Below are 121,896 nucleotides of genomic sequence, written 5' to 3'. Positions count from 1 at the left end.
GGTTTGGAGTTAGACAAACCCAAGTTCAAATCTCCAACTTTCAATCTGTGTGGCCTTTTATGACCTTTAAAACCTCTCCAAATCACGCTCTCCTTATCTGAGCTTATTAATGAGTCTATATACCAGGAATATCCTCCCCTCAAGGCTGAAATAAAAATATTTGTGCAAAGGGCATAAAAGTTATAATCACAGACTCCAGTGTGCAAAAGTATGACTTGCTTTATTTATCTATAGCTTATATTAACTTAGCCAACAGCCTCGGGTTTCTGTTAATAGCAGAAAAATTCAGCTTGGAAATTCTAGGCTGCTTCCAGCTTTAAAAAAAAAAAAAACACAAAAACTCAAGTCTCTTTTGGGAAACTCTAGCCCGAGTCAGGATTCTTTCCTCCTCTGTCGCTGGCCCTTTTCCTGGAGATGATCGAGGTACAGCTGGCCCTGGACACAGGCATGCCCACCGTGCCATCACGGCCACTGGCTGCATGGCCCGTCGGCTCAGCCTTCTTGCCTCTACCCTAGGCCTTCTCAACTGCCAACCTCATTTCTTTGCTCAGAGCTCTCAACAGCTGCATTACTGATGTGTACCCAGCCATATGGCTGCCTCTAATCACCTGTCCAGACCCCCTGCTCAGCCACTGTTAATCTTTGGCTCAGGCACCATATTGGACATGGCCCATACCTAGGGCTGTGATTACCACTGATGCTCTCTTTCCACTAACTGGTCCAACTTCTGTCTTCTTCTACAGGTTGGATGGGAAGTAGAACTTGCTCTTATTCCCATCATCCCCCCATTTCTTCCCTGTCTGTAAAACCCTGCACTCTGTGTCCTGCAGGGGCTGATTCGTGGGTACCCACAGTTCTGGTTTTTTTTTTTAACTTTTTATTTTATATTGGAGTTGTGAAAGTTTCAACTGCATAGCAGAGTGACTCAGACATACACATACATGTATCCATTCTCTGGTACCCACAGTTCTTTAGCAACAACAAAGCAAAAGTCTGGCCCTTGCAAATGAAGGTCTTGCTTTCTGCCTCAGACTTACACAAGCCCACTCAGCTCTCTAGCTGACCTCCTGTTCTTGGGGGTGCCTGCTTGCCCCTGAAGGCAGGGCAAACAGACCCACTATCCCTGCTCCCCAGTGATGGGGTAACGCAAAAGGTACAAGGCAGCCTGAGGATGGGAGAAGGCAGCTCATTTGTGTCTCAGAATCTCTCCTTGAGATAAAGTGCTTTCTCAGTAAATGGCCTTGCCTGGACTAACTTCTCAGTGCACGACAACCATGACGACTATGTGAGGAGAAAGAGGACCTCTCTCTCTGGATCTGCAGTGCTTTGCTATACTGGCTCTGACTGGCTGCAACTCCGCTCGCAAGACCAAGGGAGCCTATGAGGGTACCCAGGAAGAGTAGGTCACAAACCAGTGACTTGTTCACTTTTGTTATCTGGGTGATGAAGTGGGGGACTCTGAACAGGTCACTCCAAAATGAACAACTCCTCCCTACCCAGGATGGGAAATGCGGCAGGAAGAGGAGGTTGCATGTCTGTACCCACCTCTCACTCAGGGTGCCAGAAACGCCACCCCTGGAGATCCGCTCCTTCAGATCACACACTGCCCCTTCCAGGGTCCCCTTAACATTTAAGTGCCAAAGGGATAATGTGGATATTGGTAGCTCCAAGGAGTGTGTTATCTGTTTTGGCCCCGAGCCCATTGTAAGAGGGAGAAAGGGAATGCCTGCTAGTCTCGCCGTCCTCCTGGGTGCCTAGGAGGCCAAGAGGCACTTTCAAGGCCCTGTCCCTTCCTGAGCCCAAAGGGGTGGCAGCCAGCACCAGAAGCCACCAAGCCTCATCAAATTTGTTTTTATTTCCTAAGGAGTCAGGGCAGGGATGGGGAAGGGATCCATAACCTGGGTTTCAGGAAGAGCCCAGGCCTCGGAAAAGAAAGCTACCCCTCTGGCTCTCCCCTCAGCAGTGCTGTCAGTAGGGGTGATGCAGTGTGTGCGCCATGATGGCCCGAATGGCCATCCACGTCTCCTGGGCCGTGGGGATGATCTGCGCGGCGGGCAGCAGGAAGCCGTAGCGCCCTGTGTCCCGGAGCTCGAAGCTGAAGGAGTACTTGATGCCACTGTCGTAGGCCCAGTCAACTGTGATCCCGCTGGCCACATCTGGGGACAAACGGGCAGAGAAGCGAAGTGAAGTCGCAAAGAAATGTCCCCCAAGAGGAAGAACAGGGTGTGGTCACACGGTACAGAGGCTTCCTGCAAAGACAGTGGGCCTTGGAGGCCAAACCCCCACCCATCCCAGACCACACCAAGCTTCCTGGCCCAGGCTTCAACCTGGGCCACACCCTGCTCACCCAATGCATGCTCTGCTCTAGCAAAATGAAAGCTCCTGGAGGCCACCAGACTTAGGATATTTACCCCTAAGGGGCATCACAGTGAGCCAGCCATCAGGGGCTGTGCACTAATTAATGCTGCAGAGAAGTGGGTGCTGGGTCTAGGTACCACCATTCACCCTTGTATTCAGATGTGGAAATCAGCTCTGTCCCAGCCCCGCTGCGTCTGTGGCACAGCCCTGTGGCCAAGCAGGCCTGCCAGCCAGCAGAGCCTACACCTGCCTGAGCCCAGGTAGATGGGGCGCCTGCAGGAGCAGCAGCCAGGGGACGGCTCACTCACAGAGGGTGGTACTGATGCTGCCATAAATGTACTCGATCCCATGAACCTCATACAGGGCCTGCACTGCATCCTTGGCAAGATGGTACTGCAAGATTCAATCCAGAGAGTGAGAGGCAGTGGGTCCCCACCCCATCACACACACCCTCACCAGCTGCTGAGAGCCAGGGACTTAGGCGTCTTGGAAATTGAATGTGTAGATGGCTCTTGCGGGAAGGAAGCACAGCATCTCCAGTTGTGAACTTGATCACACGTGAGAACAAGCCCCTCACCCCCACCCTGCTCCCTACCAGGGGGCCAGCTGAGAGTCTGCTGGGTGCCTCCCCCAAGCCCTAAGCAGCCAATCTCACCAACTCCTCCTGGTTTGAAACAGGCTCCAGAGAGTGGCCGTAGGGGTACATGAGCATCTGAGAGTAGCTGTGGATGGAGATCAGAGCTTTGACGTTCCCATGGGACATGATAAAGTCCACGACGGCAGCCACTTCTGGCTCTGACTGAGGGGAGGGCCCGTGATAAGTCTCTGAGCAGGGGTTGTTGTTAGAACCATTTCCTGGAAGTAGAATAAAGGCACCCACGGGGTTCAAATTCCCAGCCTTGGGAAAGACTCTCACAAAATATTCTGTATTCCTCTCTAATCCTAGCCTTCTTTGCAGTTTGGTTGAGGTTATGTGGCTACTTTTGACCAATGAGAACGTGAGCAGTAATGATGTGTCACCGCTAGTTTGAGGCTAAGAGCAAGTATGACTTCTCGACACTCTCTTCTGCGTGGTTAAAGCAAAAAACAAAAACAAAAACAAAAAAACCTCTAAATGGAGAAGTGTCCTGGATCTCTCTGTCATCAATGGAAGACAGCCATCAAGGAGGTTCACCTACCCACAGTGGACTTTCTGGACATGAAAAATAAATTTTTTACTGTGTTAGGCCACTGAGACTTGGAGGGATGCTTGTTATTGCTGCATACCCTGGTCTAAAACATCAGAGTGTTGCCACACAACTCAGCAACTCTGTGGCCCTGCAGGGTGCTCCCTTAGCTTGTTTTTCAGTTAAGTCCTGACTGGTTCCATTCGAAAGTCAGGCCTGCCTCAGCAGTTGCCACTAGGTCTCCAACCTGGCTTCCCCTATGAGCAGTGACCTCTGTGAGCTGACCATTCTCTGCCGACCCTCCACTTCCATGGGGAAGGCTTGGGTCAGTTGAGTGCTCAGATATAGTGTCTGCACAAGCTGTGCCAACCCAAGGGCAGCATGGGCTTGGACCTGGGAAAAGAGAATATATCACCATAGTTGCCTAAGACTGCTCTGGGAAGCACAGATGCAAAAAAATTCTTGAAAATTCTTCTGAATGGGGACCTAAGTTGAAAGGAGGGCAAAGAACAACTGTGCCTCTATTTTGCTCACAAATTTCATTTGTTCCCATCTCCTACTAGATTCTTTGCTCCCCATCTCTTTTCTTCTTCTCCTGTTTTCCTCTCTTCCCCAGTGGCCAGTTGGTGGAGGGCTAGGCTGGGCTGGTCAAGATTCGGGGGTTAGGAACACATGAAAGGAGCATCCCAGGCCCTGCTCTCACTTCTCCTCCCTGAAATGACTGCACAGAAGCCTGGCCAGAAGCCAGGGGCTGCCCAACTTCTGAAGCCTCCTGGGGATGCCAGAGCACCCCCCTGACCTCCAGGGCAATGAGTTGGCTGCAGACCTGGGGGGCTGGCCCATGGACTGGTTCAGATGCTGTTCTAGGACCGCAGCAAACAGGTGCTCCCCAAGGGTGCAGGTGAGGGTGGTATAGGTGGGAAGGATGATCTACAGATTACTTATTATGCAGAAATCAAATTAAGGCAATAATAAAGTCGTAAACAAAATCTTCCCGCCTGAGTCACTAACCAGATACTCGCTATTTCTGGCCACAGGCAGGCCCAGAGGCAATTCTGTCACCTGGAAGCGCATCCCCTCTTGGTCTGCATGACCTCGCCGGGGGTGAGGACTGACCCTGGTTGGAAGGGGGTGTGCCTGCAGGGAACGAAGGGGTAGGAGCAGCCTGGTGGGCTGGAGCTGGCCCAACTAACAGCGGCCCTGTTTGTTGTGTCTGCTGGGAGCTTCTGCACCTGCTACACTTGATGAATGACAAATAGCAACAGATGAGCAGAGCGGGGGAGGCTGCAAGCTTTGTCTGCGTTTGCAGCCCACGCATGGAAAGCGGTTCCCCTGCCAACGACCAGGTGGCTTTGCCCAAATATGGAGAAACACTTCAGGCCATTAGTTCTGGTTTGAGCTAAGCAGAATAAACTAATCTTCCCCTGACCAAATGGGAATTAGCTGCCTGCCTCTCTCTGACGTTCACAGTCAAAGTCCTCCGAGCCTGCCTGTTTCACAAGTACCTGCTAATGGATTCATTAGCTATTTATTTTTCCTTCTCAAAAATGTAATTTGTAGCAAGGGGAACTCGCTGGAAGGACACGGTAAATTATTAAAAGCAGTAATCTTTGGGCAGTGGGATTATGGGAGCTTTTTGTCCCCTCTGGGCTTTTTTTTTTTTCCACATTGTGTATATACTGATTTTTCCCCCCCTGCGGTGAAACCCACAAAAGATATTTTCTTTAAGAGGTAATTTGTCTTTCTTCTAGCCAGTCTGTCTCAGGGTAGATAGGCACTCACTTCAGCCAGTTCTAAGGGGCCCATGTGGATGCTTTCTTGGGACAAATGTCTGGTTATTTGGAGATGGAAATGCCTAATTTTACACAGCTGTGTTTCCTTACACAAGCAGTTACAAGCACAACCCCGATTCTCAGGCAACCCCTACACTATGGGCTGATGGCTTTGCTCTGTAGACTTCAGAGCTATCCTTATTTTCACAGAACGGATTCAAAGAAGCCAGATTTTCGAAACAATGGGCATCTGGATCTAGAATGTTCTGCCTTGTTGGGTTAGCCAACAAACAGGTCTGCAGATCTGTTTTTCAATAGCACTGTCTCCTGTGGAGCTAAACTCTGACTCCTGGTATAGTGTGGCAGCCACATCTGGAGGACAAGGGCTATACCTATTTAACCCTCCGCTTTGGAGACTGTCCTGTTTAGACCCAGCATCCCACCCATCAAGCTGCTACATTCCCAGGGTTCTCATACTGGTCTATATTTCAGTTTCCCCATGTGGTCCTTATGCCCCTGGCATGGCAAGGGAGATAATGAGAACACCAAGGGAACTCAGGAGGAAGCTGCCCACTCCTCCCTAGGATCACAGGGCCCTGTGGATACACAACAGCCCAGGGTCACAAAGTAATTGGACCGAAAATAAAAGCCAGGCTTAAGTCAGTGTTGATGATAAGAAACTAGCTTATTCTATATTTAAACCTTGGTCCCGGCCTCCCCAGAGGGCAAAATTCAGGTCATAGTTCTCAGGGAATGAGTTTTGAGACATTTTCTTGTGGCATACTCCCTTCAAGGAAGGGCTAGAGATATTCAGGGGGCACCATAAATCCTGGGTTTTGAACAACAAGCAAGACTACTTTGGACCTCCTTAAGCCTTTCTCTGCCATATTTAGGATCTGATCCTTGCAGTTAGTCCCCATTCAAGGAGTTGTTTCCCATGAAGGCTTAACATATGTATACATTTAACAGACATATGCAACCTCTCCCCATATATCACAGCCAATCCTAGGCATGTGCCCGCCTGTCCCTGGCCATGACTCACTCGCATTAGCTAAGTGCTCTGCCTCCCCGTTTATGCGTCAACATAATCTGACTGTGTGGGAGACGTGCCAAGGACCAAGTTCTTTCCAGCCCCGCCCCTGGGGTGCAGCAGACTGAGGTACCTCCAAAGCCTGACTTCCAGTTCCTGTTAAGATCCACACCAATGCAGAAGATTCCCGGTCTGCTGGACTTGTTCTTCCGCCACAAGCGGTTCTGAAAAAGTGCAGGGCACGTGACTCATTCACTGAGCCCTTTCTGGGTGGGAGCCTCTGACATCCTCATCTAGGAAGCGGGTCTGGTGGGACAGGGAGGGACGAAAGGAAGGAATCTCTAGGGCAGGATGGGGCTCGCATACTGAGCCACGGCTGCAGATCAAATGCTTTGTGGTTAAAGCTGGGGTATGGCGAGAAGCTTGAGCACAGCCAAATAACAGTGGACTTCCCCGGGCAGTCGGAGGGCAACAGTTGCAGCCACAGCACCTGAGCAGCCCGCCTGCCTCACTGAGACGCTGCAAGGAGCCCCCAAAGGGTCTGTCCCCAGGGAACCTCAGCAGAGCATCCCACAGACACCGTGACCTTTCTTTCCCCCATCCCCCCCAGAGCTGACCCCTGATCCCTAAGCCCCTCCCTCTCAGGTGCTCTCACCATGCTGTGGGTATAAGCAAACCCATCGGGATTAGAGACGATCTCCAGGAAGATGTCCATGGTGTTCAGTACATCTGTTACGACGCGGTCTTTGCTGTATTCACTGACAATCTGCAAGAAAGGGCCGAGTGGGTATAGACTGAGGGACGGGGGCCCTGGTGGGCTCTCCTCCAGAGGAGGACAGCGGTACAGCCACCGGCTACAGGCAGGGGTGGCATCAGGTCATCAGGTTCATCCTTGTGAAGAACCGCAAGCTTGGATTTTCAACAACTAGAAGGTGGGGGCTCTGGGCTGCAAGTGGCCAGAACACACGGCAGCTATTCCACAGGAGAGGTGTGCAGAAAGCACCCCAAGTCAGATGAACCAAGTAAGTTTTCAACTGGAGGCGCCCTTAAATAGTTGAGCCGCTCCAACCCTCCACCCCATCCCAGCTCCCACGGTCCATGCTGACCTTCCTGGCAATCCAGATGCCGGTGGCATGGGTGATCCACTCCCGGGAATGGATTCCAGAATCAATCCAGATGGCCGGGCGCCGAGAACCTCCAGTGCTGAACTGGGGAAAAGCACCAGGCCCCACACAAGTTTGAACCACAACAGCTACAGGGCTGTCCCCAGACTGCCTGGAAGGAGGCCCCAGATTTATCTTCAGTGCCTGGGGTGGCTCACTGTTCCTGAGAGGGGGGTCATATGAGCAGGTACATGTGTAGGAGCCCATGGAAAGTGCACACATGTGGGGACCTTGGCAACATAGTGATGCTCTTGCGGGGCAAATCGATCTAGTCAGAAACACAGAATTGCCCAGGTCTGCAAGTGTTTTAGACTAGTGCTTCTCAAACTTTCAAGGACATGTGAATCCTCCAGGGATGTTACTAAAATGCAGATTCTGATGTAGTAGATCTGAGAGGTGAGGTTGGTAATTTCTAACAAACTCAGAAACTCTGCTCCTGCGGGTCCAGGGGCTACCCTGAGTAGCGAGAGCTTAGACAACATTACAGAGAGAACACAGCCAGCCCTTATGAGAAATCATAGCAGGTACAGGTGAAGTTAAGTCCCGGGTTAGCCAAGACCAAATGACCCTTCAGAAGAGTCCCCCAGGGCACTTCTGAGGACAGCAGTGTCTGTCTTCTCTGACAGCTGTGTGTCAAATGACCTGCGTGGTCCATGCTCCCGAGTGCCCTTCAGGGCACATACGAGGAATTGTTTTCCGGTATGCTTCACACTTCCACCTATCCTGCCGCCTTCATGGCCAAGGGCACTGCTGCCACCAAGTTTACTGGAACTGTGTTTCCAGTGGGCTCTGTGAAGGGCTAGAAGGTCTCCTCATAGACTCAGGCCTATCCGTGGGGCTGCCTAAGCCAGAGGGCCTCAGTCATTTGTAAATGAGGCCTCTGTGTACCTCTCTTCCCATTGACCAGATGAAGCAGCTGAGTTAACAGGAAGAATGCTGATTCACTCACACTCACATCCCAAGTTCAAGGTGATGACTGCCATTCTGCAGTTCCATCTCCTTAACAAACCTCCGCCCAGATTCCTGACCCAGGACATGCCGGGGTCACTGCACTGCCAACTGTCCACACCTACAAGGGGTGGGTCCCTGAACACTACCATCCCAAAGCTTGTGCATCACCTCAGGACAGGAGCGTGCACATCTCTCTCCCTAAACAGACTGGCTGACTCCCACCCAGTCACAACCCCACATGAGCTCAGTCTTATGCCAGAGGCATACTGTCTAGTGGTCAACACTGCCAGCTTTTACCTTCAGAACAAGGATGGACCGATTTTCAAAGCTGTGGCCAATCTGAAGTTTTGAGACAATATCTGAATGCTCAGTTACAAAGTTGTCAATCCAGGTATAGATCTGAAAGGAATGAAGTTTCTCAGATGGGCAGTTAAGCCGGGAGGGAGCAAACCCCAGGGTCTCTCTGAATATTCTCCTTCCCTGATCCTACCACCATCTTTAATGCTTTCCCACCTCCCTTGAGGACCTAAAAGAACTGCAAAAATCAAAGACTACCTCCAGGTCTAAGGCAGGAGCTGTGGTCAGCCTGGATTCCCAGACTTCTCACCTCCGTGCAGGGCTATGCCTTTGCCTGGAAGAGCATCACGTGCTGAGCCTACTCAGTCCCCTAGGGTTAGCCTGCAAGGCTGTCTCTGGCTGGAAGTTTCTCTTACTTCCATTTTATTGGCCCCTTCAATCCACTTACAGATCTCATAGTCCTTGCAGTGTTGTTTTTCGTCATCCTGCCCCTTTTAGATTCTAAGCATCTTGAAGGCAGGATTATTTATTCAGACATCAATAACTTTCTCCCAGTGTCTGCTCTACACTCTCCAGGCATCAGCTCACAGTCTCCTATAGCCCCAGAGGCCTGAGTCTGGACAACCCGAGGGTCCAAGAGGACAGCAGAGTCTAGAGCCTGACGGGGCAGACCCACCTCCTCCAGGGTGTGGTAAGAGGAGTAACTGAAGCTGCTGGTGCTTCGCTCCAACCGGCGGGATTTCGCCATGGCTTCTCTCTCCTCGTCCAGCAGCACCTGGGAGGCAGAAGCACATGCTAGAAGGGAAGGGGAGGCTGGGCCAGCAAGTCACTTCTGGGCCCTGCCTCATCTGGCTGCACAAAGACAGCGTCGACATAGCAGAATGAGCCACCATGAGTGTGAGCTGTGCAACAGGAGATGCCAGGTTGCGGATGATTCTTCTGCTTGGCAAGCTGGCATTCATCCTGCCTTTTCCCAAACGAGCACAGGACAAGGAGTCTGGAGAATGTGGTCCTAAGTCTGCCACTGCCACTAACTTGCTGTGGAACCTTAACCTCGGTTTCCTCAGCTTGAAAATCGGGACTTGCCTTGCCCATTTCAATATGATAAAATGTGATAACAGATACCAAAGTGCTTTGGAAAAGATGCTCATGGGCTGCTGCCAACATTGCTTTTGCCCTCTGTGAACGCTCTGTTGAGCGAAAGCCCAAACTGAACTATGTACACTGACCCCTGGGAGAGCAGAGGGCCCACCTGACCTACATCATGCACTCTACTCCAGGAAGTAGCCCTGACAGCTGACGTCCAAGCCATTTGAAAAGCCTGTCCAAATCATTTTACCTAACGTGCCAACAGTCTTTCACTCACCGTTTTAACTGCTTCTTAAACACAAGTGCAGATGAGCCAAAGCAGCCTCCTTACTTGAGTGGCAATTGGGAGCTGGCACTCAGTCCTTCTGTGGTACTTCCCTCAAAGAGGGCAGTACAGTGCCTGAGTTGAATTGACCTCCCACATCATCCTGGTGCATTTTCCCCACTTTTGGAGTCAGTGAAACGGGCAGGTGCCCTTCATCCTAAACTCATACCCTTACATTGTCACCCAGGGAGGAAGACACCCCAGGACTCAGCAATGACTACAGTATGGGAGGGGTCTGGGCCCCTTTGCCACAAAAGGGAAAGCAAAGGCCCTCAACCCAAAGTCACCCTGGTTTGCCCCTCTGAGGTTGTTGTTTAGTCACTCAGTCGTGTCCAACTCTTTGCCACCCCATGGACTGTAGCTCACCAGGCTCCTTTGTCCACAGGATTTCCCAGGCAAGAACAGTGAAATGGGTTGCCATTTTCTTCTCCAGGGCAACTTCTCCACCCAGGGATTGAACCTGTGTCTCCTGCAATGGCAGGCAGATTCTTCACCACTGAGCCAGTGGGGAAATCCGTGCACCTCTGGGTCACAAGTAAATCCTAACAATGCCTTGCTTCAGGCCAGGGCCTTTTAGTTTACTAAGCATCTTAATACTCATCATCTCAGTTGATCTTATGACCTGATGACAGGGCAAGAATTAACTATTCATGTTTTAGAGATAAAGCAAACTAGAGAGATAAACAGACTTAACAGCAAAGCTAACAAGGGACAGAGATGAGATAAAAATCCAGATATCCTAGTTTCTAGCACTATGTCCCTTAAGGCCATCTGGCTAGCAAAATTAAAGGCAAATAAGAATCACACACACACACACACACACACATCTGTGTGTGTGTGTGTGTATGTGTTTGTACAGAGAGGGAGAAAGAGAAAGCACATGTATAAAATATTAACAACAGGTGAGAAGTCCATCATACTATTCTTATAATTTAAAAGTGCTTTAAAATAATGAAAAGGCAATACCCCAAGCATAGGAAAACAAGACAGTAAAATGCCAGAAAAAATTTACCCAAATGCTAACATGATTGTTAGGATAGAAAGCTTATGATTTTAAGCAATTTTTCCTTTTCTCTATTTTTACATTTTTGGCAACGTGCTCATATTACTTCAGTAAGTAAAATCTTCTAAATGAATAAATACTAAAATAAAGGCAAAAATGCCCCAATGTCTAAAAATGAAGGAGCAGCCATCCATGGAGTCTCCAGTCCGAGGGCTAGAAGACAGCCCCTCTCCATCCTCACCTGCTGAGGCCGAGGTCATTATTGGGTGACACTCTCACCCCACTCCCCCTGTTGGCTTACTCACATTCCTCAAATTCACAAATTTTAAAATGGGAGTGGAAATCAAAGTTTGGGGGCTCATTTCTTTTTGAGCACCAACTACACATGTAGCGTTTATAGTTGTGATGTTTTCTAGCTAAACTGGCTGGGCTGGGGACATTCCCACTTGGGCAAAGCAGGGATTGCTGGTTTAGAGAGAGACGGCTGGAGGAGCCCCAATCCTCACTGGCACAAGCACCATCCTGGGAAGTCCTAACAAAGGAAATTTGTCTTCTTCCCAGAAAATTGACAGAAATCTCAGCAGCCCCCATGACCGATGTGTGCCTGTCACCATAGGCCAGGCACGACCAGCTGCAGTGAGCAGCTGCAGAAAGAGCAGGTCGGGCCGACGTACCCGGAGTCAAGGCCGGTTCTGTCCCCTGCTGGTCCCACCGCCATGAAGTTAAAGGACTAACTTCCTAGGGGTGGAGGTGGTGGGTGAAGATGGAGGAGAGAGAAGACAGGACTGGAGGACCCAGTTCTTTCTACACAGCCCAGGGGCACCCACAGGAAGAGAGTTCCCACAGGGTTGTCCTTTGTTCTACACAGCAGCTTGGAGGCAAATGGGAACTCGGCACCCAACTGCAAATAACTTTCCAAACACCCTCACAGCCTTGTGAATGGATGTGACACCCGCTTACAAATTGGAAATGCTCAGCCCTCACAGCTGGGCCCTGGATTCCAGGAACATGAATCTGTCCTGGCCTGAGAAATACACAGATGTTTGCTCCCTTCACAGGGCTGAGGGGAGGGAAGGGGAGGAAGGGGAGGGGAGATCTAAGAATGCAGTCTTGTCTCACCACAGCCCTATCAGGCTTCTTGGAGAAAAAAAAGACTCAGAAGTAAGCCATTTGCCTCCCTGGAAGCCATAACCTGACAGAAAAAGTAATACCTTGGTGTAAATTAATTTATGACAGGAGTAAGGAAGGATGGGGACATTAAGAACTGCACCTCCAAGATGGGGGGGTGGGGTGGGGGCGGGGAGCAGACTGAGGGCCCCAAAGGTGAGGATGACACCTGAAAGGAATCTGCATTCACAGCTCTCTCCAACCACAGATGTGAAATGGAAGCAGCTCCCAGAAGCGGTGGGTGGGGGACAGGAGACGCCTCTAACACGGCTCTGTGAGGACAGCAGTCACTGCTCCTCACCCACCCCGACCTCTTCTGCAGGCCTAACATCTGTAGAGGTAGCTGCATGGCTGGTGGCAACCACAGTCCATGCCCATGCTGGAATGTGGGGCTGGGAGGGTACAGATCTGGGGTTGTTAGAATGAACCCTTCGGAAGCCAAGACTGAACTGGGACTTCACTGTCCTAAAGGCAAAGTTAAAACACCATGTGAACAACAGTGACACCACTGAGGAGGCAGATGGCATAGGAGTAAAGAGCCCAGGGCCTGGAGTCAGGCTATCTCAGGTTAAATCCTTTGTTGTCACTGACTTGGGCAAATGACTAAGTTCTCTGTGCCTTGGTCTCCAAATTACGAATTTTTCTGAGCTTTCATAAAATGGAGATCATGTTAACATGTACTTTCACACATACTTGAAGTGTTCTTGTGAGGATTAGAAGGGTGAATACATGTAAACTGCTTAGAACATTGCCTAGCACGCAGTAAATGCCAGCTATGATGACGAGGGACAACAACGGGACAACAGTAACACTCGAGGTGACTCCAGGACTCTGTGGTGGAATAGTCATTACAGGGCATAACCAGGAAACCTGGGTTCCTCAGAAACCTGGTGTCTGCAGGACTTGGACAGCAGTTTGCTCCCATTAGTGGTCACTTGGGTGAGTCAGACAGTCCCTGCCCCTCCGCTCCGCAGGACCAACAGAGGGGCTGGCCCTTCTGTCCCTGTCTCCCCACCCCCTGGACCCTCCTCAACCCTCACCCCCCAGACAGCCAGCCTCTGCCTCTCCCTCAGGGGCTTGCCCATGATTCCTTCCTTTCTTCACCTATTCCTGGCCTTCTCTCCTCTTTAGAGCTGCCACCCACCCCGACCCCAGCCAATACAATCCCACATTTTAATCTCTTCTATTCAGCAGACTGGGCTCCCCAGGTGGTGCTAGTGGTAAAGAATCCAGCTGCCAGTGCAGGAGATATAAGAGACTTGGGTTTGATCCCTGGGTTGGGAAGATCGCCTGGAGGAGGGCACGGCAACCCACTCCACTGCTCTTGCCTGGAGAATCCCATGGACAGAGGCGGGCTACAGTCCATGAGGTCACCATGAGTCAGACATGACTGAAGTGACTTAGCATGCACATACATTCAGCAGAGGAACGTCTGTGATGCACATGCTGGGCACTAAAGACACAGCAGTCAACAAAACAAAACTGCCTGCCCTCAGGGAGCCCTGCAATCTGGTAGGGGAGACAGACGATAAACAAGACAAAGAAGTGAACTATATAGGATATTAGAAGGCCACGGTGTCAAGAAGAAAAGTGAGGGAGGGAACTGGAGGAATGTGGGAGAAAGGTACAACTTAACATAAGGTGAAAAGTTGACATGTAAGTCAAGTTTTGAAAGCAGTGAGGGAGTGAGCCACATGCTGATATTTGCAGGATCAGCATTGCAGCAATATAGGGCCAGCAAGTGCAAAGGCCCTGAGGTATGATCCTAGCCAAAGGCATTGAAGCAAGGATAGCTCAGGCAAGCTGGAGGAATGTCAAGAAGGTGCTGGTGCCTGAAGCAGAGTGAGCAAGAGTCAGCAGTGCAGGACAGCACATGGATCATGTAGAACCTTATCGCAGTTTTAAGGACTTTGGCTTTTACTGTGAATGAGGTGGGGAGACACGGAGGGTTTTAAGCAGAGGACTGATGTAACAGGACTTGCATACTTTTAAAGAACACCTCTCACTGCTGTGTTGAGACTAGGCAATAAGGAGGCAAGGGTGGAATCATGGAGAACAGTTAGGAAACTACTAGAATATTCCAGGTGAGGGCTGATGGGGTGTTGACCCATGGTGCTAGCATAGGATCTGCAAGATACATCTCTCTACCAGAAGGGAGAACTGATAGGATTTGCTAATGGACTGTCTGTGGGACAGACCACCTGACCTGCCTCTTGAGAAATCTGTATGCAGGTCAGGAAGCAATAGTTAGAACGGGACATGGAAAAACAGACTGGTTCCAAATAGGAAAAGGAGTATGTCAAGGATGTATATCGTCACCCTGCTTATTTAACTTATATGCAGAGTACATCATGAGAAACGCTGGGCTGGATGAAACACAAGCTGGAATCAAGATTGCTGGGAGAAATACCAAAAATCTCAGATATGCAGATGACACCACCCTTGTGGCATAAAGTGAAGAAGAACTTAAGAGCCTCTTGATGAAAGTGAAAGAGCAGAGTGAAAAAGTTGGCTTAAAGCTCAGCATTCAGAAAACAAAGATCATGGCATCTGGTCCCATCACTTCATGGCAAATAGATGGAGAAACAGTGGAAACAGTGGCAGACTTCATTTTGGGGGGCTCCAAAATCACTGCAGATGGTAACTGCAGCCATGAAATTAAAAGACGCTTACTCCTTGGAAGGAAAGTTATATGACCAACCTAGACAGCATATTAAAAAGCAGAGACATTACCTTGCCAACAGAGATCCGTCTAGTCAAGGCTATGGTTTCTCCAGTAGTCATGTATGGATGTGAGAGTTGGACTATAAAGAAAGCTGAGCGCAGAAGAATTGATGCTTTTGAACTGTGGTGTTGGAGAAGACTCTTGAGAGTCCCTTGGACTGCAAGGAGATCAAACCAGTCCATCCTAAAGGAGATCAGTCCTGAATGTTCATTGGAAGGACTGATGTTGAAGCTGAAACTCCAATAGTTTGGCCACCTGATGTGAAGAGCTGACTCGTTTGACAAGACCCTGATGTTGGGAGGGATTGGGGGCAGGAGGAGAAGGGGACGACAGAGGATGAGATGGTTGGATGGCATCACCGACTCAATGGACATGAGTTTGAGTAAACTCCGGGAGTTGGTGATGGACAGGGAGGCCTGGTGTGCTGCAGTCCATGGGGTCGCAAAGAGTCGGACACGACTGAGCGACTGGACTGAACTGAAGAACTGTCTGTGGGATGTGAGAAAAAGAGTCAAGGATGACTCCAGGTTTCTTGTCTGAGGGACGAGAGGACGGCATTGCCATTTGCTGCACTGGGGGAGGCTGTGGAGGAGCAGGCCAGGAGAGCTGGGTTTGTACCTGTGAAGTCTGAGATGCCAATTAGACACCCAGGTAGAAATGCCAAGTAGATGGTCAGAGATGTGAGCCTGGAGTTCAGATTGGATATGAGAGGCTGGCTGGAGCTACCAACAGGGGAGTGCTCAGGAGGTGGAAGGTATTCAATTCCATGATCCTGAAAGAGGGGACAGAGAAGAGGTCGAAGGACAGAGCTGGGAAACAGGAGAACAATGGGCAGAGGAGCAGCCAGTAAGATGGGACGACCCAGGAGAATGCAGTGTCCCGGAACTCCAGAGAGGAGAGAGTGATAGGTCGGGCTAAAAGCTGGAAGAATGATGCACACTCAGAGCTGACTGCTGAGGGAACCTGGGAGCTGTGTGTGACACTGTGTGTGACAATTGGGGTGAAGCTAGGGGTGGACAGTTTACCCAAGAAGAGGGATGAAGATGGCATGTAGAGTCAACATTTCCCGGAGTTCTGCTCTTGGAATAAGAGAAGTGGGGTGATAGCTGGAGGTTGGGGGAAGGGATCAAGAGAGGACCTTTTTAAGATGAGAGAAATAACTCTATATTTGTATGCTAATGGGAATGATCCAGGAGAGAGGGGAAAATTGGCCAAGCAGTATTTACACTAAATTGTATTTTACTCTAGAGCGTGCTCGGAGCATGGGTGATTTTTGTTTTCTCCTTTGTGCTTTCCCCTATTTTCCGAATTATCTACCATGAATATTTATTAATTTTGTAATCAGAAAAAAAGCCATTAAAATCCACAGAGCTGATTGCTCAAGTGAAGCCTTTCCATGGTGACTCATCCCAGGGAAAAAAAAAAAAGAGAAAAAAAACCAAAGGGCTAAAAAGAATGAGGAGGTGAAGAAAAATTAAATGCAAATAGAGCTCACTCAGAATCAGATAATTTCTTTTCTGGCCCACTGCAATTTCCTCACCACCCTCCTGCCTGTCAGTCTCTCCCTGCTCCTGTCCCCAACTCAACACTGTCAACATTGTCACTGTCAGAAGGATTTTTCTTAAATGCAAATCTGATCATGTCAGAGCCCTCCGAAGGCTCCCCCACGGTTTTCGGGATTTTCTCTCGACCTTTTCACCTGGTGGAGGGTGCCCTTTGTGCTCTGGTCTGGCCTCATTGCCAATCATGGGCCCCTTCCCCTCCCCGGCCCTCCCTTCTCCTGCTCTTCAGCCACACCGTAATTGCCGCCTTCTCAGAGCCTCAGAGCGACCATGCAGTGCCTCTTGTACTCGCTCCCATAGCAACCTGCTCCACTCCATCAGCGCATCATCCACTCCATTGTAATCACTGATTTACTCCCCTCCGCTTCCCCACCCCCACAGCACTCCAGCTCCCCTGGATACAGGGACTGGATTTCTTTATCTTTGTTTTTCCAGTACCTTGCTTAATACCCAGCACACAGTTGGCATCTCTGTATCTGTGGGTGGAATGAATGAGTCCACCTAGTCTATCTCAAGCAGCTTTCTGATCACAAGACAGGAGGGAGTAGGGGGCACTTCCCTTCCTCAAAAATCTCCAGCATCTCCGGCCAAGGTGAAAGCTGGGATCAAGGTTTTTCACACTTTCTCTCAGCCTGGTACTAACCAGCAAACATACCCTCTTTCCTTTCCTTCTCACAACCATTAAGTGAAGTAACATTTACTAGCGCTGTGCTGTGCTTGGTCACTCAGTCATGTCTGACTCTTTGCAACCCCATGGACTGTAGCCCACCAGGCTCCTCTATCTATGGGATTCTCCAGGCAAGAATACTGGAGTGGGTTATCATGCACTCCTCCAGGGGATCTTCCCAACCCAGGGATGGAACCCAGGTCTGCCGCATTGCAGGTGGATTCTTTACTGTCTGAGCCACCTGGGAAGCCCAAGAATACTGGAGTGGGTAGCCTATCCCTTCTCCAAGGGATCTTCCCGACCCAGGAATCGAACCGGGGTCTCCTGCATTGCAGGCGGATTCTTTTCAGCTGAGCTACCAGGGAAGCCATTTTCTAAGTCCTACCTAAATGGCAGGCCCTATGGTAGATGCTGGAGTATAAAGATAGATAAGGCAAATGATTCTATACCTTGAGGGGTTTGGGGAGGGGACTCTTGAGACAAAGACCAATGTATTAATCAGGTCTCTCTGGGAACGTTTTTCCTGAACCTGCCAATAGAGCAATTCGTTCAGCACACAGTTGCTGAGGGTCCCGTGCAGGAGACACTATGCCAAACACTGGGGTGAGAAGATCCAGAAGACAGAAAGCAATCGGGCCTGTGCGTCAATAACTAAACCATGAGACTGGAGGCCAGCAAACTGAGTGGTGCAAAGCCCTTCCCTCCTGTTAATGCCTCTGAGTTTCCCTCCTCATGGACACCTTCCCCCATCATCACCATAAATCAACTCAAAACAGCAGCCTCCCCCCAGCCCCAGCTTCCTGGAAGCCAAAATGTGATCTCAAGTACCACAATCAGTACTTGATGCATTGCAGACAGAGCAAGTTGCTGGTGAAAATCCTGCCTGACTGGGTTAGCACCCAGAGTCCAGGGCATTCTACCAAGAGGCAGTGAAAAGCTCCTCTTTCCCTGTCCTTAAAGGGAATCCAAGACTGGGGGTGACAGGAGAGGACAGCCCCGGAGGAGCCAGTGATGCAGGGAGACTCCCAGGTGCCTCTGGGGCCACTCCTGATACACAAAAATCAACAGAAAAATTTTAGAGACCTTTTCATATCTGTTTGCCAAATAATGCAGAGTCTCCAGGGCAGGGCAGACGCAGGGAAATGCAAACTTTGAAATGCAGGCACGGGCGGAAAATAAGAATTGAGCACTGAATTTTTTGATGTGGTAGCCTCTCTTGTCTACGGGAGTTTCCCCATTTATGTTTGTCAGGGATTTAATTGGGCAAAGAGCCTACTCCCATATGTTGAGCAGGAAACAGATGTGCCTGAGGAGGAGGAAAGGTCTTTGAATGGACCAGAGTGCCCCACCCCTGTGCTTGCATGAAAAGGAATGCACCTAATGCGTTTATCCCCTGGCAGGCGGTGAGTGTGTGCACTCCGGGGACTGTGTGTTCCCACACTCAGAGCCCGTAGAGGAGACTGGCGGCAGCACAACATGGCTGGGCAGGAACCTGTGTGCATACAAATCTGCAGGTTCGCAACAGCATCTGCAGAGGGGTGCAGCCAGAGAGGTCCAATCCAGTGATGCCCCACAAGAATCATTTTAGGAAAGAGGCTCCTTGCAGGTATTCTGGAAGACAGATCAATTAAAACAGAATTTCATGATGTTCAGAAAAGATGCCGTTAAGACACAGCAACGAGTGAGGGTGGGGAGAGAATGGGGTGCCTGGAATGAAGTCTCCCTTCACCCTCACCAAGGGCAGGTCTGTAGTCACTTTCTCCCAGAACTGTTCTTCTGGGAGAGTCCTGCCCGGGAGAGACGCCCGGTACTGAGAGCCGGCGTTGGAGGTGGCAGGAAGGGAACCACAGCAGGGTTCACAGGAGCGTCTTGGCTCAGCTCTTCCTGCTTCTCTGGAGTGAAGGAATTCCCTGCTATCGAATGGGTGAGACACACCAGGACAGGAAGGCGCAGTCAGAAAAGCAGAGGGAGCCGTCCAGAAGAGCCCTCCCCGCCCTCAGCGCCTAGGAGAGACCTGAGCGGCTCCCTCCTGCCTCTCTTCTCCCTGTCTTCTCCTTTGCCATGCACTACAGATGCCTCCATAAGAGAACTCTTAAAAACACAACAAACTAGTGAATATAACAAAGGAGAAGCAGATTCACAGATCTAGAGAACAAACTGGCGGTTAGCTAGTGGACTGCAAGGGAACAAGACAGAGGCAGAGGAGTGAGAAGCAGTGTGAGTGAGAGTGAAAGATAGGCCCTGCGACGTGGTGTACAAGGCATACAGCCAATAAGTTTTGTAGTTACTAAAAGTGGAAAGCAACCTTTAAAACTGTATAAAGTTTAAAAAAAATTTTTTTTTCGTTGAAGAGGGCTCCACAAGCTACCCTGACATTACCACACTGTGAATTATGAACTCTTTCTTAGATTTTTCTTACATTTAAATTTTTTAGAAAGATCTTTTTTAGATTTAAATTTTCTTTGACTAGTGTGAGGTTTCATTCCTTTCCTGGAAGGTTCACAAAAATGCAGATGGAACTCCAGAAAGAAAACATCCATTTTAGCCTTGGGTGTTTTTTCTCCAGGTTGGGCCCAAACCTGCAAGGGAGGTGAACGTGAGTCCCTCAGCCTCAGTGTTGGGGCAGGACCTCACCTGGATGTCCTTTATCATGATGTTGTAAGCAAGGCCGTGAGACTCCAGGTAAGCTTTGACGTCTTTCAATTCAGAGAAGGGAACCCTCATGTCCACAGGGAGGCTGGGCCTGGCTGGGCCACGCCAGAAGTCCACCTTGGTCACAAAGGAGAAAAAACAATAGGCACGTGTATCACACATCCTGCAGGCACCCAGAGAACCGATAATCTTCTCTTACATGGTTGAAAGGGCCCTGGTTCCAAAATGAAACCCCTAAGGCAGAGCAGAAAGACAGAGACAAACAAAACCCCCAGGTCATGGAGTTTCCTTCCAAAGGTAAGATGGCTTATCATCTGGGACATTCACATGGTCAAGAACACTGGGGAGAAGAGGGAGACATCACTGCCCCCGAGCTCTAAAGGGGTGGGAGAGGCCCGACCTGGAGCCCCGTGCTGTCCGATTTGCAGTTTGTGAAAGGGAGAGAATTATTGTGAAGTGTGCTGAGTCCTGGTTGATAGGGGCACTCACACAAATAAGATGGTGGGCTTTGGGGCACATCCAGAAATATCTGGTTGTTTCAACAGCCCTCAGGCCAAACCCTTATGTATTGAAGAAAACGTCTTGCCTAGTGGAATACTTGCGGAGGACACACATTCTCAGAAACCAGGGCTCAGGCTGAGGGACGAGCCCAGATAAAACAGGTTTGCCAAGCTAAGCCATTTCAGGCGGGAAGCAGATGTGTCCCGTGCGTGCGGCATGTTATCCCACCCAGAGACTCATGCACCTCTCGTGTGGCTTTAGGACCTTCCAGCCGTTTTCAGAGCAGCCCTCCCTTACAGGGCAGAGGGGAAAGCCAAGCAGGGCTGTCCCACCTTCTGGGCCAGTGTTCCCAGCCTCTCCTGAAGAGGAGCCACACTTGATTCTCCCCCAGCGCTGTCATCTCCGGCAGGCACACCCAGAGGGCCAGGTTTGGGGTGGAGGGAATGGGACAGGGAACCGAGGGTACAGGCCGCTGTGAGGGAGAAGAGGACTTGGCCCCAAGACCCGCGGATTCCTCACCTTCTGTGGCTTCAGGCCCTCCAGATCCCTGAGAAGTGAAAGCTGCTTCTCATTTTTAGCCAGGATTCGAAGAACCTGGTCACTGGAAAGACACAGAGGGGACTGAGGGAGCTTCTCAGAGGGGTTCCTGAAAGGCTGTGCTGCCTGGAGGATGCAGAGTGGAAAAGAGAACCTGGCAGGAGAGCTGGAAGGTGAGAGGACCCCTGAGCAGAAGGACCTGTAGCTCTGGGAAGCTCCAAAGTCTGAGGCCACGGGGTCTCTCCAGATCCAAAGATAGGCCACCTGGGGACTCAATAAAGCCTGTCAGTGCTGCTGATGAACCCAATGCCAAGACAGGGGAAACAGGATGGATAAGGAATGTGGTGGTAGAGAAGGGAGGAAGAAAAAAAAGGAATGAAGGAGAGAAAAGAATAGATAAAGGGAGCTGAGGTACCGATGGCGGCCCCATGTACTCTTTGTACAAGGGTCCAGGCCATGTCTGCCCCAACCTTGTGCCCCCCTGCCTTCTCCCAAGAGCTGGAGGACATGGAAGAGATGAATCTCACCCTACCTCACAGGTGGAAGCTGAGCCCCTTCCCATCCCCCTGGAGGGGGTGGGAGCCAGGGTAACTGTGCAGCCTGCAGTGTGACTTCTGGGGTCTGAGCCGGCGATGGCCATGGCTCCCTCCCTGACCGGCTCTGATACCCTGGATGATGAACCACCCCCCCCCCCAAGCTTGCATCTCCTCTTCTCCACTATGGAAATACTATGGAGTGCTCACTTTGTGGGACCTTTGGAAGGCTGATAAATCATGTCTGTAGAGGGCCTGATATGTAATATTCACACTTAATTTTACTCAAAGGAGGACAATACCACACCCACACACTAGGAACATATAGTCTTTGGGGGGTTATGACTTCTTAAAGAATCAGAGGAAAGTTATGAACACTGGAGAAAAGTAGATACACACAAAATTTTACACATGGTTTCAGGGGATTCTTGGATTCTTGGGATTCATCCAGACTAAGAACTCTAGATTTGGGGAGGAATAATAAGACAGCTGCACATCCTGCCCTCACACATGAAATTGGGAGGGGAAGGAGTAAGAAGTGGGTTCAGGATGGGAAATGAAATCCTGAATCCCTCTGCCCTGATCAGGTCCTGCTGGGCCACCAAGTCACCTGGCTCCCGCCAATCCTCTCTCCCACTAAGGAGCAGCCACTCACCCTGTGAAATTCATCTGGCCCAAAGCTGCTGCAAGGATAAAGCTGCAGGCCAGGAGTGTCTGCCTGCCCACAGGGGACAACCTGGGAACCACGCCTCCTCCAGGGGAACTCTGCATGCTTCTTCCTCCAGGCGAACTTCAGGGGTTCTCCTTGCACACAGGCATGGCCAGGCCTCAGGACAGCAGAGCACCTAAAAGCCGGCAGGCCCAGCAGAGAACATGCGTTAGGCTCTCTCTGGGGAGACCCTGCATGGGACTCCCACATGTCAGGCCTTCCAGAGGTGGGGCGTCCCTCCCCACTTCTAGGCGAGTCCTCTCCTGGGAAGGTGCGGGGGGGCAGGGGTAGGGAAAGAGGAAGTCAAGGCCTTTAGCTGTTTTCCTTCCCAGAGGTTTACTGGGCCAGCCTCTCATGAATATCGAATCCTCCATCTCCAGAGAAAGACTGAGAGAAGTCATAGGCCCAAGGAAATCGCTCCTTTCCAGTCTCCTGCTAATCTCTTCTTTGTGCTCCTTCTCCCTCCCCATCCACTCACACATATGATCCTTGAACATAAAGGTGTGGATGCCATGGAAACAACACCGGCTTTAGACAGAGCTGGGCACTCACTTCCTGTCTAAAAGATCTGGGGCAACTGACCTAGTCTCTCTAAGTCTCAATTTACTCATCAGTCAAATAGGGTTAATAATATCTCCCCTCCCTACCTCACAGGGTTTTCTGGGGGGTATTAGATGAGACAACTTGGGGGAACTGGCTTGGCAAAGCCTGCAAAATAGAAGGTCTTATTATCTCAAAGCATTAGCTCTTAGTCACAGCTGCATCTTAGGTCAGGACTCTAGCTGCAGTGGAGAGAAGGGGAGAGAAGAGAATGGAGTGAGGAACAAAGGAAATATCTATTCTATAAGGAATTCAGTGAAGGGTCCCTTTTCGCTGTCTTCAGGTGGTCACCATTATGCCAGGATAGGTAGTGCATTTTCTGCTAGACATGAAGGTCACTGCAGTCATTATTATAGTTCTCAACAGAGAGCAGAGTCAATTTCTCAGTCTGCTAAAGCCCCACACAGCCCCCTTTATGGTCTGGGAACAGTATGAATAAAGCAGAGTCCAGCATACAAAGCAATCATATTAGAAGGAGAAAGTGAAAGATGATGCCTGAATGGTAAATGATGAATCTAACAGAAAATCCGCAGGAGGTGGAGGAAAGGCAGAGACTAAATCCAACAAAGTTGTTCAGCAGAGGACGTCAACAAAAGGCCACTTAACTGTCACCGGCGATTCTCAGAAGCCCCCCTCCCCATCCATGCTTTCCCAGAATGGCCAATTAACCGGCCATGTGTGCAGAGAGGAGAGCTCTTTTATTGAGAGAATGCCCTGCTCCCACACCCCGCCGGACCTACTCCATTATCTCGCAGTTCAGCTGTTCAGACATGCCAAACTCTCCTAGAACCCTGGCTTTGAGAACTCTCAGACTGAAACATTAGCAAAGAGTTTAAGGACCTAGAAAAGAAAGCAATTAGACTTTCTACTCAAGTAACATTCAGCGTCAGTAGAAATTTGGAATAAAAGAATATACTAGTAAACAATAGCTCAGGAATTTAAAAGAAAAACAGTGGGATGGTACTAGTCACCCAAAGTACCCAGCATCTTCTTGTTCAAAAGCATCATTATAAGTCACTAATAATAAGACAACCCCTGCACTTGCTTTAGGGGTGGGGAAAGAGACAGAGAGAGATCGAGAGCAAGAGCAAAAGAGAGACAGAGGCACAGTTAAGAATTCTTGAGAATTCTACGGCAGCACATGCAATAGAACTTTCTGTGATAATGGAAATGTTCTACGTCTGCAGTATCCAATAGGATAACCACCAGTGGCTAGCATGACTGAGGAATTCCAATTTTTAATTAGCTTTAGTTGATTTAAATAATTTAAATGGCCACATGTGGCTAATGAGTGCCATATTATAAGACAGCACAGTTCTGTGGGAATTCACCAGCCCTAAGTACTGCCTCCATGGCTGGATCTGAAGCAGACACACACAGCTGTGTTTAATACCTAACACTGGCTTCTCACTCAAAATTAATTACTCATTAATTAATTTTTATGTGTAGACATTAATTAGACATTAGACAATGTCTAATTAAGTAGACACTATTTACTCAATAGATGCTTACTGAATACCTACTATGGGCCAAGCACTTGCTAAGGTGTGGAAATAAAATAGAGTGATACAGATCTGGCCCTTAGGTTTCTATTGGGGTAAGTAGACAATTGAACAGCGTACAAATAAATGTGAAAATAGACCCAGAGGAGTCGGGTGAAGAGGGAGGTGGGAGGGGGGATCGGGATGGGGAATAAGTGTAAATCTATGGCTGATTCATATCAATGTATGACAAAACCCACTGAAATGTTGTGAAGTAATTAGCCTCCAACTAATAAAAAAATTAAAAAAAAATAAAAAAAAAAAAATAAATGTGAAAATATAGCTGATGTATGTGTTACAAGGGGAAGGTACAATGTGCCAGAAGGACAGGTAGCATAGATTCCATATAGACTGAAGATGCAGGGAGAGTTACTCTAAAGAAGTTGTTAGAAGGACTTTTACCTCCTGCCATATACCTGACCAACCCTGCCCAAATGAAATAAGTAAAATGCTAGATAAAATATTTTTAATACAACTTTTCTTAATGCCTCACTGGGTTGGCATGAAAGTAAGAATGCCAAAAGATGTAAAAGCAAGACCCATGAAAGGTAAGCAAACTTTTCCCATGAAGAGTAGAGATCTTTCAACTCTAAAGAGTTCTTGATCTTCCTCCTTAGAAGAATATTCCTTGTATCTAGGGTCATTTTCCTCCCACTTGATATTTGAATGTTTCCTTTAGTGGAAAAAAAAAAAGCTCTCTTTTTATTTGTTTGAAAATTCTTTGCTTTAATTCTTGAATAAATTCTAGGTTGATTATTGTTTTTCTCGCAACACACTGAAAACATTATCCCACAGTCTTCTAACTTCCACTTTTGCAGTTAAAAGGTAATCAATTAGTCTATTTACTATTCTTTAGTATATGATCTTACCTTTGGTTGCTTTCAAGACCTCTTTGTCTTTGATGTTCTGTAGTTTTATCTTCATGTATTCTTTAGATACACAATAATGTGTCTAGGTACAAATTTCTTTTGGTTTATCCTGCTTGAGATTGGATTCCTATACCTGGGGATAGCTATCTTTCCACTATTCTCATAAATTTTTCAGTCATTATACTTTTTAACATTGGCTTTTACCCAATCTCTTTATTACCTTCTGGAATTTTATTAGGCATATGTTTTGTGCTCTCATTCTATCCTCTAAAATGTAGTCTTTCTATCATATTCCTATTTCATTGTCTCTCTGGGCTACAATCTGGATAATTTACTTATATTTAATACTGTTTCTTTAGTCCAGTTAACTGATTCTCTCATCAGCTGAGCTTAATCTGTAATTTAATCAATCTGCTAGATTTTTAACTTTCAATTTATATAGTTCATCAATTCTGAAACAACTTTTCTCTCAGATTTAAACACCCCTGCAATCCAGGAGCATCTTATAATCAGTGGCATCTTGAATGATAATTGGCAGTGTTTTTGATGGCCCATAAAATTATGCTGCATCTTACAATCTTATTTTATAGTCAGCACAATATGGTATTCCTTTTTCATTTTTTGGAAGTTCTATTTGATTCTTTTTGAGCCCAAAAGACTTGAAATTCTTATCTACTTTAGAACCTCTTGTTTGTTTTTTTAAACTTATAAGACTTAGTAATTTTATGGGACTTCCCTGGTGGTCTAGCGGCTAAGACTCTGTGCTCCCAATGCAGGGGGCCAGGGTTCAATCCCTGGTCAGGGAACTTGATCCCACATGCTGCAGCTAAGGCCGGGAACAGCCAAATAAATAAATAAAATAAATTAAAAAAAAAAAAAAAAAAAAAGACTTAGTAATTTTAGAATCTGTGTCAGATAACTGCAGTATCTGAAGATTGCCGGTCTATGTCTACTGCGTATTATTTCTGCTGGTTCTTATTCAAAGTGCATTGTTTTCTTGTGCCATCTATCTGTGAGTCAATCATTTTCTTTGGACCTTTATCTGTGGAATTCCTTTGAGGCCTAGATTGAAGTTGATCTCCTCCAGAGAGGATTTGTGTTTACTTTTATGAGTTGCCGGGGCGGGCGGGGGTGGGGGGGGCACTACCAACGTGAGATCACTCTAAATTATTTGCTTGAGTTACTTTGGACAACATAGTTAGCATAAATGTAGACCACAGACTCATGCAGAGGCTTACTTATTGTTATGAATTCTAGGAAAATACTTTTCTCTGGATTGCTTAACATCAATACTTTAAATCCTACACAATAAAGCAAGTTACTTCCAAGTGGATAATCAGAATTAGTGTTTAAGTGTTTTAACCTAGAACTGTTGGAAGAAAGGGTAGATAGTGATAATTTTCTAGACGTCAATTAAGTATGTATGTTCAATTTGCTAAAGCAGTAACTTCCAAACAGGTAGAAAGGGTAAAGATGAAATAAAATACAGGGGGAAAAATAAATCAAAAGATGAGAAAGGAAGGTTAAGAAGGCAGGGGGTAAAAGTAGGACAAAGAGAGCATAAAAAGAAGAAACTTACCTAAATATATATTTCAGTTTAAATGTAAATGATTTTAACTCTCTAGTACAAGACAAAAATTATCAGAATAGATTTTTTTAACCTAGCTATATATGTTCACACGAGCTATGCTAAAAGCATAAGAACTAAAGAAACTAAAAGTCAAAAGTGGGGGGGGAAAGATATGTCAGGTAAATGTTAACTAAAAGAAAATATCTGTAGCTTTATTAATATAAGATAAACATCAAGGCAAAAGGCACTATCAGAAACAAGAGGGTCACTACTACTTTCAATTTCCCAAGAATTTTAACATATAAAAATATTTAGGAATTATTCTAACAAATAATGTGCAATCCTTCCTGAAGATAATTATAAAGCTTTACTGAAAAATGCTAAAATTTGAAATAAATCTGAAGATATACTTTATCGTAGGATAAGAAAATTCAATGTCATAAAATTACATTCTTCCCAAATAGATTTAGAGATTCAATATAATTCCAATCAAAAACCCAACAGCCCACACAACTTCAAAAGCTGATGTAAATGTATATGAAAAAATAAAGGCCGTAAGAAGAGTCAGGCCAATCCTGGAGAACTAATTAGGAGAACTTTCTATATCAGACACTAGTACATATTATAAAACTATATGAGCCTGTGCTCTAGAGCCTGAGAACTGCAACTACTGAAGCCCATGTGTCCAAGAGCCTGTGCTCTGCAACGAGAAGCCACTGCAATGAGAAGCCACAGCATCGCAACTAGAGAGTGGCCCCCGCTCACCACAACTAGAAAAAGGCCCACACAGCACTGGAGCCCCAGCGCAGCCAAAAATAAATAAGTAAGTACAAATTTAAAAATAAAACCAAACTATAGTAATTGAGATGGCATAGTATTGGCACAGATAAACAGAACATAACAGAAACAAACTCAAGCATATTTGGAAACTTTTGTTTTTCTGCAGACTTGGCACTGCACGTCATTGTGGAACAGAAAGACTACTCAGTAAATGTTGCTGAGACAACCATAGATCTATATGAGGAAAATGGCATTAAATCTCAATCCTACCACATACAAAAATCAGTTCCAGGTAGATTAAAATACTTAAATGTAAAAGACAAACTATAACACTCTCATAAGACAACATAAACAATATTTTATGACATTGGAATAGGTAATAATTTTTCTAAATAAGAAGTGAAAGGAAAAAAATATAAAACAAAACTATAAAGTTTCCCATAAAGGGAAAAAATGAGTAAAATCAACTACATTATATTTAAGAACTTTGCAATAGAGAATAGAAAATAAGCCTCAACCTGAGAGGATTTTTTGGTAATACACAAAACTGGAAAACAATATCCATGATATAAAAAGAACATCTGTGAATCATTTTTTAATGGGCAAAGAACACAAAAATCGATTTCTCAAAAGAAGACTCACAAATGATCTATAAACATATGAAAATTATACTTAGTAATCAGGGAAAAGAAAATTAAAACCACAATGAAATTATCATATCATACAAGCCAAATTGTCAAGAGTTAAACGTCAGTCAATACCAAGAGTTGAGGGCAAGAGCACCTCTCATCACTCCTGGTACAGCTTTAAAGTGCTGAAATCACTTCAGAACAGAGTTGTTACCTAGTAAAGCCGCATATCCTACACCCGAACAATTCCACACCCAGCTATACGCCCCGAAGAAACTCTTGTGCCTGTGCAGCAAGATTTATATCCAAGACTGTATTTCTAAAATGGAGACGTAGCTGTAATACAACAGAGGAGAGAAAATGAACCAATTACAGCTACATGCATCCAGCAGACAAACCTCAAAACAGCGATGTTGAGTGAAAGACGCCAAATTGGAACATGCACTGTATGTTTCCATTGTGTATGTTCAGACAGGTAAGACAGAACAATATATTGTCCAGGAATAAGTGCACAGCTGATATTACAAGCAAAAGGAAGGAAATTATCATCATGGATTTGTGGTTTCATCTGGGGGAAGGGAAGGGAGTGCAAAGAGGCTTCTAAGTTGTGTTTGTTCTTGTTAATGCTCAGTGGTGGGTAAAAGAGTTAATTTTAACAGGCAATGAAAGTTTTACACAGGCTCTTGTACATATACTTCATTTTTACTATGATATGGGAAAGCTAAATTCTTATTTTTCATAGTGAGAAATCAATAGAAAATGCCTAAAACTTAAAAAAGCAAGAAGTAGCAATATAAACACCACATCGAGGTTTATGGATGTGAATGTCAAGGCTAAAAGAATTCAATTTGGTTTTGCTGGAGAGCAAGACATGGGAAGAAGGAATGGGGAGCAGGACTCAGCTGCTTTTTACAAGTCTTGTAGAACTACTTGACTCTTTAAACCATGTGCTGTAAAATTGATTTAAGTAAAAATGAAGTTTTAGAAGTGGCATTTGATACCTAGAATAGTCAAATGCATAGAGACAGTAGAATGGTGGTTACTGAGGGCCAGTGGGGTAAAGGGTCATAGGGGTTAGTGGCTAACAGGTTCAGAGTTTCGGCTGGAGAAGATGACAAGTTCTGGAAATGGATGGTGCCGATGGTTGTAAACATGTGAATGTTCTAAATGCAACTAAACCATAAACTTAAAAATGATTAAAGTGGTAAATTTTGTGTTATGTATATTTTACCACACACAAAAACACTTAAGCTCAAAACAAAAAAGAGAGACTGGAATTTGAGCTAAGTTAGGCAGAGTATGAAGGAGTTAATTATCCAAGGCAGGGTGAAGAGGTTGTAGGAAATCTGATTCTTGCCCCGGATCTTTTCTTCATTAAAAGTATTAATTCCCACTTCTGGTTAGAGACCTCCCTAAGGATCTCCAGAGATCACATGAGGTGCTCCAACATTTCCAAATAAAATTTACAAACTAAATTATGTTTAATTTCCAAAATTCCTCCCTGGGTGCTTAATGGAAATAAATACATCAAATGTAATCTTAAAAAACAGAAAAACTCAAGTATCATTATTCACAGTACAAAAGGATTCTTTGACTAACAAGAGGATTTACTACAGTCGCTTAACATAGCTCCCCCAGGACACTCAAAATGTGATTTAATTAACACAAAACAGGCTTATCCCACCTTTCAGAAATATGCCAAACAGGTGCTTTCAAAGGAAATTGAGAACTGAAAATCCAAGAAAACAATGACCCACCATACAGTGGGTTAAGGCTGCTCTAGCCTAGTTTCTAAATCAACTTTATTATTGAAAAATCCCACACTGGGATCATCCCCGCAAGGGAAGCTGTAGCTGACCAATCGTATCTTCAATCACACCTCATGCCTCCCTCTATCATTACACACCATATAAATTTTAATTCTTCACAAGAATTCGTCTAACACGAAACAAGCTCATTGTGGGCTGGGGCTGTGTCATCCATCTGTATGACCCCAGGACATCTGCATACAGCCCAGGCACTGCCCAGGACCTACTTATTGATTGATTATGTTGATCCACTCATTCTACCAACTGCCCAAAGCCTAGGAAAACAAACCCTTCTTTCTTGGCCTTTGTCCTTGCCTGCGTCTACCAGCTCTGCAACCACAAGCTCAGAACCTAAATCTTTGCTCTGTTCTGCTCCCCACTTTTAGTTACTGGACTCCTTTCTTATCACACACAGTCAGAGACTTCACATGGTACCATACTTGAGTATAATCCTTGGATATCAGAGTCTTGCCTTCCCCTCCCCCAGAACTGGTGTCCATCCCCAAACCTACGTCCAGAAGTTGATGACAGGCTCTTGGGTCATCCTCTGCCACATGGCTGCCTCCACTTAGGCACCCAGCTGGTCTCCTCTCTATCGCAGTACACCCTCCCTCTGCCTTACCAGTTCAGCCACCTAATGGGGAGACCCCAGCTCTATTCCATCTCCACTCAGTCCCTGAAGGGGAGAGGGTTTGCCCAGTGACATTCCCCGGCCCTCAGTCCACAGATCTCACCACACTGTGGCTGAGGGTCTGGCCACACCAGGACCACCCAGCAAATGATGATGAGATGTCCCAGATGACAGGACAAGAACTTGCTCCCCAGTGAGGCAGGGGGTTGGCAGCCACCACCCAAGAACCCACTTCCTACTCTTTGGAGGAAAGGTATCTGCAGCCAGGAATGTAGCTGCAGCTAGGGACCACCCCTACAGCTGGGGAGTCCCCTACACAGCCCTGGGAGGAGCGGGTGAAGACCCTACTGTGTGGAAGAAAGGCAAAGGTGACCAGACACCTTCCCTATCTGTGAGCCAGCAGGACCAAGTAGTAAACACTTTAGTCTTTGGCAGGGTGGGGAGGGGTGGGGGAGGGCATGAAGGAAGACAGAGTAAGTATTCTCACTGAATAGTCTTTCTTATATTTAAAACTATGAAAAAGTTTTATACAAAAGTTTTTGTATAAAACTAAGTGGAACTAGATTTGGCCTGCAGGCTGTAGTCTGCCCACCCCCTGGTGTGGTTGAAGAGGCAAGAATTCATTTACAAGACTATTAGAAGCTATTAGAAAGCTCAAGGGAAATCAGAGATGTGCGTTAGAACACTTCTTCAATCAAAGCCAATGATTTCCAAAGCTATAGAAGCCTTCTTCAATCAAAGCCAATGATTTCCAAAGCTATAGAAGCCTTCTTCAATCAAAGCCAATGATTTCCAAAGCTAGGCATTCAACTCCTACTGGGGAGAAAGGAAGAAATTAATGACTTCTAGTGTATATTTTTATCTCAAACTTTTTATTTCAATTTTTGTGTTTTATAAAATACATGATAATACAATGGCATGTATACAGAATTTATAGATATACAATTACATATATTGGGTGTGATGTACTAAAAACTTTTTAATTGTAGGAGTGCAGGGTAAAAAAAATCTGAAGAATGCTGGCCTAATGATCTGGCACTAATTGATTTTGAAAAATCTCACACCGTCATGCCTTTATTTTATGAGTACCTCTTTTCTAACATACTGTTGAGTTTTTTTTAAATTAAAATTTTTATTTAAATCAATGTTGACAAATACTATTTTCCTGATTTTGAAATCAACGTATTATGAGGGGGGGAAAGCTATTTGAGCACTGCTATGAGCAAGGTTCGGGATTCCCAGGTGGCACTAGTGGTAAAGAACTTGCCTGCCAAAGCTGGACGTAAGAGACACGAGTTTAAGCCCTGAGTTGGGAAGATTCCTTGGAGAAGGGCATGGCAACCCACTCCAATATTCTTGCCTGGAAAACTCCATGGACAGAGGAACGTGGCAGACTACAGTCCACGGGGTCACAAAGAGTCAGACATGACTGAAGTGACTTCGCATAGCACAGCATACATCAACAAGGTTCTGCCTTTGGAGTCCAATGTGTGGTCAAGATATTGAACCTTCACTGCTCCTTTTGTCGTGTAGCATTAGAACCATCTTGCCCTATGGCATGCCTTGGGATCAAGACTTTTTAAGATTACTTCTGGGTCCATGTTTACTTCATGAACCTTGAAGGACTGTGGTCAAGGATCATGCTCTCCTTGACTTACACCAATTGCACAGTAACACTTCCTGTATGCGCTGAATTCAGCCTCTTTCGCAACGGAAGGAGTTGTTGGGGGTGGGGGGGTGCCTGCAATTTAGCTCCTCACCTTACCTGATTTCATCCAAATGGCTTTATTTGTACATTTTGCCCACATTTTGCAAAAATGGGAAATAACAAACTGCACATTGTAGTGCCAATGATTAAACAGTGGAGATAAACTTGATGCAACTGAGATAAACATGAATGGAAATAAACATTTTGGAAACAAATAGCCTCACTTGGACACTCATTGCATAAACCAGGTAATTAGGTATTGATTTGGACAGGAAAAGATTAAAACTATAAAAGATGTTTTCAAGGGCACTGAAAGGTCAAATTTTTACCCCAACTTCAAATTAAGTTGGCTTGCCACTGTTTCATGGATGCCAGCAAAAGACACAAAACCCTAGGTCACAAAGGATTTTATTACTCAGGGTAATACCAGCACTAGTGCCAATTCTCTGAGCCCTGTTTTCTACAAAGAGAGTCAAGTGACATCTGCCCAGGCAATATGTCAAATTATAGGAGAGGAATCCTGAGTGTAGGGAACCTGAAATCTTCTTTGATTTCTAGTTTTTTTAATTTGTTAAGTTTTTAAAAAATTTTCTGGTCATACCATGGTTTGCAGGATCTTAGTTCCCTGATCCAGGATTGAACCTCTGTCCTTGGCAGTGAGAACATGCAGTCCTAACCACAGGACCACCAGCTAATTCATGAGATTTTTGTGTGTATATGACCCAGAGTGTGGCTTATCTTCATGAAAGTTCATGAGCGCTTGGGAAGAATGTGTATCCCATTGTTGTTGGATGACGTGTTCCATAAATGTCAATTAGATCAAGTCAATTGATGGTGCTGTTTAGGTCAACCATATTCTTTTTGATTCTCTGCCTGGTTAACTTAAAAATTACTGAAAGAAGAGTTTTGAAATTCCCAACCAGATAGCAGATTTGTCTATTTCTCCTTGCAGTTTTATAGTTTTTGTATCATTAATTATAACACTGTTAAGTGCAAACATGCTAAGAACGATTATATATTCTTGGAAAGTTAAATTATTTATTGTTATACAATGCCCCTCTTTAATCCTTATAAGTTTCCTTTTTCTGAAGTCCACTCTGTTTGTAATTAAGACAGCTACTACAACTTTCTTTTAACTAGTGTTAACATGGAATAGCTTTCTCCATCACTACACTTTTAACATATCTGAACCTTTATATTTAAAGTGGGTTTCTTGCAGGTAACTTAAAAGTTGGATCTTCTTTATCCAGTTGACAATTTTGGTCTTTCAATTGATGTATTAGACTATTCACATTTAAATTTATTATTGCTATAGTGGGAGTCAATATTACTTGAACACTCACTGGAGTGAACTATTACTGATATAGCCGGATGAATCACAAGCTGGAATCAAGATTGCCAGCATAAATATCAATAACCTCAGATATGCAGATGACAACCACCCTTATGGCAGAAAGTGAAGAGGAACTAAAGAGCCTCTTGATGAAGGAGAAAAAGGGGAGTGAAAAAGCTGACTTAAAACTCAACATTCAAAAAACTAAGGTTATGGCATCCAGTCACATCACTTCATGGCAAAGAGATGGGGAAACAATGGAAACAGTGACAGACTTTGTCTTCTTGGGCTCCAAAATCACTGCAGCCATTGCAGCCTTGAAATTAAAAGATGCTCATCCCCTGGAAGAAAAGCTATCACAAACCCAGACAACATATTAAAAAGCAGACACATCACTTTGCCAACAAAGGTCCATATAGTCAAAGCTATGATTTTTTCCTGTAGTCACGTATGGATGTGAGAGTTGGACCATAAGGAAGGCTGAATGCCAAAGAATTGATGCTTGGAACTGTGATGTTGGAGAAGGCTCTTGAGAGTCCCTTGGAGTGCAAGGAGAACAAACCATCCGATCCTAAAGGAAATCAACCCTGAATATTCCTTGGAAGGACTTATGCTGAAGCTGAAGCTCCAATACTTTGGCCACCTGATGGGAAGAGCTGACTCAATGGAAAAGACCCTGATGCTGGGAAAGATTGAGGGCAGGAAGAGAAAGGGGTGACAGAGGCTAAGTGAGATGGTTGGATAGCATCATTGACTCAATGGACCTGAGTTTGAGCAAACTCGGGGAGATAGTGAAGGACAAGGAAGCCTGGCTTGCTGTAGTCCATGGGGTCACAGAGAGTAGGACACTACTGAGCAATTGAACAACAACAACATAGTTGTAGTGATATCTACCACAATTGTAACCGTTTTCTATTTGTTATACTTGTTTTTGTTTCTTTTGTTCCTCTCTTTACCTGCCTTCTCTGTTTTTTAAAAAATATATTTATTTATTTATTTGGCTGTGCTGGGTCTTAGTTGCATCCTGCAAGATCTTTAGTTGTGGCATGTAAACTCTTCATTGTGGCACGTGGGATCTAACTCCCTGACCAGGGATCATACAGGACCTCCTGTATTGGGATCACCCACTACTGGACCACCAGAGAAGTCTCACCTTCTCTTGTTTTAATTGAGCCTTTCAAAGAACTACCCTGGTGGCTCAGACGGTAAAGTGTCTGCCCACAATGCAGGAGTTCAGTTCAGTTCAGTCGCTCAGTCGTGTCTGACTCTTTGCGACCTCGTGAACCACAGCACACCAGGCCTCCCTGTCCATCACCAACTCCCGGAGTCCACCCAAACCCATGTCCATTGAGTCAGTGATGCCATCCAACCATCTCATCCTCTGTTGTCCCCTTCTCCTCCTGCCCTCAATCTTTCCCAGCATCAGGGTCTTTTCAAATGAGTCAGCTCTTCTCATCAGGTGGCCAAACTATTGGAGTTTCAGCTTCAACATCAGTCCTACCAATGAACACCCAGGACTGATCTCCTTTAGGATGGACTGGTTGGATCTCCTTGCAGTCCAAGGGGCTCTCAAGAGTCTTCTCCAACACCACAGTTCAAAAGCATCAATTCTTCTGCACTCAGCTTTCTTTATAGTCCAACTCTCACCTGGGTTCAATCCCTGGTTTGGGAAGATCTCCGGGAGAAGGAAATGGCAACCCACTCCAGTATTCTCGCCTGGAAAATCCCATGGACGGAGAAGCCAGGTGAGCTACAGTCCATGGGGTCACAAAGAGTCAAACATAACTGAGTGACTTTCTTTCTTCAAAGAATTCCATCTTATCCTCTTCCTTGGCGTATCAAGAATACTTCTTTTAAAAATTATTTTAGTAATTGCCCTAGAATTTGCAATGTATGCTTTTAACTATTCTATGTCTGCCTTCAAACAACATGACTTCACATGTGGTGTGGGTACTTTAGAACATTTTCAGTTTCTTCCTCTTGCCCCTTATAACATTGCTGAAATAGAGTATGTTTCACATATCCATATCCATAAACTGTAATCTAATTGTTACTACTTTTAAAGTTATCTTTTAGATCAATTAAGAGTAAGAAAAATAAAATATTTTATTTTACCTTCTTTTATTCCTCCCACTTTCTTTATATAGATACTAAGTTTTGCCCTATGTCATTTTCCTACTCCCTGAAAAACTTTAAAGCTGCAATGAATTGCCTCAGATTTTGTTTGTTTGAAAAAGTATTTCTTCTTCACTCTTTTTTTTTTTTTAAAGAAACTTTCATCTTTATTTATTTATGTAATGTCTTAGGCCAGGCTGTGCTTGGCATGCGGGATCTTAGTTCTCCAACCAGGGACTGAACCAGTGCCCCCTGCACTGAGAGCCCAGAGTCTTAACCACTGGACCTAAAGGGAAGTCCCCTTCCTCTTTTTTTTTTTTTTGCCTCTCTGCTTACCACCCCCTCATTCTTTTTTTTTTAATGTTGATATTTAATTATTATCCTGAAGAACGAAATGGCAACCCACTCCAGTATTCTTGCCTAGAGAATCCCATGGAGAAAGGAGCCTAGCAGGCTACAGTCCACAGGTAGGCAAGAGTTGGACAAGACTTAGTGACTAAACCATTTAATTATTATATAAGCTTCAGGTGTACAGCATTATAATTCAACATCTGTATATACCATAAAATAAGTATCACAAATCTAGTTACCATTCATCACCATACAGTTGACTCCATTCCCTCTATTTCACCCACCTCTCAACTCCCTTCCCCTCTGGCAGCCCCTAATCTGATCTCTGTTTCTATGAATTTATTTTTGTTTTATTTGTTCATTTGTTTTATTTTTTCAGATACAATATATGAGTGAAATCATATGGTATCTATCTTTCTCTGACTTAGTTCACTTATTTCATAATACCTTTAAGATCTGTCTACGTTGTTGCAAATGGCAAGATTTCTCTTTTTTATGTCTGAGTGTATTCCATTTTGTATACACACATCTTCTTTATCCACGCATCCATCAATGGACACAGGTTGTTTCCTTATCTCGGCTATTTAAATAATGCTGTAATGAATATAGAGGTGCATGTATTTTTTTGAGTTAATGTTTTCATGTTCTCTGAATAAATACACAGAAGTGAAGTAGCTGGGTCAAATGGTAATTCCAGTCTTAATTTTTCTGAGAAACCTCCATATTGCTTTTCATGGTGGCTGTACCAATTTATAGTCCCACCAACGGTGTATGAGGATTCCCTTTTCTCCACACCTTATGCAACATCTGTTATTTCCTGTCTTTTCAGTCATAGCCATTCTAATAGATGGGAGATGATCTCTCATTGTGGTTTTGATTTGCATTTCCCTAATAATTAGTGATGTTGAACATCTACTCATGCATGTTGCCCATCTGTGTGCCTTCTTCGAAAAAATGTCTATTCAGGTCCTGTGCAAATTTTTTTTTATCAAAGTTGCTTGTTTTTTGTTGAATTATATGAGTTCTTTATATATATATATTGGGTTGGCCTAAAAGTTCATTCAGGTTTTCCTTTAAGATGGTACAGAAAACTTGAATGAACTTTTTTGCCAACCCAATATTTTGGATATTAGCCCCTTATCAGATACATGATTTGCACATACCTTCTCCATTCAATATGTTGCCTTTTCAATGTAAGACAGTTTCCTTCACTGTACAGAAGCTTTTTAGTGTGATGTGGTTCCATTTGTCTATTTTTGCTTTTGTTTCCCTTGCCTTTGGAGTCAGATCCATGAGCTATCACTACATGTCTTTGAGTTTGAGTGTTAAGTGTTACTCAGTCGCTTCTGACTCTCTGTGACCCCAAGAACTGTAGCCAGGCTCCTCTGTCCATGGGATTCTACCGGCAAAAATACTGGAGTGGGTTGCCATTCCCTTCTTCAGGGGACCTTCCGGACTCAGGAATCGAAATCACGTCTTCAGCACTGCAGGCAGATTCTTTACCATCTGAGCCACCAGGGACTGCCTATGTTTTCTTCTAGCAATTTTGTGGTTTTAGGTCTTACATTCAAGTCTTTAATCCATTTTGAGTTAACTTTTGTGTACAGTGTAAGACAGTGGTCTAGTTTCATTCTTTTTCATGTGACTATCTAGCTTTCCCAACACTACTTATTGAAGAGACTATCCTTTTTCCATTGTATGTTCTTTGTTTCTTTGTCCTAAATTGTCCTTCCACATATAGGTTTATTTCTGAGCTCTCACTTCTGTTCCATTGGTCTGTGTGTCTGTGTTTGCCAGTACCATATTGTTTTATTATTAGATCTTTGTAGTATAGTTCGACATCAGGGAGCAGGATATCTCCAGCTGTGTTCTTTTCTCAAGACTGTATAGCCTTTTTGAGTCTCTTTCAGTCCTGAAGGATAATCTAACTGGGTAGGAATTCTAAGTTTGTCTTATTTTGTTTAAAATTTTAAATATTTCACTCTTCTTGCTTTCACAGTTTCTGACAATTTCACTGTAATTCTCATGCTTGTTGTTCTGTAAGTAGTAAGGTAATTTTCCCCTTTCTTGCTTTCAAGATTTTTTGTCTTTATTTTTATGCAGTTTGAATATGATGATTATTCTACTATACTGAACAGTAAACAACTGTGTCCTTCACTCCAGAGGGAACATTATCTCCATCCTCCAAAGCTATTTACTGTTCTAACATCCTTGAAAAGATCATCTGGATGTGCAGAAAGACAAGAGATCTATGAAGAATTTATCCACGTATAAAACACTGTGCAAATTGCACTGGAAATTGTGTTCAAAACAGTGTCCTCAGGGAGAATTCCCTGGTGGCCCAATGGCTAGGACTTGGTGCTTTCACAACTGTGGTTCCGGCTTCGATCTCTGGTCAGGGAACTAAGATTCCTGCAAGTTGCATGGTGCAGCTGAAATTTTAAAGTGCTCTCAGCCTTGGTTGTCCATTAGTATCAGCTGAGATCTTTATAAGCCAATGCTCACAGATTCTGTTTCAATTGGTCTGGGGTGGAACCCAAGCCATCAGTAGTTTGCAAAACCCCTGGGTGATTCTAATGTAGAACCAGGGTGGAGAACACCTGTCTAAAAGATGCTGAGGTGAGGTATAATTAGTAAATATATTTTTAGCTCAGTGCTTCTCAAAAGTTTACTGGGCATGTGAATTACTTCAATGCAGACTCTGATTCAATAGGTCTGGAGTGGAGCCAGGGATTCTGTTTCTGACAAGCTCCTGGATATAGCCTAATGCTATCATTTGACTCTGAGCAGAAAGGTTACTGGGATTCCCTGGTGGCTCAGATAGTAAATCATCTGCCTGCAATGCGGGAGACCCAGGTTCAATCCCTGGGCCAGAAAGGTTATCTCTCATTGAGAATATGCTAATTATAATATGTGTCTACTGTAAACTTTCATATATATACTTCAGAAATTTACCATATATGAAAGGAGAAAGCAGTTTGACTCTGGAAGATGGTTTTGCAGTAAGAGTGAGACCTTTTGCTTCCCAAGACCACAGAAAACACCTTGGGTGTTGAGATCTTGAAAAATTTGACAGACAGTTCAGGGTGTTAACAAAAACACAGAGATTTAGAATACATGGCCATTAAATCCTAAACAACAACTTTACTCTGAATCTCACATTGCTCAAATATGGATGGTGGTAATAGCTGAGGAATGGTCCACAAATTTGGATTCAAGTGCCAGAGAAATCCTGATACTACTAGAGCAGAGAGTCCATCAGGTTTGAGCAACCCAGAGAAACACTGATCAATGTGTTATTATTTCTCCATCTACAGGAATATGAAAAATTATCTCTGGACTGCCTCCTCTCAATCTTTCAGTTTAATTTCCAAGGGTTATGATACCATTGACCTCTGAGCCCTCAGAGCTGGCACTTGTATCTCTCCCCCACCCTGCAGCCCTGGCAAAGAGTACGAGGGGAAATCCCTCTTCCAGGGCCAGTGCTATTAATTAGCAGGCCTTCCCTAGCCTCAGCAGTAAACAATCTGCCTACAATGCAGGAGTCTCAAAGTCTTGGGTTTGATCCCTGGGTCAGGAATATCCCCTGGAGAAGGGAATGCAACTCACTCCAGTTTTCTTGCCTGGAGAAACCCCATGGACAGAGGAGTCAGGCAGGTTACAGTTCATGAGGTCGCAAACAGTCGAACACGACTGAAGTGACTTAGCATGCACGCATCCCAGCCTAGCAATTTGTCCACTTTCAGCCTAAACAAATATCTTTCTGGCTACAGGAGCCCCTTATTTGTATTCCTGAGTAAACAGAAGGCTCCTAGACTTCCTGCCAGGCATCAAGGAACCTGGAGGACATAAAGAAGCATGCCTGTAAGATATTTATCCTATTGATGGCCCTGGGGCAAGAGGGAGAGAGGAAGATCTGGGGCCTTCTTTGACATGCCTCCTTAGCAAGTTAATGCCTGTTTACCACCAACTGCTGCTAGAAGTATCTAGAAATACCACTTCAGGGACTTCCCTAGTGGACCAGTGGTTAGGAATCAGCCTGCCAATGCAGGGCATGTGGGTATGATCCCTCACCTAGGAACGAAGATCTCACATGCTGCAGGGCAACTAAACCTATGCACCACCACTCCAGAGCCCACATGCTTCAACTAAGACCCGACACAGCCAAAAACAAATAATAAAATATTAAAATACATATGTATTTTTTAAAATTTTAAATAAAGAAATAATACCACTTCACAACAATGAGATAGGTCATCCTTCCTTTCCCACTGAGCCTTACTTCTCTGAGTTTTCTCATACAGATATGCTGAAATGAGAGCAGGAGGTCTTGGCTTTCCCTGACCTCTGGGCTTCTTACATCCATCAGAAAAGAAAAATACCATGGCAAGGTACTCAGAGCCAAGGAAGGGAGACTGCCTCGGCCCATTAGCCAAGTGGATCAGATGTGAAAATGACACTGCTGTAGGGGTCACCAGTTTTTGCTCATGTACTATGGACCCAAAATAAATAAAACCTTGGCTCTGCCCTTGAGAGTCCAAAATCTGAGTTAATGGTTTTCTAAGGTTAGGTCAAGTTGTTTAAATACTCAAATAGAATATATCTATCTGTTTGTTCAGAGCAGTAGACATTTTGTTGTTCAAGGTTTCAAGAGGCTAATAATTAAAGATGGGAGTAGGTGGTTCCATAGGCTGTCTAATCTCTAAGAAAGTGCACGAAGTCCCTAATGGATGGAAATAGTGTCTTTGGTCCATTCCAGATGTTTCATAATAATTAAAATATTGTCCCTTGATGACAATGTTAGGTTCAGGCACAGGGGGCAGACCCACGGGAACCACACAATGCCCCTCAATTGTGGGTGCCATCAGCCAGCAATGGTAGCCAGAGAGGGAGAATACGGCTCCTGTTTCTTCCCTAAACTCCCTCTTATCGCAGCAAACCTAGAAACTCAAAGCTTTCAGAGGTCAGGAAGGTAGTACAGGGTTGTGAGACCAAAAAAGTTGGAGGAATTCTGTGCATTTTAGAAGCATTCAAATTACTTTCTCAGCAACAATTTCTAGAGCTGGCCTAGAAAATCTGCTTCACCATTTCCATCTGTTTTTGTTTGGACATGTTACTTCACCTCTTTAATTCTTTGACTCCTCATCAGTAAATAGGGACAGGAATACCCAGCCTGCATGTATCCCCAGGTGGTTGTGATAATTTAATTATCCAGTATAAATAAAAGCATTTTTAAAATATAAATCATTACAAAAATGCAAGCAACTTAATATCAAGTCTTCTTTATCGCTGAAGCTTTATGTTCTATTTCTCTTAGAACTGAGGGATATACATTCCTATCTATTTTCCAGAATTCCACTGATAATATTTGTTGGAAAAAGTACTCTTTTTCTGCTGCCCTAACTTGTTGAGAGTACGGCTTACGCAACTGTTAACTTGCTGCCCTACAGCAAATCAAATCGACAAATATTTACTAGCTGCTGAGCTCAGCTTTGTAAGAAATACAAAAACTATGAGATTCACTTTCTGCATTAAAGGAGCAAATTGCCCAGCTGCACATGGTACCCATATATTCTTTTTTTTTTTTTTCCATTTATTTTTATTAGTTAGTGGCTAATTACTTTACAATATTGTAGTGGTTTTTGTCATACATTGACATGAATCAGCCATGGATTTACATGTATTCCCCATCCCGATCCCCCCTCCCACCTCCCTCTCTACCCAATCCCTCTGTGTCTTCCCAGTGCACCAGGCCCGAGTACTTGTCTTCTGCATCCAACCTGGGCTGGTGATCTGTTTCACACTTGATAATATACATGTTTCGATGCTGTTCTCTTGAAACATCCCACCCTCGTCTTCTCCCACAGAGTCCAAAAGTCTGTTCTGTACATCTGTGTCTCTTTTTCTGATTTGCATACAGGGTTACTGTTACCATCTTTCTAAATTCCATATATATGCGTTAGTATACTGTATTGGTCTTTATCTTTCTGGCTTACTTCACTCTGTATAATGGGCTCCAGTTTCATCCATCTCATTAGAACTGATTCAAATGAATTCTTTTTGATGGCTGAGTAATATTCCATGGTGTGTATGTACCACAGCTTTCTTATCCATTCATCTGCTGATGGGCATCTAGGTTGCTTCCATGTCCTGGCTATTATAAACAGTGCTGCGATGAACATTGAGGTGCATGTGTCTCTTTCAGATCTGGTTTCCTCGGTGTGTATGCCCAGAAATGGGATTGCTGGGTCATATGGCAGTTCTACTTCCAGTGTTTTAAGGAATCTCCACACTGTTCCCCATAATGGCTGTACTAGTTTGCATTCCCACCAACAGTGTAAGAGGGTTCCCTTTTCTCCACACCCTCTCCAGCATTTATTGCTTGTAGACTTTTGGATAGCAGCCATCCTGACTGGCGTGTAATAGTACCTCATTGAGGTTTTGATTTGCATTTCTCTGATAATGAGTGCTGTTGAGCATCTTTTCATATGTTTGTTAGCCATCTGTATGTCTTCTTCGGAGAAATGTCTGTTTAGTTCTTTGGCCCATTTTTTGATTGGGTCATTTATTTTTCTGGAATTAAGCTGAAGGAGTTGCTTGTATATTTTTGAGATTAATCCTGTGTCTGTTGCTTCGTTTGCTATTATTTTCTCCCAATCTGAGGGCTGTCTTTTCACCTTGCTTATAGTTTCCTTTGTTGTGCAAAAGCTTTTAAGTTTCATTGGGTCCCATTTGTTTATTTTTGCTTTTATGTCCAATATTCTGGGAGGTGGGTCATAGAGGATCTTGCTGTGATTTATGTTGGGGAGTGTTTTGCCTATGTTCTCCTCTAGGAGTTTTATAGTTTCTGGTCCTACATTTAGATCTTTAATCCATTTTGAGTTTATTTTTGTGTATGGTGTTAGAAAGTGTTCTAGTTTCATTCTTCTACAAGTTGTTGACCAGTTTTCCCAGCATCACTTGTTAAAGAGGTTGTCTTTTTTCCATTGTATATTCTTGCCTCCTTTGTCGAAGATAAGATGTCCATAGGTCCATGGATTTATCTCTGGGCTTTCTATTCTGTTCTATTGATCTATATTTCTGTCTTTGTGCCAGTACCATACTGTCTTGATGACTGTGGCTTTGTAGTAGAGTCTGAAGTCAGGCAGGTTGATTCCTCCAGTTCCATTCTTCTTTCTCAAGATTGCTTTGGCTATTCGAGGTTTTTTGTATTTCCATACAAATTGTGAAATTATTTGTTCTAGTTCTGTGAAAAATATCGTTGGTAGCTTGATAGGGATTGCATTGAATCTATAGATTGCTTTGGGTAGTATAGCCATTTTGACAATATTGATTCTTCCAATCCATGAACACAGTATATTTCTCCATCTGTTTGTGTCCTCTTTGATTTCTTTCATCAGTGTTTTATAGTTTTGTATGTATAGGTCTTTTGTTTCTTTAGGTAGATAGACTCCTAAGTATTTTATTCTTTTTGTTGCAATGGTGAATGGTATTGTTTCCTTAATTTCTCTTTCTGTGTTCTCATTGTTAGTGTATAGGAATGCAAGGGATTTCTGTGTGTTAATTTTATATCCTGCAAGTTTACTATATTCATTGATTAGCTCTAGTAATTTTCTGGTAGAGTCTTTAGGGTTTTCTATGTAGAGGATCATGTCATCTGCAAACAGCGAGAGTTTCACTTCTTTTCCTATCTGGATCCCTTTTACTTCTTTTTCTGCTCTGATTGCTGTGGCCAAAACTTCCAAAACTATGTTGAATAGTAGTGGTGAGAGTGGGCACCCTTGTCTTGTTCCTGATTTTAGGGGAAAGGCTTTCAATTTTTCACCATTGAGGGTAATGCTTGCTGTGGGTTTGTCATATATAGCTTTTATTATGTTGTGGTATGTTCCTTCTATTCCTGCTTTCTGGAGAGTTTTTATCATAAATGGATGTTGAATTTTGTCAAAGGCTTTTTCTGCATCTATTGAGCCCATATATTCTAAGGAGGAAAAAACTGCCTATGCTCTCTGGATGCTACCTGTACACCTGGAGCTTTACTTCAAATACAAGAAACAGCTGGTGTTCATGATTTAAGGCTCAATACAAACAGTAGAGAGAATTTATTTTACAAGCTGTCTGGTTTGGCAAAATTCCAGAATTCATCAACTAGAAAGATAAGGATGATGATGATAATGATAAAAATGCTTCTTCATAGTTGGTCTGAGGATAGTGACATAAAAAAAGTACAATTTACATAAGACATTCCAAAACTGGAACAAATCCTCAACTTCACCCAAAATAGACTTATAGCAGGCAGCACCTGTAAAAACCAATGGTAACCCTATATACTTGACATGGCTGTGCATGGAAGCTGGACCTATGGAAGTTTCAGGCCATGTTCCTTTAATGAATCCTTTTACTGAAAAGGGCATCAATATCTGTTTAACATAGAAAAGCTCCCAGAGAAAGAACCCCGCAATTTCAAAACCCAAATAATACTAAAAATGGAAACATCCAACCAGTGCTTTTCTGTGAATTATTGAGATCTTTCAGTCTTAAGATAAATCTAAAAAAAATACATTGTGGGACTTTCCTGGCAGTCCAGTGGCTAAGACTCTGTGCTTCCACTGCAGGGCATGCTGGTTTGATCCCTGGTTAGGGAACTAAGATCTCACATGCCACAAGGTGTGGCCAATAAATAAATAAGGGTTCTAATAAGGGAAAATGCCAGTGCCTCATTCAGAAATGAATTTTTAACATTTGGTGAGAATAATAATTATTCAAGCTAACACATATGGAGTACTTCCACCTGTAGGTAAAGTGCTTAAGACTTTCATGCATTAGCTTACTGAATCCTCTTCATAAGTTACTATAAATACAGTCACTATCCTCATCTTAAAATAAAGGAAACTAGGGTTCCCAGAGGTTATAGCACGGCTCAAGGTCACATGACCGAGTGAAGGAGTTGGGCTATTTGGCTGCTCCTTGCCATATGTAACAGACAAGTGGATATGGTCTGCCTTGAAGTCCCCAGATGGCTGCAGTTCAATAAGCAGCTCTGGTTCCAAGTACCTAATCCCATTCACAGCCATGGACTATGCCCCTACCCCATCCTATTATTTACTTCACAGAAGGTCTTCTTTTGGTCCCCAACAGGACTGGGTATAAGACTTGAAAATGGTTCAGCGAGCCCCCTCCCAGTACTACAAAAAAGAGAATTTAAAATACTTTTTTTCCATTATCAATAGATTATCTCTTTCCTACCCTCTTCGATGTCCTTAATAGTGAAAAATTCCATGGAGACTGGTTTGATGAGGTATGAGAGCCTTTTGAACTGAAATGTGATTCAGAAATTCAAGTTGTGTCCATGAAAGTTTATGATTTAGATCTTCTCTTTTTCACTGGGGTCTTCACTTAGGGAACAGAAGATATTGTTTGTTTTGGGCAAGAACCTTATTGCTCTTCAGATTTTCCACCTGTAAAATGTGGATAACATTAGCCCCCATTTTCCAAGTGGTTTTGGGGAGTATAAAAGAATACAAGGAAGAGAGGTAAGAATAATTTTATAATATTATACAAGCCAGATGCCATCTTCTCTAACATTTCCAATCTAGAGTCCCCACCACCACCCATCACTCTCCTGACAGCAGCTGGTTTTATTTATAGCATCTCTCATTACCCAAATTAAAATTTATTTTATTTGGCTGTGACAGGTCTTAGTCTCAGCACATGGGATCTAGTTCACCAATCCAGGCCCCCAGCATTGGAAGCAAGGAGCCATAGCCACTGGACCATCAGGGAAGTTTCCCAAATTAAAATTTTAATTTAACAGTTCTCTTTTTTTTTTTTTAATTTAACAGTTCTCTTGAGAACTTCCTGTCTCTCCAACTACAGTGAAATTCCATGCAAGAAGGGATTTTTGTTTTTTTATTTAACATTGCATTGCCAGCATCTAAAACTGTCCCTGGTACACATTAGATTCTCAATAAATGCATGTTGCATGTATGTTGCATAGTAAAACCTTTAAAAAAAAAAACACTATATCTTTGTAAACACTTTTAAAAATTGGATTTCAGGTCCATGTGTGCATGCTCAGTTGTGTCTGACCCTTTCCAATCCTATAGACTGTAGCCCACCAGGCTCTTTTGTCCATGGGATTCTCCAGGCAAGAATACTGGAATGGGTTGCCATTCCGTCCTCCAGGGGAGATCTTCCCAACCCAGGGATCAAACCCATGTCTCCTGTGTCTCCAGCATTTCAGGCAGATTCTTTACCCACTGAGCCACCTGGGAAGTCCTAGAAATAGATTAACTGTCAGTTCAGTTCAGTTCAGTCGCTCGGTCGTGTCTGACTCTTTGCGACCCCATGGACTGCAGCATGCCAGGCTTCCCTGTGCATCATCAACTCCCAGAGGTTACTAAAACTCATGTCCATTGAGTCAGTGATGCCATCCAACCATCTCATCCTCTGTCGTCCCCTTCTCCTCCTGCCTTCAATCTCTCCCAGCATCAGGGTCTTTTCTAGTGAGTCAGTTCTTCACATCAGGTGGCCAAAGTAATTAATTGTAATTAATCCAAATTAATTGCAATTGTAATTACAAATTAATTGCAATTAAGGATTAATTGTAATCCTTGGTTAATGGCATGCCCTCTTTTGTTATTTAGCTGTTGAATTAGGTTTTTTACCTGGAAAAGAAAAAGGTAACCTAAAACAAAAGCTCAGGTCCTTCATCTCACCAAAGGGCTTTGACCCTTATCTCATGTCCCAATCTCTCCCCATCTAAGGTAATCATCATTCAGAATCCCAGGTTCTCCATTTCCCTACAAGTAGATCCTGAGATGGGATTCTTGTTTAGATGATTTACTGAGGGAGTTCTCAGGAGAAGGGGAGTTTGGGAAGCAGGGATGGAGAGGGAAAAATAGCTAAGCAAGGATGTGGAATCTGCTGGAGCCTGGATTCAGAGCTCTCAGGCATACAGTGAACCACAGCATTGACTCTACCTTGAAGCAAAGACTACCTGTTCGTACCCAGAGTCAGTCAGTGATGGACTGACATTTGGGGAGGTGGTAAACAGAAAGCAGGTGCATGGTTTCCTGGGTAAGGCAACCTCCTTTTGGCTAATGGCAATACTCCAGAGAAGGATGGGGCCTGATATGTTTGACAGCCAACATTCATAGTAGCTAGGGATAAGTGCACTTGACCAGGAAAAGGGGGCTGGGTGTGTCTACTATATCTTGCTTCCCTCCTATCCTTTTTATTGAGTTATAGCTGATTTACAATATTGCATGTTTTAGGTGTACAACAAAGTGATTCATAATTTTTAAAGATTATATTACATTCATATTTATATGAATGTAAAATATTATAAAATATTTGCTATATTCCCTGTGCTGGACGATATATATCCTTATAGCTCATTTATTTTATACATAGTAGTTTGTACCTCTTAATCCCCTACCCCTATCTAGCCCTCTCCCTCTTCCCTCTCCCCATTACACACCACTTTGTTCTCTATATCTGTGAGTGTGTTCCTTTTTGTTATATTCACTCATTTGTTTTATTTTTCAGATTCTACATATAACTGATAACACAGTGTCTTTCTCTGTCTGACTTGTTTTACTATTGCTTACTTTTTTACATAGTCTTATCAAATTTTGTATGTCTTCCTTATAAGTGTGTGTGTATATGTGTATATATAAATTATATATATATATATTTACCTTCCAATTATTTGGAACTTTCTAGAAAGGAAATCACACTAAATTTTGTTCTGACTGTAGTATAATATTTCAGTATGTGAAAATACCATATTTATTCACCCACTGTCCCACTGGTGGACTTTTAAGTTGTTTTTAAGTTTTTGCTGTTATGAACAGTGTTGCTGTAAAGATTCTCATATATGTCTCCAGTTACATTGCAAGAATTTCTTGGGTTTATAACTCTGAGAGACAGTGAAGGGCAGGGGAGCCTGGCATGGTACAGTCCATGAGGTCACAAAGAGTTGGATACAACTTAGCGACTGAACAGCAATGCTTGAGGTGGAAGAGATGGTAGGGATGGATCGAAGTGTAAAATTTAGAAGATAATGCCAAACTATTCTCCAAAGTTAATTTGCTAATTCACATACCCACCAACAAGGTATAAGAGATCCTGTTATCTACCTCCTCTCCAACTTTTCTCTTTTTTTTTTGGCTGTACTGTGTCTTCATTGCTGCTTGTGGGCTTTCTCTAAGAGTTTGAGCTGACGGGGGATGCTCTTCGTTGCAGTGTGCAGGCTTCTCATTACTGGCTTCTCTTGTTGCAAAGCACAGGCTGTAGGCATACTGACTGCAGTAGTTGCACCACACTGGCTCAGAAGTTGGAGTGTGAAGGTTCTAGAGACAAGCTCAGTGATGTGGTACACAGGCTTGGTGGCTCCACGCCATATGGAATCTTCCCAGGCCAGGGATCAAATCAGTATCCTCTGCTTTGGCAGGCAGATTCCTATCTACTGCCCACCAGGGTCCTCCAAATTTCTGACTTATATAAACTGAATGAGTATAAAATGGCTTTTCATTTTGGTTTTGATTTGTATGTCTTCCATCAGTAATCATCTCTTCCTGAAAGTGTCAGTCACTCAGCTGTGTCCAACTCTGTGATCCCAGAACTGTAGCCCACTAGGCTCCTCTGTCCATTCGATTCTCCAGGCAAGAATACTGGAGTGGGCATCCATTTCCTTCTCCAGGAGATCTTCCTGACCCAGGGATTGAACCCATGTCTCCCGCAGTGCAGGCAGATTCTTTACCACTGGGCCACCAGGGAAGTCCACCCTCTGGACTGTAGCCCGCCAAGTTCCTCTGTCCATGAGATTCTCCAGGCCAGAATACTGGGGTGGGTTGCCATGGCCTCCTCCAGGGGATCTTCCTGACCCAGGGATCGAACCTGCTTCTCTTGCAGCTTCTGCATTGCAGACAGTTTCTTTACCACTGAGCCATGGGGGAAGCTCCAATCATCTCTTCCTATGTTATCAGAATACCTGTTACTTCTTCTTAAGTGAAGTGCTTGCTCATATCTTTTATCCAGTTTTCTATTGGATTATTTATCCTTTTCTTACTAATCTGTAGGAGTTCTTTGTATGTCTTTTGTCTTTTGAGTGTATTATGAATATTATGGCTATCTTCTAATTTCCAACTTGTTTTCTCATTTTATAGAGTCTTTTAATGATATCTCTTAATTTTATTATAGTCACAGGTATTCTTTTATGGTTTTTATGCCTTGTTTAATAAATCTTTCTCTTAAGGAATCTAAAGGACCATTTCAATCTTGGGGGGGGCAAGGGGTTCCACAAACAGAGGTTACAGGCAAGTCACAGAGGCAAGCATGTTATATCTACTGAGGCACTGTCTAGTCTGAAGCAGCCCTGACTAGCCAGCACAAGCAACCAGCTGGCTGGCAGGTGTGCTTTGGTTATAGAATTGGATGTATCAATGCTATTAGAGCTGGATACCATTAAAAATTCTAATCATAGACTGTAATTAACTTTCCTTGCTCTGACGCCCCGCTCACTAAACAACCTTCTGATTATAATTTGGCTTCCCATGTATCTTCGCCTACAGGGAGAGAATGTACTGTTCAGGCCGACGTGAGGATCCAATCCACTAAACAGTTACATGCCATGATGTAAATTAATAAATTTGTATTCTGATTTTATCATGTGCCTCATCTAAGCTCTGGAGGCGTGAGTCAGCATCCCCAAGTCTAATCAATACAGACACAGAAAATATCAAGCTTCTGAGCTGAAAAACTAAGAACTAGACCCTGGACCAGAGCGCAATCACCAAGGTAACATTACCCTGGAGGCCCCTCAGCCTGATGGAGAAGGGTATGTCATGTGATATGGACAAGGATTAAAATTGACTTTTGACATTATAAAGAGCTGCATATTCAAAACCAACCATGGCTTGGTTCCATTCAGGTGAAGGCAAAGAATAGAAGATGATCAGGAGACTCATATTGAATATTTATTGGCTTATGAGCACATACCAGATGCTGCACAAATCCTAGGCAGAAGGGTAAGATTTACAGACATGTTTGAAAAGAGCAAATTAAAAAAGAGAGAGAGAGAGAAAATAAAACAGGCAGATGGTACATGCTAAGGAAAAATGTAACAAGAGGAGCCTGACTGATGAATCTCTGCTCCACCTTGCTACTCAAGGTCCAGGATACAAAATAGAAAAAGCAACTTTAAAGATCAAAACCAAAAAATGAAAACCAGGAGAAGGAAACACAAGGTACACCAGCAAACAAATAGGGATGTGCAAGGGTGGCAAGATTACCCAAGCCAGAGGAGTGATTTAGGACCAAAAGGGTGAGAGAAAGATCTCTGGAGTAAGTTCAAAAGGCAAAGTAGAGGTGAGCCCATCAGGACACATGGGGATAATTTAGCTATCCTGCTATTATATTAGATTAGCACTTAATCCAGGCTTTCTGAGTGAGCAGTACCTATAAGGACACAGATCACTTTCTGCATCCCAGTTACACTGAATAATAAAGGGGAGAATGTGATCAGAATTGTAATATCTGGGAATTTTTGACCCAGTGATGACATGTGAGTCTATATTTTATATTCAGACTAACAGCGAACAAAAACAAAACAAGGGGATGACCTGTACTGAGGAACTTATGGGATCTATTTTTCAAAGAAAAATATGTTCAAGGAGGAGTGAGATCAGTTAAAGGAAGTTCTGTGACATCTGTGAGACCAGTCTGAAAGACAAACATTACCTCCCACAGCGCTTCCCTTGGGGCTCCCACCAGAGCAAGGCCATGGGTGTGGCTAGATCAGATGAAACTAGAAAACCATTTCACACGCCTTTTGATCTAAAAATGAGGTAGAGACATGCCACTCAGTAAGGGTTGATCCTAAGTGTGGCTTGCCCATCCAGCTATGTGGAAGGAAAGGCATACAGAGAGCTCGGTGAAACGGCAGAACCAAAACACAGCAGGTTAGCAGAAGTGCTTCTCTCAGCACACGGCCAGAATGCACAAAATACACGGAAGGGGGCTGGCAGGTGGCTGACCTGTGTTCTCTACAAAGCCAGAAGACTCCGATTCATGTGTGAAGGAATAAGCTCTCTTTAATAAGGGCCTCTGTATGTGTGCACAAGGGGATATATAATGTAGACAGAACGAGGCTCTTCTAGATGTTGTCCCGCACATGCTCCATGATGGTCTTCAGCCCCAGCCAGGTTTCCTGTGCAGTGGGGATGATCTGGCTGGCAGGCAGAGCGAAGCCATAGTCCCCAGTATCTCTCAACTCAAAAGAGAACGCATACTTGATGCCATTATCATATGCCCAGTCAATAGTACTCCCACTAGATGCATCTGTTGAGTCAAAAAGAGAAAACACTTTGAAGCCTATTTCCTTTCAGGGTTAGATGGGACGGGGCTAGGAGCTCTACCAACCTGTGGTTCCTTAGTGATCTATAGTTCTTTCTGAAAGTCATCAGGCCTACACAGAAATGTTGACCTGATCCCTATGTCTCAGACTGTCCTGTACCATGAAGGTCTTCACTGGTCTCAATCCAAGAGCTTTTAAATCCTCATTTCCATTTTGTCACCACTTCACTGTTAGGACTCCTTCAGGTCACTGGAAGCCAATATCTGCAGAGTGTGGGAGGCAGCCTCCAACACAGCCACAATGATCCTTATCTCCTAGTATTCACATCCTTGTGTAATGCCCTCCTATGCTGGACAGGGCCAACATCACCTGTTTGACTGCAGAAATGAAAGTGTGCACCCTTCAAAACTAGGTCACAAATAAAAATGGCTTCTGCCCTTGCTCTCTCTTGAATTACTGGCTCTGATAGAGACGGCTGTTATGTTGTAAGAACACTCAAGCAGACCTTTATAAAGAGGTCTATGTGGTGAAGAACTCACTGCCAACAATTAGCAATCACTTGTCAGGCACCAGAGTGAGTCTGAGAAGCAGATCCCTCAGCCCCATTAAGCCTCTAGATGACTGTGACCCTGGAAGACATCTTGACTGCAACCCCCTGAGAGCGCCTGAGCCAGAGCCATCCAGCTAGGCAGCTCTGGAGTTCCTGACCCACAGAAACTGTATAAGAAAATTTATGTTTATTGTTTTAAGCTGCTAAATTTTAGGATAACTTTTTGCATCTCAAGAGGTAACTAACAACACAGAGAGAAGGAAACACTTGGGACTTCCCTTTGTCAAAAGGCTGAGAAAAGGCAAAAGGCCTGTTTTCCTGCTTCTTCCAGTCAAACTCAACTACAGCAGAAGCTGGATAAAGGTGTAGTGTAGATGATAGTGAATAATAAAGTACCAATGTCAATAGCAGCTATCATTTGTTGAACATCTACCATGAGCCAGCCATCATACTGGTAAGTTTACATTTATGATCTCATTTAATCTTTAATAAATTAGTGAGGTGGGTATTACTGTCCTTGTTTTTCAGATGAGAAAAAAATCCAGGCTCAGAATAGAATACTTTGTCTACGAAAATACAGATGGAAAATGGCAGGGCTGAAATTCAGATCCATCTGATGACAAAGCCCATACTTTCTTCAACCTACTTGGGGTTCAGTTAGAATGTTTATGTATATGTATATGTATGTATATGTATATATGTATGTATGTATAATATGTATGTGTTATATATATATATATATATATAATGTGTATATATGTAAAATATAAATATAAAACATATGGTGGTGGTGGTGTAGTTGCTCAGTTGTGTCCAATTCTTGTGGCCCCATGGACTGTAGCCCATCAGGCTCCTCTGTCCATGGGATTTCTCAGGCAACAATACTGGAGTGGGCTGCCATTTCCTTCTCCAAGGGACCTTCCTGACCCAGGGATTGAACCTGTGTCTCTTGTGTTGCGGCAGTCTCCCACGTCGCAGGCGAATTCTTTACCAACTAAGCTACCAGGGAAGCCCATAATATACACATGTCTGTTAAATGAAAATATGGGTCCCTTCATTTTTCTATTGTTCCTGAAGGTTGTTTCTTATGATACCATTTGTGATTTTCTAGAAATGCTGCTTCAGCTGCAATTACATGTTCCCTAAGTTTATGGAATAGGCTCTCCTAATCTCTCTGAAATTCCTGTGTAATTCCTACAGCTTTTCTCTACCTTGACAAAAATGCTGAATAAAAAACAGACTATGGCACCAGCAAGTTACATAGAAAGCTCAAGTATTTCAGAACAGGTTTTAAATTCAGGAAGAGGGCAAGAGGACCTCTGCTGAACAAAGTGATCAGATTCAAGAACTTCACTTTACTTGGGTCCTTGCTAAGTCTACATACCTACTCTTTTTTAAACAAAACTGGGAACATACTAATAACACTGGTGTGCACACTCTATTTTTCAATTAACAATTGAAGATTATTTCCTATTAGCACATACAGATCCACCTCATTCACTTAAGGGCTGCATAGTGTTTCACTGTAAATGAGGTAAAGTTGCTTAATCATGTCTGACTCTTTCTGACCCCGTGGACTGTAGCCTGCCAGGCTCCTCTGTCCGTGGGATTTCCCAAGCAAGAATACTGGAGTGGATTGCCATTTCTTTTTCCGTTTCACTGTAGGAATGCACTAAATACATTTTTATCCAGTACTCTATTGATAAACATTTAGGTGCTTCCCAGTCTTCTGTGACTAAACAATGTTGTCATGAACATCCTTAAAACTCACAGTCTACCCATGAGCCAAACAAGCTCAAAGAATTTGTTTCTAAGCCCTTAGTAGATCAGAATCTGTGAAGAGGAGAGGAAAGGGTTGCTAGAGGAAGGTGGCCCAAGGAAGGAGACATGAAAACTCTAGAAAGCAGACACAAGAATTAAAGAAGCAAAACAAGCTGGGCTGTTCAGCAAAAGGATTGAACAGTCCAATACAGCACAGAAGGTTTTCAAGATACCACAACTGACATTCAGAAGGCCACTCAGTCATGAGGAAAGGAGCTTCTCTTTCCTCTTCTACATGCTCAAAGAAGGCAGGAGAGTGTGAAAATCCATTTTAGAATTATTTATATTTACACAAATACAAATAATTTGTATAACTGAATAATATATACAAATTTTATAATTCATCTAAAATGTATATTATAATTCATCTGAAAGGATTAATCTAAGGAAAGGGTCAGCACTTGAAGGGACAAATGTCAACTACTTACATCCCACACACCCTCACCCAGAGAGTTAGAGTGTTTTTATACAAAAATTGATTTCATTTTGGGGAAGAAAGGAGGGCAGGCAAAGCCTATAAAAAATACAGAAGATGGGCTCTTGAAAGAGGTAGAAAATATTATGTCTCTTGATAACACTCAGGAGAGCCTTTCTCCTATTCTGTCGGAGCAATCTGATGAGTATCTCTTACTTTGGGCACAGCTTATGTTGGGAAGAAGAATGTTTTTTGATATGGGAAGAAAAGGCAATTCTTTAAACTGGCATTTAGACCCAAAGACCAGGACTCTGGTGACCTGCAGAGATCTTTGGAGAGGACCTCCTCAGAAGGCTCCTGCCAAGTTCCTTTAGCTCTCTTTGGCGTAGGGCTCAGTTCTGACTAATTAAATAGAGGGTGGTGAACCTCTCCTAATGCGTTTGTTCTCAGAGGTGTTCCCATTCAACAAGTAATGATAAACCATGAGTAATTACTGGCTTGTTGATGCAATTAGCAACACAAACATCAACATCCTGCTAAGTGCTTTATGCAGCTTGGTGGCATGTGAAATACAGACAAGAGTGCTGAGGTCACAGTACAGATGAGGACCTAGGAGGTGGGATGGAGAATCTTCACAGAAGAGGAAGACTGAGGAGAACAGCAGTCGAGGGCAAAGTAAGTAAGATGGGAGAGGGAGTTCCAGTATGGAAAAGGAAAGAAATATCGGCAAGTTTGCAGGGGCTTTGAGGGCAGACCAACTGTTGGAAAACTATTTACAGAAGAGGCACCAGAGGGGGAAAAGAAGGGCACTTGTTTGAAAGGAGCTTAGCTCCCCATGTTTTGTGTTTCTATTTCCCATTTATAGCTAGGGCCTTGGAGAATAATCATATCTTTCAATCTGATCTAAAAATTTAAAGATCAGATCACAGAATAACGGAACTAGAAGGATCTCAGCAGGAATAGAGTGAAATGCTCAGGTGAAACACTTCAGCGAGAAACCAAAACAAGGGTATTTCCTGAAACTGAGACTGAGTTGTAGGTGATGGGTCTCAAGACCCTCGTCAGGTCTGGAGTCTTCATAGAGGTTTTTTTGTTTTTTCAGCTCAATGCTAATGACTGTCCAGAGGACCTCCTAAACCAAGCCTGCTATGCATGTGTTCATTTCAGACAGGAAGGTGAGGGGGTCCCCTCCCCGCCCTGGTACCACCACACCAGTTTGATGAAGACGGTTGCCTGCAACAACTACCACCACACAGACTTGACATAAATTCAGCCTATCACTAGCAACGAAAACAGGTTACAATATTTTAAAAAAAGACTGTCTTGTGGTTCTTCTCCAGCTGCAAGTATCCTCTCCAAGTGTTCCCTAGTAACCAGTAAACTCAGGGAGTACTTACAGATAATGGAGAAGATAGAACCCACTCGGTACTGAGTGCCCGACAAGGTAGCCAGAGCTTTGGCTGTATTCTTCGCCACCATATCCTAGGAACGGGGAGATCATTAGAGTGAGAAAGAACGGACTCTGAAGCCAGATGTTCCTCAGCTGTTCTGTACTGCAGTGGATTGGAAGATTCCCGAACCCCGTCCCACCCTTCCCCCACACCCAATGTTCCCTTCCGGTCTCCTTCTTTCCCATCAGACCAGAGCCAAGGCCTAACTATAAAGTGAGAGAAATGTAATGGTTCCTCCAACTCCTTCTATCACATCCTCAGTTCTTTACTTCCAGTTTGGGACCAGGGTAAGCAGAGAGGTGGAAGAAGGCCAGATAAGTGCTCTGAAAGCAGGTGTATTATAAACTCAAGTTGGGGTGCTGTATTGCAGCTCTTTGCAGATCTAGAGGGCTGCTCACCAGCCCATTAGAAATCTAGTAAAGTCATCACCATGTTCACCTAACCTGAGGGAAGGGAATGTCACGTTCATGAAGACAAGGGAAGGGCAAGTATGTTTAAGAGAAAACCTTTTAAGAGTTTGGGTGTTCTCAGAATGGAGGTGGAGACAGGGCCCCCATATATGGATGTGCCTTACACAGAGGACCTGCTGGAGACCAGAATCTAGGCCACACCAAGTCATAAGCCCTTAGCTGTGGCCCCCGACAGAGGGGCACACTCAAGCAAACGAGCAGAGAGAGAGGCCTGCAGTCACTCTGCAGGAGTCAGACCCACTCCAATCAGTCCACTCTAAGTGTCTGCTCACATCCTGGGGTGAATCACTGCATGCGGCGCAGAGCAGCCCCGGGCCTTGGCCTACACCCTACTTAAATTCTACCATATCCCGAGGGAGGAGCACCTCCCCCTTGCCCACCACAAAGCAGCCCACAGTTCCTGACAAGCAGTGGATCTGTAATACATTTTGGTCAGAAAGACAGGTGAGAAGGAAAAACAGCATCCAGTGTGGATCTTGGAACTCACAGCAAACATAGAAGTAAGGAGGATCATCTTCTTCCTGTTCCCAGTAGGCCTGATGGCACATTGCAGAGAACAGGGAGAGAACACTGGGCCCTTCCAGAAACAAGCCCAGGTCCTGGACTTTCTCTACAAAGCTCGAGAACCACCACTGTAGCAGCACCCAGAGGAAACACATATACCACTTACCAGTTCATCAGCATCCTGGGCCCTCGTAGCTGTGTAGCCATATGGATACAGCACCATCTGTGAGTAGCTGTGCAGGTCGATGAAGCATTTGAAGTTCCCATGTTTTTTAATGAAATCTGCCACTGATTTCACCTCCACTTCTGAATGGGGATGGAGTCCATGATATATCTCAGAGCAAGGGTCGGCAGCAGATCCCACTTCTGTGGGGAGTGACCCAAGCAGAAACATTAACCCAATGGCTATGGAAATAGAAATGCAGGATTCTCCACCCAGAGGAGAGGCAGAAGGCATGCACAGGCCACTGCTGGCTGCCCTGAGAATCTAGTCCACAATGTATATATATTGTGGGAAGGGTATGGAAGTGGGGTGCTGAATATGCCAGTGTTGAGCAGGAAAATTGATAAGACTCCTTTAAACGGATAGAGTTGACCTTGTACTGTATCACCAACAATTAATGTCATATTTTACAATGAGTAATTACTATGTATTCTTGATAATTAATATGAATACTAATTAATAATGAAAATGACTCCATTTATTCTGGTGTCAACTAATTCTCTTGGTTCAGATCTTAATGGCCAAGTGCTGCCAAAAATAATCTATTGTTGTGGCTAAAATCTCTTGATTATTTGACAGATATTTAAAATTATTGCCTTCTGTATTACTTCACAATATAGCCCCCTAAGGTATCTGACACGTTTGTGAAAGCATCCCTGTTGTGACTTAGCTTTGATGCCCTCAACTGCCACATTTTTTTTTAATTGCCACATTTTTATCAGCTCCTTTCCCACAGTCACATTATTTTTCCCCCAATGGTTTGTGTGGTATTTCTATGCAAGTAAGAAATTAAAACCATTACATTAAAACATCACATCAAAAGCAAAACATCAGTACAGCTGTGGAACAGTGAAAGAGAACCACCAGAATTTGGAATTGAAAAGTGAGTTTAGATCCTAAATCTCATCAACCATATGCTCTTGAGACTGTCGCTGAGCTTCCACTGTCCCATTTCCAGTATGAAAACTCACTCTCTAGGTCAGAAGAATAAATAATACATGGGAAGTTATGTACCATATAGTTGGCACTACTGTGGGGGTGATTTTTAAATAGCTGGAACTAAGAACCCACATCTCCTAATTCTCATTCTCTTTCCATAACCTCAAAGGGCAGAGGTTCATATTTATACATCTAAGGGTAAACTGCTATAGTTTAATCTTCGCAACGTCATCTTGCCTGTTGGGGTAATAGTGCTAATTGCTCTCTTCTGTGTTACCACCAAGAGCCCTTCCACCATTCAGTAACTTACCCAGGAACTGGGACGGCCAGGTAGAAAGTCAGCCCGTGGATTTGTATAAGATAGAATAGTTTTAAAGATAATAGTGTTCTCTCAGGAGGACACAAACTGCTCAGTCATTCCCTTTCAAAATTACAGTGAACAATAATATAGAGTGATACATAGGGAGAATAAGGAATTTGCCCAGTTTCTCAATGAACCAGCAATGGAGACAGCCTACAAACCAGTTCCCTCACTGCCAGCTCAGAGGCCTGAGGACCAGACTACCCAGAGGTATCAGGATTTAATAACTGTCTCCCCCACCTACCTCCAAAACTAGAATTCCAATTTCTATTTGGATCAGTACCAATGCAGGTGCTTCCAGGATTTACAGACCGTGTCTTCCTCCATAATCGGTTCTGAAAAATTCACCAAAGAAGAAACGGCATTCAGAGATGGGTCAGGGCACAGAAGAGGTGAAGATTTTCTTTGGGGGCCTATGATGGAGATGGCACCATGGATGATGGGGCAAGCTGCCTGAAGTTCTGGAGGCAACTTCAGAGATCTGGCGGATCATCGGGGTTTCAGCCCTCACTAACTGCAGAGTCTCCTCTCCTTCCCCAGAAGGGAGAATTAGCCTCCTGACTGGGAGAAAAGGACTTCCCCAAAATGACCTCATACCACCTGAATCCATTGAATAATTCAGGGCTTCAGTCAGAGTGGAACAAATGGACATTACGGGCCTCAGTGATAACTGATGTGATAGCAAGTGCACAGGAACTATTTAACCCTTGCCTAAAAAATTAACCTGACTCCATTCAAGCATCTAGATCTGACCACAAGTGAATAGGAAACATGGGGGATGAGGGAATAAATTAAATGGTACAGAACAAAGAAGTCATCAGGCAAATTCAGAATGTGACACATTCTACATGACAACTTACTTGGGTTTCTCCAACAAATGAATGACATTCTAAAAGACATGTGGGGGTAGGGTGGGGGTGGGGAAGACGTTGTGCAATAAAAAAGCCTGCATAGTTGTAACAACCAAACACAGGTACAGACCTTATTTGGATCCTAATTTCAACAAATTGACTCAAAAGATATTTTAAAGATAATTAGGGATATCAGATGATATTGAAAAACTTCCATCACATTTTTTTTACTGTTGATAGTGGTGTTGTTTTAATTATCATCAGCTAGAGATGAATACTAAAGAAGTTCTGAATGAAGTAACCTGATGTCTGGGATTTGCTTTAAAATATGTCAGAAAAAAAATGTGTGGGAGGGAAAGAAATGAAAAGAAGATTGGTAAAGTGTTGATAATTGTTCAAGATCCATAATAGGGAGTTCACTAGACGATTCTCTATAAGAAAAAAATATTCCCTGGTAACCCTCAGCCCAGAGAATGACTGGAAAATGAGACTCCCCAAAGGAAGCTCCTAAAGTGCACATTTTGGGGAATTTTTATCTAAGGTCATAGATCTATGCAGTCACAAAGCAAGGAAATCGACAAACAGGTCTTAACTCCAAGCCCAGCCCATCTATCAGTATTACTCACGTGAGTATGAGTGTATACATATCCATCAGGATTGGCCACCGGCAACACGAAAATATCCATTTTCTTCAAGATGGAGGTGATGACTGAATCTTTCCCATAATCACATGCAAGCTAAGCAGAGACAACATGCTTGTCAGCCATGTCTTTGCAGGCTGGGTTGCTAAGTCTAAGTCAGAGTATCTTCCCCAGATGCCCAGCTCCTAGAACAGCATCTACCCTCTGGCAGTCTCCCTGCCACCTTTGTAGGTGCAGCTCTCTGCAAAGCCCACAGTGCACTTCAAAATCTGAGGGAACATGGCTACCTGATGACATCAACTTCAGTGAGTCCCGGGCTGCCTGGTTCATTCTTCCTTCCAGGGGGTAGGAGCAGGGGAAGGAGAACCACACATCATAACAGTTGTTAGGAAAATGAGCCCCTGTGCTGGGGTTGGGGAAGATGCATCCTCCACTCGCACCACCCCTCCTCCCCTGGAACTGGCTTAAACTAGACTTTCCCGATGGACAGAGCATGGAGACAGCATGAGGTCCCTGAGGGCCAGGGGAGCCTGAAAGGGACTGAAGGTAAAAATTATCTGAGCCTCGCTGCTGAGAAGGCCCTGCTCCCTTCCTGCAGGACTATGTGTCAGTGTTTCAGGGCCACCTCTACAGCTCATTAGTATGCTCACTGCTATGAGCGGACTTTGCCATTTAGCTAAACTATGAGGCTGACTGTGGGGCTCTGATCTTTTGTTTCTCCAATTTGAAAAGACTCCCCCAGCCTACTGTTCCTGTGACAGTGCCCTCCTAACCTACCCCCCCAGGTACAGCTGCATAGTACAGTACAGGGCACCCCCGGCCCTGCAGAATTCTGGGCTAATACTAGGCGACATGACCTTTCTCGCGGTCCAGATTGCCGTGGCTGGTGAGATCCACTCCCGGGCATGGATGCCTGCATTCAGCCAAATGGCTGGCCGCTGTCTCCCTTTTCCAGTGCTGAACTGGAAGGAAAAAGAGGCCAGAAAATCACCCTCCTGTCTGGCGTGTCTCTACTCACCTCTCCTCTCCTCTTCCCAGCTCACCCCTATTCATTTAAACCATTTAAGATCATTCAGAGACCAAATGTTCCTGAGGGCACCATCCATTTATCAGGTTTCTCCAGGTCGGGGAGCTTAATTAGCTGACTGGCAGGGCCCAATTGCAGTACCACAGCTCCAGACAGCTTGAACCACTCCAAGGTTGGAAGCAAATGGGAAGGGGAAACATTTGCTATTGTGAATTATAATGCCAGTGTGATTAGAGATAATATTTTGTCTCTTAAATGGACTTCCCTGGTGGCTCAGATGGTAAAGCGTCTGCCTACAATTCGGGAGACCCAGGTTCAGTCCCTGGGTTGGAAAGATCTCCTGGAGAAGGAAATGGCAACCCACTCCAGTATTCTTGCCTGGAAAATCCCATGGATGGATGAACTTGGTAGGCTACAGTCCATGGGGTCACAATGAGTCGGACATGACTGAGCGACTTCACTTTCACTTTATGTCTCTTGAATGACCTCAAATGGTATCTCAACAGAGAGAGACACAAAAGTGCATGAACCAGCCTATTCTAGCTGATGCCATAAATGAAATAAGTTTTAAAATGAGGAAGGGAGGGTTCACTATTGCTCACTGCATGAAATGAATTCTGACTGCTGACTTTTAGTGTTGGGCCCCCTTGGGTCAGAGGTTGGTGCTAATGAAGCAAAGGTCTCCATCAGTTGGCAAATAATCTAAATTTATGTAGAGTATTTGACAGCAACCAGCTCAAAGGCAGGTCTTCTCCCACTGGTAATTCCACCATTGCTGTAAGCCTGGATCCCTCAGGACCTGTATGGATCTAAGGGTTTGACAAATTCTAGGCACCATCACTTGTTCCATGGTTTATATCTCCAAATTCCTTTTTATTCATTTGGCTGGATTATTTATGTAATTTATGTCACTGCCATAAATTCTTTGCCTCTTTTGCCAATATAGACCTAAAATCTGTTAGAAATATCTGGAAATTAGTCTTGATGCAGCCAAGGATCATAGACTGGGCTTAAAACTACATCAACCCCAAAATTACCCTCCTAGATTTCTTTTCCAATAAGTACCCCTAAAAAGCAGAATGGAATTTTTAGACCCATCCCAATTTGTCTTCATATTTACAGAAGACGGGAATGGAGGCAAAAGACTGTGGCCAATCTGAAAGCTTTCTGAAATACTAACCACCTCCCACTTCTTTCATTTTTTAAATTTTATTAATTTTCTTGACTGCCCTGGGTCTTCATTGCTGTGCGTGGGCTTTCTCTAGTTGTGGTGACTTCTCTTGTTGCAGAGCAAGGCTCTAGGGCTCACAGGTTTCAGTAGCTGCAGGCTCAGTAGTTGTGGCACACAGGCTCTAGCACGTCGGCTCAGTAGTTGTGGGGCACGGGCTTAGCTGCTCCTCCGTTTGTGGAATCTTCTCGGACCAGGGATTGAACCCAGGTCCCCTGCATTGGCAGGTGGATTCCTAACCACTGGACCACCAGGGAAGTCCACTCACCTCTCCTTGATCCTGCCTTTCGGCCAAAACTTGGAAAGGGATGTGCTCCTTCTAACTCCATTCACAATAAGCAGAAGCAGGGGACCCTGTGTCAGAACAACTCCCAGCCCGAGCAGATGTGTCCCCACCTCACCCTCCTCCCTGAAGCCAAGGAGGTCCTGACAAGCTGCCTCTTTCAAAAGTGTGAGGGCTGAGTGCTAGACACAAGGAACCAGGAGCCTGAGTCCAGTCGGGCCCTTCAAGGTGCATGGAATCTCACCTTCAGTACATACATTGATCGGTTCTCAAATGAGTGCCCAATCGTCACTGTGCTCGCCAAGTGAGGATAATATTTGACAATGTTGTCCATCTCTTTGTGAATCTGAAGTGTGAAAAAGTAAACCCAGGGGCATTTAAAAAATTTGTTCAGCTCTAGACGGGTATCTGCGAACTTTATTTTGTTGATCTTAACGATTTTTTTATAGTCCCCTAACCTTGGGGTTAACAATATGAAACGCTTATTATTAAGCAACTGCCTAAGAATCCATCTCTATGATTTTCTAGAGAAAAACACATTTTATTTGTCCACAAAACTATAGTCCATTAAATCAGAGTAGAAACACTTATACAGATACTGCTCCAAAAGTGTGGCCCTTTGCACTATACTAGTCTAGGCCGTATATTATCACCCTGCTTATTTAAGTTATATGCAGAGTACATCATGCGAAATGCTGGGCTGGATGAAGCACAAGCCGGAATCAAGATTGCTGGGAGAAATATCAATAACCTCAGATATGCAGATGATACCACCCTTATGGCAGAAAGCAAAGAGGAACCGAAGAGCCTCTTAATGAAAGTGAAAGAGGAGAGTGAAAAAGCTGGCTTAAAACTCAACGTTCAAAAAAACTAAGATCAAGGCATCCGGTCCCAACACTTCATGGCAAACAGAAAGGGAAACAATGCAAACAGTGACAGACTTTATTTTCTTGGGCTCCAAAATCACTGCAGATGGTGACTGCAGCCATGAAATTAAAATACTCTTGCTCCATGGAAGAAAAGCTATGACCAACCTAGACAGCATATTAAAAAGCAGAGACATTACTTTGCTAGCAAAGGTCCATCTTGTCAAAGCTATGATTTTTCCAGTAGCCATGTATGGATTGAGAGTTGGACCACAAAGAAAGCTGAGTGACAAAGAATTGATGCTTTTGAACTATGGTATTGCAGAAGACTCTTGAGAGTCCCTTGGATTGCAAGGAGATCAAACCAGTCAATCCTAAAGGAAATCAGTCCTGAATATTCATTGGAAGGACTGATGCTAAAGCTGAAGCCCTAATACTCTGGCCACCTGATGAGAACTGACTCATGTGAAAAGACTCTGATGCTGGGAAAGACTGAAGGCGAGAGGAGAAGGGGACAACAGAGGACAAGATGGTTGGATGGCATCAAGGACTCAATGGACATGAATTTGAGCAAGCTCCAGAAGTTGGTGAAGGACAGGGAAGCCTGGTGTGCTACCGTCCATGGGGTCGCAAAGAATCAGACAGGATTTAGCAACTGAACTGAACTGAGTCTAGATAGTCAGCAAAGGCCCCATTTAGCCAAGGTTCTTGAAAGAACTTTTTTTTCATCTTTTTTTTCCATCACTTTTTTATCACTCTTCCCATCAGTTATAAAGAAAATTCAGCATGTATTATGAATACATATAATACCACACAAGTATATGATGTACATTATAAAATAAAAAATAGAAACAAAAGTTGTTACATTAATAAAATTCAAATATATGTAGAAATATAAATAGAAATTGCAACAGTTTATTCCTCCAACCCAATGGACTATCTTGCTTATACCCCACTGTACAAGCACTCCACTTTGGAAGTGATTCTTCTAAAGACTTTGATCTCTCAGTTGAAGAGCTATAATAAAGCAAGGTTTTAAATGCTTCCATTTGCTTTCAGTAAAAAAAAAGGGGGGGGGTTTGCTTTAAAAATGGAATTCATCCACCTTAGTTGTTCAAACTTTTTGAGGGCTGAAATAAGGAAATAAATGAATTTATATTTAGACCTTAAATTTGAAAGAAGGAGCTTTACAGAGAAAGAAAGTGTGCCATCAATACAGAATAAAATCAAGCTTAAAGACTTGCAGTCACTATGGCAGACTGAGCAAGAAACTCACTCTCAAATATATAGGCAAGTCAGATAAAATACTATGAAAATGAGTCCCAGGCAAATTTAAAAACCAAAAAAAAAAAGGAAAAATTGTGCCAGAAATGAAGAGAGAGCAAGCTAACAGAGTACAAGACAAAAGATGAAGCCCCAGGGCTAGATGTCCGTCTTAGGTTCTGAGGGTTTACAGCAAGAAGGAGGAACGCTTCCTACAGGAAGAGGAGTAGAGGGCAAAGGACGCTGCCTGGAGCAAGGAGCAAGTTCCAACTTGTGAGCTGGAAAGTAGTAATTATGGCCTTGAAAAGGGCCTGGAAACTCTACCCACAGACCCTAGAAAGTGGAGCAAAAGCCAGATGCCTGCCCGGAGTCTTGAGAGGAAAGACAGTTACTCAGGAAAAGTTAGAACAACAAGCTGTGTCCAGACAGGGGTTGCAAATTCACAGTGCCAACACAAGGGGAAAGCTTACCGACAACAATAACAAAAGTAACTGCCACCACAACAATATGCACAAAGGGTCTGAAATTAGAAACCCTGGCAGAGACACACATGAAATTCCCTTTAGAGACCTAGGAAGGCTCAAGTGATTGTGGGATATGTGCTTCTAAAAGCTGTTTTTAGAAAGAACTGAATACAAGCAGCCTTATGCTGCAAGCCAGATGACAATGATACCTCAAGTCAGAGAACAAAATTGAGTGGATAGGAATGTGAGGCTCCTGCAGCAGGCAGGTGAGGGGATGGTGTTCCCAGAATCTTGGGTGACATTTGCAACCTGTTAGCTCAACTCGGGAGTGCCCCATGTTAATGAGGCTATCATTGGGGGTTGGATCCCTGTGTGGGCCTCAGCTCCATTTTTGTCCATGGCCCTGGACTGAACTCCTAACTTTATCCAGCTGTTTTGCAGATGTATGTCACTGGTCACAAGAGGGATCAAGGGGCAGTGTGGCCAAGTGTACACAATAAACAAAGCTACTGACTATCCTGGGAAAGAAGTGGAAAAAAAAAGCTTGGGGAAAAAAAACCTCATCTGAAAGAAAAATAATTCAAAGTATATGCCTCATGAAAAGCATGCCAGGAACTCTATCTTTGGATATATATTCAGCTATAGGAAACAGAATACCAGTTTAAATTGGGGGTTTGTTCCTGAGTTAGTAGAGAGTTTCCAGACTAAGGAAAAAAACATTGAGGGGCCTAAGAAAACCATAGGCTACGTGATCCAGTTCCATTCCAGTCTTTCTTGGTTCTTCACATTCCAATATTACATTAAATTATTCTGCTCCAAATTTCTTATTTGAAGGGTTGGCTTACCTTGAAAGTCATTTATATAAGTGATTTCTAACTAAACACAGCACCAACATGTATTATGGAACAAATATACATTATAAGTAGTCATGATAAATGAGTGGAAATATTTGGTTAACCTTGGAAATAATCACTTGTCTATTTGCCTGGGATAAGTAACATTTTAATCTGGGTGAATAAAGTACAGGGATTCTGGTGGAATATAACAAGGTTGAATTACGAGGACTGAAAATGGTTGCAATTACTTCATGGTTTTCTTTGAGGGGTTGCTTAAGAAAAGAAGGATGCATGTGGGAGTAAATGTTCAGTTTGCATTTCACTCTGCTCTTAGGAGATAAACAACCCAAGAATTAGAAAGAAATTGAAGTGTACACATTTTAACCCCTCATTGTAGGCATACTGTACTAGGGACTAAAACCTCCTGAAAGTAAGGAGAAGGGTTACAAAACCCAAAAGGCCAATGATCTGATCTTTGCCTGCTCTGAAATACTTACAGCTTCCAGGGTGTGATAGGCCCCATAGTTAAAGCAATTACTGCTCAGTTCTTGATGTACATTGTGTTGCATTTGTTGCTCTTCAGTATCTAAAACAGTCTAAAACAGACATGGCAACATTACAAAGTGATTCTCTAGGGACAGAGGTTCATGTTGTTTCCACTCTATCTTGGGATATTTGGCTGTCCAAGATGGCAGCATCCTCAGCACACATATCAAGAAGCACAAATGTCAAGGTGTAAAAGGGGGTCAGATTTCTTCCCCACATCTATAAAGTCTTACTTCTTGGAGCTCAACGTACATCACCTCACTCAAAACTCACTTTCTCCCTGGAAGCAACATATGTGCTTATTTGGTTATTCTATACTATGAATTCTCTAGATGTCAGCCTGCATCTGGTATCCAGTGCCTCTGAAATACCCAGCTTGGGAAACCATTCAGAAACAAAGAAATTCTTATAACCACTCCTACTTTGAAGGCTCCTGGCAGATGTCTGTGACATGTGAGGATGATTAATAAGCTCACAGCTGCTCACACCATCAGGAAACTCCCAGGCCAAATCACCAATTAGTCCACAACCCACCTCGGTGAAGGAGAGAACGTGAGTCAGACACTGTCCTGCTGTTCAAATACAGCTCGTGAGGCTGCTGTCTGACTTGGGCAGTGACACCAACTCTGCTAGGGGCTGCTGGTAACATTCTCCCTTTTGCCAATGGTGTTTATTTATCATTTATTTATCTTGCCCATGCCACATGGCATGTGGGATCTTAGTTCCCTGACCAGGGATTGAACTTCTCCCCCTTGCAATGAAAATGTGAAGCCACTGGACCAGCAAAGAATCCTTAAAGGATATTTTTTATGACTGGCCTTCAGCACCTCCCCACCAGCACACACTCTAGTCTTCCCTCTTGACTTCAAATAAGAAAAAAGAGACTTAATACTTGTGGGATAGCTATGACATACCAGGCACTGTTAGACATTTTATGTACATTTAAGCACTTAATCTCAATTAATCATATGAAGTAGGTATAACTATTACCATTTTACTGATGAAGGAACAGAGTCTCAAGAGGGTAACAGTTTGTCCAAAATCACACAGGTAGTAGTTAGCAAAATCAGGATTTGAATCCAGATCTGATTGGTTTGCCATGTAAGCCCTTTTGCCATGTAAGCCCTTTCTAGCACAACATGTTCCTCTAACAAATCACTGCACTTTACTTCCATGTACCTCAATGTCTTCATCTGTTCAATGGAGAAGAATGAGGCCAGAACTTGAAAATTTTCCAAGTCCACTCTGGCTGCTTGGTCCTATGCAAGATCAGTGGAGGGACCTTGGCCTACCCACCTGCAGGTCTTCAACAGCCACTGAGTACTCTAAGCCATGGTCCTCCAAGAAGGATTTGACTTCCTGCAGACTGACAGAAGGGACCAGGACATCTGCAGGATGACCGAAGGCAGGGGAAGATTTCCACAAGTTGAGCTGAAGAGAAAAGAAGTAAAACCAGGTTAAAGGATAGTTCAGGTAAAAAGCACAATGAACTCATTCTTCTAGAACAACTGCCAAAAGCCTGGGTGGTCCCTGAGAAGCTGAGTTCTGCACAAGGGCAAACTTCTGCCGTTTCACAGTTTTATCTGGTCAGGCCTGCCCAGTAGGCAACACATGGCAAAGCTCAAGAAGTAACAAGTCAATAGCAGAGAGAAAGATGAAGCCCTCTGCAGAGGACCCCATCTCCCTGGAGAGCACTTCCCCACCAACTCTCTCCATTGTATAAAGACATGTTGATTAATATAGGATTATACACAGAAACTCTTCAGGAATAACAATGCCAGTGCTGCAAGAGTCTTCTCTCACCACGGTTAATTGATACTCAAGAGAAAGAGAACTAAGTACCTTAAGGTTGTCTGAATTCACTAGCCGATTGAGTTTGCTGATCTCATCTCCATTTCTGACGTTAATTCTGAAAACTTGGTGCCTGGAGAAGGCAGAGGAAAAAAAAGAAAAACATAATGGTAAGCTTTCAGCTGGCAAATAAACCCCAGGCCTACTATCCCAGACATAATGAAAGGAAATGGTCTAGTCTTTGGTTATAATATATAGCCACTAAAAATAAGGCTACGTGGCAAATATGAAAAAGTGCTTATGGTATATAACTTTAAGGGAAATATTAAGTGAAAGAGCAGGACACAAAATTGTATGTATGCCATGACTGCAAGTATGGAAAAAGCAGATGCATTGGAAGAAAAACAGACAACGGAAATATAGCAAATGCTGACAGTGCTTATGTTCGGGTCATGGGATTATGGATGACTTACTTTTTTCCCCTCGTATCTGTTTTCTGTAATGTGGTCATATTACTTTATAATGAAAAACATATATATTTTGCAGAAAGGAATGTTCCTGAGCTACACGCAAAGCTAACTCAAGACATAAAGAGGCACTTCTTCACTGTCAAGGTCTAGGACTGAAACTGGCTGAATGTCCACGCTGGAAAGAGCAAAAAAGAGAACAGACCTTCCATCCTGGGAGGGTTAGTTATTTTTCCTCTTAGCAAAGAAGGGAGAGGCTGGGTGCTCTCCAGGCCCTTCCAGCTCCGGAATCCTACACAAATGCATGGTGCTGGGGCTGAACTCAGGATTCATCCTCCCAATGGGGCTCTGACAGGGCCCAGAAGGAAGCTGGCCAGTCCCAAGTCCCCCTTTGTTGTTCGTCCTGCACTTGTTCCCTATACATCATTTAGCTCCCGCAGCAGCAGCAGGGGTAGAGGCCCCTGAAGTCCTGTGTGTGGGTGGGAGAAGGCCAAGCCTGAAAAGCTGCCTTTGTGCTCTCAGCCGGCTCAGAGAGCCAGGGGAGCCATTAGGCCGTTGCTAGGTGACGGCCCGAATGAATCGGCACTCAACACTGTCACATGCGTCATCCCTTTGACACAAATGAATGCGGGAAGAGCTGCTGGAGACGGCTGTGGGCTGAAGGACCTGTTGACAGAGAAAATGGTTCTGTCACAGGGAGCTAAACGTGCAGCCTCACGTGGCAGATCAGCATCTCCTCATCAGAAAACCGGTCTAATCCGGATGAACTCTCAGAGCTTAACTTTGTTCTGGGAGCTTCTGGGGGGTCTCCAGGGGGTCTGGTCTAGCCTCTAAGGAGGTAAGGTCTGCTGCAGAGTTGCTTCTGTTGCAGGCAGCAGATCTGAAGGGAATGCCATTGCTGAAGCCTCCCTTTCCCCCTGCTCATCTGGTCTCCACAGGAGACCTGGGAGGTGGACAGCCAAGTGCATCCCATGGGAGTCTCTGAGGCCACAGTGCAGAAGCCACTGGCTGGCAGGTATCAGCCTGAACCTGATAGACTTGCTAGATGTTGGACTGCAGCCCTGGGAAGATGGGGAATCAAACCACCATTTCCCTGAAACAGGCAAGCAGCCTTGCAAAAGTAACAGGTTTAAAACAGAAAGGAAACCCTTCCTCCTAGCTGAGTACCAGGACCCATCTGTAGAACTCATGCTCTGTCACAACCTGTCCTCAACACTCCAGAAAAAGGGGCATCTTAAAAATGGGTGCTCTGCCTATTTGCAGAGCAGCAATGGAGACGCAGACATAGAACAGACTTGTGGACACAGTGGGAGAAGGCGAGGGTAGGGTGAATGGAGAGAGCAGCATGGAAACATAAACATTATGTAAAACAGATAGGCAGTGGGAATTTGTTGTTTGACACAGCAAGTTCAACCGGGACTGTGTGATAACCTAGAGGGGTGGGATGGGGAGGGGGGGGTGGAATGGGAGAGAGAATCAGAGGGAGGGGACATATTATACCTATGGCTGATTCATGTTGAATGTATGGCAGAAACCAATACAATATTGTAAAGTAGTTATCCTCCGATCAAAAATAAATAAATTTTTTAAATGGGTGTTCTGAAAAGTGCCTGTGCACTGGCATCTCTGTTAGCAAAATGAGGTATCGGTAAAATACAGCATTGACTAGAGTATCACAAAGAGAACAAGGAGGAAAAAGGAATAGGAAGAGAAAAAAAGAGGAACATAAGAATAATGGGCTCTTAAGAATATTAAAACCATGTTACACATTCATCCACAGCATGTGCTTTAATTCTCCCAAAGTGGTAACTTCACAGCAGAACTTTCATACTCCTGGGCACAGTCCACAAGGGAGTACAGGGAATCTAATTGGCCCTGATGATGATTAAACTCACAGCTCATTTCATTATGTCCTAATTAGCCCAGCTCCAAAGGATAAAGACACATCTGTAACATGCAGACAGGCAGGGCGGAAGAGCTGGTACAGAATAGAGTCTTTCCCCACATGTCTCTCCTCCGCCTCTCCCTCCTACACATTCTTGGCTCCAGCCTCACTCAAATCCCAAATTCACCATACATTTTGCCCTTCTATGCCTTTGCACATGCTGTTTCCTCTGTCTGGATGTCCAGCGCTTTTCTTTATCTGCCTAGCTAATCTCTCACCCAGGCTTTAGGACCAATCTTCATCACCCATAAGGTTTTCCTCAACCAGAAAAGACAATGTTAGCTACAGTCTTCAGATGGCATTAAAAACCGGCAGGAGGCAGGGAGGATCTAACATTATTCTCATGAACATAAGTTCATCCATACCTAGAAACAGAAAAAACACAAGTGGGTGCCAGTTGAAGGGCAGCCTTTCTCTTGCCCTCACTATCTCTGTCTCTATTTGGAAAATGCACCCTGAGAGTGTGGGTGGTGGAACATAACCTATCTCCACCATCTGGAAATCTTTTCAAAGATTTAAGCTCTTTCTGAAGATGGAAAATTGGCCTGGGAAGGGAGACATGCTGGAGTTTGCAGGTTGTCATGTTTACCCTTTCTACTCCACAAAGGTAGGTGTTCCTACAGCTCTTCTTAATTCTGGTGCTCTCCAATACCTGGTCTGGCAGCTGCTGCCAACACAATGGTTAGAGATCCACTCTCAGTCACTCTCACACTCAGCCCATGTTCTGGACAGTCAGTAGTCACCTCGGTTCCGAGCTTCTATCCCTCCCCACTTTCACCATATGGGTGGCCAAGCAGCACATTCTTTGTGCCTTTCTTACTTGCATCCCCAGCCAGTCTTAGAAGCCACCACATCTGAGATGACTTCATGGAACTCTTAAATGCCTACCAGTTACTGCCGATGCTACAAGTTCTGCAACTATTTCCTGTTCTCTGCTTGCTGTACACCTTGAGGCATCCTGGCCACCATCCTATCCTTAAGATGAGTGGCGCCCAGAACAGAAGACACCAGCAGAGTGAGAGAGACTGGGGAGGTAGGTGAGTTAGGTGGAAGGAGCAGAGACTGGGGGTGTGGGGGGATGAAATCATCACCTCCATCTCCATTAGCACTGTTGCCCCTACAACCCAACCTGCTTCCTGGCTATCCAACCACTTGAATGCTCAGAGACCAACTTCCCCTTGCTCTAAATGTTCACCAAGCTGGGTGTCTAGGCTATGTCTATGGACCTCAGGAAGAATTCCTCCACCTTTGCTGGGTTCCCTACTATAAGGGGAGAAAGATTTGGGGGTAAGGATGACACTATTGATTAAAACTGTCTGCAGTTTACTCAGGCACACAGCACTTTCTGTGTAAGCTCCTATGGTGAGCACTCTAGAGCCCAGCCAAGCAGTCTCAGCCCAGGTGTCCACTGCATTATATGAGAAGTCTGTATCTTGAGAAATAAAGATTTTTTTTCAGCCATGTGAATAGGTGCAGCGGGAGCCTGAGAGCTCTATGCGTCAGCCCACATAGCAGCAAATGTAGTTATTACACACTTACTGCTGAGCTGCCTGTGGAAAAATCTCCTTCCCTTACCACCTGTTATGCCTAAGCGCTCTGAGCTATTTGGCAGTAGAGACCAGGTGTGAACGGAAGTCATCACCACAAAAATTACTCAATCACATATAAGTAATTACTTCAATATACAATCTCAAAGTCCCTTTAGCCAGATAGTATAATGGAGAGTAAAATAATAGATATAGACAAATCAGTTAGATATAGGATTCTTTCTGGAGATTGTTGTTCAGTCGCTCAGTCATGTCCGACTTTTCGTGACCCCATGGACTGCACTTGGGTTTTGCATTCAGAGTTCCAACTCCTCTGCTTACCAGCTAAGTAGCCTTGGGCAGGTTTCTTAATCTTTCTAAGGCTGAATTTTTTTCATGTTTAAATTGAGGAAAATAACACCCCTGCCTGGCAGAATTGTGTGATCCAAAAGATAATGTATGTGACAGGTCTTTGCAAATGACCAAGCATTATGCAGTAATGAGTTATTAGAATTCAATCTTCCAGTAGGGTACCATGGCATCCTTTCATCTCTCCTACCTCCCAAATGTCCTCTCCTTTGTAAACCAAAAAGCATTCTATGTGGAGCACGTGTGCATGTGCACAAGCACACACAGAATGTACAGGTGTACTGTTGCTTTTCATAGCTAAGGCTAAGCAAGACCCATCAAATCTCCATATGCTAGATGCTACCAAGAAGGGTCTGCCAAGCCTTAACCATTAATAGGAAGGTGAAGCCAAGAAGCCTGTAACCCAGGTTTTCCCCTAAGCATGGCAGAAACTGGGCTTCCCTGATGGTTCAGCGGTAGAGAATCCACCTGCCAATGTAGGAGCCACGTGTTCAATCCCTAGGTCAGAAAGATCCCTGGAGAACGAAATAGCAACCAGTAGTCTTGCCTGGGTAATCCCACGGACAGAGGAGCCTGGTGAGCTACAGTCCATAGGGTCGTAAAAGTTAGACACAACTCAGTGAATAAACAACAAAACATAGCAGAAATTAGAAACAATTAGTATTCTTAGTAGTTCATAGCACAGGAGTAAGAAAGTAGGAGATGCCTGAAACTGACCTTAGGAATAAGAACCAGGAAGAAAGAACTGGCAGGAATTAGGGGGCTAAGGAGGAACTGAAGACCACCTAGTTTTGACACGACAGCCAAAACTGAGCCTGAGAAAGAAGTAATTGGTCCAAGATGATACAGGGGCAGAGCTGGGACAGGAATCCAGGTCTTCCCTCCCAGCACCATACCACCTGAGGTACAATCAACCATTCATGTCCAAATCTATTTGGTTCTTGTATTTCTGAACTAAGTAATAAGTCCAAAAGGAACTTACCCAGAAAATGTTTCTCGGTCACAGATGCCAGAGCCAATAAGGGCCCCAAAGAAGAGTATCCACTTCATGTTCCAAGGATGCCAGTCATACAGTGGTTGAGTAAAGCTCTATTTATAAGGAGTCTGAGGCAGACTCATGTCCTCAAAAATGCTAATATGATTTCCAAGGACCCTTCCAACTCTGACAGTACATCAGGTGGGTCTTTGATGCCTCTTCAATTCCTTTTGAGTGATACAGGCCAAGCCTCTTGACCTACAAAGTTAGAAATTTGCTCCTCAGGTTGGAAAAGTCTGTGACAAGGGTTTTGTATTGCTCAACGCTTGGTTTTAAGTATTGTTTTTTGAGTAAATAGGGAAGTCCCACAGGCCTGGATAGAACTTACACTGACAGAAGAGGCCAGATTATAAACCTGAGATTGTGTTAGCTCTAGAATAAAAGTAAAGACTACCAAATAAACCCCAAGTCAACTCCAAGACCACACACTTCACACACCTGACAAGCCCTTCTCTGGTGAGAGTAGATCATGATGGAAAGTTTGTGGCTTCTGTTTTGAATCTGACACCTAATTTTTCTGACTCTACTAACAAGGCAAAAATATATGAGGTACACGGTATAGGAGAAATGTGTTAGTCTTAATAAATTATCAGTTTTCCTTGGAATCTAAAAAGATAAGGCTTAATGGTATTATTAATAATAAAACTTTCTTACATTTACTAGATTCCGAGTCTGGTGTCCTTTCTACCAAGTCACAGCAGAATAAGTGCAAGACACTCATGATCTCCACCACTTCAAGGACTCTGGGGCCTTTCAGTCTGTCCAAGGTGCCCCAGATCACACAAGCCTCCCCCATCCTACTGTCCCCCCATCTACATTCTTTCTGTACTTTCTCAAGGGGAATAGATTCAACCAAGGGTTGGGAGTGTTAAAGAAATGTTATTCTGACATTTGTTACAACTATAAAGGAGACTTTATTCAAGGTTATTGCAACAAGACTTCCCTGGTGGTCCAGTGGTTAAGACTCCATGCTTCCAGTGCAAGGCGCACAGGTTAGAGCCAGTTGGGAACTAAGATCCCATGTGTTGTGCAGTGTGGTCAAAAAGAAAAAAAAAATGGTTATTCCAATAGAGGTCATGCAACAGGAGAGATTAATTGTGTTCAACTTCAAATCTATTAAATATAGCAGAGCAAGGAGGTCAGTGGATGGAAAATTGCTAAGAGGAGACACAAAGTATAGGGAGAATTTTTGCTTAACTAACCTAACAGGATTTGTGCAAAAGGCAGGATACAGATTTAGACATCAATGGTGGAGAATAAGGAACCTAATCAGATATCAAGGACTGAGGGATGACCTGTCAGTATTCTTTGCTAAGACTGACTTAGGGTCCGAGGATAAAGCCAGTAGAAAAGAGGGCTCACGGAAGCCTGTCTAAGGTTTGGTCAAGAAGAGCTGGTCAGGAGTTGTGGAGCTGGGGGGCCTCTATCGGGGCTCTTCTGTCCTTCCAACACTGAAAATGAACTTCTAGGCCCACCTTGATCTGTCAAAAAAGCTGGGCTCTACTTCACCAAGAGAGAGTTCAGCCTGAGAAGCTGAGACCTAAATCTGCAAGAAATCTGAACTAAGTAATCAAGCACTCAGAATTCCAGGCAAGCTGAAATTCACTTCCCACCCATATCTCGCAAGGAAAGCCATTAACATGAAGAAAATCCAAATCTCTAATGGAAGTCAATGTCTAAATAGAAATGATATGGAATCTGAGACTCAGACTGATGGAGCAGCCTGGAGGGAGGAATGTCATTGGTTTGCCATCACTAGCTTTTATCATGCAGTGTATCAGAAACAGAAAAGCAAAAGTCAACAATGGATCCAGAGTATGTAGCACCTAGCATGATACTTAGCACAATCTGTTGCTTAACTAGTATTTATTGAATTAATAAACTCAAAAGTCCCTTTCTAGCTCTAAAATATTACTCTATTAAGATGAAGGAGCTGACATATACCACAACATGGGTGAATCTCAAAAACATTATGCTAAGTGAAATAAGCCAGTCATGAGAGGACAAGTACTACATGATTCCATTTATATGTGGTACCTAGAATAGGTAAATTAATAGAGACAAAAATAGAATAGAATTACCACAGGCTGGAGAGAGGAAAAAACAGGAACTTGTTGCTTAATGGGTACAGTTTCAGTTTGGGATGATGGAAAATTTCTGGAGATCGATGATGGTGATGATTGTACAACACTGTGAAGGCACCTAATGCCACTGAACTGCACACTCAAAATGGCTAAAATCATTTTATGATATGTATATTTCACCATAATTTCTTTTATTTTTAAAGGATGTTGGTAGCATTTGCTTTAAATGGGATTTTAAAAGATAAAGATTTTTAAAATAGTGATTTGCTGTGTTTCAGGGCAACATAAATCAAAGGTATAATGTTCCTATATCAGGATTAGAAAAAGGTATAATCATAACCCAACTTTGCTTCCAATCAAAGAGCTTTTAATGGTATGTAGTCCCCAGAATCCTAAAGGGGGCAGTCTCACACATGCTCCATGACTGTTTTCAAGCCAAGCCAGGTCTCTTTTGCTTGTGGCTAAGATCTGACTGGAAAATTCTGAAAGAGATGGGAATACCAGACCTCCTGACCTGCCTCTTGAGAAACTTATATGCATGTCAGGAAGCAACAGTTAGAACTGGACATGGAACAACAAACTGGTTCCAAATAGGAAAAGGAGTACGTCAAGGCTGTATATTGTCACCCTGCTTATTTAACTTATATGCAGAGTGCATCATGAGAAATGCTGGGCTGGAAGAAGCACAAGCTGGAATCAAGATTGCTGGGAGAAATATCAATAACCTCACATACACAGATGACACCACCCTTATGGCAGAAAGTGAAGAGGAACTAAAAACAGCTGGATGAAAGTGAAAGAGGAGAGTGAAAAAGTTGGCTTAAAGCTCAACATTCAGAAAACTAAGATCATGGCATCTGGTCCCATCACTTCATGGAAAATAGATGGGGAAACAGAGGAAACAGTGTCAGACTTTATTTTTTTGGGCTCCAAAATCACTGCAGATGGTGACTGCAGCCATGAAATTAAAAGATGCTTACTCCTTGGAAGGAAAGTTATGACCAACCTAGATAGCATATTAAAAAGCAGAGACATTACTTTGCCCACAAAGGTCCATCTAGTCAAGGCTATGGTTTTTCCAGTGGTCATGTATGGATGTGAGAGTTGGAATGTGAAGAAAGCTGAGCGCTGAAAAATTGATGATTTTGAACTGTGGTGTTGGAGAAGTCTCTTGAGAGTCCCTTGGACTGCAAGGAGATCCAACCAGTCCATCCTAAAGGAGATCAGTCCTGGATGTTCACTGGAAGGACTGATGTTGAAGCTGAAACTCCAATACTTTGGTCACCTCATGCGAAGAGTTGACTCACTGGAAAAGACCCTGATGCTGGGAGGGATTGGGGGCAGGAGAAGGGGACGACAGAGGATGAGATGGTTGGATGGCATCACCAACTCGATGGACATGAGTTTGAGTAAACTCCGGAAGTTGGTGATGGACAGGGAGGCCTGGCGTGCTGCGATTCATGGGGTTGCAAAGAGTCGGACACGACTGAGCAACTGAACTGAAATGAACTGAACTGAACTGAAGATCTGACTGGGCTTCCCAGCTGGAACTAGTGGTAAAGAACCTGCCTGCCATTGTAAGAGATAAGACATGTGGGTTTGATCCCTGGGTTGGGAAGATCCCCTGGAGAACAGCATGGCAATCCACTCCAGTATTCTTGCCTAGAGAATCCCATGGACAGAGGAGCCATACTTTGACCACCTGATGCGAAGAACTGACTCACTGGAAAAGATCCTGATGCTGGGGAAGATTGATGGCAGGAGGAGAAGGGGATGACAGAGGGTGAGATGCTTGGATGGCATCACTGACTCAATGGACATGAGTTTGCGCAAGCTCCAGGAGTTGGTGATGGACAGGGAAGCCTGGCGTGCTGCAGTCCATGGGTTGCAAAGATTTGGACACAACTGAGTGACTGAATTGATTAACTGAACTGAAGATCTGATTGGCTGGCGAGAGGAAGCCATATCAACCTGCCTGTCTTTCAGTTCAAAGGCAAATGAGTATTTGATGCCAGAGTCATAGGACCAGTCAGTACTTCCTCCACTGGCTTGGTCTGAAGAGTAAATGAGAATAAATTCTGGTTATACTACTCCCACTGGCCTCTCGCAGCTATGCAACCTGTATATGAAATTCCTTCACTATCAAAAAAAAGTCCAGCCCCTATGTGCATGAACCTTGAGAACAGGGATAACTTAGTAGAGGGCCATGCTTATGAAAAAAAAAAAAAAAAGAGATTAATTTGAAAAGAAAAAAAAGGTGTTATTCAAGTAGAGACTATACTTAGCCTTCCTCTGGTGTTCTTAGGAGCCTCTGGCTTCACCCACACATTTGAAATCCTGCCTGCTCTCCTCATTGGCATCTTCTACATATTAGGGAGGCTACACCACTTCCTTCTTTAGTTGGGTGCTAGGTACAAATATTTTTTCCTCTGGTGGGAGAGGAGGAGTCCCAAACAAAGGAAGAGAGGGAATTCCCTGGCAGTTCAGTGGTCAGGACTCTATGTTTTCACTGCCTAGAGTGCAGGTTCAATCCCTGGTCAGGAAACTAAAATCCCATAAGCTACATGGTATTACAAAAAATAAAATGAAACATTTAAAAAAAATAGAGGAAGACATTTGGACCCTACCCTTAGGGAACTTTCAGCATAAGGACTGAACAGGCTTTGTTCTGATATCAAATAATGTGCCCAGCACCTATATGCATGGGTAAAATCAAGAATGTGCACCTGTGTAATATGTGGACACTGATATGTGACATATGATAAAGGAAGGAAGCATTAGCCTGCAAAGATTTCTGGCAATCATGACTCAGAAGAGCTGAGCAATGGGCCAACTCTGAGGCCCCTTCCATGGAGGGCTGGTAGAGATCAAACAGGAGATGGCTGGGGAAGAGATGGAGGAAGTCACCTAGTCCCTAAGAATGAGGCTGGGCAAAGGTGAAGACCAGGCAGGTTATACCAGGGGAAAGTAGGACTAGTGGTTAATACTGGGAATTAACACTACGAACTCTTGTTTCTTGAGTCTTTGCCTTCACCCACAGAAGGTGTAGTAGCACCTGGTTATTCAGTTCAGTTCAGTTCACTTCAGTCGCTCAGTCGTGTCCGACTCTTTGCGACCCCATGAATCGCAGCACGCCAGGCCTCCCTACCCATCACCAACTCCTGGAGTTTACTCAAATTCATGTCCATCAAGTCAGTGATGCCATCCAACCATCTCATCCTCTGTCGTCCCCTTCTCCTCCTGCCCCCGATCCCTCCCAGCATCAGGGTCTTTTCCAATGAGTCAACTCTTCACATCAGGTGGCTGAAGTATAGGAGTTTCAGCTTCAGCATCAGTCCTTCCAAGGAACACCCAGGACTGATCTCCTTTAGGATGGACTGGTTGGATCTCCTTGCAGTCCAAGGGACTCTCAAGAATCTTCTCCAATACCACAGTTCAAAAGCATCAAACCTGGTTATTAACAACTACCAAATAGCTGCTTATTTGAACTACCTTCCTGGGTACCAAAATTACTTACTTACCCCTTTTGTGTGGCCACATGACACAGATAATCCCACTAAGAGCTCCACAGTGCACCAAATCCTGGCTTTAGATTCAATCCTGATTCTGCATGATCAGCTGGTCATCATAAGTGATCTAAGGCAATCACTTATCTGAGTTCCAAATGCTTCTTCTGTCAAAAAAGTATAGTAATATAACTTATTTCACAGGGCAATGAGAATTAAATAGGATAATATAATGGTTATGAGTCTATCACTTGTTGAGTGCTTATTAAATGTGTTAAACATTATGCTAAATTGGTTTGTTTAATCTTTACCATGTCACAAAGTAGGTATTAGTATTATCCCCATTTTACAGACGAGGAAAACTGATTTCCTCTCTCTGAGGAAATCTCAGAAAGATTAAGGGAAGGAGCTGAGATCATGTACATAGAATAGGCATTCAATAAATGTCAGCTGTGATTATAATAATCAACAAATGACTAAGATTCTACCAAGGGACCATATTACGGATCAGAGGTATCTGGGTTAGCTCCATCAGGAAGCTAATTCACTTCAATTCAGTCACTCAGTCATGTCTGACTCTTTGCGACCCCATGGAATGTAGCACACCAGGCCTCCCTGTCCATCACCAACTTCCAGAGCTTGCTCAAACTCATGTCCATCGAGTTGGTGATGTCATCCAACCATCTCATCCTCTGCCGTCCCCTTCTCCTCCTGCCCTCAACCTTTCCCAGAATCAGGGTCTTTTCCAATGAGTCAGTTCTTGGCATCAGCTGGCCAAAGTTTTGGAGTTTCAGCTTCAGCATCAGTCCTTCCAATGAATATTCAGGATTGATTTCCTTTAGGATTGACTGGTTTGATCTCCTTGCAGTCCAAGGGACTCTCAAGAGTCTTCTGCAACACCACAGTTCAAAACCATCAATTCTTCGGTGCTCAGCTTTCTTTCTAGTCCAACTCTCACATCCATACATGACTACAGGAAAAACCATAGCTTAGACTAGATGAACCTTTGTTGGCAAAGTAGTGTCTCTGCTTTTTAATATGCTTTCTAGGTTGTTCATAGCTTTTCTTCTAAGGAGCAAGCAACTTTTAATTTTATGGCTGCAGTCACCATCTGCAGTGATTTTGGAGCCAAAGAAAATAAAGTTTGTCACTGTTTCCATTGTTTCCCTATCTATTTGCCATGAAGTGACGGGACCAGATGCCATGATCTTAGTTTTTTGAATGCTGAGTTTTAAGCCAGCTTTTTCGGTACTGGGCTGGGTTGCCATTTCCTTCTCCAGGGGATCTTCCCAACCCAGGGATTGGACCCGGGTCCCTTGCATCGCAGGCAGATTCTTTACCTACCAAACTATCAGGGAAGCCCCCTGTTGCCCTCCCTCATTGCAAACCCCTTCCACTGCCTAACATCTCCCTCCCATCCTCCGCCCAGGGTTTTTCCTACTTCAAATGGTCTCCTTGTTTTCCTGTTCTAACTACCCTATCTATGTCAACTACCCCTTAGTCTCTCTGCAGAATCCCAGAGCCACATAGCCCAACGCTTATAGGACGTCACCACCTGAAAAACACCACCACCATCTCAATCTCAATAATCCAAAGCTGAACTCATTATCTTTCCAACCTCATCCCTCCTCCACCTTCCTGGGTATCTCCCTCAGTTAAGGGCATCATTCAGTAACCATCGGTGAGAAACTCTCCACTTCTAATAAATGACAAAAGCCTTTTGATTTTACTCTCTAAATGTCTCTCTTCCATCCTCACTGGCCTCAGAAAGTCTAACAGCAGGCTCCCAAGCTCTATTCCTGCCACTGCTATTATTTCTAACTTGTCCTCCTCTTTGTTTCCCCTAACTCTTCATGGACAAATGGCTGCAACAGAGTCTTTCCACTGAAACCCCTGTGTGCTCCTAAACAATCGCATCCATTCCGTCCCTACACAGTCCATGGGTTTATTTAGGGTGTGAGCCTCTTTTAGCCAAGCCATGCGTAATTAATAAAAAGTGATCATTTAGGACCAAGTCTTGATAAATGCCCATTTTCAGGCAATGAGATCCCACATAATGAGAGTGAGCCATAAGAATCACGACAAATAGAACAGGAAACACAGAACTTTGCTCTAAATACAGAGTAACTAGCAGGAAACCCAGAACTTTGCTCTAAATACAGGGTAACTGGCAGGAAACCCAGAACTTTGCTCTAAATACAGGGTAACTAGCAGGAAACCCAGAACTTTGCTCTAAATACAGGGTAACTAGCAGGAAACCCAGAACTTCGCTCTAAATACAGGGTCAGTTCAGTTTAGTTCAGTCCCTCAGTTATATCCGACTCTTTGCGACCCCATGAACCACAGCATGCCAGGCCTCCCTGTCCATCACCAACTCCCGGAGTCCACCCAAACCCATGTCCATTGAGTTGGTGATGCCATCCCGCCATCTCATCCTCTCATCCCTTCCCCTTCTGCCCTCAATCTTTCCCAGCATCAGGGTCTTTTCCAAAGAGTCAGCTCTTTGCATCAGGTGGCCAAAGTATTGGAGTTTCAGCTTCAACATCAGTCCTTCCAAAGAACACCCAGGACTGATATCCTTTAGGATGGACTGGTTGGATTCCAGCTTGATTCCAGCTTGTACTTCCTCCAGCCCAGAGTTTCTCATGATGTACTCTGCATATAAGTTAAATAAGTAGCGTGACAATATACAGCCTTGACGTACTCCTTTTCCTATTTGGAACCAGTCTGTTGTTCCATGTCCAGTTCTAACTGTTGCTTCCTGAACTGCATACAGGTTTCTCAAGAGGCAGGTCAGGTGGTCTGGTATTCCCATCTCTTTCAGAATTTTCCACAGTTTATTGTGATCCACACAGTCAAAGGCTTTGGCATAGTCAATAAAGCAGAAATAGATGTTTCTCTGGAACTCTCTTGCTTTTTCTATGATCCAGCAGATGTTGGCAATCTGATCTCTGGTTCCTCTGCCTTTTCTAAAACCAGCTTGAACATCTGGAAGTTCTCAGTTCACGTATTGCTGAAGCGTGGTTTGGAGAATTTTAAGCATTACTTTTTTAGCGTATGAGATGAGTGCAATTGTGCAGTAGTTTGAGCATTCTTTGGCATTTCCTGTCTTTGGGATTAGAATGAAAACTGACCTTTTCCAGTCCCGTGGCCACTGCTGAGTTTTCCAAATTTGCTGGCATATTGAGTGCAGCACTTTCACAGCATCATCTTTCAGGATTTGAAATAGCTCAACTGGAATTCCATCACCGCCACTAGCTTTGTTTGTAGTGATGCTTGCTAAGGCCCACTTGACTTCACATTCCAGGATGTCTGGCTCTAGGTGAGTGATCACACCATCGTGATTATCTGGGTCATGAAGATCTTTTTTGTACAGTTCTTCTGTGTATTCTTGCCACCTCTTCTTAATATCTTCTGCTTCTTTTAGGTCCATACCATTTCTGTCCTTTATCGAACCCATCTTTGCATGAAATGTTCCCTTGGTATCTCTAATTTGCTTGAAGAGATCTCTAGTCTTTCCCATTCTATTGTTTTCCTCTATTTCTTTGCATCGATCAGGGTAACTAGCAGGAAACCCAGAACTTTGCTCTAAATACAGGGTAACTAGCAGGAAACACAGAACTTTGCTCTCAATACAGGGTAACTAGCAGGAAACACAGAACTGTGCTCTAAATACAGAGTAACTATCTCTGGAAGAGATCTAGCCTCACTGAAGAATGTTGGGTAAGGCTGGGTTTCATGCATTTTTAAGGTCTAATCCATTTCATATCAGTGCATTTAATGGCTTTTATCCTAAATTACATGGTGCCTACTAACTTAGTAGGCAAAGACACATTAGATATCTACATTTGACTGAGGACATAGATTCCACTTTGTATTTGGAGCTGTGCAGGCTTGCCAGGGATTGTGCTGCCTTTGGGGCACGTCATTCTAGAGTGAGGGAACCAAGGAAAAGGTGGATGAATAGGGCTTGTCTCTTGGAAAAACAGAAGCCCAATAGCAAAATGTAAAAGGGACAGTCTGATGAACTGGACTCTGGTTAATTAAGCATAACATTGTTTTTGTTTCAGTCATTTTCACTGGGAAGTGAGCACAAGTTCACTTCTGTTGGCTCTGAAAGTGCAATAGACTCTCATTGTTTATTTGAACATCCAGGTGTTTGCAATAAATACACCAGGGTCATTATTTTGCCACCAGCTTTCCTCATTCAGGAGTATGGGAGGAAACAGAGTGGGAGTAAGGAGCTAAAGAGAATGTGTACTGACCCAAGGATGTACCCAGGAAGTTGGGGTTTTTTTCTTTTTAACTCAATCCCTGTTGTTGATGTTCAGTTGCCAAGTCTTGTCTGACTCTCTGCAACCCCATGAACTGCAGCACGCCAGGCTTCCCTGTCCCTCACCATACTCAGAGTTAGCCCAAGTTTATGTCCATTAAATTGGTGATCCTTCCATTGGCTTATTTCCCTATGATTGTCTCTTTTTCCAAGAAGTAAAGCTCAACAAAGTATTTTCCATTATTTGAGGGTTCCAATTTTGACTGATGGAGGCTTTACTGTCCTTTCTAGGGATAAATTCAAGGTCTTGAACTTGGATTCAGGAAAACAACTGTACAATTACCAGATGGAGGAAACCTGGCTGGGTGGAATCCTCAGAGAGCCTGGGGGTTTCAGCTGTCAGTGAGCCCAGCATGAGTCAATGGCATGACACCACTGCCAAAAAATGAATATGACCCTCAACTGCATAAGCTGGATGAGGGCAGTTATGGTCATGCTCTGCTCTGTGCTTGTTAACATACACAAGTTTTACATTCACTTCTGGGAGCTGCCCTTGAAGAACACAGACAAAGCAAAGTACATTCGTGAGATAGCAACCAGAAGGGTGAGGGGAGTTAGAACCATATTCTGAGAGCTTGAAGGGACCGGGGTACTTAGTTAGGATAAGGAAAAACCTAGGAGAAGCAGTTTACTAATCTTTAAGTAATTGATGAATTTGTCTCTCAGAGGGAAATAAGCTTGCTCTCTGCAGCAAGACGGTAAACCAAGGCTGGTATGTGAAAAACATAAGCAGAGAGTTTGAGCTCACTATGAGAAAGAATTCAAACAATCTAATCTTCCCAACATGGAATAGGCTGCCTTAGAGACAAGAAGTGATCCAATTATGGGCTGGAGGACTATGTGGTAGAGATGAATACACCAGGTTTGGATAATTTAAGGTTATCTAGAGTTACTAACTGGAGAAGGCAATGGCAACCCACTCCAGTACTCTTGCCTGGAAAATCCCATGGATGGAGGAGCCTGGTGGGCTGCAGTCCATGGGGTCGCTAAGAGTTGGACACGACTGAGCGACTTCACTTTCACTTTTCACTGTCATGCACTGGAGAAGGAAATGGCAACTCACTCCAGTGTTCTTGCCTGGAGAATCCCAGGGATGGGGGAGCCTGGTGGGCTGCCGTCTATGGGGACGCACAGAGTTGGACACGACTGAAGCGACTTAGCAGCAGCAGCAGCAGAGTTACTAGAGGGCTTCCCACATGACTCTAGTTGTAAAGAACCCACCTGCCAAGGCAGAAGACATAAAAAACTCGGGTTCTATCCCTGAGTTGAGTCAGGAAGATCCCCTGAAGGAGGGCACGGCAACCTACTCCAGTATTCTTGACTGGAGAATCCCATGGACAGAGGAGCCTGGCTGGTTACAGTCCATAGGGTCACAAAGAGATGGACATGACTGAAGCGACTTAGCACATGCACAGAGCTACTAAAAGTACCTTTGACTTTCAACCCTGACATTCTTTTTTCCCTGATTTAATGTTGAGTGGTAACATTCACCATCAAACCCTGAAAATTGCATAACAGAACTGAAATACAACTATAAGATAAAAGATACACCTGAACTGGAATAATCTATTCCATTTCTGCTAGCTGCTGATAACAATCTGCTTGAAATGGACCAAAAGGTCCCATCTCAGGGCTTCTCTCTAATACATGGGCTTCAAAAACCAAGCTTAAAAACCAAATAGAAAAAAAAAAAAAAGAAAAAGAAAAAAAAAAGAAAAAAATAAAAAACCAAATAGGAAATATTTGCACATTCTCTTCTGCTAGGGATAGCACTTTCTCAATTATAAACAGCCCCCTGAGACATCACCAACTGACTTAAGGCTGCCACCAGTTTGCTCATTTCTAAAACAGGAAAGATGTTGGAGGGTATCAAGTGATACCTTAGAGAAGTGTTTTATGTCCAACATACACCAGTGCAACATGATGATGGGTGACAGAACCTAAGACACCAGCAAGGTATGAGGCAAAGTTGGGAGCAGCACTGCTTAGCATAGGGAAACTGACTATAGATCCAAGACTCTCAGGTCCCAATCCAAGTGGTTATTTCCTAAGCAATAGAAAATGTATCCTGGGAATTTATAGTCAAATCAGGCTCCTGCTCATCTAAATTAAGGCAATAATAATTTCATGAATCCTATTTCCCAAGGAAACTTAACTCAGGAAGTCCATAACCAGTGTTTTAAATCTTTGCCTGAGTCACAGTCTTCTCAGAGGTTGGACATATTATGTCTCATTCATCTTTGGAACCTGTCACTAGTCCACCCAGATCCCAATACCTATCTTTATGACTGAAACTTAACCTGTCCACACCATGGATGTTTGTTTCCAAGCTGAAATGAAGTTTCAGAAACTTAACAGCTCGTCAGAGTTATGTGACTTGGCACATGTATACTCAAAGGGGAACATCAGCAGCTGCAAATAGCTGTGGAAGGTAATGAAGCCCTTGACTTTTCCATGACTCTTGATGAAGTCCACTGTGGATTTCACTTCAACTTCAGAGTTGGCACTGGGTCCATGGTATGAGTTGGAGCCAAGAGTTGTTGCTGATTCCAGGTTCTGATAGGATGTGGAAGAAACCAAGTGAGAACAGTGAGCTTTAAGAGGACAGTGTATAGAGGCAGACACCATGCATCACTCAGTTCCTCCTCTGGAAATCAGAGCAAGATTGTCATTGTATTAAATTGAGATACTACGTAAAGACACAGTCAAAAAACCTAACTTAATTGAGTCCGGACACATCTCTCTTCTTTAAAAACATGGTTCCTCTATATGGCAGAAAGAGCAAGTTAAATCATCTCCCCTCTGTGGGAGTTGTTGGAAGAAAAGCCAGATTTAACATTATAGATGGAATTCCTGCATCGGGTGGGGATTGAGCAAGCTCATTTTCTGGGATTTCTTCCAATTCTTAGAGCCCAAGAGTAGAAGATTCTATGCATCTGTACTTCTAAGTCACAAACCCACAAATGCAAAGAACCTCTGAAACCCTTTCTGTGGTAGGGAAATCACAGCCACCATCGACAAGGCTACCTTTGGCCTCATTTTCTCAGCCATGGGAGTTACTTATGACCACTGAAGTGGGCCCACTGTGGCCTGGCCAGGGCTAGAGAAACTCTGAGGGGACAGGTAGAGGTTGGGACTCCCCGGGATCTCTAAACAATATGGACAAAATATATATTCAACCTATCATCTCATTTTGAGAATATTTAATAAGAAAAACATCCCAGGAAAAAGTCTGACTTTGAATTGCTAGACATTGTTCAACATTTTGGATCTGATGCTTTGATACTTTTCTTTCCTACACTAAAAAAAAAAAAATTGGTAAAAGTAATGAATGAAGTTGCCACTTGTCCGTATCCTGTCACAGCTCCTTAGAGTATCCTTTCTTGGTTCAATGATTTTCATTAATTCATGTGTCTTACAAGTATTTATTGATTGCTTTCTATGTGCCAGACACTGTGTCAGGTGTTAGGAACACTATTTCTAACTATTACATCTAACGAGGAAAAATCAAACTCAGCTTAACTGTGATTAGAGAAACATAAGGGGTTTTAACTGGTGCCTGAAAGCAAAAAGAAGCTCCCCTTCAACCAGCCTTTTGGCATTAGACCCTCAAAAATCAGAGCTACAAGTCAACAAAGGCAGAGCAGGAAGTATTTTCTCTTTGAATCTATTTTGATTTGTACTTCATTTTAGTTTTCCTTCTCGAAGCATCCATAGATGATGTAGTGCTTCTCCTCTTTTAGATCCCAACCCCCTCTAGTGGTTGGTTCAGGGCTGCCTGAGCCTTCCTGCCAGCATACAGTCTTTGCTCTGGAAACTCAGAAGCTGAGCTGGGATACAGCTTATGTGAAAACCAAGATGTGAGACAAAACTATATTAAATGCTCCTCAAACTCAGTGACAGCACTGTGAGCCTGTGAACGGAACTTAGTGAAGTGGGTTTTTTTTTGTTTTTTTTTTTTCCAGATAGATTTTTAAATAGCTTCAATCCTGAATGGGCTAAGCAGGCTGACAGCAATGCAGAGCCATGCAGATAGCTAGCTGGCCAGACAACATCTAACCATCCCTGGGGGCAAGCCCCTGTGCTCAACCTCCAAACCCGAGTCTCAGTCCTGGTTTGAATCAGCAGCAACACTGACGTTTCCAGATACCTTCAACGGGTCTTTCCCCACATACAATTCTTTAAAATCCAATGGAAAGAGAATACAGGGGAAAAAAAAAGATGGCTGTTCAGTCTGACGAGAAGGTTCCTTTAGAATTCTGTCCATTGCTCTCGTTTCCTCCCTGGAAGGCCCCTTTGGAACTGCACTCATGTCCTCCTTTGCCCACAGAGTGACCAGCAGTCCTCACACAGGGTTCTGCTTGGAGCTTCTCAGCCATGGCTGTCTCACCGATGCAAGAAGTAAATAATCTCTCCATCTCCTCAAATGAATACCTGCCTCTAACCATGTTCCGCAGAACTACAGTCCAGCCAAATGTTAACAATACAGTGACAAAAAACAAGAGCAACAGAAAACAAAAATTTTAAAAAGAGGAAAAGAAAAAATAAATAAAAAATAAAAAGGCGGGGGGAGAGAACAAGGGTTTTGTGATAGAACATTTTGGGAAAATATAGGGTTAAATTCGCTAATTTACTTCAGAACTCCTAAAGGTTTTTTTTTTTTTTTAAATGCTTTAAAGTTTTTAATGAAGCGCCAAAAGAGGGATACCGTGGACTGTATTTCTCAAACTTGACTGTGGAACCCTTTATTCTCATGAGATGAGTACTAGTATTTGTACAAGTTCCTTTTGAACACGCATTGAAAAACACTATGGTAGTTGACTCTCTCCAGAAATAAACCTGAAGCTCTGATTCACTTTTAATATACGTGGGTCACAGTTGCCATAATGGTGTTCTGTAATGAGATTTTAAAAGAAAAACTACAAAACTCCTTTTTGTGATATTACAGAGGATTCCTACAGATTTTAAGTAAAATGCCAGATGCATTGTACTGCCTACGTAAATCCTTACAGCAATCTAATAGTCAGCAGGTAACATCCGCCTCCTCTTTTCTATCAATCCTACCACAAAAAAGCAGAGACAATTGGAACAAATCTCCTAGGTGACTCACGGTGAACACTGAACTCTAATAGCCCAGCCTAACAGCTGAAATGGGCTCTGATTCAGGCAATACAGAAAGATATCGTGTGCTGGGAAAAGAAATGATTATAAATATCACTATATGCCTCAATTCTGGGCCACAACTAAGAGACCAGGCATTCTGTTTAGGGTAAATTAGAAACAGAAAGATCACTTTTATTTTGTTTTGAAGTTCCTACACACCTCCTTAGATTCTTGTTGAAGACAAAAAGTCAAGCTTACTCTGAGAGAACACATAGCCATTGGGGTTGGTGACCCAAAACAGGAAGATATCCATCATATCCAATCAAAGTGATGAATGGATCATTTCCCTAATCAGAGGCAATCTGAGCAGAGACAACAACATATATGTCAGTCTCATACGCCCCTTTCACCAGGGAACAGAGAAGAGACTATTAAAGCAATGTGTTTTTTCCAAACACGAACTATCACTAAAGGTCAATGAGAGTCTTCCAGGACTACAGCCCAATCTCCAGTTAACATATTTAATGTGCCGAAGTCAATACTTCTACTTCCAGTCAGAATAATTTACTTATATTAAATAAAAATCAGATATCACTTATCCGTTCTCTCTTAAAAGCAGAATTCTTCCAATTAATTTTGGTGAGGCATTTTGCAATGCTGGGGAATGGTGTATGCAGCTTATAGGGATCTGTGAACCAAAGAAATTTTTTCAGTTTCCTAGTTTTCTTAATCACCACACAGGCTATAGCTTTCCCAGAGTACTCACAACCAACATCAGATTACTAAACTATGCAGACTTTTCTAAAGATCCAGAGAACCGGTTAAATTCCATTTGGGGAATTACATTTCTACTTGTGATCAATTGCAGTAGAGTTGAAGTTTCTGCTGGATTAAAATTTATTCATTTCCTGTGCTCAGCCATCCTAAGGCATTATTATTCAACTGTTAAATATCCATTTCATAATACCCTAAAGGTAACTGAATTTTAATTGAAGGGGAAAATGTATCAGCCGGTGTGCACGTGGTTGCACATGCTTGAATGATCTGATGTGGATTGATTTCTTTTGCTCATGAATTAACATTCTGATTTATAGCATGTCATTTTTGAATTACTTAAGAAATACCAGAGTAGGTCACACCCAGCACGGTGTCCTGACTCCAATGTCAATGAACATGTGGAAGAGAGGGATCACTACACCCTAACTTTAAATCAGATTTGGAAGATTTTCAGAACAACCCAAAAACCCTTAACAAGTTCCCCTTCGGATCTGCAGGTCAAAGTAAACTCTTCTAGCTCCTATTTACATTTTCTACTGAGCTCCTTTTGTGATTATATACATTTCTAGTACATTGTGCCATAGCCCTCCGAACTCCAGGCAGCAAAGCAATTTTCTCTAGTCTGTTCTTAGGCTGAAATCTGACTCCTGGGGTCCTTACTTGCCACCCTCTTAACCTCTTCTAGCTTGATCTTTTAACAGAGCACATGGTGGCCAGCAGGCTAGAGGAAGACTGGGATGCATGCTAGGGTGCTGGGTGAGGCAATACCAAATTAGGTTTGAATAGGTCTATTTCCTGCCTTGTGACGAGAGAAAAGGTTGGGATGACAGTGTTAGCTGTTAGGACCACAGATATTGCTTTGAGGTTAGACAGGGCCTGACCCCAGAAAGACATAATAATCAGGGGATTTGGGGCAAATTACCTTATTTGCAGTCCACAGCACAGTAGCTTGTGTAACTCACTGGCGGGCTTGGATCCAGGCTTGGATCCCGGCGTATGTCCTCCCTCCCGTGCTGAACTGCAAAAGAAGCATGGAAATGGAATATGGCTTCACTGCTGCAGAACCCTTGTCTGCTCCTCTTCCTGTCCTTGATGTGGTTGAGGAGGAGGAGGTGTAGACGGTGGTGCTGTCGATTAACTTTTCATTTAAACGTGGGTTTTTTTTTTCTTTTTTTGGTCCCCTTCCTTTAATGTAAACTTAAATTCTGGCTAACAAGAGGAGCATCCTTTGATGTTTGTAAAAAATCATTGTGGGAAACGTGATGACATGAAAATATGTTCATCATATGTTTTAAATTTTTAAAAATAGATTATCAAATAGGAAGTGCCATTTTTAAAAGGCTAGCTCATATATATATATACCTACAACATACAAATACAGGAGCAAAAGGGGGTCTGGAGAAGAGAGGAAGAAATAGATATACAACAAAATGTTAATGATTAACAATCCCATAATTGTAGAATTAGTAAAATAGGGATGTTTTTCATTTTTTCTCTATTCTACATTTTTTGCAATGATTGTATTATTTTTGTAATAAAAATGCTTTCAAGTCCTTCATAAAATCAGGATGGTAAGCTCCGGAGGTGCTTTCCAGAGTTTAAATTTTATGATCTAAGTGGCTCAGTTTTATTTGGAACAGTGGCTTTGCCAATTCGATCAGTAAATGGGGAGGAAAAGATTATTTTTGCACCAGCAACTTCTGTCTTCGTGCAGCGTTCTAAACATCACAGATAAGGTAAATGAGAAATGCAAATCCTTGCTAAAAAAAAAAACTTTTCACGTGCTTTGGGAGTTTTGCGCTTTTTCCTCTAAAGGGCTCAAATGTAAAAAAAAGAAAAAAGAAAAGAAAAAATGGGAAACTTCGGGAAACAAATAATATTTTCAAACATGAACCAAGGAACCATCCGGGAGAAGGAAAGGCCATGAAAGTTCAAGCGAGGAAGAGAATCTGGGGTTTCCTGATCCCGTTGTAGGAGAAACCGAGAAAAGGAAACAGAAAGAAAAGAAGGTAGGAAATATGAGCAAATGTGTCACGGTGTCATAGAGTAGGCAAAGCACTCCTCCGAGGCCTGCTTTGTGAGAACCGCTCTGGAGATACCCATCTGTCCCAGTGAGTCCGTTGGTTCTCAGCCATAACGTTTCCAAATTTAGCAGGGAGTTGTGACATTCTTTTTTTTTTCTTAACGAACTCTTTCTAGGAAATAATTTTCACTCTTTTTAAAGGCAAGGTGAAAAAGCTTGAAATTATCAGCACTGAGACTTGCCAGCGCTTACAGGTTGGAGTAAAACCATAACCTTTTCCGGCTCGCACCTTAAAAATGCCTCGGTTTTTGGGCAGTTGTCTTTGCCTTTAGTTGCCCGTCATCCCGCATCACGGGAAGAACTCTTTTGGTTTTAAATGCGGCTCGGGCAAGTACTTGGAGCTTTTCTTTCTTCTTTCTTAAACTCCTAGTCGAAAGGAAAAAAAGGAACTAAGGAGGAAAAAAAAACAACCACAAAACACCCCAAGGTACAGAACTGCTACCTTGATTAATTACAGAATTCCTTCCCCCATCCTCCCTAACCCTGGGGCTCGGCACTACCTCATGCATCCCCCGCTCACACGGGGGCCCACACCACCTTCCCAGCCCTCCTCACCCTGGGGCCCACGCCACCTCCCCCTTCCTCTCTTCCTATTGGTGCATACGCCCCTGTTTCCCTGAGAGCAAATCTATCAAGAGGAGAGCATTAATTCACTCCTGCAGACCTGCGTCAGCTTGCGCAGTTAAGAGAAAAGAAAAGCGATGGGGGCGGGGGTAGTAAGGAGGTGAATACTCAAAACCAGCAAAGACCGGTTGGGGGCGGGGGGGGGAGGCGGGGGGAAGAACAGCTCTGCAGGCGAAGCTGGGACTGACAGCTCGCCTGGGAGGAGCAGGATTCTAGAAGCATCGGGAGGAAAAAAATAGCGCTGCACCTGTGTACCTTGAAGCATGTTCATGGGCCGGTTTTTTAAAAGAATAGCCAGTGTTCAGTTTGCTCCCTAGACTAGGGTGCTTAGCAACCGAGGTTATCCACTTCTTGGGAAATCTGAAATGTTTTAAGATGCAGAAATAGATATTTGCGAATGAATAATTATTAAGTGACTTTTGTCTCTCCTCCATTTCCAGTCCCTGCCTGCGGGAATGGAGAGGGCAGCACGGAGGATGCTGTGGGGCTGGGGGCGCTGGAATCTTAGCCGAGCGACGATGAGTCACCGGGCATCCGCAGGGGATGGGAAAGGGGAAGCCATTTTGCCGCAGCAGAGCCGGCTATTTCCAGTTTCTTGTTTCAAGCAAGATGGTACTGCTCGGTCTATGGTTTGCCTCAGCCCAGCTCCAGGTGAACTTAGCCAGCCAGAAAGCGTTTTGCCCTCACTAGCACAAGAGCACATAATGGGAATGGTACACACACATTCCGCCCCCCAACCCCGCGCTCCACACACACCACCACCAAAAAAAAAAAAAAAATGGATTTAGAGGTATGCGCTGGCAACCCACCGCAGTATTCTTGCCTGGAGAATTCCATGGACAGAGGAGCCTGGCAGGCTACAGTCCATGGGGTCTCAAGAGTCCCACACGACTTAACGACTAAACCAAACCACCGCTACAAAACGCAGCAAGGCTGGGTCAAGCCAGGGCGGCGGGGTGCCTGCCTCAGAGGCACGTCTGCCACCAGCTACTTCAGCTCCTGTTTGCAGGGCTGATTGCAAATGTGTGCAGCTGGGGCACCCAAGCTGTGTCCATTGCTGGGACTGAGACATGTCTGGGCCTGTCTGAATAGGGATCAGCATGAAGCGGCCACTGCAGCTGTTGCCAACATTTGCTCTCCGCAGGACACAGACACCAGTTTGTGAGGCCGGGCCGAGAAGAGAGCACATCGTGTTTCCATCACTCCGTTCTTTTTCTCCTTCACTCTCTGTACTGGTCCACAGTTCCTACTCTGAAAACTCTTAGGTTTCAAATTAAGAATTTGGGGACGGGGATGCAATTTTAGAAAAGTAGGAAGGTGTATTTTACACATGTGCAGTGCTTCATACTCAAACACGTTAATATTTCTGGCAGTGAAACAAATGAGTGGCAAGTCCGTTCAGGTCAGGTTTTTGCCCCTAAATGAGTTTAGGTCAGGTCAGGGTTTGCACCAAATAAATTTGGGAGGAAAAAAGGTTTTCAGAATTCTTTGTATTTTAGAATTGCAGATTTGGGGAATCATTTCCTACCACATATCTCCTCCCTGGCTCTTTCCTGCTCCCCCAGCACTCCCCTTAACGCCCCAACCCCCCATCTCTTCATCCCCTCCCCCAACCTACATCGCAAATCAGTGCAGATCCCCTGCCGCCCCCGCCCCCCAAGAAAAGTTCTGTGTCACAGAGGCAAGTGCAGCACTGTCCAGGTGATCCAGATGAAGGGGGGTTTCTTCATACCAACAAAACAGGAGAGATGGCACAAGACTTGGCTGCTATCAGGTCTAGGAGCATTTGGCAGGTTGGGAGACTCCACGGTGGCTGTAAGAGTATCCAGGTGTCCCTGCTTTTTATCATCGGTGGCAGCCATGAAGCACAGCTCTCCAATGGGTTGTGGGTAGCAAGGTCAGAGTTCAGCAACGGAGCCTTGAGGGGAGAGGATAAGCATGAGAGGCTGTTTTGTGCTAACTTAAGCTGCTCCTGGATGCTTCTAAATAAGGCAGTGGCTGCTGGGATGGGCAGGTGGGCTTCAGGGCCTGATTAAGGCACTGACACTGATACTGGCTGTCAAATCTCAGAGAAGCTTGGAGAAGTCAGAAAATAATATGAGTATAATTTCCAGTAAATCACGAAGTGGAAGTACAGGGCTTGTTATCAGAGGAGAGCATGGCCCATTTCTCTGATGTTCATGCACCTACCTTTTCCAATGTAAGATGTTTCAAAGTTGAAGTTACCATTCCATTCTTTTCTCTAAGTAACATTTCTTCATTTTGCTTGTCAAATAGAACATAAGATAAGATCACAGTCACACATATGAGTGGTTTATAGCAATGCATTTGAATCTACAATTGTGAAGTAAATGGTGACACCCAGTCCAAAGCATTATTTCTGTCCTCTAGGCATTGGGGTCACGTCTTTCCCATATTCTGGCAGCACCCTAAAATGGGATGTGACATTAATGGGTCTTGTGGCCAGACAGATGCTGTAAATATAGGATGACAGTCAGCCCTGTGATTGTCTTATGGCTTATTCTCCCTTTCCGGGAACCCAGAGTCTGAGATAATCTCAAATTAAAAACTAAATGAGGGGGCTTCCCTGGTGGCTCAGTAGTAAAGAATCCACCTGCCAACGCAAGAGACACAGGTTCCATCCCTGAGCTGGGAAGATTTCATATCCTGTGGAGCAGCTAAGCCCAGTGTGACACAACTGTTGAGCCTGTGCTCTAGAGCCCAGGAGACACAATTGCTGAGCCCACCTGCCACAACTACGGAAGCCAGAATGCTCTAGAGCTCCTGTCTACAACGAGAGAAGCCACAGCAATGAGAAGCCCGAGTACTACAACTAGAAAATAACCCCCCTCCCCCGCTCACCACAACTAGAGAAAGCCCGTGTGCACCAATGAAGACCCAGCACAGCCAAAAATAAATTAATTAAATTATTTTTTTAAAAAACACAAAAAAACTAAATGAGGACCTCCCTGATGGTCCACTGGTTAAGAATCTGCTTGCCAGTGCAGGGGACACTGGTTTGATCCCTGTGTGCCACAATTACTGAAACCCACTCGCCATAGAGCTAATCCTCTGCAACTAGAGAAGCCACTGCAATGAGAAGCCCGCACATCGCAACTAGAATTGCTGCACCCCACTTGCTGCAACTAGAGAAATCCCATGTGCAGCAATAAAGACCCAGCACAGCCAAAAATAAATAAAACTAAATGAATAACATCTTACTTTTACCTACTTTGAGTCACAGTCTTCCGATTGCACTCTGTTTTCCATGTCAGAGGCTCTTTTTCGCTCTTTTTTATTACACTTTTTATGACAATATCCCACTTGCACTGTGTGCTTAGTTGCTCAGTCGTGTCTGACTCTGAGACCACGTGGACTGTAGCCCACCAGGCTCCTCTGTCCATGAGGATTCTCCAGACAGGAATACTGGAGTGGGTTGCCATGTTCCCCTCCAGGAACCAGATCTCTCCCCAACCCAGGGATTGAACGCAGGTCTCTGGCACTGCAGGTGGATTCGTCACCACTTGTATCAAATGTGAAAAAGAGAGGGACAGAAACTTCCTACCACTTTGCAGGGGTGGCTCAGAGCTCAGAAGGCCCCAGTGGCACCCACACATCCGTTCGGTGGAAAAGGATTCCCAGAGATTAAAAAGGATGGACCTTCAGTTCATACGGATCAGCAAGCCTCTGGAAGAGTGGGCTGTGGGGTAATTACTTGAACATCTTCAGTCGTGATGGAATAAGCAGTTCCCTGGGACTCTAAAATAACTTTGACTGCCTGGATGCTGACAAAGGGAATTTGGACATAAGTTGTCTTTCCTAAGATGGTGGGTGATTTCCAGAAAACAAGCTGAAATGGCTAAAAGGTTCAGGCAATGACTGGGTCATTCCAGGGAAATGGACAGTTCGGCATGGATAGATTTCAGGAAATTAATTCATATCTATCTTAACTCAAGCCTTCAAGACCAGAATCATGGTGAAATCACTGTGAGGTTGCAAGAAGGGTTTTTAAATATCCAAGCATCAGCATATGTATTATATTCCCCCCATATGGTTAGATATTAAAATTGGCAGAAGGTAGAGATTATTTTAAACTATGGCAGTTTTTTTTTCACAGTTGACATTCAAGTGATCCAATTAATTTCATAACAGAATATTAACACTATAAATTATTTAGAGAAGAAATAATGCATTGAAGGTGGCAATAATTTTTCAAAATAACTTTCACATTTGATTTCTCTTTTTATTCTTATAAAACACCTGTGAGACACAAGAATGGTGTATTTATCCTCATTATATCAAACGAGATCTGTAACACAGGGTCTGTAGCTCAGTTGGTAAAGAATCTGCCTGCAGTGCAGGAGACCCAGGTTCAATCCCAAGGTCAGGAAGATCCCTGGGAGAAGGAAATGACAACCCAGTCCAGTATTCTTGCCTGGAAAATCCTAGGGACAGAGAAGCCTGGGGGGCTACAGTCCATGGGGTCACAAGAGTTAGACACGACTTGGTGACTAAACCACCACTACATACTGAATGGGAAAATGCAGAGAAGGTAGATGACTCAATGTCATATAGTTGGGACAAGAGCCCAGCTGTTCTGGATCCCAGCTCCGTGGGTTAGCACTCCACAATTCTCATCAGGGAAAACAAGATACAAATCCAAAATAAGAGATCTCTATCATCATGTCTAATTGTGAACTATTCACTCTGGGGAGCAGAAGTCCCCTCAGGACAGAGACCTGAAAATGTTCTTCATTCTCCAGTTCCACCAGATTTTTTATTTTTTCTTTATTCTAGTTATGATCTTAAGAACTTGGTCTCCAAAAAATATTAACCACAGACATGACCTTAAAAACAAAACCTGGACACTGTTTCCTGTTGCTTTCTGCTCCTATAAGTCTCTACATGTAAGAGGTTAATGCAGTAGTCAATAATCTCTTTGACAATCAAGAAACTAATAAATAGTATACTGACCCACAACCTTAGAATGAGGAGTTGACAGAGTGACTTTTACTTCCCCTAAGGAAATAGTATTTAAATGGTAATTAAGAGCTATACCCACACCTAGCAGGAAGTTTGCCAATAAAATTATCCTTTCTTTAGCTAATGATTATTTACCAAATAACATCTGCTGCTCATAAAGCATTGGTTTGTACATCTTGTCCCTGTTTTTTCAGAAATTACCTTCAAAAAGGTAGAATGATTAATTTGGTGCTTATAAGTGCTCAAAAAAGAATCAAATTTACGTTTGAGTAGACCTAATGTGCTTTTGTTGTTAACTGAAATGTATCAGAATTCCATCTCCAAACCCCATTCATGCAGCCCAAAGTTGGGGTATTGCTAGGGACAGTTGAGACCTGGATAAAACATGGTATGTGTCTCTTTCTCTCTCTCTCTACACACACATATAATGAGGAATGAAGGATATCAAGGACATCCTGGCAGGAAAGAGAAGTTGCAAAACAAGCAAATATATACCCTCTAAAAAAAAGTTCAGTAGTAGAGCTAGATTCTTATAGCCCTTCCTTGGTGACAGAGGTGTTTCCTTTCTCCCTTTCTCTGAATAGGCTGACTTCCCTACTCTTTCTGTAGTTACTGCCCTGCCCATTTGTGCAGAGGGGAAGGGATAGGTACAAAGAGCCATGATAAGGTACCAGAACCTAGACTCTCTAAAACCAAATACCACCCAATTTCCAATTAACTCCAGGGGAATACTTAAGTGATAGAATGTGAGCTCTTCAAAGCTCTCCTGCCTCCTGGCTACAGATGGTCTGAAAATTCTTCCATTTGAGTCTCATTCCTTCTAGCTAATCTGTAGACTGCTGGGTGTCCTTTAAAATGAAAAGGCACTGGGAAAATAATATGCTGGGCCAGTATTTCCTGGTGCATGTCCTAAGGAATAATAGCCCTTTGAGTTGTTCAACATAAAAAAATAACAATAAAGGTGGGGAAGAGTTTGATGATCAAAGAGAAATGGATAGCTGCAGCAACCTAGACTCCCCTCTTATAGATTTACAATGTGCACTAATTTAATTAAAGTTCCTAGAAATTCTATAATTTGTTTAAGCCTCTGATTCCCAAATTTACTTGACCACCTGTGTTTTGGGGTCAAATTTATTTGGCTATTTCGTTAATTCTCTGAAACACTCTTCAAGAAATGCTGCCTAAAGCTCTTCATAGAATCTTGAAAGTGACGTACTTTGGAGCAAAAATGGATACAAAGCCATGAGAGTTGTATTTGGACTGAAGTCTGAAGCCCTGGTCTTCCCACTTCATGAGCTCCCACTGCCTAGAAACTAAATCTGAAGATGAGGAGGACTTGAGCTGACTTGAAAGATAAAATTCAGAGAGGTAGAAAGGAGGACAAGAGTAACCCATCACTTACCGAGATGACACTGAGATAAATGACCAAACAGCTTTATTTTCACTGATGTCTGTCATCACTACTTTACATTCATCAGAGGGGAAAATGATTAAGAACAAAGAGAAATAGGGTACCTGTGTTCTGTTTTCACTTTTTTTTCCCTTAAATTCATTTATCTCTTTCTTTTTAATCACTCATTCTTATTATCTCCATTACTCCCTCTCCAAATCTAAAAGAACTCTAAAAATGCCAAACACTTACATTCATTATTCTACAACAGTTTAATGTGATACTCTGTGAATCAGGTAAATAAAATTCAAATAGGCACCAGAAAGCATGACTTACCCTACAGATGTTTCTCGACAGTAGACATGCCCTAAAAGGGCACCAGAAAACAGGATCGATCTCATAGTTAAAGATCTTCCAAGAGTCCAGAATTAAGTGTCACTCCTGAACTTTATTTATACAGACCACAGCTAAGGCTGATCTGTTGGCAGTCTAAGAACTCAAGTGAAGTTCCTAAATGGTAAAATTCCTATCTGCAGGTCAGATTCTCAAGGTTGCAGTCACCCACCTGTGTGATATCACCAATCCATACATTTTACATTCCTACAATGAGATAACAAACTTTGAGGGAAAAATTGCTAGAGCATATCAAGGACAAATCACGCATTCATGATTTAGAACATAAAGTGCCACTAACTATGACCAGTAATAGAAGCCAGATTAATAGACCTAGAGGATAAAGTCCTTTCTGGGTCTCTGACAAAAAAAGGGCACAGCATTTATAGTAATTATTCAGGCATCCCTTCTATCACATTCCATTAATTGGCTCATTTGTTTATTTTTATAATGTTTACCCTAAAACACTGCAATCACTTAGTCCACATCTGCTGAATCTCCCTGTAGATATGGCCCACTCCAGTCCTCACTCTATATTAAAACAAAACAGAAGGCCATTTAATATTCAATTCTGAACTGTTTCTAAAGTGATCCATCTGCATTTGTACCAAATTGATGTCCGTGTTTCTGTGCTTTTACCTAAAATGAAAATGTCTTTCTAATTATGACAGTGAAATTGCTTGTTACAGAAAGTTTGGATTAAAAGAAAGTGTTTTACTTAGTCACCAGTAATTCCTCCACCCTTGACTTCCTACTTTGCTGGAGCTGAAGCTCCAATACTTTGGCCACCTGACTCAGCCAACTCATTGGAAAAGACCTTGATGCTGGGAAAGATTGAGGCCAAGAGAAAAAGGGAACGACAGAGGATAAGATGGTTGGATGGCATCACTGACTCAATGGACATGAGTTTGAGCAAACTCAAGGAGATAGTAAAGGACAGGGGAGCCTGGTGTGCTGCAGTTCCTGGGGTCACAAAGACTTAGGGGTCACAGATTCAGTGACTGAACAACAACAAAAATTCCTCCACCCAAAGAAAACCATTTGGTGTGTATCTCTCCAAACTTCTTTCCACATTTTAGAGCTTTTTCTAACAAAGATTATACCATCACATGTATTCTGATTTTTTTTTTCTTTTTGACTATGTTGAGTCTTAGCTGCATTGTGTCATGCAGTATCTTCCTTGCGTCATGCAGGATCTTTCGTTGCAGGGCAAGGACTTGCTAGTTGTGGTGGGAGTCTGCTTAGTTGTTCCAGGGCATGTAAGATCTTGGTTCCCCAACCAGGGATTGAACCCATGTCCCCTGCATTGCAAGGCAGATTCTTAATCACTGGACCACCAGGAAGTCCCATATATTCTGATTTTTAAACAAAGGCTTTTTTAAACAAAGGTTATCTTTCCTTGTCTATAAACATACATCTACATTAATCTGACTTTGCTCTTCATTGCAAACAGAGAAAATACACCTTTCTATTTTTAGGGATCATATTTTATTATGTTTTAGTCATTCACATACATTATATTAGCCTAGCAAGTGTCAACCAACAGACACAAGGAAATTTTCATCTGTCCTCCATGTGATGAATTCTTTATCTGCACACATTCTAAATCCCTGGGTTTGTCAAGGCTATGGTTTTTCCAGTGGTCATGTATGGATGTGAGAGTTGGACTATAAAGAAAGCTGAGGGCAGAAGAATTGATGCTTTTGAACTGTGGTGTTAGAGAAGACTCTTGAGAGTCCCTTGGACTGCAAGGAGATCCAACCAGTCCATCCTAAAGGAGATCAGTCCTGGGTGTTCATTGGAAGGACTGATGCTGAAGCTGAAACTCCAATACTTTGGCCACCTGATGTGAAGAGCTGACTCATTGGAAAGGACCTTGATGCTGGGAAAGACTGAGGGCAGGAAGAGAAGGGGACTACAGAGGATGAGATGGTTAGATGGCATCATTGACTAGATGGATTTGGTGGACTCCAGGAGTTGGTGATGGACAGAGAGGCCTGGCGTGCTGTGGTTCATGCGGTCGCAAAGAGTTGGACACGACTGAGTGACTGAACTGAACTGAACTTGAATTCTCAAGTACCAACTTTAAGGGGAAAAGTATATGTCAGGGGATGTTCAACTTTAAGGACTCCAATATGTTGCACTTTTCTTCCTTTGTGTGCCATTTCTCAAGGATTATCTGTTCCTTATCAGTTCCTATTCTGGGAAGAGTAGAGCTGCAAGCAGTTCTCAGGACTGAGATCATGGGAAAGGGTATCTGCTTGGATTCCTTTCAGTAACTCCCTTCAGTGACTCTTTTCAGCGTCAACAACCTTGTATATATTAGACTATCCATTTTGTTGCAACTGATGGAATTTCTTTCTTTGTAATAGCTGAGTAATCATTTTATTAAAGATATATAAACCCACATTTCTGCTAATAAAATACCCTTGCTCCATTGGAGACCTGGGTCCCCTGCGTCCTTCTTTCTGTCTTCATTTTCGTCAGAACGTGGAAACCTACTGAGCTCACTTTCTTGCCCAGGCTTTCAAGACCTCCTTGAGAGGACGCCCTGTGCCTTTGTGAGCGGTACAAGTCCTGTGTATGGGCTTTATTGGTTTTCCACGTAACCCGAGATATACTGCTCTCTCTCTCTCTTTTTCTCTCTTTCTTTTCATTGACTCTGGTCCACCAGGTCCTGGTCTGTAAAGACCAACAAGTAGCACCTGAACAGGGACTTGGAATTCACGGTATTCAGGATGGAGTGACTGGGACCTACTGAGGTCAGGTAAGTGTGGGGTTATGGGACAAACGGCTGGAAAGCCCCACCATTTTTCTGCTTTACTTCATCATTTATTTAAAGTTCAAAGACTTTTGGTTTCATGTCAGCAAATAGAGGCCTATCTCCAAATGGTGAAAAACTATTTTGATTGTAATAATTGTAGTCATCTTATTCTTGCTGTTTGCTTTTTATATCTGTAACTATATAATGGATTTTATATCTAAAAGGTTTGAAGCATTTAAGTTACAAATGATTATTCAAGCTCCTATGATTACCACAGGCTCTTCCAACTATTACTTGGGGCCCCTGGATCAAAGATCCTCAATATGAGGATAAAGAAAATATATTGCCTCAACAATTTAGGGTCTACACCCCTTTCCAACAGGAAAAAGTTACGGAATGATTTCTCCACCCCTTTCCCTGACAACCATATTCTCCTAAAAGCAGGAGGAAATGAAAGAGTTAAGGCTTAAAGAGACAGTCCAAGGCCCTATAAAGAGGAAGCAAACATTCTCACTCATGTTTTCCTTAAGACTTGTGCAACAATGTATCTGGCCAGAGAACCTACCTTTCTTTAGGTCCAGAACTAATGATTACACAGCACAATGTCTTACTCATGAAAATGCTTTTCTTAGGCTCTATGTTAATGGTTATAATTGTAACAAATCTTGCCCAGAGATGTTATCTGGAACCTGTTCTCCCTGGCTAATCTTGTGCCAAAGTTATCTCCAGATATATGTCTTGGGAAAGGGCAAGAACTCTAATAAGAGTTCTAATAGAACTCTTACAACATTGAGGTATTCCTTTTACCTATTCTCAACAACTAGTTGAGAAATATATAAGGTCCCACTTAAACTACTGAGACAAATACTCTTTCTACCCCCTTCTGATATCTATATCAGAAGCTTTCTCTGATCTGTCACTTTACACAAAGCTCTCAATGACTGAAACCTATCTTTGGTCCCAAAATTAACTCTCCTTCAGAGACCACTAATCTGACAAAATCATTCACCGTAAGCTATCATCTTGGGAGCTCATCAAACAATTAAAAGAAGTTGCCCTTGAAGCCTGGGATCGAATTACTCCTCAAGGAGAACCTAAAGATAGCTACACTAAGATATTAGGAGGGCCTAATAAAGCCTATGCTGATTTTCTAGCTAGACTAGAAACTGCTATTTCCCATAGTGTATTTGGAGAAGAAACCAGAATACCATCAGGAAAACTGCTTGCATATGAGAATGCAAATCAAAAATGTCAAAGGGCTATCACTCCAATATGTGAGACCAAGACTGTTATTGATTATCTGAAAATCTAGGGTCTAAGACACAAAAAATACAAATGTTAGCTAAAGCAATGGCTGCTACGTTTAGAAAAGGAAAATGAAGGATATTTTACATATGGAATAAGACCCATTTAAAAAAAGATTTGCCCTAAAAAGCATGCAAAAAAAATTAAAATTAATAAAAATTAAAACTAATAAAAAATTTCCAAAAATCTACCCTTGCTGCCATAAGGAGATACATTGGGCCAAAGATTGTAAATCTAAATATGATATTGAGGAAAAACTTATTCTGAAAAACTTCAAACAGGGGACTCCCCAGGTCTCCTTCAACAAAAAACAGGGGCAAACTCCATCTTTTCCCTCAAACAATCCCTTCTAGAATACCTACTAGACTTTTTGGACCCCTACCTCCACAAACCTTCGGCCTTTTACTTGGCCAATCTAGCTTGACTTCTAAGAAAATTACTGTTCATCCTGAAATAATTGATTCAGATTATAAGGGATAAATTCAAATTATCATGCCATCTCAGATACTATGACAATTCAAGAAAAGAGACAAAATTGTCCAATTACTTCTTTTACCTTATATTTCTATTAACTCCTCTCATGATATACAGACAGATGGATCAAAAAATACAGATCAAAAATAATCCTTGTGGACATCATTGGTATCTATATATGCCTGACCAAATATAAATATCAAAATTAATGGTAAATAATTTTCTGGTCTCCTTGATACTGGATCTGACATCACTATTATTTCCAAAAACTTATGGCCCAAATCTTGGCCTATACAAAAAATTTCCTGCCAAATTACAGGTGTTTCTCAAACCAAAATACAAAAAGTTTATCGAAATATTCAAATTTATCGTTGTGAAAGACCAGAAGGCCTGCCTACAACATTACAACCTTATATGATAGATACACCCCTTAATCTAATAAAAAGATATTTACTTACACTATGACAAACTCAAATATACATTCCACATTTTTCCTAGGGGCCACTGCTCATTTAACAAAGAAAACAATTATTAAAATAACTTAAAATTATGATGAACCTATTTGGACAGAACAATGGCCCCTTAAAAAAGAAATATTACAGGCTACTAAAAAACTTATAGATACACAGTTAAAATTAAAACATATTAAAAAATCTTATTCCCCTTAAAACTCTCCCATTTTTGTTATAAAAAAATCTGACAATTAACATCTCTTAACAGACCTTAAAAAAATTAATGCATCTATAAAACCTATGGATGCATTACAACCAGAAATCCCATCACCTACTACTATTCCTCAAAACTGACATATTATTATTATAGATTTACATGATTGCTTTTTTACTATACCTTTACACCCTCTAGACGGAGAGAAATTTGCTTTCTCTCTTCCTTATCCTAATTACACCAGGCCCCATAAATGATACCAATGGACTATATTACCTCATAAAATGATGAATTCTCCTACCATATGTCAATATTATGTAACCAAAGTCCTGAAACCTATAAAAAAACAATTTCCTAACTTTCTTGTTATTCATTATATAGATAATATATTATTTTCAGCTCCATCTGTTTTAGAAACTCAACACATGTTTAATATAACCTAACAATGCTTGAAAAACTCTGGATTAATTATTGCCCCTAAAGAAATCTAAACCTCTATACCTTACCATTACTTAAGATTTGTTATTAATAGACAACACATTACTCCTCAACTAACACAGATTCATACTGATAAATTATCAACCTTAAATAATTTTCAAAAACTTTTAGATAATATAAATTAGATTAGATCTTCTTTAGACATTGCTAATTATCAACTGACTAATTTATTTAATACTTTAAAAAGAAATCCCAATTTAAACAACCCTCGTTCACTTTCATGAGAGACACAAGAAAAACTCTATTTAATACAAAATAAATTGCAAAAACAATTTCTTACACATATTAGACTTGATTTACCTCTAAAATCATTTATACTCCCCTCTCTTCATTCCCCCACAGGACTTCTTGCCCAACTAAAACACCCAATAAAATGGATCTATAGATGGGTATACCCATTTTAGAAGGACAAAATCACTTACACTCTATCTTGATTTAATCGCTTTAATTGTTATCAATGAAAAAAATAAAACTAAGACATTAATTGGCTCCAATCCTCATAAAATTGTTATACCTATTAATAAATCTCAATTCAAAAACACATTACAAACATCTACTGATTTCCAAATAGCCTTTCTAAAATATTTTGGAAAAATTTCATTTCATTATCCTTCTAACAAGCTCTAAAATTTCTTTAAAAATACTAAATTTATTATCTCCCACATTGTCAGCTCACAACCTATGCCTCAAGTTGATGTTTTCTACATAGATGGGACCAAAAATGCCAAAGCCTCATTCTGGTCTCTTAAAAAATATAAAATTTTTTATACTAAATTTCATTCTACTCAACAAAACAAATTATATGCTCTCATTCAAGTTATTTACTTACTTCCTTACCACATTAATATAGTCTCTGATTCCTTATATTCAGTTTTTATATTAAAAAACACACTTCTCCCATTTATATTACTCGTATTCAAACACATTCCTGCCTTCCCGGCCCTATGACTCATGGTAATGAACAGCTAATAAATTTGTTTATTTTGCTACTCCCAAAAAACAACATGCTTTACTACATAATATTGCTGGCTCCTTACACCAAATATAAAAAATTCCATACCACCAAACTAAAAAATTCATTAATAATTGCTCTACTTGTAAACCCTTACATCTTCGACCCATTACAGAAGACATCAATCTTCGAAGATTACAACCCAATAAATTATGACAAATGAATGTGACTCTTTGCCCTGAATTCTCTCCATCTTCTTTCTTACATGTCTGTATCAACACAAACTCTTCTTTTATCTGGGCCATACCTCTTCAAGGTGAAGCTACACAAAACTTTATAACTCATCTATTAACTTGCTTTGCTATAATGAAAACTCCTAGTTCTACAAAAACAGACAATGGCCCTGCCTATATTTCTAAACACTTCAAACAATTTTTATGATCATTTTCTATTAAACATGTTACAGGTATTCCTTATTTTTTTTTTCAGGTATTCCTTATGATCCACAAACACAAGATATAGTCAAATGAACACATCACACACTGAAACTACAAATAAAAAAATTAGAAAAGGGAAAATACACAGGAACACTACTATCTTCCTTATCTAAAACAGACTTTACTAGATTCCAACATAAGCTATCCTCTAAACCTGTAACTATTGTTAATACAGCTTTATTTGTTTTAAATTTTTTTAACTTACCTCAAGGAGATATTTTGACAAAAGCAGAAAAACATTTTGAGGCATTGAAGGATACCTCCCTTCCTCTGCCCATTTGGTATCAAGACGGGTTAACTAAACAATGAAAATCTGGAAAATTAATATTACAGAGAAAGAGGTATGCTTATATTTCTCCAGATGGATCCAAGGAAGTCAGTTGGCGCTTTCTTCGGAAGATCCACCGCCGGGGAACCACTGACATTCAAGATGGAGAGGAAAAGGCGAAATCCCTGGGAAGAGGAGGTTCCAGTACAAGCCATGGCGGCTTTAGAGATTTCCAAAAAATGCCGCACTCTGTGTCATCTACCTCATGATCTCCCTACTTAGGGACACATAAAAACCCTTACTAATCAAGCTGAAAATCTGGTTTCTCAACAGGGAATGCCTCGGAATCCAGAAAACATTTTTGTCACTATGCTTTCTTTGCTTGCTTTTGCTTCCCCCTGCTCAGGCTGACTTGATTAATTACACTTATTAGGCTTATATACCTAACCCCCCTTTTATTGCAGGTTATAATATGGACAGACATAAGACCAATCATATCCACTAGTGACTCAGTACATATGCCTCCTCCTTAGAGCCTGGAGGGGCCCACATACCCTGAAGAAGGAGAGAGGGAAGAAGGGAGACTAATTAATATTTCTCTAGGTTATGAAATCCTTCCTTTATGCATGGGCCCAACAGAATTATGCATAAACGTTAGCTGACAAACTTGGACTTTCGTCCTGCCTCTAAAAAAGGACTATCAGACATTGTTTGGATTATTTACTGCCCTTTCTTTTTAAGAAAACCACGTCAACACTACTGAAACTCTAGGAAAAGGACAAAAAACATTATGTAAAGGGTTTACTTATAAAAACTTTAAATGTACTCCTGTTCATTAAGACAGATGTCAAACCAAATCAGGAAAATTAATGTTTCTGGCCAATTACACCATTGTCGATTGGGAACCTCATGGTATATGGTTATCTGATGGTTCAGATGATATTAACCATACTGTATATGATTATACTACTCAAGTAACATGAAAGACTACCAATACTACAACGAAACATTACCATGATAAAGGACTTCTTAGTGGCAGCAATGGGATAGTACCTTCTCACCCTCGAATTGTCCTCAATAAACGGATTGGACCTGAACAATGCGACATTTGGAAATTTGCCACGAACACTGAAGAACTCGTAACTTGGACTGGATATTTCACAGGCACTAGTCATGGTTCTAGTCATTATTCCTTTCATTATAATCATTTATATTTCATACCAGCTTGGTTTCCCCTTCCTTTTGTTGTAGCTATAGGGAACTTGCAATTTAATAAGACTTTACGTTCTGTAACTTATATAAATTGCAAACTATATACTTGTCTTAACTCCTCCATGTCTATAAAAAATGAATCCCCTCTGATTCTTTGATCTCGACGTAACCTATGGTTGCCAGTAGATCTCCAATGGCACTGGGAGGAAGGTCCCATGACTGGACTTGCTTCCCGGTTACTTACTAAATTATTCCAATGATCTAAACAATTCATTGGATGGCTAATTCTTGACATTTTGGGATTAACAGCCATTTGCACTACTGCTGCTGTTGCCAGCATCGCTTTACAAACCTCAATTCAAACACACAATTTTATCCAAAATTGGACTAAATATGCTCATACTATGTGGACCACTCAGGCTCAGATAAATGAAGAAGTTCAAGATGAAATACAGAAAATAAAAATAGCCCTCCAATGGGTCGGAGATCAATTAATAGATTTACAAAAACAAGCTATACTAAAATGTGATTGAAATTCTACACAATTTTATATTACCCCTATTTGGTTCAACTATAGTGCCTACAATTGGAAACAAATCAAATTTCATTTACAAGATTTACATGATAATGCTTCCTTAAATGTACAATTATTACAAAAAGAAATCTTTGAAGCCTTCTCTAAGAGTCTACCCTCTTCCAACAATCTGGAAACCTTAGCTGAACAGCTAGCTGATCAATTATCTGGGCTAGACCCTCGAAGATGGTTGCAAAACATTATACATAGTATTGGATCTAAAATTGTAATGCTAATAATTGTCCTAATGGTTTTATGCATATTATACCGATGCCTTTCAACTAAAATTGTTCAAATTAAACAAACTCATTTGGTCAGGACCTTTTCTACTAAAGTATCTACAGTCACCCCCAATTATGAAAAAATAAAAAGGGGGGAATTGTCAGGGGACGTTCAACTTTAAGGACTCCAATATGTTGCACTTTTCTTCCTTTGTGTGCCATTTCTCAAGGATTATCTGTTCCTTATCAGTTCCTATTCTGGGAATGAGTAGAGCTGCACACAGTTCTCAGGACTGAGATCATGGGAAAGGGTGCTTGCTTGGATTCCTTTCAGTAACTCCCTTCAGTGACTCTTTTCAGCGTCAACAACCTTGTATATATTAGACTATCCATTTTGTTGCAACTGATGGAATTTCTTTCTTTGTAATAGCTGAGTAATCATTTTACTAAAGATATATAAACCTGAATTTCTGCTAATAAAATACCCTTGCTCCATTGGAGACTTGGGTCCCCTGCGTCCTTCTTTCTGTCTTCATTCTCGTCGGAACATGGAAACCTACCGAGCTCACTTTCTCGCCTGGGCTCAAGACCTCCTTGAGAGGATGCCCTGTGCCTTTGTGAGCGGTACAAGTCCTGTGTATGGGCTTTATTGGTTTTCCACGTAACCTGAGAGATACTGCTTTCTCCCTCTTTTTCTCTCTTTCTTTTCATCAACTCTGGTCCACCAGGTCCCGGTCTGTAAAGAAGACCAACAGGTATATATACAGTGTTTCTGTTTTTTCATTCTTTTGGGTATTGGGGAGAAGAAAGAAACCAAGAGGTAGAAGCCATAATTCATCCTCACGTCCGCAGAACCTACCAAGTAAACAGTAATCATATGAATTGAAATTAATGTACTTGCAGAATCAGTAAAAGCTTCTTGGAAAAGATGGGGCCTTAGCTGAATCTTAAGGCAGGCAGATTTCTGGTGGTTGGGAAACATGTAAAAGGTAGAGAACTGGGAGAAAATGGTATACAACAGATTTGAGAGGAAATTTGACCCACTCAGGCAGATTTCACCCTGGGCATGGTGGTGAAGGTAGAATATGAGAAGACAAGGGCTAGGTGGTAGAGGGTCTCACAGTGCAAGCAGAAGAATTTATAGTTGATGAAAGGGGCAGATGGAGAGCCTTGGAAGGTTTTTGAGCTGACTGCAGTCTTGAGAATGATGAATCCTGCAGCATGGTTGCAGGGCAGAGAAGTTTTAAGCAGGGAGTCAAGCAAGGAGCTTCCTGGAGAAATCTAGATTTTTAAATGATGCATATGGACTGGGTGGTGCCAGAGGGAATGTGGAAGATGGGCTCAAAGAGGTATTTCGGTGGAAGGATCGTGAGTCCCTGGTGAGTGACTTGTGCCTGATTGAGCATAGAAGAAGTCAAGAAAAGAATACTTAGCAGTGAGTGGGAAAGGAGGGGCAGAGCCCACCTCCACAACAGCCTCTGAGTATTTCCTCACCCAGCTGTCACAGTATGAAGTTCCACTGTAAGAATATATTTTGTCTCCCTTAAAGTGTACTTTCAAAGAGGAATTTTTGCTGAGAGGTACTACCCAATGACTTGAGTTCACTATAAGAGTTAGGGACATGATAGCTCTCTTCTTTTCCTGAAAAAGATGATGGGGATGAGCCTAGAGACACAGTAAAGTCCAACTGAAGCTTGGACCCCCTCACTCCAAAACCTCAGGCATTCCAAAAAAGAGCAAGGACTCAAGGATGATGCCTGAGATGAAGAAAATGAACATTTCCTGGAATAGATGAAAATTGTAATTTTAAAAAATAGAAGCTGGGGGAGGAGAAATCACAAGCCATAGTAGAAAGCTGTAGGGAAAACTCCAGAAATCACTGCTGTTTCTCTCTCTCACTAACATCATAAACAGAAGTTTATCAGAATAGAGTATTATCTTTTCTATTGCCTCATCATTCTAAAAGTTGGATAAAGTTTTTTTAGATAGCTGTATTGACATATATGTGATATACATTAAGCTGCATGTATTTAAAAATATGCCATTTGAAAAGCTTTGACATATGAAACCTTCACCACAATCCACATCATGAACCTATCCATCAGTTGCAATAAATCTGTTTTCGAGAATCACTGAGAAAATTTCCAGATGGAAAAAGATCACTGAAGTCCCATTGCTTTGCAGATGAGGAAATTAGGCCCCAAGTGGGGAAATGACTTACACAAAGACCCAGGAGTGACCAGGGTGGAGCAGGCATTCTTGGACCCTGAGTCATTGCTCCAACACTCTGGGCTGTCCAGTCATCCAAGGTATTTCCACTCAGTTCTAGGAAAACACCACTTTAGACCAAACACCTCTTTATCAACCTATCCCTGGGGAAGCTGTAATTGAGAAAGAGTAAGATGATAGCTGTCTTTAGAAAAGTGCCCTCATGGCATGTTACTTCTTATTAAGAATGATGTTAGGCACACTTTTCACTTTTGCCCTTTAACCCTAGAAAGTAAGTAGCCTGATAGTAGGGAGAGTAAGACACTAAATGAAACCATAGGAGACAGGACTGCAAATTAAATCCTTCAGTAGAGTTATCGGACTCCAAAGCACTTCAAAATCAAAACTCTGAGTGCCTTCGCACATAGAAACATTATGATTCATAGTAAAAAAAAAAAAAGTTCTACAGCTCTATTAGTAAACTATCAATGATATATTTCAGTACATTATAGATTACATAGACTTGCATCAAAAATGCACAAATGTCTGAAAAAAATGTGCTCCAATTTTTAATCAACCAAACTTTAAACTTTGTTTTGACAAATATTCTATGGTTATATACAGTAGCTCCCCCTTATCTGCAGTATTGCTTTCCAAGGTTTCAGTTACCCCAGGTCAACTGAGGCCCAAAAATATTAAATGGAAATTTACAGAAATAAACAATTCATAATTTTAAAATTGTGTGCTGTTCTAAGCAGTCAGATGAAACCTCTTGCCATTTTGCTCCATCCTACCCAAGCCATGAATCATTCCTTTGTCCAGTATGTCAGGACCACTAGTCACCTAATAGCTACTTCGGCTATCAGATTCACTGTTGAAGTATCACAGTGCTTGTGCTCAAGGAACCCTCATATTACTAATAATGGCCCCAAAGCACAAGAGTAGTGATGCTGGCAATTTGAATATGCCAAGGGTAAGCCACAGAGTCTTCCTTTGGGTGAAAAAGTGAAAGTTCTTGACCTAATAAGGAAAGGAAAAAAAGTATATGCTGAGGTCTACAGTAAGAACAAATCCTCTACTCATGAAATTGTGAAGAAGGAAAAAGAAATAAACGCAAATTTTGCTGCCACACTTCACACTGCAAAAGTTAGGCCACGGCACGCAAGTGCTTAGTTGAAATGGAAAAGGCACTAATTTATACACGATATTTTGAGAAAGACTACGTTCACATAACTTTCATTACGATATGTTGTTATAATTGCTCCATTTCATTGATTATTGTTGTTAACCTCTTACTGTGCCTAATTTATAAATTAAACTATATCATAGGTATGTATGTGTAAGAAAACACATACTATATAAAGGGGTTGGTACTATTCATGGTTTTAGCCATCCGTCCCCTAGTAAGGGGGGGACTACTGTAAGCTGTAACATTAGGGCAAGTGGGGTGAGAGGTATGCAGGAGCTCTCTGTGCTATCTTGGCAACTTTTCTGTAAAGTTAAATTATTCTAAAAATTACTCAAAAATTAAAAGTTTATTAAAAAAAAAAACCTGTGAAGCCACATATAAAAACAATGAAAAGGCAAACACTGTACAAGTGGGAAGTATTTGTAGCATATATTTTAAGTTTTAATATCCTTACTATGTAGACAGCACTTACAAAACTCTCCAGGTAAGTATCTTGTAGAAAATGGACAGTCACAAAAATAGGCAGGTCAATCTCACACATATACAAATATATGGCCAGTTTTTTGTTTTTTTTTTTAAGTCCAACATCTGTAGTAACCAAAGAAATGCTATTTTAAAAACTGAGGTGCCATCTTTTTTTTCCACCAGTCAAGTTAGCAAAGCTGGGTTTTGCGCTATAGTGGATGCTGCTTGTTTGTTTTTAATGTTACCCAGAATTGATGAGGGTTTGGGGAAATAGGCACTAGTGGAAGAGTGTACATTATTACAGCCTTCAAAAGAGGGATTTAGCAATTCAAATCCAAAAACTTATAGATATTAACGTCTCACCTAACCATTCTACTTTTAGGAATTTATTCTAAAGAGATCACCATAAATATTCACAAAGATTTACCTAGTATTTATACTGTTTCAAATGGTGAAAAATCTTAGTGTCTTCTAATTGACAGTTGGTTAAATCAAACGGAACAAATCCACACCAATGAAAAATTAGGGGCCGATTAAAAATGGTGTATAAGAATACTAAGAATAGGACTTTTCTGGTGGTCCAGTGATCGAATCTGCCTGCCAACACAGGGGACATGGGTTCGAATCCTGGTCCAGGAAGATTCCATATGCCACGGAACAACTAAGCCCATAAGCCACAACTACTGAAGCCCACATTCTAGAGCCCACTGCCTAAAGACTGTGCACCATAGGAGAGGTGGCTGCAATGAAAAGCCCTCACACGGCAACTAGAGAGTAGCCCCCTTCCCTGCTCGCTACAACTAGAGAAAGCTCGAAGGCAGCAATGAAGACCCAGCACAGCCAAAAAATAAAATAAATGATTAAAAAAAAAAAGAATACTAAGAATATGTAAAGACATGGAAAGATGTTTACAGAATATTAAGGTGTTTTTTAAAATCCATTTATAAAATAAAACATGCATTCAAAATAATGATTATATAGGAAGGAAATACACTCAAAATTTAAACCAGTGATTTGTTTATACACTTCTGTGAGGTTAACAGTAACTTTAATTCTCAATTTGCTTATAATTTACATTAAAAAAAAAAATGAAAGAAAGAAAGACCAAACCTCCCTCTAAGTTGGGATGGGAAGAAACAGATCCTAGCATCTTTCCTTATACCTTGGTCCCAACTGAGTTTGCCATCCTTCCTGATGCTCTGCTTTATAGACTTGGCTTTCCTTTTGGTCTGCAAGTTCTTGATTTGGGTTCACCTTAACACTCCCCCCCCCCTCAATTTCCCATCTACCCACACTTTGGAACTCCTCAGAGCTCACCACCCTGGCAACTCTATGCTGCCCTCACTTGCCATCAACAGACAACCACTGCATCAACTCAGTAGGACCCAGTTTACACTGAGCCCTGGCCTTCCAAACACAACCTCTGTACTTGCTTAGGTCTAAAAGTCCATTCCACAAATTCTTGTTTATATTAAGTCAGGAAAAATAAATAGAAATTCGTAGATCATTTGCTCTTTGCAAACACCAGGCTCAAAAAACCTCTGATGTAGTAACTATTTGTCTTTCCTCAGCTGGAAGATAACCACCCAACTCCAATACTGTGAAGGTCTTCTTATCCTTCTCTGTCTGCACCAGGTTCCCATTTATGGTCACCCCAACTCAGGTTTATGAATGGATCCCTCATTTATGAAATACCTACTATGTGACAGGCACAGTTATGTTGTAGGACTCTGAAGATGAGCTGATTTTATCAGTCAAGAGCTCAGTGTCTAGACTAGCACTGTCCAGCAGAACTTTCTGCAGTAGTGGAAATGTTCTATATTTGCACTGTTTCAAGTATGTTGCCACCAGCCACATGTAGCTATTGACCATTTGAAATATGACTAGTATGACTAGGGAACTGAATTTTTTATTTTTAATTAATTTTAACTCAAGTTTAAAGACTGAAGCAGTGTAAAATATTCTTCCTTTAAAAAAAATGTAATGTTTTGGTATGATATTTTAACTGTTGAAAATTTAGCATCCAAGTTAAGATATGCTGCAAGTATAAAGTACACACCAGATTTCAAAGACTTAGTATGAAAATTAGAATGTAAAATATGTTGTTAATAATTTTTATATTCATTACATGTCAAAATGATAGTATTTTACATATATTGGATTAATAAATTATATTATTAAAATTAATCACATGTTCCCTTTTACAAAAAAAGTTAAAAAAAACTACATTAAAAAATGTAGTTACTAGATAATTTAAAATGACATAGGTGGCTTGCATTAAATTTCTATTGAATAGCACTGATTTAGAGAAAAAAGGAAAGTGATATCTAAACAGTCTCTAACTAAAATACATTAAATGTTCTTGGAAATGTATACAACAGTCTAACACATAAAAGTTAAGCAATAGACTTATCTGATATAACATGGTGGGGTAGTTAATTCTCAAGACCTAAAAAATATTATAAAATCCATAATTTCAATATGCATTGAATAATAACCCTTTATTCCAATTGCAAAAGTAATTCATGCTGCTCATTAAGAATTGAAACATTACAGAAATAACTCAGAAAGTTGAGATATTTAACTAGATATAATTAACAATTTGAGCTATATAGAAACATATCATTATTATTGGTTCTTTGTATAAGTGTGCTGCTGCCACTGCTAAGTTGCATCAGTCGTGTTCGACTCTGTGCGACCTCATAGACAGTGGCCCACCAGGCTCCCCCGTCCCTGGGATTCTCCAGGCAAGAACACTGGAGTGGTTGCCATTTCCTTCCCCAATGCATGAAAGTGAAAAGTGAAAGTGAAGTTGCTCAGTTGTGTCGATTCTTAGCAACCCCATGGACTTCCGCCTACCAGGCTCCTCCGTCCATGGGATTTTCCAGGCAAGAGTACTGGAGTGGGTTGCCATTGACTTCTCCAGTATAAGTGAGATGATACTATATTTGGGGGAGAGCTAAACTGTGTTCCATAATATGGACATAATTTATTTAACCAATCCCGTATTTATGACATCCAATTTTTTACTGTTTCAAAGCACAGGGAACACTCATATTTGTATACTTTTTATATGTTTTTCTGCTTCTAAAATATTCTTATAATAAAAATGTCCATATATTGCTGAAAATTATAACAAAAAAGTGACTACCTCTTATGTTGTCACCTACCTTGTCCCAGTCTTCCTCTGATGATTATTGTTGTTGTTGTTTAGTTGCTAAGTCATCCAACTCTTTGTAACCCCACGGACTACAGCCCACCAGGCTCCTCTGTCCACGGGATTTCCCAGTCAAGAATATCGGAGTGGGTTGCCATTTCCAATTCAAGGGATCTTACCAGTTGGTTAAATACATTTTATCAGAATTATTTTCTGTGTATATATTAGCCAGGTTATTTTTTTCTTTTATAAAATTTTAGACAGACTATACATACTGTCCAACTTTTTAACTTAAAAATAAATTAAGTAAGCAACGAAGATATACTATATAACATAGGGAATTATGCCCATTATGTTGTAATAACTTATAAGGGAGTATAATTTGCAAAAATACTGAATCACTATGCTGTACATATGAAATAAACATAATATTGTAAATCAACTATACTTCAATTAAAAATGATAGGAAAAAAAAAAAACCAACATTTGCACACACACAGGTGAAATCATTATTTTTCTCAACTCATAGGGAATATCAAGGGTTGAAACCTCAGAGGGCAGGCTTGGCCTTTATAAATCCCTGGGCTTAGTGTCCAATCCAGGCTCAGACATGGGTTCTGAAGGTTTCACTAAAACAAATACTTGTTACATTTACTTTTCCACACTTCTTCCCGTCATATGTGGAGAAGATCAGGCTCAGGGGAGAGTCTGAAACATGCTCAAACAGAAGGTGCAGTGCTGTAGGCTATTTCCCCTGAGAAAATCCAAATAAAAAAAGATGTGTTTTTAACTTTCAGACTAAGCTCTCATCTATACTCTCTTGATGAAATTGTCAAACAATGGTAATAGATATGTAATTTTTACACCTGTGGAATTTAGCAGTTGCTTTATTTGTACATAACATTTACAGAATTAAAATTTTTAAAAAGATGGCAGTGACATTATTTCAATTAGTAATTTTCTTTCAAGATCTTCATCAAGATTATATTTTAAATGCCAAGAAACTTTTTTTGAAGAATAAAAAAACCTCCTGATTTGCTCAAAAAATATATTTTTTGGGCAAAGGGGGTCAAAAGGTAAAAAAAACAAAACTACAGTTGATGTAAAAGAGACATAGAATTTTGAATCAATTTCAACATTTAAATTTAAATAAGTAAAAGAGTGGATTGCTGGGTCCGAGGGTAACTCTATGTTTAACTCTTTTAGGATCTGCCAAACTGTTTTCCAAAGTGAGTGCTGAACATTTTTATAGGCATTTTGGAAAACACAGAAGTGAAGACAATTCCTGCAATTTCAAAGGGCTTAAAGTTTACTGTAGATGGAGAGATATAACTCACATGGACACATTAAAAGTATAATTATAATATAGCTTATAATTAAGAACCAAACAGCGAGACTCTAAAATGTATACATTCTTGAACTTCCCAGGTGGTACCAATGGTAAAGAACCTGCCTGCCAATGCAGGAGACATAAGAGGTGAGGGTTTGATCCCTGGGTCAGGAAGATCTTTTGGAAGAAGGCACAGCAACCACTCCAGTAGTCTTGCCTGGAAAATCCCATGGACAGAAGGGCCTAGTGGGTTACTGCCTATAGGGTTGCAGAATCTGACACTACTGAAGCAACTTGGCACACACACATGTTTACGAGAAATAGGACCTGATTGAAACTTTAAAACAAACAAAAATAAAAAACCCAATACACATAGTTATGCATCCTTAGAGCTGGAAGGGAAGACAAAAGAAATACATATACATTCTACATACACATGTATAACTCACTTGGACACTTTTCCATGTCAGTACATAAACCAAGGTTACCAAAAAGTGCTCATCAATAAGAAACTCATTCAGTAAATGATAGAGCTATGCAATAGAATGCTTCTCCTGTGGCTTAGTGATAAAGAATCTGCCTGTAATGCAGGAGACACAGGTTTGATCCCTGAGTGGGAAAGATTCCCTGGAGAAGGAAATGGCAACCCACTCCAGTATTCTAGCTTGGAGAATCCCGTGGACAGAGGAGACTGGTGGGGTACAGTCCACAAGGTCACAAAAGAGTCAGACACAACTGAGTGACTAAACAATGGACTGCTATGTGACCATTAAAAAGATATGAGATAGGTCTTTATGAACTTAGATGGAATGATGTCAAAAATATATTTATAAGCAAAAAAAAAACAAAAAAGCAAGTTGTTGAATAGTATATATTAAAATTCAACTTTTGTGGAAAAAAAATCATACTTATCCCTGGCTATCCAAATTTATTTATTTCTGAATTCAGACAGCAAGAATTAAAGTTTGGTTAGTAAATTCAGATAGTGAAGGATATTAAGCTTTCTGAATGTATTCAGCCTGTAAGTTTGAGATAGCTCCCAAGAGTTGGGACTAGGAGAAATATATCTCAAAATATTTACCTGAATCCAACCTGTTTCTAAGTTTAGGGAAAGCAAGGGTTCAACTTATTACATGTGTTTATGTTCAAAAATGGCCTGGAAATAACATATATGGAACTGTTAGCAGTTATCATCTTTAAGGTAGAATTTTCTTTCCATTTTAACAAAATTGCATTATTTGAATTTCATACAATGCACATGAGTACTTCTAATCAGAAAGCACATAATAAAAAATGTCATTTCTAAGAAGTAGATTTTGGGAATCTGGCAACCTAAGCAGGTATATAATACTTCAGTGAATATTCTTAAGTATGTATCTACATTTTTTTTTTGCACATCTGAAAGGATGTTACCAATTATTAATCATGGAACTGCTAGGTCACAGAGTATGATCACTTTTTATATTCCTAGGTTGTCCTCCAAACAAATTATACCAATTTTCTTTCCCACCAACATTGCTTTGAAAGGGCCTGCTTTCCACAGCTTCCCAATATTGGTATCATTACACATTAGACCTATGCAAATCTGAAATAAAAATATTTCACTGCTTTAGTTTTTATTTCTTTAGTTATTTGTGAGGTTGAACAACTTTTTGTGTACTTTTTTTTTGTCATTTGGCATTCCTCATTTATGAACTTTCTATTCATATACTTTGACCATTTTTCTACTAACTTGTTTGACTTTATCTTATTTTTAAAACTCTTTATATATTTGGGATATTAAGATCTGCCCTAATTTTCTTACAAAAATTTTCCCAGTTTGTCTTTTCATTTATTGAGGTTTTTTTTTTTCAATTCTCTCTCTACAAAAGTTTAAATAGTTTTATTCAGTCCAAGTATCCGTCTTCTGCCTTAAGGCTTCTAGACTTTGTATTTTGCTTGGAAAAGTCTTTCCTACTTGAGATTAGGAAACTTTTTATTAGTGTGTTTTCCTAGTACTTTTATAGTTTCCTTGTTTTATCTTTCAATTTTGTTCCATCTGGACTCAATTCTTATATAAGGAATTAGATCACATCACCTTTCAGATATATTCTTCAGGAATATATTTTCCAGCACTTTATACGTGTTCTTTAATTTTGATCTTTTTTTCCCACAAATAAGCAAAGTCAACAGGTTTGAGTCCAGGACCCCTGGACTGGACTAACTGATGCTAAAGTGTACTCCTTCAAGTGTGTCTAGTGATTTCCAGCTTTGTCTCATGAACTAAATTTATAAGATATACTCTTCTTATCACTAACATCAACACATTCATTTTTTTCATGTATAAATGTCAAGGAGTAACTATTCAAATAGGTGTACAAATTACCAGTGCACCAAGATACTGAAACCATTGAACCTAAACAATGCATTTGAAATGTTCATTCATGAGCTCAAGTACAAAAATCCAAGTTCTGGGGTTTAGGAGTATCAATGCATATTGTCCAAAAATTCCAGTTTTTGAACATCAAAGCTATGAGACGAAAGATTGGGGGTTCATGACAGCAAGATGGGCTATACATACATACATAGGGGTCTCAACTATTGGAACCCAACTTTCCTGGGAGATTCACAGGAAATGTTAGAGGAGTGAGCTTTGAGATTGGTCTTAAAATTGAGGAGCAGTTCAACATTTGAAGAGTCCAATATTTGAAGACTTGGTGACTGGTGTTTCAGGCAGAGTAATCAAGTGTGGGAAGGTGGCTAGGCTTGGAAGGATCTTCTTAAAAGTCCTGATACCGTCTTTCTCCATCCCTCCCAACTTTCTGTCTTCAAAAGGAGGGAAGGATCCGATGCCAGACTTACTGATTATTTGACCTCATTCACAATAAAGTCATTACTCCAACCTTACATATACATTTTACACCTTATCTTTAATTGTATAACAAAAGGCTTTTTCCTCTTTAAAGGAACTTCAGACAAAAGCAAAACAGGTCAGAAGATTTTACAGATTGTCAAATGACCTAATTTAGTCTTTTGTTGGAGTGGTGGTCGGGGGTACCAGGTAGCCTTGACTTTTCACCCCTAGGAGCCCTGTCCTCACTTGCAGAGGTGATTTTTCTCCTTTTTGTCAAGGCCTGGACTCTGCCCTTACCCAGGTCCCCTCTTCCACATCTTCCCAGCTACACTCCCAGCCTCTTCCCCTTCCTCAGTCCAAGCTCCCTACCTCCTGCCTAGTCCCAACACACTCAAATCATTACAATACTTTAAAAAGTATTTTTTTCAATATTTAAAGACTTAACCCTACTTCCTCTACTCCCTGAGTCCCAAGACTCTGCATATTTAAAATTAATGAAAAAATTTTAATACCAGAATTCCCAGCTTAGCAGCCTTTAGTATATACCCCTGAACCTCCTGTTTAACATGGATTCTCTGAAAAGCGTGCCCTGTGATGTATTCGGTAGGTAGTGGCATACTAGAGCCTTCTCAAACTGGCTCACCAGAGCCAAGGTGCTCATCTCTTCCCAACTCCACATTCAGTGATGTCTCTTCGGTAATTTGAAATAAGCAACAGTGGGAGTATTTATATCACAGAAATCAGCAAGTGCTACAAAATCGGGGCTTTTAACAAAGACACTTGTTAAACATTTACCAGCATACCACCGTTTTAAGGATTCTTTTAGTTTCTAGCAAAAGAAATTCACTCGAGTTAACATAAGCAAAAAGGGGAACTTATAAGATTCAGCTAGTGAAGTGTCATGATACCCATAAGTGGGCAAACAGACAAACCCTGGGAATTAACTGGAACCAGAGACTTGAAAACCATCAGAACTTTCCATTGCATCTCTCTGCCCTTCTCTGTGTCATTCTTTGTTCCTGTTGCCACCTGCTTTCCCTGGTATCCAATCTACATAAAGGGAAATGTGAAAACTTGCTCTAAATCCTAAAGAGACCGATCTCTTTCCTAGTCCCAATTCCAAATTCTCAGGAAGGAATTTCAATTGGAAGAAAGTTCTACTGAAATCAATGCCTGGATAAGATGAAGGGGTGGAAACAGGCAGGATCACACTGTAACAACATGCATGAGAATCAGGGGGGAAAAAAAACTGATGGAAAAGAAAAGGGATGAAATGGTCAACTCAAAAAACCCACTACATTTATAAAGACCTTTTTCTAGTAACAGCTCTCACCAGCACCACCACAGGCTCCATCAAAGGAATACATGTCTTATTTAGCATTTATTTAATGTCTGAGCACTTTATAATAGGCAAAAGGAGTTGTTCTAAAAGTTATAGAGGAAAAAGATGACTAAGACTCCATAACAGCTGCAAGAAAAGCCAACTTAAAATGTTTAAGGGAAAATTTCTTGCCCAACAAGAAGTCCAAAAGTAGGATGGTTCCAGAATGTAACTCAGCAGCTCAGGATCTAGGTTTTCCATAGTCTCACTCCAACATGTTTAGACTAATGTCCTTATGAACACAGGTAGATGTCACAGTTGAAGTCATCAATATCATCTGCTAAACAGAAAGGGACCATCTTGCCTTTTCTTTTTTAAGACCAAAGAAGCTTTTCCCAGAATGCCCCCACTAGCAACGTCCCTTTCCAGAATTAGATCACATGCCACTCGCTGACAAGGGGAATGGCACCACCTTGATTGACTTAGACCAGCTGGGACTTAAGTCCTATGAGGGAAGAGGAATAAAGGGACAAAATGGGAAGCTGCTAACAGAAGGAGAAGAACAGGAGAACAATCAGTGGAGGCTACCACAGACTCTTGCTGCATCTGAAGGGGTGCAATCAAAGAAAAGAGACAAAAGACTCTGGCCCTAAGTCGCATTTCTCTAAGCCCTTTTGTCTCATTCAACTCTCTGACCTGCCACGTCGGTCTTACTAACCCTGGCTGCAGCCCCTTCCACGGGGACCTGGTTTTTATCTCCCTGCTTCCCCCTTTTGATTTACACTAATTAGTAGCAGAGTTGGCTCCCTGCCTGATATTCTCACTGCTAAATCAAGATTTTGAACACACAAAAACTTCATGGTGACAGAGGGCCCTAATAAACAAAGACAATTACAGACAACAGGCCCCTGTAATCAGGCAGACAGAGGATCTGCCTGTGCAAGAGGCCAAGCTCAGAAGATAAAAGATAAGAAAACCGGATTGTTTGGGATTATAACATTTTTAAGTATTTCATGCATTTCCTTTTGTACACTAAGTGGAAATCTGCAGGGAGGAATAAGTTATACAAAAAAAGACAAGCATAATTTTTTTGTAATATGTGTTTTCTCTGCCAACTTCTCTTGAACCCCCTCTAATAACTGCCGGAATGCACACAAAAAGGTTTAGTTTTTTATTTCCATCTGTAGCTTTGTTAAATTTAGATATAAATTGCAACTCTTCTTTACACTATAAAGTGCCAACACTTCAGTTGGTATGTATTAGATACTTAAAAAAAAAAAAAATACAGAGAGAGAGAAGGGGCCTTTTCTCCC

General features: G+C 42.4%; 2 protein-coding genes across 5 annotated transcripts; both read right to left on the bottom strand.

The window, feature by feature from the left end:
• Positions 1-263: 263 nt before the first annotated feature.
• CPA5 (carboxypeptidase A5) lies at positions 264-55,762 on the bottom strand. Of its 3 annotated transcripts, XM_043873219.1 has the most exons (12): positions 55,684-55,762; positions 22,154-22,343; positions 20,948-21,029; positions 19,910-20,044; positions 9,414-9,512; positions 8,738-8,839; positions 7,433-7,534; positions 6,982-7,092; positions 6,460-6,550; positions 3,014-3,213; positions 2,667-2,751; positions 1,835-2,156 (listed from the first exon to the last, which is right to left on the bottom strand). In XM_043873219.1, the coding sequence occupies exons 2-12, from the start codon at positions 22,267-22,269 to the stop codon at positions 1,969-1,971; spliced, it is 1,311 nt and encodes a 436-aa protein (XP_043729154.1). In that variant the 5' UTR covers positions 22,270-22,343; positions 55,684-55,762; the 3' UTR covers positions 1,835-1,968. The 3 variants fall into 3 exon arrangements, with proteins under 3 accessions (XP_043729152.1, XP_043729153.1, XP_043729154.1); XM_043873217.1 differs by lacking the exon at positions 2,667-2,751 and having other exon boundaries at positions 264-2,156; XM_043873218.1 differs by lacking the exons at positions 2,667-2,751; positions 55,684-55,762 and adding an exon at positions 28,411-28,520 and having other exon boundaries at positions 264-2,156.
• Positions 50,125-106,244, bottom strand: LOC122674717 (carboxypeptidase A4-like). Of its 2 annotated transcripts, XM_043873222.1 has the most exons (19): positions 98,593-98,744; positions 94,074-94,148; positions 93,502-93,801; positions 92,139-92,243; positions 91,489-91,625; positions 90,099-90,194; positions 85,597-85,852; positions 78,979-79,130; positions 73,320-73,571; positions 68,082-68,163; positions 67,536-67,670; positions 66,191-66,289; positions 62,509-62,610; positions 60,584-60,688; positions 59,712-59,822; positions 58,479-58,569; positions 56,878-57,077; positions 55,684-55,768; positions 50,125-51,484 (listed from the first exon to the last, which is right to left on the bottom strand). In XM_043873222.1, the coding sequence occupies exons 9-19, from the start codon at positions 73,385-73,387 to the stop codon at positions 51,300-51,302; spliced, it is 1,263 nt and encodes a 420-aa protein (XP_043729157.1). In that variant the 5' UTR covers positions 73,388-73,571; positions 78,979-79,130; positions 85,597-85,852; positions 90,099-90,194; positions 91,489-91,625; positions 92,139-92,243; positions 93,502-93,801; positions 94,074-94,148; positions 98,593-98,744; the 3' UTR covers positions 50,125-51,299. The 2 variants fall into 2 exon arrangements, with proteins under 2 accessions (XP_043729157.1, XP_043729156.1); XM_043873221.1 differs by lacking the exons at positions 73,320-73,571; positions 78,979-79,130; positions 85,597-85,852; ... (3 more) ...; positions 94,074-94,148; positions 98,593-98,744 and adding an exon at positions 106,011-106,244.
• Positions 106,245-121,896: the final 15,652 nt, after the last annotated feature.

Source organism: Cervus elaphus, chromosome 18, assembly GCF_910594005.1.
Source record: "Cervus elaphus chromosome 18, mCerEla1.1, whole genome shotgun sequence".
Taxonomy (NCBI): domain Eukaryota; kingdom Metazoa; phylum Chordata; class Mammalia; order Artiodactyla; family Cervidae; genus Cervus; species Cervus elaphus.
This window is presented reverse-complemented; position numbering and strand designations above follow the sequence as displayed.

Excerpts from the sequence above, each read along its gene's own strand:
- LOC122674717 (XM_043873221.1), bottom strand. The coding sequence starts at position 106,045 with ATGTTTTTCTGCTTTTGTCAAAATATCTCCTTGAG. Across the intron at positions 62,611-66,190 it reads CCTATCACACCCTGGAAGCT|ATTCACAAAGAGATGGACAA; the intron begins GTAAGTATTTCA and ends TTCACACTTCAG. Across the intron at positions 57,078-58,478 it reads TTGGAATTCTAGTTTTGGAG|AAGTGGGATCTGCTGCCGAC; the intron begins GTAGGTGGGGGA and ends CACTCCCCACAG.
- CPA5 (XM_043873217.1), bottom strand. The coding sequence starts at position 22,269 with ATGCAGAGTTCCCCTGGAGGAGGCGTGGTTCCCAGGTTGTCCCCTGTG. Across the intron at positions 9,513-19,909 it reads TCATGATAAAGGACATCCAG|GTGCTGCTGGACGAGGAGAG; the intron begins GTGAGGTCCTGC and ends TCTGCCTCCCAG. Across the intron at positions 8,840-9,413 it reads CTTACCACACCCTGGAGGAG|ATCTATACCTGGATTGACAA; the intron begins GTGGGTCTGCCC and ends CATTCCTTTCAG.